Source organism: Lynx rufus, unplaced genomic scaffold, assembly GCF_022079265.1.
Source record: "Lynx rufus isolate CCGP_SWC_20201006 ecotype Redwood Valley unplaced genomic scaffold, mLynRuf1.p SCAF_5, whole genome shotgun sequence".
Taxonomy (NCBI): domain Eukaryota; kingdom Metazoa; phylum Chordata; class Mammalia; order Carnivora; family Felidae; genus Lynx; species Lynx rufus.
Genome location: NW_025814867.1, coordinates 4,997,333 through 5,140,052, shown reverse-complemented (window position 1 = coordinate 5,140,052; position 142,720 = coordinate 4,997,333). Strand labels below are relative to the sequence as shown.

The 142,720-nt window shown below is 48.4% G+C and overlaps 1 protein-coding gene across 2 annotated transcripts; it reads left to right on the top strand.

Annotated features, from left to right (window-relative positions):
* Positions 1-28,993: 28,993 nt before the first annotated feature.
* Positions 28,994-108,673, top strand: TRANK1 (tetratricopeptide repeat and ankyrin repeat containing 1). Of its 2 annotated transcripts, XM_047099187.1 has the most exons (24): positions 28,994-29,113; positions 29,295-29,426; positions 32,709-32,835; positions 35,387-35,537; positions 38,383-38,501; positions 41,223-41,306; positions 41,553-41,691; positions 44,403-44,537; positions 57,012-57,182; positions 66,167-66,328; positions 68,456-68,710; positions 70,558-70,734; positions 71,390-74,326; positions 78,878-79,077; positions 79,393-79,530; positions 84,159-84,305; positions 86,227-86,383; positions 89,821-89,909; positions 93,875-93,978; positions 94,090-94,222; positions 99,323-99,468; positions 102,454-105,503; positions 106,829-106,927; positions 107,995-108,673. In XM_047099187.1, the coding sequence occupies exons 2-24, from the start codon at positions 29,296-29,298 to the stop codon at positions 108,093-108,095; spliced, it is 8,952 nt and encodes a 2,983-aa protein (XP_046955143.1). In that variant the 5' UTR covers positions 28,994-29,113; position 29,295; the 3' UTR covers positions 108,096-108,673. The 2 variants fall into 2 exon arrangements, with proteins under 2 accessions (XP_046955143.1, XP_046955142.1); XM_047099186.1 differs by lacking the exon at positions 28,994-29,113 and having other exon boundaries at positions 29,151-29,426.
* The last annotated feature ends 34,047 nt before the right edge of the window (positions 108,674-142,720 follow it).

Genomic DNA, 142,720 nt, shown 5'->3' with positions numbered 1-142,720 from the left:
GGGAGGAGTGTTACAATTCAACCCACAACAGGACCTCACAGCGAGTCGCAGGCAAGCGACAAGGGAGGTGAGACAGGTTCGCAGAAAGCACCTTTCAGACGGGCCTCCTGCATCCACAAGGCGGATGTTTCCTTGGCATAGCTTGTTTCCCACTGACTCTTGCTCATAAGAATTTTCTTATCATCTAACAGCACGGGGCCCAAGTCTGGGCGTGTGCCCCCAGTACTCATGCTGCATTGTCAATCAGCTGCTTTCGTTCCGTGTGTCTTTTTATCTGCCTCATGCCTTTGGCCCACTCTGGTCTTCATGACCCATCCATGAGGTTGTTCCCTCTCAATATTTTTCATCTTTGGCTTCTTCTGCCAGTTACCCGGACCCTGACCTCTAAGAGACCCCTCAGACCACTAAGAGATGGTCTGGTCCAGAAAAATCACTGTAGTCCCTTTCAGAACAGCTTTCTTATCAGTCTGCCTCAGTGAGAAGTGGCCAGTCTGCCTTGGCTGTCCTTGGGTAGATGCCTACCCACCCTGGTCCGGGGTTTGGGTCTTATAATGCAAACCCTGGCAGGTTATCAACGGAGGAAGCAGCCCCAGGTGGTTTGTTAGCAAAGTTGTCCAAGACAAGGCTATTGTCCACTGCTTCCTCAAAGGTAAGGTTTCCCGAACTTGGCCCCATTGACATTTTGGGCTGCGTATTTATTTACTGTGGGGGACTGACCTGTGCGTTGTAGGATGTTCAGCGGCATGACCGGCCTCTGCCGAGCTGGTGCTAACAGCAAGCCCCCTTTCCCCACTTCCACTGAGTTATGATCATCCGAAATGTCTTCAGACATTGCCAAATGTCTCCTGGGAGGAAACTCACCCCCGGTGGAGAATCACAGTTCTAAGAGTATGGGAGGCTCCAGTGTTAGCCCATCCAGGCGTAGAGTTAGTAGTCAGCGGCGTGAAGATGAAGAATAGCGATTGTATGCCTGCCTTCCTCAGCGCTGGCTTAGAGGCTGAGAGGGGCAGCTCCTGCTGTGGGCAGGGGGTTGGGTGGAGCGTCGATGGGTTCAGATAGGAGCAGCGGTGCTCGATCAACGTGGGGAAACCGAGGCAGGATCACGCGTGTGTGTGTGTGTTGTAGCTGCGTGGGTTTGAACGAGCGTGTTCAGTGGTTTCCTCTTTGTGTGTACGTTTCCGAGACTGGGCAGTTCTCTGTGTGGGTGTAAAGGTATCTGAGTGAGGACGCAGGTATCCGTATGTCTTGAGGTTGGACGGCACATAGCGCACACTGCCCTCCTCCTGTGTAATCAGGAGACATTAGTGCCATATATGACGCACCTGATTAATACCAATCGGACTGTCACCCGGGGTGAGAATTAGCTTTACTGAAGTTGAAATGAAAACCAGAACTTACTTCAGAGTGGTTTTTCTTCTTGGGTGGACCTGTCTGTCTCTGGGCTCCTACCACGTGCCACGAATGGATCATGCCCCTAGTGGTCTCAGTGACACCATGCTGCAGCACCAGAGTCCAGGGTGGGCCGAGCTCAGGGACCCAGGAGCACAGCCAAGGCCACTCCAAGCTCATGTGTGTTTTCCAGTTTCAGCCCTTGAAAAACTAGCTGTACAACAAACTGCTCAGCCTTTCTTTTTCTTGGGTTTTCTTTTTTTTTTTTTTAATTTTTTTTTCAACGTTTTTTTTTATTTATTTTGGGACAGAGAGAGACAGAGCATGAACGGGGGAGGGGCAGAGAGAGAGGGAGACACAGAATCGGAAACAGGCTCCAGGCTCCGAGCCATCAGCCCAGAGCCTGACGCGGGGCTCGAACTCACGGACCGCGAGATCGTGACCTGAGCCGAAGTCGGACGCTTAACCGACTGCGCCACCCAAGCGCCCCTTGGGTTTTCCTTTCTGTAAAATGAAGATAAGTAATACCCTTCTCAGAGGATTCTCAGGAGTCTCAGGGGACTCTGACATTGTCATGCTTTAAAAAATGGTACTACCTAAATGTTGAATGAAAACGAATTGTACTTCCTCCTCTTTTTGGTATTAGGTGAGCTCTTCCCTTTTAAAAAAATCGACGGATATTTATTTATATACTCTACGTTCCTGATCATTTATCTAAATATTTGCCCTTCTGACTTGATTAGCTCTCTGGGCACATAGGGTTAGGTCCAAAGGGAGGTTTGGACCTAACCGTATGTGCCCAGAGAGCTAATCAAGTCAGAAGGACAAATATTTATCAAAGGAAAAGAGCTTGTTAATCCTTCAACAAGCAGCCACAGGTGAGAAACAGAAAGGTTATGTACGGCGTCTCCAACCCTCAAAGCATTATGGTAAAGGACAAAGCGTATCGGAAAGAGGCCCATGGACAGTCTTGCCAGTCGTTCTTCTACTCGTTCACGTTAATGGCCTTTTCTTTTCTCCAGCTTTATTGTGGTATAATTGACAAATAAAATCACATGTATTTAAGTGCACAGCTAGACGATTTGATATACATGCACTTTTTGAAATGATTACCGCAACTAACATATCCATCACCTTACATAGTGACCTTTTTTTGGTTGTGAGGACGTTTAAGATCGATTTTCTTAGCAGATTTCAAGTGGACACTCCAGGATTATTAACTCCGGCCACCGTGTTGTACGTCGTGTCTCCAGAACTTATCTTATAACTGAAGCTTGTGCTCTTTGACCAGCGTCTCCCCAGTCGCCAGCCTGGAAATTACCTTTCCATTTTCTGTTTCTGTGAGTTTGGCTTTTCTTTTGCTTTTACTTTTCTCCCTTCCTTTCCATTTCTTTCTTTCTCCCTTTCTTTTCCCCTTTCTTTTCTTTCTTTCTTCCTTTCTTTCTTTCTTTCTCTCTCTTCTTTCTTTTCTTTCTTTCTCTCTCTCTCTCTCTCTCCTTTCTTTCTTCTTTCTTTCTTTCTTTCTTTCTTTCTTTCTTTCTTTCTTTCTTTCTCCTTCTCTCTCCCTTCCTTCCTTCCTTCCTTCCTTCCTTCCTTCCTTTCCTCTTTCTTTCTTTCTCCTTCTCTCTCCCTTCCTTCCTTCCTTCCTTCTTTTCCTCTTTCTTTCTTTCTCCTTCTCTCTCCCTTCCTTCCTTCCTTCTTTTCCTCTTTCTTTCTTTCTTTTCTTTCTTTCTCCTTCTTCTTCCTTCCTTCCTTCCTTCCTTCCTTCCTTCCTTCTGTCCTTCCTTCCTTCTTTCCGTCCTTCCTTCTTTTCCTCTTTCTTTCTTTCTTTCTTTCTTTCTTTCTTTCTTTCTTTCCACATGTGTGAGATCATATATTATTTGTCTTTTTCTGGGTGGCTTATTTTACTTAGCATAATGTCGTCTAGGTTCACCCATGTTGTTGCAAATGGTAGGATTTCCTTCTTTCTCAGGGCTGAATGATAGCCAGTTGTCTATATCTATATGTACATATCACATTTTCTTCATCTATTCACCCATCATTAAACACACAAGTTGTTTCCAAATCTTGGCTAGTGTGAATAATGCTGCAATGAACATGGGTGTACAGATATCTCTTCAAGGTACTGATTTCATTTTCCTTGAATATATATACCCAGAAGTGGAATTGCTGGGTTCTATTTGGTTCTATTTGTAAGTTTTTGAGGAGACTCCATATAGTTTTCCATAATGGCTGCACCAGTTTATATCACCACCAACAGTGCACAAGTGTTCCCCTTTGTCCACATCCTCATCAATACTTGTTATCTCTTGACTTAAAAAAAATTATGTTTATTTATTTTTGAGACAGAGAGAGAGAAAGACAGACTGTAGCGGGGGAGGGGCAGAGAGAGAGGGAGACACAGAATGTGAAGCAGGCTCCAGGCTCCAAGCTGTCAGCACAGAGCCCGATGCGGGGCTTGAACCCAAGAACCGTGAGATCATGACCTGAGCCGAAGTTGGATGTTTAACCGACTGAGCTACCCAGGAGCCCCTCTCTTGTCTTTTAAAAAGTTAATTCAGGGGCGCCTGGGTGGCTCTGTCGGTTGAGCATCCGACTTTGGCTCAGGTCATGATCTCACAGCTCGTGAGTTTGAGCCCCGCGTTGGGCTCTGTGCTGACGTGACAGCTTGGAGCCTGGAGCCTGCTTTCGATTCTGTGCCTCCCTCTCTCTCTGCCCCTCCCCCACTCACATTCTGTCTCTCTCTCTCAAAAATAAATAAACATTAAAAAAAAATTTAAAAAAAAGTTAATTCATTTACTCTGAGAGAGAGAGAGAGAGAGAGAGTGCACACACACATTCATGAGCAGGAGAGGAGCAGAGAGAGAGAGAATCCCAAGCAGGTTCTGTGCTGTCAGCAGGGCTCCATCTCACAAACTGTGAGATCATGACCTGAGCTGAAATCAAGAGTTGGACCATTAATTGACTGAGCCACCCAGGCATCCCTGGAGAGTTCTTTTTGAATGAAGACCTCTAGCTAATAAATGCAGAAAGAATGATAGAATTAAAAAATGACTTAATTTTTAACTTTTTAAATGTCAATTTATTTTGAGAGAGAGAGAGTGTGAGTGGGAGAGGGGCAGAGAGAGAGGGAGAGAGAATCCAAAGCAGGCTCCACATTATCAGTGCAGAGCCCGACGTGGGCTTCAATGTGGGGCTCAATCTCACAACCCTGAGATCATGACCTGAGCCAAAATCAAGGATTGGACATTTGACTGACTGAGCCACCCAAGCGTGCCCCTTAAAAAATGATTTAAAAAATGCTTAAATTTCCCAAGTTTGAACATACAAGTGGAAACCCCTATAAGTTGGTTTCAGGATTCTCTGACATAACCACATTCCCCATTGGCAGCTTCTTTGCTTTCTGGAACAACACAGTCTCCCTGGTTCAACTTGAACATCTCTGCCCCCAACATGAAATTAGTGATTTTTTTTTTAACAAGTCATGGTTCCTTGTAGAGAGGAATAGCATTTAGAAATCACCTTGTGGGTGCTGGGGTGCACACTATGATTGATTCTAGCAATACTGCATCACATCAAGGATGGACAGAATGAACAGAGCTAGGTAATAAACCATAAGTCCATACTGATATTTCCAGTTCAGTTCTCAGATTACAGAATTTTTCCTTAACTTCTCTGACTTTATATTTATATTTCTTTGCTCTTACACTGAAAAATCTCAGCTCTGGATAACATTATTATAATTAAGTATTTGCTGATTCTAATTTATATACATTCTGAGTAATAAAAATATTACTGAGTAATATTTTAGATAAATATTTTAAAAACATATCAATATTGAAACTTGAAATAATTTTTGTGTGGTTATGCTCCCATGTGATATTCATTTGTTTCAATATGTCTTCAATTTTGGGAGCTACTTAAACAAATTTATCTATTTATTTTGAAAGAGAGAGAGAGTGTGTGTGTGTGTGTGTGTGAGCAGGAGAGGGACAGAGAGAGAGGGAGAGAGAGAGAATCCCAAGCAGGCTCCGTGCTGTCAGCATAGAGCCTGAAGCAGGGCTCGGATCCCATAAACCATGAGATCGTGACCTGAGCTGAAATCAAGAGCCTGATGCTCAACTGACTGAGCCACCCAGATGCCCCAGGAACTACTTTAGACTTAAGTTTTCAATTATGTTAAATATTCACATGGTTCCAATGACAAAACTATGAAACAAAGTGTGTGTGTGTGTGTGTGCGTGCGTGTGCGCGCGTGTGTGTGTAAGATTTAAAGTTTATTTTTAATTCCAGTTAGTTAAAATACAGTATATTAGTTTCAGGTGTAAAATATAGTGATTCAACATTTCCATACAATCCCAGTGCTCATCACAACTTAATGTATGGGGTTAATCCCCATAACCTTAATCCCCCCCCCCCACACCAACTGGTAACCATCAGATTGTTCTCTATAATTCAGTCTTTTTTTTTTAATTAAAAAATGTTTATTTATTTTGAAAGAGAGAGAGAGGTAGAGAGAGAGAGGAAGAAAGAGACTCCCAACCAGGCTTTGTGCTATCAGCATGGACCCCAATGTGGGACTCGATCCCACAAACTGTGAGATCATGATCTGAGCCGAAATCAAGACCTGGACGTTTAACTAACTGAGCCACTCAGGCACCCCTATAATTCAGAGTCTTAAAACAAGGTTTATTTAAAGAACTTTAGCTACCCTAACTTTCCCTCCTGCTTTGTTCCTCCTTATAAGTAACCATTTGTCTTAGTTTTTGGTTTTCCTTCCATTGTTTCTTTCAGAAAATGTAAGCAAATGCATGAAAATATTCACCTTCCCTTCTTACTGCAAAAGTCGCATACTATCAATACTGTTCTCATCTAGCTTTTTTGACTTGACAGTATTTCCTGGCCCCAGCCCATAGTGTTACATAGCAATTCTCTTCATTTCTTAGTACAGCTGCATGGTTCTGTATGGTGTAGATATACCATGGGTTATTCAATCAGTTCTCTATTGATGGACATTTTGTTCCCATAGTTTTAATCTTGAGCAGATGATCATCTGAGGAAAATCCATAACAATGAGACTAAAACAAGAAACATTAATAGAAAAAGGAACCCAGAGAATGGAGCCTGTGTAGAGAAAACGAAACCACTATTAATATCAGTAAGGAGATGAGAAAAGTATATAATCATGAAAAAGGGAATGGGGCACTCCAACAAAGAATAATAAAGAGCTCTTGGAACAATCAAAGAATGATATCAGAAATAAAAAACTCATTAAGAAGAATTAGAAGATAAAATTGAAGTAATCTGCCAGCAAAAAAGACAAAAAAGAGAAGTGATTTGAGCCTCAGGGAAACACATCACAGGAACCAATCCGGGAAGTTCAATTTTTGAATAATAGGAATTCCAAAAAAAAGAGAATAGGGAAAATGGAAGAGAAGTAATAATCAACAAAATTATTCAAGATCGTTTCTCAGAACTAAATAGCTTGAATGTCAGGACTCAAAGAACCCATTCAATACACAGTAGAAAAGATGAATGGGCCCATAGAAAATTACATCATTGCGTAATTTCAAAACGTTGAGGGGGAAAAGATTTTCCAGGTTGCCAGAAATTTAAAACAAAAAGAGGTCACATAAGATGGGTATTTGGATGTTTTCAGATTTTCAACAGTGGTACTGGAAGCTAGTGGTCACTGGAGTAATAGCTTCAAAATCCTGAAGGAAAATCCTTTTCAACCTAGAATTTTATACCCAGCCAAACTACATCAAGGGGGGGAATTTTTTTAGACAAGCACAATCTAAAAAAGAAGTACCCGATGATACATAAAACTGGGGGGAAAAACCACCCAACAAGAAGTAGGAGTATTATTTAGAGGTGGAAATGGAGCCAACAGGATGATTAGCTAGCAGGGATAAAATTGGTTGCCTCTGGAGAACAAGTCAGGTGGGGGGAGACTGTTCTTTTAATTGTGAGAATGTATAATTTTGATAAAAATATTTAAAATCAGAAAGAGAAGAAACAACTTTAAAAAGAAAGGTGACTGGAGGACCGTTTTGAGCTGATGTGATTGTTTTGAAAACCACCACAAAAGACACAGAGAAAGAAGTATGACAAAAAGATTCTAAGATGCTTATGGAAACTGGTCAAAGGGTGGCCAAAGTTTAGAGGATCCTTTTCAACCTTCTGCACCATCACCAACTTCTTGACGTGTTCTCCTTCATGTAAGAACCTGGGAGTCTTCTGGAAGCAGAGACTCCTTGAAGTTGGCTAAAAAGAAGAGCCGTGCTAGAAGAGGTGTGTAGAAGAGATCTAGATTCCTAAATATAGGACTGGGAGGCATTGAGAAAAAACTGGAGGAAGGATAGGTAAAGTTTCCTAAAAGTGAAAGGACCGGTAATGCCTGGGAAATGAGAAGTAGCTCCAAGTATTTGGAGACTAGAAGTGCTTCCCAAACTTTGCTTTATGTTATCATCACCTGAGGAGCTTTAAAAAATCCAGATGCCCATGCCAAACCCCAGAACAATTAAATCAGACTACTCTGGGAGCAGCAGTCAGACATCAGGACTTTTTAAAGACCCTCAGGTGATTCCTATGTGCAGCCAAGTTTGGGAACCACTGGAGTAGTCTGTGTATGAGGAAGTAAGACTGGGAGGATAGGGCAAAATCGTGAAGAGTCTCAAATGCCCAGCTACCTCATCTGGTCTCTAGGCAATGGGGCACCACCGAAGGATTCTGAACTGGAAGTAATCCAACGTGACATTTGCGGAAGATGAACGGACACAAGAAATGGGAGGGGCTGAGACTCTAGAAGCAAAGAGACCACTAGCTACACTGATAGGCTAGTTTTCTTTTTAATGTAATTTATTGTCAAATTGGTTTCCATACAACACCCAGTGGTCATCCCAACAGGTGTGATAGGCTAGTTTTTGACTCAGAGGAAACAGCGCAGAGAAGGACACGGGTTGTGTGCATTAGCTATGTCCGTGCGTCACCAAATCCTCCCTGCCTCATTGGAAGCTGTACTGCCCCTCTCGGAAAACTCTGTGGTGTTCTCCTCCCTGCCACGGGGCTGCCCAGTGTGGTGGGCCCGGATTGATCAGAGAATCACCAGGTGGCTGTGCAGGCAAAGCCTTGTCGACCCAAGAGAGGAGCTGCGAGCTTCGCTCTCGGCTTGGGCCAAACCCCAGGTGTGTGGCAAAGTGATCCCCGTACCAGACAAGCTGGGGGCCAAACCCGAGTGGTGGCTGAGAGGCTGTGCAGCCCGCTGTGCCCATGACAACCGAAGGATAGAGGGCAGTCACCTTAACTGTCTCTAACTCTTTGAGTCATCACTGCCCTTCCAGGAGCTTCCCGGCCATTCCGCCTGTAGGGAGAGGCGCACTCCTGGGCAAGTACAACGAACGCGGCTGTGAGCGTGGAGACGTCGGGGGTGTCCCTGGCCTCTTCCCAGGGACAGGGTCCCTGTCCCTGGTCCCTGAATGCCCAGCGTCTCCAGAATGCAGGCCCGAGCACACAGCGCCAGACAGCCAGCGAGTGACTGCCCAAGGCGACCACGAAGTGGGAGCCAGTGGGCGCGGTGTTGGTTGCCTGAGCCTGGTGTCCCCGGTTTCTTTGTTGGAGGGGGCGGGAGGCAAGAGAGGAGGCGAGCTGGGGCCGTCGGCTGACCGTGCGCTCGGTTTACCCCGCCATCCAGGCGGGCCCAGCCTAAGAACGCAGGAGTCCCCGAGGACCCAAACGTGTCGCAGGGGCGCGTGTGCGCGCTCGGTCCCTCGTGGCGGCCGGCTCGAAGCCCTCGCTTTTCAAAGGCGGCCGGGAGCCACCCCATTGGAGCGCTCGCACGCCTGATGGGAGACACCGAAACGCCTCCTCTGAACACGGTGACAAACACGCCCTCCCACCCAGCGGCGACGTGCACGTGACAGTCCTCGGGCTCTCGCAACTACGTGGAAACTTGGAATAGGTCTGCGGCTGCACACAGCCCGGACGCCGGGGTCCCCGCGCCCCCGCCCCCTCCGCGCGGCCCGGGAGCCGCGCCGCCGCAGCAGGGGCCCCCCGCGCGGCCGCCGCTCCCGCCGCCCGCGCCCGGGGCGGCGGCTCTCGGGCTTCGGCGCCGCGCCCTGCCCCCCCTCCCCCCCGGGAAGCAGCCCCCCAGGCGGCGGCGGCGGCGGCCCCGGCCATGTGGGACCCGCGGGCAGCTAGGTGCGTAGCGGCGCGGGAAACGCGGGGAGCGCTTCTGGCCTTGCGGGCCCGGCGGGAAGCGGCGGCGCGCTGGGGCTGGCGACCCCCGAGCGGTCGTGGGGCGGGGGGGAAGGCGACCCGGGCCTGTCGCGCGGGGGGCGCGCAAGCGGGGGCGGTTCCGGCCCCGGGGGTGGGGTGGGGTGGGGGGCGAGGGCTCGCGCGGCGACGGGACCGCGGCGGCGCGCGGCCTGCCCCGTTCCCACCCGGGCGCCGAAGCTGCGGCTCCCGGGCCCGCCTCCCACCTCCCGCGGGGGGACCCCGGGGCCGCTGGCCGGTGGCGCGGCGCGGAGCGGCGGACGCGCCCCCGGGGCACGCAGTCGGGGCTGGCAGGTCCGGACGTGGGGCGGGATTTACGGGAACTTGGACGGCGCTGGCCGCCCCCCCCCCAACCCCCGGCGGGAGGAGGCTCGCGATTCCCGCCCCGGGAGGCCTCGTCTCCAGCCCGCCGGGTCGGGAGCCGGGCTGGCTCGCAGGGGGCCGTCCGGTCCTCCATCCTCGGCTAAACGCGCCTGGGGCGGGGGTAGCAGCAGGGCCCCGCGGCCGAGAAGCGGGGGGTTCCGCTGGCGAGCGTTGGCAGGCGTGGGTTCCCAGCCCGGAGGCCGGGAGGCGCTCTCCGCCCCCCGCGCCGCGCGCCCCCTCGGAGCCCCGCGGCGCGGCTGGAATAGCGCCTCCCCTGGGTGCGCCGCGCCGGCCGGCTCCTCGCCCGGCCGGAGGCGTTTGCGGGAGCCCGAGAGCCTTCGTGCTTCCCCGGGACAATTTCTAGGGAGGTGTGCAATTTGGAAAATAAAGGGGGAAATTTTTGAAAAGAGGGGGAGGGAGGGGGCGGGGCTCTGAGGTCTCTAGCCCCCAGCCCAGCTGCTTTCGGTCCGATTTCTGTCGGTGGATCCTTAGCAGGGAGGACGGGCGGGGAGCAAAGGGCCTTGCGTTCCCAACGCCCAGGCTCTCCTCGGCTCCCCGGAGTTGAGCCTCCCGGGTGCCAGGAGCCTTTTTGAGGCAAAGCCTTTACCCGGATGACTTGGTCTTTTGTGGAGTATCCTGATTTGTGTCTCAGTGAAAGGGCTATCGTAATAGGAGAGTCAGAAGTTTGTTTCAGCTGTTTTCCAGTCTAGTCTGTCTTGTAGAATTGCAGGCTGGGTGACTGAGTTCTAAGTAGCCTTTGCTGGCTCCTGTATCCTCTGCAGGGCGTGGAGGTAGGAGAGGTATGTGTGGCATTCGCCTCCCGGAGTAGGATCCTACTGCCTCAGGATGTGGGTTTCCCCATGTTTAAAATTTCTTTATTTTATTTTTTAGTGTGTGTGTGTGTGTGTGTGTGTGTGTGTGAGAGAGAGAGAGAGAGAGAGAGAGAGATTGTGAATGGGGAGGGGCAGAGAGAGGAGACACAGAATCCAAAGCAGGCTCCAAGCTCTGAGCTGTCAGCACAGAGCCCCTCTTTGGTCTGGAACCCACAAACCCAGAGATCATGACCTGAGCGGAAGTCAGAAGCCTAAAGGACTGAGCCACCCAGGCGACTCTCCCCCTCTTTTTTAAAAACCAGATCCACAGTCCAGACCCACCCCTGCCCCCATATATACAGGTATAAAATTGCAACAAGGACTTTACAGTATATTATTCTTTCTACAGGGTGGGGCACAATGATATTTTCTATTTTGTTCTATTTTCTGTTGTTTAAAAACGCTAGTCGTAATCCGTGAACTTGATTTTGTGATCGACTAACCAGTTTTAGGGGGCAACTGCAGGCTCTCTTTGGGGCTGAGGAGAACATCAGCATTTCCCGGAGAAACCAACTTTGGGAGGGGGGAGTTGGTGTAGGAGACATGAAGGAGGCTGAAGTTCAGACCGGAGTAAGGAAATTCATACCTGGGTCCTGAGAGTACCACAGGACATGGCTGTGTGGTTCCCATCAGTGGCATCTACAAAGGCAGGCCAAGGGATGCTCCCAGTTACTCTGGTTCTGTGTGTCCACAAGGAGCTCGCCACCTGCCATGGAGGCCGGTGGAGCCTTGGTTAAGTTTTGGAGAGATAGGGGCGTAATGTCTCCTTGGCGTTAGGCCTTTTTTGGGGTGGTGAAGGAACAGAGAAGGAGGGTGCTGCAAAGCTGCCTCAAATTCTGGATTCATAAATTCAAAAGAGGATCCTTAACATCTCTGCTCAGAATTCCACAGCTGCAGCGTTAGGGGCAGGGCCATGAACAATGTATAGATGGAAAGACTGAGGTCCATCACCTGTTAGTCATTACAGCTAATGAAGGGTAGCCCTGGGATTGAACACCCACTGTCTTGATTTCTCAGCCCATGACTCTCAAGGACCGAATAGAGACTTTGCCCTTGACTCTCAAGGACCGAATAGAGACTTTGCCCTTGACTCTCAAGGACCGAATAGAGACTTTGCCCATGACTCTCAAGGACCGAATAGAGACTTTGCCCTTGACTCTCAAGGACCGAATAGAGACTTTGCCCTTGTGGACTTCTCAAACTCCTCTTTGCTGATTATTTGTTTCCTGGGTCCCTACCAAATGCCGTCTTACCGTTTTATCTTTGCTTCTTGGGATGAAGATTCTTTTTTTTTCCTTTTCTTCTTCTTCTTTTTGCTTGGGTTTCCCCTGCATTTGCTAGACTCAGGAAATGCTTTTTGGCAATAAATTGTGACAACTGTAAGGTTCTCCCTCATTTGTTTCCCATCTCTCAAGATCACTGCCCTTCCCCCTGACCCTGGCCTGGTTTTGGAGTCCATAGCTGCTGAATTTATTTTAGTTTATTTATTTATTTTTTTACTTTAGATTCACTTAAAGTGTGACCCCATCTTTCCTCTTAAAGCCTTAGCTGCCACTGGGAAAATGTCACAAAGAAATTTTCTGGATCATAGTACCACCTTTTATCCTCTCTAGATACCAAAGATAAATGCTGTAAAAATCATTTTATGCATTTACTATTTACTCAAAACATTTGGTGAACATCGACCATATCCTGGTCACTATTTTAAGGGCTAGCTTATTTATTTATTTATTTATTTATTTATTTATTTATTTATTTTTGGGATTTGTCATATGCCAACCATATAACCTCATTAATTATCAATTGAGATTTGAAATTGTGTTGAAGGTGGAGGCTGTGTCTTAGATATCTTTGAATCCTTTTCTATTCGTAGAACGGGTAACAGCATTCTGTACATATGGGTGTTACATTCAGAGTGAATTGAATGATGGAAAACAAAAATAAATGAAAATCTTTTCTCCAGAGTGAGAGATGCAAAGTTAAATCAGTTATGTTTTCTTTTTAATTTTCCTTTTTTAAAATCTTTAAATTTTTTTTATTTTTTTGAGAGAGAGAGAGAGAGAGAGAGAGAGAGAGAGAGAACGTGAGCAGGGGACGGGCAGAGACAGAGGGAGACACAGAATCCAAAGCAGGTTCCAGGCTCTGAGCTGTCAGCACAGAGCCCGATGCGGGGCTCGAACCCACGAACTGGGAGCTCATGACCTGAGCCGAAGCCAGACGCTTGACCCACTGAGCCACCCAGGCGCCCCTTTTTAATTTTCTATTTAATAAATTTATACCCCCTCACCCATTTCTCCCATCCTCCTTCCCCACCTCTGGCAACCACCAATCTGTTCTCTGTATCTCTGAACATTTTTTTTTTTTAAAGATCCCAGAGATAAGAGAGATCGTATAGTTCTGCAGAATCTTTTAGTAGCCAAAGTGGAGCCCCTAGGTCCCGAGTTTGAGGAAGGTAAAGTGATTCTGTGGATGTTTTCAAGAACTGACGTGGAGGTTGGGGCCTGGGCCTCCGGCCATTGTCTAGAGCGTGGCATTGTTTCATTTGACCTTGAGGAACAAGCTCTCTGTTACCTTTCCCCACCTTGGGAAGTCGAGCCCATAAGTCACTGGCTTGCCTCTGGTTTTCCAGTCAGTGACACAACTGACGGTGGGCTCATGGCTTTCTAAGTTTTAAAATTTCTTTTACTTCTTAATTTATTTGATTTATTTACAAATTTTTTTTTTAATTTTTTTTTTCAACATTTATTTATTTTTGGGACAGAGAGAGAGACAGAGCATGAACGGGGGAGGGGCAGAGAGAGGGAGACACAGAATCGGAAACAGGCTCCAGGCTCCGAGCCATCAGCCCAGAGCCTGACGCGGGGCTCGAACTCACGGACCGCGAGATCGTGACCTGGCTGAAGTCGGACGCTTAACCGACTGCGCCACCCAGGCGCCCCCAAATTTTTTTTAATTCACATTTTAATTAGCATACAGTGCAATATTGGTCTCAGGAGTATGGCTCATGGCTTTTGTAACAAGTTTCCTTGGAGTGCAGCCTGAAGTTTTCAAGGCCAACAAATCCTTGGTGGAAGAAATCTTTACAAGGAAGAGGAATTTGGGGGATATGGACAGTCTCCTCAGCAGAGATGACACTTCAGTTTGCAGCAGAGACTGACGGTGGGGACGGTGGCAGTGGTGGGGAGAACATTCAGGCTGAAACTCAAAAACTATTGAACGAGGTGAACAGACACATCAGAACCCGCAAATGTCACAGCACCCAAACCAAGAGCAATGCTCGTCTGTTCTGCCTGACCAGACATTTTTCTTGGTCTCAACATTCATGAGTGAGCACTGCCTTGTTTCCTTGTTTCTTGTTGAATTTTTGGACAGGTGAACGAGCCTTACCTGCGCCACCCAGGCGCCGAATTGACTCCATCTTTTGTCCGGTCAGTATCAGTGCCCACCTGCCCTCACCACGACATGTTTGCCCGAGCTCTTGTGGGCCTGGCTAGCTGGTGGGACTCACTCCCTGTGTGTCTGTTAGAGCCGGGACAGGTGTGAATTTGGCTCTGTGTTTGAAGTTCCAACCACACTTAGACTGAGAATGTTTTTAAGCGCTGGGTCCTCCGATCCATGGGGCAGCGCTGGGAAAGGGAACACGAGTGCCAAGCCTGGAAAACGCTGATGCTATCTGGGGGGAAACCATGCCACTGCCTGACAATGCAGAAAATATGGAGAATTACAGTGCCATACCGGGCAATTTGATTCCCTGTGACCAGAGTACTCGGGTCACGGCCTTGAGTCATATCCAGCTCTGGCCTCCAGGGTGCTCTCCTTTGGTCACCTTTGGGCCAGCTCATCCCTCAGCCCATTGGGGTCCCCTCTCCCTGGAGGCTCAAAATATGGTGACTTTGAGGGCTCACTCAAGTCTAAACTTATTGGCCAGGGTCTAAGGGTCCTGATTGGCCCTTAGACTTTCCCTCTGACGAGCCCTTTCTTCTCCCCTCGGGGTTTTACCTCTTCTTACCTCTTTGCAAGTCAGTTCTTCTCATATAACTGAAGGCCCTGCACTGGCCTATGGAGGATAGAAACATCTGAGGCACAGGTGCTTCTCGTGCTGTAGAACAAAGCTGACGGCGGGCAGACCTGTGAGAAGACCTCAGTGGAGACGTAGACAAGCGCCCCGAGACAGTTCCCAGCTCCTGAATCCTTCCCAGGAGGAAGTAAGGGAGGCCGCTTTTGAACCAGGCCTAGACAGACAAGAGAACTTCCAGCAGGCAGATTGAGGGGGGCCAGGAGGGAGAGAGGGACAGTCCCAGTGAAAGAAGCAGCTTCTTAGTACGAATAATACTGAACAAAAGGGCTTAGACTCTAACCGTCAAGAGAATACTAGCAAGGATAATAACGGTTGACCTGGAGCCCGGCTGTATGTTTGGTGTGTTTCAGATATTCCGTTATGTGATTCTCACAGAAGTATTGTGAGCAGTACGCATTTCACAGATGTCCCTGCAGCAGAACGTAAGCTTCTGGGCAGCAGTGTTTTGGCCGGTTACGCTCAGCCCCATATCCCAGGCATCCAGCAGAGTGCCTGGCACGCAGTAGGCATTCAACTCATTTGTGCTGACTGACTGAGGACCCAGGGAGTCCCGTCAGAGAGGTGATGCTGTCCCCGTTTTCCAGGATGGAAACCGAGGCCTCGGCTCATGTGGTACCAGGTAACGTGTGACTTGATCCCACGTTTTGGGCCTTTCTTTCCTATGAGGAGGACACACTCGTATCCTCATATTCTCCTCTGACACGTGCCCCAGCCTTGCAGAGGCATGGGAGAAGGAGGGAGCCAGAAAAATCTGGGGTCGTGTGGCTACAGCATGGTAGGCGAAGTGTGGGAGAATGCTGGAAAGCTAAGTTGAAGGTGGTGTGTGTGAGAGGCTGAGAATGGGAATCTAAGCTATTGAGAGTTTATTCTAAACGGTTTTAAGAGCCATGGAAAGTGTGTGCGTGTGTGCGCGTGTGTGTGTGCGTGTGTGTACATGGTTCTGTGTTTTATTAAGAAGGCTGAGATTGTGGATGAATACATTGTTCAGCCTGGCCAAAGTTCATACTTTTTTCAAGGCCAAGTTCAAGGCCCTGTGTTTTAGGAATCTGTCAGCTGGTGTTAGAGCGGGAGCTAGAACTCAGCTCGTCCCGGTGCTGCTAAGGGACCTCCCTTTCATGGGTTCGTCCTTCAGGGGCCCCTGTCTGGGGGAGACTGGTTTATGAGGCGCTCCTGGGCACCTCCAGACCCTCCCCACGCTGCAGTAGATGGTGTTTTAGCCTCTCTGCAGGGTTTGTCTTGCCTTCCAGATTGAGGGGGAAGCAGACTGCAGTGGTTTGAGGATGGGAGGTGCAATGGAGGCCATTAATCAGCATTTGAAAGGTTGTGGTTGCGGAGAGGCTTGGGGGTGGACCTGGGGGGGGGAGGAGGTGACTGGGCTGTGAGTATTCAAACTGAGCCCTCTCTGAATCAGAAAGCACCTTTTTTCCAGGGCTGTCGTAGGAGGGCTTTGTCGCTTCCTCCTGACTTCACAAGCAGGTGCTCCCCGTGAGGGGAGTATGGCACAGAAGCCAGGCCAGGAGTTGTAAGCAACCTGTGGTGGCCGATGCTTACCTCCCTCATCTGTCCTGAAGCAGAGTGCGGAGTGCTCACTTTTCAGTTTCCTTCAGGTTCGCTTTTATGGGGATTTTATTTCATTCTTTCAAGAGTTTATTGTATTCAATTTATTTTTTAAAAGCTGATTTATTTTGAGAGAGAGAGAAAGAGAGAGAGAGAGAGCGCATCCTCATGAGCAGAGGAGGGGCAGAGAGAGAGAGAGAGAGAGGGAGAGAGAGAGAATCCCAAGCAGGCTCCGTGCTGTCAGCGCAGAGCCCGATGTGGGGCTCGATCCCATGAACCGTGAGACCTGAGCTGAAATCAAGAGTTGGATGCTCAACCGACTGAGCCATCCAGGTGCCCTATTTTTAAGGACTCTCTATACCCAATGTGGGGCTCCAGCTCGCAGCTCCGAGATCAGGAGTTGCATGTGAGCCAGGCAGGCACTCCAGGATTTGATTTCAATTTTGAAGGCCGTCCTTTATGTTTTCCCCGGTCACCCTCACCCTTCCTACATCCATCTCCCCGAGGAGCTGTGGACGCAGATTTTTGGTAGCAGACTTGGGTTTGTACCTTGCTTGGAGAAATCCCTTCACCTTGATCAAAAATGTTTCCTGATGTGTACAACCAGGATAATACTTACACCTCCTTCACTAGCACCGTTAGGGATGTTCTGTGAGAAAATGCCGGAGGTCTCAGCACGGGGCCCGGCACGTAGTAAGTGCTCAATAAATTTTAGCCGATGTTACCTCAGGCTGCTCTCATTCAAACAGCAAAATGGAAGGGTGCCGATCTGTGCGCACACTGAGGAGAGACCGTGCCCACCGCTAGCCCCTGAGTGGGAGGGACGTCGAGAATCCAGGACTCCAGTTCAGAAGTAGGAGTTGCGACTGAGCCACCTTTGCATGCAGCGATATTTCTTGAGTCGCTTTCAGAGACCTGGTGTGGTTTTGGGAATTTGGAATGTCTGTCTCTCAAAGCTCACACCATCTGCACGCTATCGAAGCCTACGATGCAAAGACGTTGGCCCATCCTTTTTCAAGAACGGCATTCTTTAGTCTGAGTTTACATTCTTCCTTCTTTTTTTTTTTTTTTTTTGAGTTAAAATGTTCCTTATTTTGTGAAATTATGGGATGGTGGAGGGTACACGTAGACATTAAAAAAAATTTTTTTTAATGTTTATTTATTTTTGAGAGAGACAGAGACAGAATGCGAGTGGGTTAGGGGCAGAGAGAGAGGAGGAGACACAGAATCCGAAGCAGGCTCCAGGCTCCGAGCTGTCGGCACAGAGCCCGACGCCGGGCTCGAACTCAAGAGCTGCGAGATCATGACCTGAGCTGAAGTCGGACACTCAACTGACTGAGCCACCCAGGAACCCCAACATTTTTTTTTTAATTAAAAAAATTTTAAGTCAACTTTGTGCCCCATGTGGGGTTCAAACTCATGACCCAGAGATCAAAGAGTCACATGCTCTACTGACTGAGCCACCCAGATACCCTTGGCTCCATGGTATCCTTTTTTTTTCCTTTTTCAAGTTTTTTTTTAAATTCCAGTTAGTTAACATGCAGTGTAATATTAGTTTCAGGTGTAGAATGTAATGATTTATCACTTACCTGCCACATTTAGTGCTCATGCCAACGAGTGCCCTCCTTAATGCCCATCCCCCATTTAGCCCATCCCCCCACCCATCTCTCCTTCAGCAACCCTCAGTTTGTTTTCTATAGTTAAGAGCCTGTTTTATGGTTTGCCTTTCTCTCACCACCCCCCCCCCCCACCGTGTTCATTGGTTTTGTTTCTTACATTCCACATATGAGCGAAATCGTATGATATTTGTCTTTCCCGGACTGACTTACCTTGCTTCGCGTAATGCACTCTAGTTCCATCCCCATCTTTGCAAGTGGCAAGACTTCATCCTTTTTTATGGCTGAGTAATATTCCGTTGTATATGTATTATCACGTCTGCTTTTTCTTTTTAAGTTTATTTATTTATTTTGAGAAGAAGAGGCGGGAGGGGCAGAGAGAGGGAGGGAGAGAGAGTGAATCCCAAGCAGGCTCTTCATCGTTGGCATGGAGCCCCAGGTGGGGCTCGAATCCATGAAGCATGAAATCATGGCCTGAGCCAAAACCAAGAGTCGAATGCTTAAATGACTGAGCCACCCTGGTGCCCCAATTACCATGATCACGTCTTCTTTATCCATGCACCAGTTGATGGACATTTGGGCTCTTTCCATAGTTTGGCTATTGTCAACAATGCTGCTATAAACAGCAGGGTGTATGTAACCCTTTGAATCAGCATTTTTGTATCTTTTGGGTAAGTGGTAGTGCAATTGCTGTATTATAGGGTGGTTCTATTTTTAACTTTTCCAGGAGCCTCCATACCGTTTTCTACAGTGGCTGCACCAGCTTGCATTCATTCCTGTCAACAGTGTAAGAGGGTTCCCCTTTCTCTGCATTTTCCCCAACGGTCAGTTGTTTCCTGTGTTGTTAATTTTAGTCATTCTGACCGGTGTGAGGTGATATCTCATTATAGTTTTGATTTCTGTTTCCCTGATGATGAGTGATGTTGAGCATCTTTTTAATGTGTCTGCTAATCATCTGTGTATCTTCTTTGGAAAAATATTTATTCATGTCTTCTGCCCATTTTTGAACTGGACTATTTATGTTTTGGGTGTTGAGTTTGAAAAGTTCTTTATAGATTTTGTATCTTTACAAGATTGTATCCAATATGTGGTTTGCATCTTTACAAGATTGTATCCAATCTTTACAAGATTGTATCCAATATGTCGTTTGCAAATATCTTCTCCCATTCTGTAGGTTGCCTTTTAGTTTTGTTGATTGTTACCTTTGCTGTGCAGAAGCTTTTTAGGTCGATGAGGTCCCAAGAGCTCATTTTTGCTTTTGGTTCCCTTGCCTCCAGAGACATATCTAGCAGTTGCTATGGATGATGTCAAAGAGGTTGTTGCCTGCTTTCTCCTCCAGGATTTTGATGGTTTCCTGTCTTATATTTAGGTCTTTCATTCATTTTGAATTTATTTTCATATATGTTGGTACACTTAAAAATTCCTTTTAATGTTTATTTATTTATTTAATTTTTAAATGTTTATTTATTTTTGAGAGAGACAGACAGAGCGGGAGCGGGAGAGGGGCAGAGAGAGAGGGAGACACAGAATCTGAAAGAGGCTCCAGGCTCTGAGCTGTCAGTACAGAGCCTGACACGGGGCTCGAACCCACAAACTGCAAGATCATGACCTGAGCCGAAGTGGGACACTTAACCAACTGAGTCACCCTGGTGCCCCGATCCTCGAGGCTTTTTAACCCCACACAGAAGGCGATGTGATGGATTTGGGGACCATCTCCCTGGTGGCGGTGAGGAAGCCACGCTGGAGTCGGGTGAGGCTGGGGTAAGGGGAGGGTGACAAGGCGGATACTGTAGTAACCCAGGCCGACGAGGAAGAATTCTCTGGAGGGTGTGTGTGAGCCAGACTTGGGGACAGCTCTTCTGGAAGCTGTATGCTGAGGTGGGGAACAGCTGACTTGTCTTCGGCCTGTTGTTTCCTAGTCACGGCACTGTGTGTGTTCGTGCTTAGATGCCCAAGTTGATTTTTGGCCCAAATCTTTGGTGTGCAACTGGGAATGGCACATAGGATTCGTCTGGGGCAGGGTGTACCTCCTAGGGTCAGCGTGGAGGGAAAGATTCTGAGGCCTCGTCGAGCCCTGCAGGGAGGGATACTGTGACTAGAGATGTCTGGAGTGGGGTGGAGGCAGGACACCCCTGATTTAGACCCTTGTCTAACGTGAAGCTGTAAAGAGGCATGAAATGGGCAAGCTGCTCTCCTTTCCCCCTTTCTAGCAAACGAAAATAACAACGATTCAAATTGCTTAGGTTAAAGAAGGAAAGTTCTAGAAGGTGGCCCATGACTTCAGTAACTAGGGAAGAGGCAGGGGAATGTGGAGGGAGCCCCTCTTTCTGCCTCTTGCGCTCTCTGTCCACTCTCAGTCCAGAGTGGCTTCTTCTCGGGGTGGGGGTAAGGCTGTACCCCTTTGGAGCCTCCTACCTCAGCTGCCACTACCAGAGGAGCTCTTCCCAAAGTTCGGGTTCAAAGTCCCAGGGAAAGGTTCTGTCGGGGAACGCTGGCCTGCAGGTCTGGCACATAGAACAGGTGTGAGGGCTGGGGTTTGCCTCTGTGCACCTCACACCTCCTGTCAGAAGGCCTCTGTGGTGAGCCACACAGCCATCCCAGAGTGCGTTCACGTCGGTTCATTGGCCGCCTTCTAGAACTTTCCTTCTTTTGCCTAAGCAATTTGAATCGTTGTTATTTTCATTCGCTAGAAAGGGGGGAAAGGAGAGCAGCTTGCCCATTTCGTGCCTCTTTACAGCTTCACGTTAGACAAGGATTTATTAAGGCCGGTAAGCAAGTGTGGACCCTTCTTTTCAAAGGAACAATCACAGCAGAGAAGGAGAAAGTTGGGGGCCATTTTCAGATGTTGCAGTGCTGACCCCCTCTCTCCCCTCATCCAAGGCCTCAAATCTCCGATTTTCTCAGCTATAGCTATTTAACTGACTGGTAATTTCAGGGATCCCCTGTGGAAACAGGCAAATACTAGGGCTGTGTTTTCTAGCAAATATTTTCTCTTTGCTGGGTAAACAAAGCAAAGGTTCTGTAAATGTTGCAGGGATTACACTCAAATAACCTATGGAGGTTGTCACGGCCGGTACCGTTAACCGAAACCTTCACAGACCAGGGGCAAGACCTGGGTTCTGGCCCTGGCTCTTTTGCCCCCGCAACAGGTGGTGTGGACCGGGGTGCCGGGGTCCAGGAGAGAAGCCCAGGTTTGAACTCTGGTGCTCACTACATTGTGACTGTGGTCAGGCCCCCAAATCTTTGAGCCTTGGTTTCCTTGCTCTGGAAACTAGCCTAGTAGTGTCACTTTATTAAGTCCCTTTTATTTATATGATTCTGTGAGCATATTCAGTGAGGGTGTCATACTTGTTTGCTAGGGCTGCGATAACAAATTACCACAAAGTGGGTGACTGAAGTCAACAGAAGTTTATTCTATCATAGTTTGGGAATGTTCTTCCCATTCCCAGACCTACTCCCCAAAGATAGCCACTCTTGTTCGCTTCTCAAGGCCTTCCAGAACTTCTCCCAGTAGATCGAGCATATACACATACACAAATATGGCCCTAAGCTTTCCAAGTTGCTCTACAAATTGTTCTCCAGCTTGCTTTATTCACATCATTGCGCATCTTGACATGGCTTCCTCTTACTTAGATCAGCCTCATAGTTTAAAAAAAATTTTTTTAAGAGAGAGAGAGACAGAGAGAGAGACAGAGAGACAGACAGACAGAGCATGAGCAGGAGAGGGGCAGACAGAGAGGGAGACACAGAATCCAAAGCAGGTTCCAGGCTCTGAGCCGTCAGCACAGAGCGCGACATGGGGCTCGAACTCACAGACTGCGAGGTCATGACCTGAGCTGAAGTCGGAGCTTAACCAACTGAGCCACCCAGGCGCCCCTCGTTCTTTGTTTTTAAACACTTTTGTAAGACTTTGTGGTGGGGAGCTGCACTGTGATTTATTAAACCAGTCTCCTGTCAATGGGCGTTAATGCTGGTCCCAGTCTTTTCTAATTACAAACAGGTTGACAAGTGAATAATCTTGTACATGTTCCATTTCCAGTGTGTGCAATCAGTCTGTGAGATTGATTTCCAGAAATGGAATCGCCAGCTCAAAGGCCGTGTGGATGTGTCACTTGGTTCAGTATTCCCAAATTTCCTCCTAGAGCAGCTGAAGATGATCTAGAATGTGTCCCTACATTTTCTCTTACGGCTTTTATGGTTTCTTTTCCTCAATTCCTTAAATGAGCTATTTGCATGTAATGAAAGGCACAGATTTTGAGTGCAGTATTCAATGAGCTTTCGCAAGTATATATACCTGTGTGGCCACCAGTCCATCGAAATCTAGAACATCTCCATTCCCCGCAAAAGTGCCCCTCCCTCCTTAGGCAACCGCTGTTCTGATTTCTGAGATTTGCCGGTTCCAGAACGTCATCCACATGGGATCACACAGTGTATCCTCTTTTGAGTCTGACTTCTTTTGTTCATCATATTTTTGAGGTTCTTTGTGTTGCTGTGCATTTTATTATATGATCTGTGTTGGTTTTCTATTGCCCCCGTACCAAATGCCACAGACTTAGTGGCCACATAAGTGAGTTGTGTCACAGTCTCTGGGTCCGAAGTCTGGGTCAGCTTGGCTGAGGTCAGGGTGTTGGCTGGCTGGGTGGGCTCTTACAGGAAGGTCTGCAGAGAAGCGCCTTCTAGGCTCATTCACGTTGCAGGCAGGATCAGTTCTTGCAGCTGTAGTGTTGAGGGCCCTGTGTCCTCACTGACTGTCACCCAGGGGCCTCGTCAGGTTCCAGGGCCACCTACCTTCCCCTTGACGTTGCCTTCTCTCCACCAGCAAGGCAGTCAGTGATGGGGCCGGGCTTTCCCTAGTTCCACGTCGCGTGCCACATCTCTCCCGCCTTCTTCCCTGGCATCTTCCTGACTCCAGCCAGAGAGGTTTTCTGCTTGTAAGGGTCCAGTGATTAGGCTGGGCTCACCCGGATCATCCAGGATGATATCCTTGTCTAAAGGCCTATAATCTTAACTACATATACAAAGTCCCTTTTGCATTCACGGGTTCTGGGGATTGGGGCGCGGGCAGATTTGGCGGGGGTGTGTGTGTCCATTGTTTAGCCTAGCACACGCTATGAGTTAGAAATTTAACTTCTTTTCCAGATGGTCAGCCAGTTGTACCAAAGTGATTCATTCTTTTCCTATCTATTAAAAATCCGTCCCTATCACACATGGAGTTCTTTGATAGTAGTATATATTTGTTTCTGGATTTTCTATTTTGTCCCACCCATCTGCCTACTCCCATGTTAACATCATCCTTTAAAAATCAGATAAGTTTTGTAATATATTTTAAAATGTTAGAGATTTTCTCTTGATCCTTTTTTCTCTTTTTCCTGTAGAATATGTTTCTACTTGGCACATCCCTGACGGTCACACGTGATCCATTGTCAGGCTTCTGTGTGTTTCCCCAAATTGGGTACTTCACACCGTTCGATTCAGTGCCATCAGAATGGATCCTCAGGGACGAGGCTGTGTGTGTGTGTGTGTGTGTGTGTGTGTGTGTGTGTGTGTTTAGAAGATAATTCAACGTTATATCCATTTGTGTTTGAAACCAGAGCTTTCTATATTTCTTTACAAATTTTTTTTAATGTTTATTTATTTTTGAGAGAGAGCGCAAGTGGGGGAGGGGTAGAGAGAGAGGGAGACACAGAATCTGAAGCAGGTTCTAGGCTCTGAGCATTCAGCACAGAGCCTGACGCGGGGCCTGAACCCACAGACCGTGAGCTCATGACCTGAGCTGAAGTCGGACGCATAACTGACTGAGCCATCCAGGGACCCCTAGAGCTCCTATTTCTGTAACGCAAGGTTAATTTTGACTAAAAGCTTTGGAGTGGACTCTTCCTGCCCTTTAGTCCCATGGAGAGTGTCCGCCTCCTGAATGGGCCTTACACTGGTTCATTTCTCTCCATCTTGCCTGCAGCCAGCATGATGGAGTTAGTTTTTGTTAATCCCCAGCTCAAAAGCCTCTGGTGCTGTACTGTCCAGTGTGGTAGCCGTGGGTCACAGGTGGCTGTGTAAATTAAGGTTAGCGAAGCTGAAACAAAAAATTCAGTTCTTCTGTACCAGCCATATTTCAAATGCGTAATAGCCACATGTGGCTGGTGGCCACTGTCTTAGTACAAAACAGAACATTCCCATCATCACAGAAAGTTGGAGTGGACAGGGCTGCTTTCTCAATCGTATTTAAGATGAATTCTGGTATCCTTGGTCGGCCTTCATGATCCCAGATTATTTATCTCTTACAGCAATTACCAATTACTTCCCAGCCTCACTTCTGTCCCCACCCCCTGGCAGTTCTTGAACGATGAAGCTCAGGGCCTTTGCATATACTGTTCCCCTGGCGCTATTCTTCACTGGGCCAACTACTCACTTTTGGGGCTTGGCTTACATGTCACTTGCCCTCCCCACTCTAAAGTTATATTCTCATTTTATAAGCTTTCTTTTACCCTCCACTTTTCTGCTTCAGAAGAACAGTCCGTTAGCTATAATATTTGTGTGGTTATTTATTTTATGTCCATCTCTCTAACAGACAATAAACTTCTTGCAGGTGAAATAGTGGTTGCCCTTTCACCACGAAACCCCCGATGCCCAGGACAGTGCCTCACCCAGGTTAATTCCATGTAAATATTAACATTGGAGTAATCTAAAGTTCTAGATCCCCTTGAGAGGCACGAATATGTTGAGTGAGTAAGTGAAAATTTCATTAAAAGAGGCATAGCTTTAAAAGCAGTCAAGAGACCTCACATATTAGGGAGATTGTTATTTATTTACATTTAGGATGTAAATTTCACAAGGGTGGTTTGGAGCTGAACTAGTCCATTGGTTTTCGAATCACCATCCTGACTTTGGTGAACACGTAGTTGGGGGTAATTGAGGCTATCAATTAAGGTGGAAGTCATTTAAAGTTGTTGGATAAAGGGGATTGGCTGGATTAGGACAGCCCTGGGGTTTATGGCAGGCCACTGAGCTGGGCTTTGGTGGGTTGGTGCAGGCTGGTGAGACGTCTGCGGGGTGGACACGGTGATCTGGTCTTTCTTGTTCTAATTAAACACCCAGGTAGGAAAAGCTTGGGTCCAGCACCTCATACTTTTCCACAGGCCTTTTGAAAAAAATTTGGGTGAATTTCTCCAGAAAACCTCTACTCTTCCCCATCAGCATTTACAAGCCTTCCCCCGGGGGGAGGAGGGGGGGAAAGAAAAGAAAAGAGAAGAAAAGAAAAAAGAAAGAATGGCAAAGAAAACAAATTGGAATCTCCAGAATGAGTTCTGACTTTGGATTTCTATCCCAGACTGTCTGTGGCCACCTTCTCTCCTGTGGGGAGTAGGAAGGAGTCAGTTTTAAGAACTGTTCCCCCTGGCCTTGGTTCGGAACTGTCTATCCCCAGCATTCCAGGGTTCGTCTTAAATCATTGACTGTCTTTGCAGGGTTTTTTGAAAGGATTTTCATAAAAAAGAAAAAAAAAAAACCCAAGAACAAGAAAAGTGAATTTGCTATCAAGATTTCTAGTGCTCAGATGACGTATGAAGGTAAAGCCTCCCTGTGCCCATTTTAGTGGCCCCACGCCCAACCCTGTCTGAAGTTTTTGCTCTATTCCTATAAGTCAGTTACAGGGTTTCATGTGTATATAGACAACAAGTAATAAAAGCTACAACAACCTGAATCTGCTTTGTTTCAGACTTGCTGGTTTAAAAAAATCTACCGAGGGCACTTGTATTTTCTTATTTCTACTTCCTTGGGTGTAGCCAGGCAGCCCATGACACCTCCCCACAACTGGACCTTGAATCCTGATGGGGACACAGTGAAAATGACTGCCAGCCAGCACCACAGCTGTGAGACTATCTACTTTGGGCTTTCATCACACCAAAAAAAAAAAACCCTGGAAGTGAGGGCTCGGTGCCAGCCAAATCATCACATGCCTTGGGGATTGACTGGGTGCTGACCTTTGAGCCCCTGTCCTGGCCTTTCAGACTGTAGTTCAAGGTCACATCACCTAGGTGTGCACTGTAGTGCCACGACTTTCTGTGTCACTGTGGCAAGTAGCTTAACTTCTCTCTGCTGCAGTGTCCCTGTGTGTCAAATGGGGATGCAGTCATGACTCCCTCGTGGGTTTTCTTGTAAGAATGAAATGGCGTGATTGATGTCAGGCACATAGTAGGCACTTGGTACGTATTAGCCATCAACTGTATGTCATTACCATTTGTACTTAACAATTTATTCTATAAACAGACTGCCCGGTTGCTTAAAAAAAGCAGACTCAACCACCAAGCCCTCTGTGTTCTAAGGAAGAGATATAAAGCATTCTTCCCTATCATGAGACCGTGGCTGCTAACAAATCCTAATAAGAAGCCAAAAGCCGGGGCGGGGCGCCTGGGTGGCTCTGCCGGTCAAGCATCTGACTCTCAGTTTCAGCTCAGGTCATGATCTCGCTGTTTCGTGAGTTCGAGCCCTGCCTTGGGCTCTGCGCTGACCGTGCGGAGGCTGCTTGGGATTCTGTCTCTCTCTCCCGCTCTCTCTGCCCCTCCCCCACTCACGCTGTCTCGATCTGTCTCAAAATAAATAAATAAAAACTTAAAAAAAAAAAAAAGAGGCAAAAAGCCTTCTGTGTGGCTGGCAATCCCCCTATTTCCTGTGACATCATTTTACCGAGAAAAAGCAGAAACAAGAGAAGGAATACATTTGACGTTTGCTCACCTAACATTAAAAGCTCACTGTTGGTGGAAACAACCCGAAAATTCTGACATGAATTGTTTTTATTGTATTTGTAAATAAAGTGGAAATATTTTGTGTTTGAATTCTTCAATTAAGCCCTTAAAGAGTCTCATTTTAATAACATTTATATTCTGATTATTAATGTACATTGTAGAGCAGCTGGGAATTCAGAAAAGTACAAGAAGGAAAATTAAAACCCTGCCTAATCTCAATGGTGTTTCATTTTGGCATATTTTCTTTTTAAAAAAATTTTTTTTTACATTGATTTATTTTTGAGAAACAGAATGAGACAAAACGTGAGCGGGGGAGGGGCAGAGAGATAAGGAGACACAGAATCTGAAGCAGCCTCCAGGCTCTGAGCAAGCGGTCAGCACAGAGCCTGATGCGGGGCTTGAACTCACAAACTATGAGATCATGACCTGAGCCGAAGTTGGACGCTCAACCGACTGAGCCACCCAGGCGCCCCTTGGCATATTTTCAATACATTATATGTGTTAAAAATTCAATTTGGGATTATACACCTATTTATGTAGACTGTACTTTTCATTTACTAACATAGCCAATCATTAAATGTTCTTTTACAACATGATTTTTTAATTAATCGTGTGGTATTCTCCCATATGGATATATTTTTTTTAAATTTTTTTTAATGTTTATTTATTTTTGAGAGAGAAAGAGACAGAATGCATGTGGGTTAGGGGCAGAGAGAGAAGGAGACACAGAATCCGAAGCAGGCTCCAGGCTCCGAGCTGTCAGCGCAGAGCCTGACGTGGGGCCCAAACTCACAAACTGTGATATCATGACCTGAGCCGAAGTCAGAAGCTCAACCAACTGAGCCACCCAGGTGCACCCCCCCAATATGTGTATTCTATAACCGATTCAAATCCATTACGAGTCATAGGACATTTAGGGTCATTTCCACATTTCACTGTGGCAAACATCCGTAAGACTGAATCTGTCCGTGATGTAGTACATTTCCCCTCTAAGCGGTATATGACAGCCCCCGACATTTGGGGTCATTGTTTTAATTCTTTAAGTATTTCCCCATGATACCTTGTTGCTGTAATTCTTCATTTCTTTGCTCTCTAGTGAGAGTGATCTTTTTTATTCACTCTCCATATATTTAGAAATTACTTGTATTCCTCTGTGAATCGTGGGCTTACAGCCTTACACATTTTGGACAAATTTGTGGCCTTTTCTTGCAGTGGGGAAGTATTTTTTAAAGTTTTTATTTATTTCGAGAGAGACAGAGAGAGAAAGAAAGAGCTAGGAGTGGAGGGGCAGAGAGAGAGAATGCCAAGCTGGCTCGGTGCTCAGGTCGGAGCATGACGTGGGGCTCGATCTCACAACTGTGAGCTCATGACCTGAGCCGAAATCGGGAGTTGGACGCTTAACTGACTGAGGCACTCGGGTGCCCCGGGGAGTTATTTCTAAAAGAGGCATATTGGGACACCTGGCTGGCTTAGTCAGTAGAACATGCAACTCTTGATCTTGGGGTTATGGGTTCAAGCTCCTCTCTACTACCTTTGCTCAGCAAACACTTTTGGGGTCCACGGGCAGGTGAGGCTCTGGACGCTTGTCTCCGACTACACATCAGAGAGAATCAGTAACAGGCAACCTTCTGGGTTTGGCATTCCAATCTGTTACACCATGAATGTTTAAATGGCCCTCATATGCTAGTCTGTAGGGCTACAAAGAGGAGTAAGACAGAAGGTACGACCTGCAAGAAGTAATCTCGGGGACAAATACTCCGGGGATTATATTAGAGTGTTTGAGAGAGGGGAGAGGGCGGAAGAGGCAGTGGCTGTAGCCCTGTGTCCTAACCCCTCGTATATGGAGGCCTCTAGACCTTTCCCCCCTTCCAAGAGGATGGGAGGGCCGTCCACTGAGTTTCGCTGCTGCCAGTAGTCGATGCGGTGCAGTGGTCAGGAGCAGAAGCTTGGCCATCAGGTCGGAACCGGGGGCAGGTGACTTGAACCTCCAGGAGCCTCAGTTTCCGCCTCTGCACAGCGGGGACGGCGCCTCCTTACGGGGCCGTGGTGGGTGGGTAAACAAGAAGGTAACAACAGTGCCGGTTTCGGGAACAGCCGCCGCTTCTCGGGCACACACGACCTGCCAGGTGTCAGTCGTCTTGCGGGCAGAAGCAGCCTCACCACTCAGTGCCCGGCCGGCCATTAGCACAGAATAAATGGAATCCCCCCCGGGCTGCTGCCACTGAGGTCAGAAAAGAACTGGGGAAGAAACGGTCTCCTCAGGAGCCCCGTGTGGTCCCCTGGTGGTGAGGGGTGTTGTCAGGATGTGCTCGGCAGGTGGGTGGGGCCAGAGGGAACCGAGTGCAGACGTGAAGGGAGAGCGGCCGGGCCGCCAGCCTCTCCCCCCACCCCGTCTCTCTGCTCGCAGGATGGACCCCACGGCTTACGCTGAGCTGTTGAAAGAATCTGGCAACCAAGTTCTTAAGAACGGGAACTTCTCTCTGGCCATCAGAAAGTATGATGAGGCCATCCAGATTCTCCTGCAGTTATATCCGTGGGGGTAAGTGCTGGGATTTACTCCTCACCTTTCGTTTGCTTGTTTGTTTGTTTGTTTGTTTGTTTTGTAGCAAATGGAAGGAAACTCACTCTGCCGCTTATGTTTTCATTTCTTATCACGCCGCCTAGTTTCTGTTTTCTTTCTCGCCCACTTCCTATTTATCCCCCCTCTGTGCTGTGAGCTCAGAAACTGCACAGAGAATACCAAGTGCTGGAGAAATAGAAAGTGAAACATAGGACGCTGTTGGTAAGCATTGCACAATTTCCCCTTCTGTCTGGTTATGGGAATCTGAGTTCCTGGGACGATCCCAGCCCCCAGCCTCTCTCAATGGCCATCTCTCTCACTTTCTTGATCATCTGTGATGTTTACCCCCAGGCTACAGCGTGTACCCCAGGGGGACTCAGGTCCACCCCTTCCTCTGCCCCCTCGGCTTTCAGGAGACCTGTTCCCAAACATTTTTATTATCGCAGCACGCTTAACAGCTAAGAGCTGTTGTCTGTGTAGGGTGTAGCTTTCAGTAGAGCCTGTATTTGAATTTAAAACGGAGATAAGCTTAAAATACGTTTTTAAGCATCTATTGAAAAGATCAGTAATAAGCCCATTATATGTTAACGTAAGGAACACATTATAATGCAAAATAAGTATGTTTTCCAAAGCTGAAAATTTAGTGAGAAGGGTGGCTGGCCCAGTTTTCATTTTTGCAGACCTCTTTAATGTCCGTCCCAACAGAAAGCATCCGACTTCTCGTATCTGCTTCTGCTTTCATTCCACTGTGATGCCACGCGTCGTGTAGCCTCTAGAAGATTCCCCGCACACATGGGAGAGAATGTGTGAAAAAGACACATGCATGGTCCCCTGTTACCGCTGTGACTAATGACCACAATTTAGCGGCTGAAAACACCGTTTATTATCCTATAGTTCCGGCGGTCAGAAGCCGAGATGAGTCTCCCGAAGCTAAAATCGGGGTGCTGGTGGGGCTGGTCTTTTGCAGAGGAGAACCCATTTCTTGCCTCTTTCGGCTCTGGGTGGCTGCCTGCACGGCTTGGCTTGTGGTCCCTTCCTTCATCCTCAAAGCATCTCTTCCCAGCGTGCTGCCACGTCGTGTCACTCTCTCCTCTGCTACAGCCACGTCTCCCTCTGTCCCTCTCCTATAAGGACTCTTGTGGTTGTATCCTGATCGAGGATAATCTTCCCCCAAGATCTGTAAATTAATCCCATCTGCAAAGTTTCTTTGGCCAACAAGTGGTACCATTAATGGGGGACTATTGTTCAGCCTGCTATCGTTGGGAAAATATTTTGACCTTGTGGGCCACCTGAGATGGTCTTGGGGCGCACCAGACACTCCCAGACCACACTTGGGGGACCGCTGCAGTAGAGGAGGCCGAGATTGGCATTTGTGGGGTGCCTGCGGCCTAAATGTGTACTGGGAAATGCCCCGGGGTGAAATTACTGAATCCCGGCTCCCACCTCCTGCCTTCTGTCACCTTGGTGTCTACCCGGTAGCTGGATGTGGGTTGAGTGTCATTGATTTGGGCCTGTCATTCCGCCCCTCCCGGCTCAGATCAGAACGGTGTCAGAGCTGGGCCTCGAGCACAAAGCATTTGACTTTCTTAAACACGCAGTCGGGTGTAGCGGTTATGGCTGTAGACTGACCCTGCACCGTGGGGCCGCTAACGGGACCCCTGCCCGGACCCTCCCCTATTATCTCTCATAACCTTCCTGCCACTGTTCCCCCCTGCCGCTGCCGGCTGACATAGGGATTTAGGTGCGTTTGGTTTGCTGAGCAAGTGCTCTCAGGAGAAGGGGACTGAGGGAAGGAGGATGGGGCAGGGGCAGGGGCTCCGAGCAGGGATGGTGCGGCCTCTGGAGGCAGCTTCAGCCTGATCCCCTGGGGAGCTCTGGCACATGAGCTGGACTGCAGAGCCCGTCCCACTTTGGGGCCAGGGAGCTGACCTTCTGGTTCCCACGCCAGCCAACCCTCGGTTGTAGGCTGTCTGGCCCCGGGGAGTCGTCCTCAGGAGTGGGGCTTGGGCTGCCAAGCAGCATGCCGTTGACCGGGCGGAGTCAACAACAGGAACTTACTCCTCACGGTTCTGAGGCTGGTAAGTCTGAGATCAAGGTGCTGGCCAGCTCAGTTCCCGGTGAAAGCCCTCTTCCTGGTCTGCGGATGGGTACCTTCGCTCTGAATCATCATCACACGGCAGAGCAAGAGAGAGAGATTGAGAGAGAGAGAGAGAGAGAGAGAGAGAGAGAGAGAGAGAGAGAGGACGCTCTCTGGGGTCTCTTCACATAAGAGCACTAATCTTATCATGAGGGCCCCACGTCATGACCTCATCTAAACCTAATTACGTCCTGAAAGGCTCCATCTCCAAATAGCATCACACGGGGGGCCAGGGCTTCGACATATGGACGGAGAGGCACAATTTAGTCCGCAGCAGGGGCACATCTTCCCGGGGAGAGGGCAGCTCCCGTTAGGTCCAGGGCGAATCTGGAGAACAGGGCCATGGGAGCCCCTAGTGGCAGCCAGTGCTCACTGCAGCTGTGGATGGCTGCGCGGCCCAGGTTATGTGGGCGGGACACCTGCAGTCAGCCCCCGCTGATCGATCCATCACCCACCGACCGCCCCACTGCCTCTTCTGGGCACCTCTGGGGCCTCATCCCTTCAACCTAAGGGGACAGAAGCCGGAAACAAAGCACTGACGATGGGGCAGTTGCAGAGGTGATGTTTACTTTGCTTTTTATTTGTGCTTATCTGCATCACCTAACTTAAAAAAAATTTTTTTTAACACTTATTTTTGAGAGACAGAGCATGATCAGGGGAGGGGCAGAGAGAGAGGGAGACACAGAATCCAAAGCAGGCTCCGAGCTGTCGGCACAGAGCCTGATGTGGGGCTCAAACCCATGACTTGTGAGAGTATAACCTGAGCTGAAGTCGGACACTTAACTGACTGAGCCACCCCAGCGCCCCAGGACCAGTCACCATTTTCACAGAAGCTTCACCAATGGTCTCTAAAAAATGAAAAGATCCGTGGAGATCAGTCAGAGGTAGAACCAAGGTGTTGAGAACATCTGTCATGAAAAGGAGCAGAGGATTTGGGAGTGGTTGCACTTTGCCAACGCCCTGGGATTTCTGGGGGCTGGAGGGTCAGATGTGATCGGTGTAATTGGGACCTTAGCTGGTGATGGTGGCAGTCAGCCCCAGAATTGTGACCTCGAAGGTGGTTTTCTGCATTTGCAGAAAGATGGCTCGGGCTCTCCTGACCACCGGTTGGTTCTTTCTGACAGGGTTCCCCCCAGGGAGCTGGCCGTCCTGCTGTGCAACAAATCCAGTGCATTTTACAGCCTCGGGAAATGGAATGAGGCCTTTGTGGCGGCCAAGGAATGTCTCCAGTGGGATCCAACCTACGTGAAGGTACGGGGACAGCTGGGGGGCCCTGCCTCCTTCCTCCCTTCTTTTTAAAACGGAAATGTGAGGAGTGCATCTCGTTCAATCCTTTGCACTTTACACAGGTGCCCGTAGGGCGTGTGAGCCTGTCTGGAGAAGACGGGGAACGCTGAGGGCCAGGTGTGGCAATGCCCTTGCAGGTGGAGCTCGTTGTGCTCTGATGTAGTTTCACCACTACTCGTAGTCTGAAGTGTACTTTGATGTTTCCGAGTTTCATTTGAGCTAAGCTGTGCTGCAGGTGCAAGCTGGGTGGACCCACATGGCACCGATTACTTCTTATTTGCGAAGCACTTCTTACTTCGAAATCAGCTCCCTTGGAGGGATGGGGGTGGGGGGAGGTTCGAATGGCCAGCAATCCACCCCCACCCCCACCCCCCCACCAGGGGTTAACAAAGATCGGTAAATGAGTATTTAAATGAGTATTTGATTGTTTTCCGCAGCTAAAATGCTGTCAGTCTTCGAGTTCTTCCTGCCTCAGGGTGAACAAAAGGCCAGGGAGACACCAGCCCAGCTGTTGAGTAACTCTCGGTCAAGTTGGGGAGAGGACAAAAAGCAAAATCGGAGACCATAAAGGAGTTGCCATTCTGGAGCCATCTGAGGCACAGACAATTAAGTGTCACGTGAGTGATACGGACCATTTATGGCGAGGCTCCAAGGTCAGAAACACATAGGCCTTTCTCCCCGCTGCTCTGCTGTGCGGCAGACTGGTTTCAGCATGGGAGGAAATGCGTTTCCTTCCTTAAGCCTTCCTTTCCCCGACTGTGTAGGGAGTGGCTGCTTAGGTCTCAGAGTCGCTTCAAGGATTAAGGAGACCTTGGTTCGAGTCGTTGGCACTCAGGACATAGGAGTTTGTATCGTCTTCTCAGTGATCTGCATTTTGTGTAGGGAACAGTGGGAAGGGGCGAGGGGTTTTGACCTGCATGTTCTCCATCCTCGAGGGAGGGATTTGCCTATTTTACCTTCAGCCTTTCCTTAAAAAAAATTTTGTTTAAACATCTGTTCATTTTTGAGACCGAGAGAGACGGAGTGGGAGCGGGGGAGGGGCAGAGAGAGGCAGACACAGAATCCGAAGCAGGCTCCAGGCTCTGAGCCGTCAGCAGAGCCCGATGCGGGGCTCGAACTCATGAAGCGCCAGATTATGACCTGAGCTGAAATCGGATGCTTAACCGACTGAGCCACCCAGGCGCCCCTATACATTTTTAACAGAGTGGTAAAGCGTGGAGGCGGGACAGACAAAGGAGAAGGGTTTAGACTTCCGGGGCTGCAGACTGTGGGAACGCACATGCACACACGTGGGGGAAACTCATGAGAGGGGTGATAAGGGCGATCTTAGTAATGTTTAGCAGCGCTGGGCCGGCTCAGTGCCAATGTCCGTCTTCTTCATGGCCATAAAAATTCCCTGGGAGAGAAAATTTATGGCAGTCCTCATTTCGTAGACTTTCTGCTTTTACTCGGATCAGGGGAGCTCCAGGAAGGTTTCCTTCCACCTCTTTCGAATCTCAAATGCCTTGGGCTCAAGATAATCCTTAGGCCCAAGTGCCATACTTTGGGCTGGCATACTCTGAACCCCTTTCCTTTCCCCACCAAAATGAAAGATGAAAGAAACTAAAATCTGAGGAAGGGAAGGGAGCGGGGAATTCTGTATCCAGCTTACTGGGTTGGGCGAAAAAAACCCCAGACATTCTCCCAACCCTTTTTTTCTCGTTGTCATCTAATGACATTTCAAACGAACGTGAAAACAAATCAATAGTCAGAGATTTGGTGTTCAGTGGAATTTTTAAGTGCTTGCTTTTTGTGTGAACCCAGTTGGTGGACACCTTTCATTATGTTAGAATGTTGTCATGATAGATCCTGGTGTGGATTCCTTTAGAGAATCAAAGAGGGGGAAGGCACTGCCATTTTGTTCCTACTCAAGGCACACCATTTTATACAGGCAAAAGTCCGCCATTTCCCTCCAACAATCATTGTAATTTTCCTCTCCACAGAAATAAAAAATTTTTGCCTCCGGTATACAATGCCTATAACGTGGAGCTCGATATACCTCAACGCTTGTCATGACAACTTTTTTTCCAGCTGTGTACCCGTGGAAGTCGTGTTGACTTTGATTGAAAGGAGCAGGGAACAAGTTCTGTGTTTACATGACAATCTCATTCTTTTCTGGAACACTGTCGTCGGAGGATTTTTTTCATTCTCTTCTTGCCAGGGCTGTGATTTGTTGCGTGAATAAGCCACACATGTACTTGGAAGCGGGCCCGCTTCCTTCGCTCTGTCCTATGTTAGATGCAGTAGAAGTCATGCATTTGGAAATGATTGTTTTCTTGGCAGTTAAAAAATGACAGGAAAACTGTGGCACAGAACGTAACGTGGAAATCCTGTAGCCAGTGCTTGTTAGAAATCTGTGTTGACACAGAAGTGAAACCTCTCCAGCTCATTTCCCCATGTCATCAATCTTGCCTTTCCTTTTAGCAGCTGGTTCGAGGGATGGGTGAGTTATGGGTTTGCTTTTCTTCTGTCCCAGGGATACTACCGGGCTGGTTACTCCTTGCTGAGGTTGCTTCAGCCTTACGAAGCTGCTCGAATGTTTTTCGAGGGTCTGCGACTTCTCCAGGGCAGCCCGGACCAGATCCAGATTGCTGATTTCCTTGTGGGAGTCTTTACCACTATGGGCAGTAAGTTGGAACCGCGGGAAATCTGCCTTTCTTCCTTCCTTCCCCTTCCTTCCTTCCTTCCTCCCTCCCTCCCTTCCTCCCTCCCTCCCTTCCTTCTTTCCTTCCTTTCTTCCTCCCCTTTTCCCTTCCTTCCTTCCTCCCTCCCTCCCTTCCTTCCTCCCTCCCTTCCTTCCTTCCTTCTGTCTTTCTTTCTTTCTTTCTTTCTTTCTTTCTTTCTTTCTTTCTCCTCTCTTCTTTCTTTCTTTCTTTCTTTCTTTCTTTCTTTCTTTCTTTCTTTCTTCTTTCTATGTCCTTGTTATTTTATTTGAATGGCTCCTGGAGAGATAATTCCAGGGGGTTTCTTTGTGGCTGATGTATGCAGTTTGAATGAAACTGATTTTCACATTAGAAAGCATTTTGGAAGTTGGGGTGGCTCAGGTTCTTGTAAAAACACCGAAATCATTTTGCAGAAATCACTTAGAGCTCCGCCACTCTTGTTTCAGAGTTCAGTTTTCTGTGTTGCTACTGAGAGATCTTTCCCTATTCATACTACTCGTTTTACGTGAGTTGTGCTCTTTCCTATGATTTTTGCATGGATTTATCCCATACGTGGAGGCAATATTTTTGTTCGCTGTCTGAATAGCCTGGAAGGGCTGATGGAGGGTCCCGCGGAAGCTGCCGCGGTGCCTGGCGTCTCGGCCGCTATGGTCAGTGACGCACGGGGGCTTTCTGCGTCACTGCCTTGAGTTATTACTCTAATGACCTGGCCTGTGAGCCGGCTTTGTCAGTGGCCTGGATTAGACAAAGACAGAAAGCCGTAACACAATGTAATGTACTCCCTGCCAGTGACCACGGAACTCTTTCTGTGTTTATCTTGGCGCAGTCTAAAAGTTCTGCCAATGACCAGCCCATTGTTTTATATATTGTGTTTGATCACATTTAAGATTGTACCCATTTAAGATGTGCCACTGAAACAAATGCTTTGCCACTAAGAGACAAACTCAATCGTCACACACGTCCCGATTCTAGAGATGTTAGGATGTGAAACATGGCACCTGTTAGAACTGTGGGCAAATGGTCTTCGGCTTTCAGAGGCGGGGAAATAAATTCAACTGTGACAGAGCCACCTGTTCCCACTGGGAGTGTGGGAAAGCAACTTGTGTGGTCTGTGGCCAGCATGCCACAGATTTTGGCAAGTTTGGCACAGATGGAGGGTGAGAGCCGCGTCAGGCAGTGAGTGGGGGGTGGTTGGAGGTAGACACAGCCACGTCCCCCCAGCAGAGAAATGGAAGATGCCCAGATGAGTGCTGATGGGTCACAGCTTTCCAGGCACCCTTTCACTGCCGTGACGGAGCCTGTGTCCCATTCCTCTGAACCTGATGGCTTGGCCATTCCCCTTCGATCCCTCATGTCTTTTCTGCATCTTTGTGAAGTCACCGTTCGTTCTTGGCGACGGCTCCCCTAAGAAATCTGGACGGTTTCCATTCTGCTCCCATCCTGAGAGCGGCACGTCGTAGGACTCCGTAGGGCAACTCATCCCAGACTTTTATACCAAACGACTCCTGTTTGGAGGGTGAATGGATGCCCACGGCCCGATTTCTAAAATTTGAAAAATATGCTTATGGAAATTTTGCATCCTTTTGTGCAACATCTATTTATTTTGATAGTTCCCTGTCTGTGGAAATTGATAATCCTGGAGGAGGTGCCATGCTATGGCACCTGCCTCGTCCCCTTGGATGATCTCACCCATGGGTTTGAGAAATGTGGCTTTTGGAGGATCATGAGATGCATTGGGCCACTAGGTTAGAAGAATGTGTGTTGAATAAGAGAGTTGGTGGATCTGGGTTCCCATCTCCGTTTTTGTCGTTAACTGGTTGCGTGATATGCCATGAAGCCTGGCCTCGTTTGTCTCCGTTTCTCATTGGTTGGGTGAGGATAATATTTGTCACATCTTTCTTTCTTCTTCTTTTTTTTTTTTTTAATAATTTCTTTATTTTTTTTAATTTACATCCAAGTTAGTTAGCATCTAGTGCAACAATGATTTCGGGAGTATATTCCTTAATGCCCCTGACGCATTGAGCCCATTCCCCCTCCCACCACCCCTCCAGCAACCCTCTGTTTGTTCTCCATATTGAAGAGTCGCTTATGTTTTGTCCCCCTCCCTGTTATATTAGTTTTGCTTCCCTTCCCTTATGTTCATCTGTTTTGTATCTTAACATGCCTCATATGATGTCACATCTTAAGGGAAGTGAGTTTTTTTTTTTTTTTTTAACTTTTTTGAGCTTCTATTTCTTCCTCTCTAAGTGGAGATAATAGGCAGTGCCTTGTCGGTATGTTTGAGGGATTAAATATTAGCACATATCACTGGGCTTCACATATAGAAGAGCTAAGTGAGTATTAGCTCACATTATACCGCTTAACCCTTGGGGCATTGAGTTTATAGGTGAACTTAAAATGATTGCTGCTTCAGTCAATTATATAGGACTTTTACTTTGAAAGTGCCTCTCTTTCTTTTTTTTTTTTTTTAAAGTTTATTTATTTTGAGAGAGAGAGAGAGAGAGAGTGTGTGTGTGTGTGTGTATGTGTGAGCAGGGGAGGGGCAGAGAGAGAGGGGAGAGAGAATCCCAGGTAGGCTCTTCACTGTCAGAGTGGGGCTCTAACCCACAAACCAGGAGCTCATGACTTGAGCCTAAGTCAAGAGTCGGAGGCTCAACTGACCGAGCCACCCTGGTGCCCGAGAATGCCTCTCGTTCTGATATCTTTAATTTACCATTTGTTTATGTGTGGTCCTAAGTGGAGGACCTTTTCCCAAATGTTCTAGACTCTGCCTGGGTTAAAATTTCTAAACTATGGAACTTTCTTTCAGGCGACCCCATTGTTTTGCAAAGTTTCTTGCCCTGTTTCGATCATATTTTTACTACTGGATTCTCAACAGAAGTGTGGCAATCTGTAATAGAAAAGTTGGCAAAGAAAGGATTATGGCACGTAAGTAAAAGGAGATGACTCTCTTGTGGGAAAAGCACATTCTCGATCAGAGTCTTTCTGCTGGCACTGGGGAGGGGGATTGTAATTTATTATTTGTTTATCTTGATGCCAAAATAACTTTTTAACTGACACATCATTAAAAATGGAAAGTCACTGAGGTATATTAATTAGCCAGTTTTTTTTTAAGATAGGAAACGTATTCAGAACACCTATAATAATATTAGCTAACATGTATCACCCTCTCTCCTTGCCCTATGTCTCCATGGTCATCCCAGAAGCGTAAAGTCCAGATGCCAATGGTAATATGGAATGAGGAAAATAAATTTTGGAATGTTCATCTTCATATAATCTTTTTTTAATGTTTACTTATTCATTTTGAGAGAGAGAGAGGGGGAGAGCACGCGAGCAGGGGAAGGGCAGCAAAGGAGGGAGAGAGAGAGAATCCCACACAGACTCCACGCTATGACTCCCTCCCGATGTGGGGCTCGAACTCACAAACCGTGAGCTCATGACCTGGGCCAGAATCAAGAATCGGACACTTAAGCAACCGAGCCACCCAGGCGCCCTCATGCAATCTCTTCTATATTGCATTTGCTAGTGTGGGCTCAGGAGACCTGCCTGTGCTGCCCCCAGTGCTTCTGTGTAGGCTTAAGGGACCGCTGCCCGCAGGTAGCAGTGAGGTTGCAGGAGCTGGCCCGAGGCGGGGAATCCGTGGAAGGGATTCCCGGTGCCCAGTGCACCCGCAGCCTGGGCTCTGGTGTGACACAGATGCCTCCTCGAATCGTCATCTTCCACTTTCTGTTTTGGACCAATTATTTCCCCTCTGGGTCTCATTTCCACGTTTGTAAGTTTCAGGCTATAAACTTACTCCCTCGGGGCTTTGGTGAAGTTTAGAAATACCGGAGCAAGAACGCCTAATAATAGTATTAGCTAATGCTTGTCAGGGGCTTACGATGTGCCAGGCACTGAGCTAATGGAGCTTCATGGTAGCTGGCTGTGCTACGTGCCCAGTGCATAGTTGTCATTGATGGTGGCCTCTCCGTGCTCGTGAAAAGAGCCGGCCGAGGATGGGAGTTAGGTCAGGAAGGGCCTGCTGCGCTTTCTAAAGCCTGGCAGTCCAGAAAAGTCACTAAAAGCCAGGGCAAGCCGTAAGGACTCTAGGGCCAGGCAGGGCGAATGACTTTAGAAGACAGAATTCTTCAATTTTTAGAAAGCTCATGGATTCCACCGGAAATCTAATGAAATCTATGGCGTTCTAATTTTATACACACACAGTTATGGCTATAGTTTCAGGGGGTTCATGGGACATCCCCTAAAATCCAGCCACGAGTTCCCTGAAACTCAGTCCCATATTCCAAGGTCTTGAGAAAGCAGGTAGGTAGGGAAGGGAAGGCCCAAGAAGGCAGCCCAAGGGGCAGGTGCACTTGGTCCAATACTCCAGCAGTGGGGCCCAGGTCATTTTCACATATTGGAAACAGAGACCAAAAAAAAAAAAAAAAAAAAAAAAAGCCGGGTCAGCAATCAGGATTGTTAGAACCCTGAGTATGTCATCTGAGATTGGGGCCTGTGTGTTCAGGGTGAGCAGTAAAGAGAGGGCAGCAGGCTGAAGGAATCTGCAAACAAGATGTGGCCGTAGGCTCAGTCGCTGCGGTCCCCATGTCCACTGGGCATACACGAGGGAGACTGATGCGGAGCCCGGGCCCCAGTCACGGCCATACCAGAACCTGGAGCCCTCAGACCTGTTGGCACACCTAGATGATCTCAGGAGGGACCTCCCTGTGTGACCTAGGACAAATTGCTTAACCTTTCTGAGGGATTCAGTTTCTTCATTGACTCTAGATTGGGTCAGTGGTTCAACACCTGGCTCTCTGCGAGAAAAAGGCCTGATTTGTAGTGTTTGTCAATTTTCGTAGCATCAGTACTCCAGCCATGGCCAACCTGAAGCCACGAACGGGGCTACCGGGTGTGGAATTGGGGAGAGATGTGCAGCCGGCTGTCACTCGCTGATAGGGACCTTTCCAGCACACTCTGCTTGCCGGGGTCTAACGGACCCCAAACACTTGGGGCTTATGAAACACCCGTGTGCTACAGAATTAATTGGGATGAGATGCTTGTAAAGGATGGGATTCGTCTGCTTGCTCAGCTTTAAGAATTTTGCAGAGAATCACTTTTTTACCCACTCTGCCCTCGGCAATGCTGCTTAACGTCAGCTGCCCCCGTCTGCAGCAGGCTTCGAGGAAATGTGGAGAGAGCTTAGCTGTCAGCAGGAGCAGGACATCGGCCGGACGGAAGGACTTCGATTATCATGGCTCAGGCTCTAAAGCTTGGCACGTAACTTAAAAAGAGCGACGGGTTTGGGGCGCCTGGGTGGCTCAACTGGTTAAGCATCTGACTTCAGCTCAGGTCATGATCTCGCGGTTTGTGAGTTCGAGCCTCGCATCAGGCTGTCTGCTGTCATCACAGAGCGTGCTTCATATCCTCTGTCCCCATCTCTCTCTGCCCCTCCCCCGGCTTGTGCTCGCTCTGTCTCTCTCTCAAAAACAAATAAACATTTAAAAAAAAGAGAGAGAGAGAGAGAGAGAGAGAGAGAGAGATAGGGCTGGAGGGTATTTTGTTTTGGTTTTTGCTTGTTTGTTTTCACCCCGAAGGTAACGTTTGTTCCAATAACCTACGTGGAGAGCATTATTATTCCAGGTTTTTCTCTTTCTCCCTTCTCACCAGTCGTTCCTACTTCTGTCAGCGAGAAAGGACCGGCTACCCCGAAATATCCATGTCCCAGAGTTATCACTGAAGAGTCTCTTTGAGGTGAGGTGGCTTCTTGAAACATACGGTTTTAAGTCAGGCCACTTGGGGCTTGTATTTGGGACCTCTGCTTGTATAAGGGGACTTCAGCTGCCTCACTGCATATCGGTTGTTTATGATGATCTCAGGCGTGGGCCACAGCGAATCTAGGTTTTGCTGATCCCAAATTTTATGAGTGAAGGGGTTTGACGTTTAATATTGATGTAGTGACTTCCATGATTCTTCCTTTGTGTTTTTCTTCCCCCCCAGAAATATGTCTTCATTGGGCTTTACGAGAATATGGAACAGGTGCCCAAGCTAGTGCAGTGGCTCGTCTCCATTGGTGCGAGTATTGAGACGATAGGACCATACCCTCTTCATGCCCTCATGCGGCTCTGTATCCAAGCAAGTGAGTGTTCTTCTGGTTCACCCCGCCCCAGCCGCCCTCCCGGCTCTGAGCTCCGAGCTCTGCTGAATTTAGCCGCTTGAATTTAGCCGCCAGAATTGAGCCACTTGAAGGTGGAATGTTCAAACGATTTGAATACTCAAACGGTTTGATTATTCAGATGAATAAAGGCAGCTGGGAGATAGCATTGTTTGGTTTTGGTTTTGGTTTTGGTTTTAAAACGTTTTATTTTTTTATTTTACAGAGAGAGAGGGTGCGAGCAGGGGGAGAGGGGCAGAGGGAGAGACAGAGAGAGGGAGAGAGAGAATGCCAAGCAAGTTCCAGGCTGTGAGTGCAGAGTCTGATGCGGGGCCGAACTCACAAGCCGTGAGATCGTGACCTGAGCCGAAGTCAAACGCTCAACTGACTGAGCCACCCGGGCTCCCCAGACAGCCTTGTTTTTATTTCGCCCGGGACCTAGTAGCTACAGGGGCCCAAGCTGAAAGGATTCTGTGTTCCTAGACAGATCCTGGCAGCACAGGGGCACTGAGACCCGAGGAGGGACCTTGGGACAGACAGCCTTTGCTGGGCGGAGCTCCCCGAGCCGCGGAAGGCGCGTGTGGTCCCTTGTTCGGGTTCATTTTCTCTCTAGCCGGAGAGTCGACTGCTTCAACACTCTTCAACACTGGCTGTTGTTGATAGTGCCTGCTGTGGTTCTTTTAAAGGACTCCGATTTTCATAGAATTCTTTTTTTTTTTTTAAGTCTTCACCACTCGGCTATAGGAGTTCAATTTGAAAATATTTAAATTTTATCATTCACACACACACGCACACACGCACGCACACACAAGATAAAAGCTTGTTTTTCTTTTCCAAGCATGTACGGCACCAGAGTTAGACATTTACCCGTACTGTTTTAGAGCCAGAAGACGCAAGAGAATTGTCCAGACAGTCTTCCTCTTCTAGGCTGGATTGCCTTCCTGGGAATGAAGGAGTGAGGGGGGTGGGCAGGGCCTTCAAGACCTGGGCCCCCACTTTCCTTTAACCAGATTTCCATTTCATGTACTGTGGAGTCCATGAAATGGTTTATTCTTACGCAGGGACTGTGGATCAAACATTTAAAAATTTTTTTTTCAACGTTTTATTTATTTTTGGGACAGAGAGAGACAGAGCATGAATGGGGGAGGGGCAGAGAGAGAGGGAGACACAGAATCGGAAACAGGCTCCAGGCTCCGAGCCATCAGCCCAGAGCCCGACGCGGGGCTCGAACTCCCGGACCGCGAGATCGTGACCCGGCTGAAGTCGGACGCTTAACCGACTGCGCCACCCAGGCGCCCCTAAACATTTAAAAGTAAAGTCTGACTGAAAGCAATTTGGTCCAATCCTCCCAGTTTTTTTAATTTTTATTTTTGATTTTTGAAGGGCAGAGTGGGAGAGAGAGAGAATCTTGAGCAGGTTCCACGCTCCGTGTGGAGTCCAGTTCTGGGCTCGATCCCACGACCGTGGGATCACGACCTGAGCTGAAATCAAACGTCAGACGCTCGACCGACGGAGCCAACCGGGCGCCCCCAATCCTCCCAGTTTTAAACTAGGAATCTGGAACCCAGAGAAGTGTGCCTCTGGTTGTGAAAGTCATGATTCCCCACTGTGTCTGCTCCTTATGTTAGCTCCCATGGGTACAGGCACGTGTCAAGACGATCAAGTGTTCAAGGTTTTCCCTGATTTGTTTCTCAGAGGAAAACTCTGATGTGGTGACAAACCGTGTTCAAAGAGTTGGCAGAAGTGTGTGGCTTTCCTTGATCCCAGGAGCTCAAGGAAGGAACTTGGGAAAATAACTTTTAACTACATGTCCTATCGGGGCTCCTGGGTGGCTCAGTCAGTTGAGCGTCCGACTCTTGACTTCAGCTCAGGTTATGATCTCACAGTCATGGGATCAAGCCCCGCACCGGGCGCCCAGCTGAGCGCGGAGCCTGCTTGAGATTCTCTCCCTCTCTTTCTGCCCCTCCCCTGCTTGCATGTGCGCTCACGTACGTGCACTCTCTCTCGAAATAAGTAAACATTAAAAAATATTAACAGTCTTGATGAACAGTGTTATTAACAGTATTGAATAGGGTAACCTTTTCGGATACTGACCTGCTTTCTGACACGGGCACTGTTGCCCTGCCTGGAGCCTCTTTACGACTAGTGCCCCCATCCCCACCTGCTGTTCCACAACTGCCTCCTTGGCCAGAGAGCTGCTCTTGGCCAATCAGCCCCCCATTCTCTGGAGGCGCTCCCCCCCCCACCACACCCCCTCCCTAGAGGTGCTCTGGAGCTCTTGACTGACTGACACAAAGGTTAGCCCCTGCCTCCTCGTGGGTCAACACCGTGGTGCAGCTCACGCTGCAGAGCTCCCTGTGGGGTCAGGCTGAGGCCGACTCAGGGGAGACCACATCTCTGCTCGCCTCCTTCGCCTGCCCCGCCCTGCGTCCCTCACGCTCTTTCTCCTGAGCTCCCCGTCAACAACTCACACGTACAAGAACCCTGGTCTCGGGCTCTGCTGCTCGGAAATCTGGCTGAAGTTAGAACTCATCCTTTTAGTTTACAGACTCTGTGTCTCCCACTCTCGCGGTGAGTGGCACACATGTGTCGGAGTCCCCATTTGGCTCCCTCAGGACAGTACGTGTCGATGTGCTTTCAGATTGATTTTCTGTGTGTGGAAAATAACATCAGGAACTCATTTTAATTCCCTTCAGAGGAAAACCATCTTTTCAGGTGGTTGATGGACCACAAGCCCGAGTGGAAAGGCCGCATCAACCAGAAGGACGAGGATGGTTGCACCGTTCTCCACGTCGTTGCCGCGGCTCACTACCCAGGATACCTCATCAAACGTAAGTGGCGACACCAGGCTGGAGGGGGTGCTGTGGGCTGGATGACCTCAGGCATTAGAGAGCCTGACCACACGTTTTTACCCTTTTCCTCCTGGGACGGGCTCAAGAGGGCTAAACCTTATGTCGACCTAAGCATGACTGGGAGGGCAGGCTATATGCAGGAAAGATGCGGGTCAAGGGAAGGAAGATTGGCTGGGGTCCCCATGCTCTTTCGGCTTCAATGGCTTCTGTGGGGTTGAATGTCTCCGGGATATGGGCTTCTGGCTGCCCTGCTCCTTCCCTCATCACACAGTTACTATAAGCGCTTTATTTTATGCCAAATCTACGCTAACGAGCCAGACCACAGAAGTGGTCCTGCTTTCTGGCCACTTAGAATCGAACGCGGGGATTGCATCCTCTATACCTGCCAAGGCCGGACAGGCCACGAGGAAGAGTGAGGCTGGTGCATGCAAGGATGAAGTTGGTTCTTTTTTTTTTTTTTAATGTACTTTTTTAATGTTTATTTATTTTTGAGACAGAGAGAGACAGAGCATGAGCGAGGGGGAGGCGGGGTAGAGAGAGACACACACACAGAATCCGAAACAGGCTCCAGTCTCTGAGCTGTCAGCACAGAGCCCAATGCGGGACTCGAACCCATGAACAGTGAGATCATGACCTGAGCCGAAGTCGGACGCTCAACCGACTGAGCCACCCAGGTGCCCCCTGGAAAGATGGACTTTTAAAAAATTAGACAACTCAAGATTATAAAATGTCTGCTCAAAATTAAACATGCCTGTGGACTAGACGCAGCTCTGGTTGGGGACGTCCCGGGCACTTGTAGTCTTTTTTCCTCAACGTGTCCCAGGGAAGCCCAGCGAGGATTGTTTCTCTGATGTCATCCCCACGGAACTGCGTCCCAGGAACCCACATCTGGGGAAACGGAGAAAGGGTGTGCTACAGATACTGTTTGGAGCTTTATTGAAATATAATTCAGATGCCATATAATTCACCTGTTTCAAGGGTCCGATTCCCTGTTTTTAGCACATTCACGGTGTTATGCAACCATCACCACGATCAGTTATAAAACATTCTCATCGTCTCCAAGAGAAACCGCGGATCCATCAGCAGTCATTTCCCATTTCTCCCTACCTCTCCAGCCCTAAGCAACCACTAACCTACTTTCTGTGCCCGTAGACTTCCCTCTTCTGGAAATATCATACAAATGGAATCATACAGTCTCGTGACTGGCTTCTGTCCCTGAGCATGCTCTCGACGTTCACCTTGTAGCATGTATCAGGACCTCATTCTTTATTATTGCCAAATAATATCCCGTTGTGTAGGTAAACCACATCTTATTTACCCATTCATCAGTGGATGGGCCCGTGTCTTGTCTCCACCCTTCGGCTATTACGAATAATGCTGCTATGAACGTTTGTGTATGTGTTTTTGTGTTGGAATATATTTCCATTTTTCTTAGGTAGATACCTAGGAGTGGTATTGCCGGATCATACGGTAACCACGTTGAATCCCTTCAGGGACTGCCAGACTGTTTTCCAAAGTGGCTACACCATTTTATACTTCCCACCAGTAACGCACAAAAGTTCTAATTTTTCTAAATCCTTGCCGGCACTTGTTACTGTCTTTTTTGGTGTCCTGTGTATTTTACTACCTTCTTCTCTTGTCCAGATACAGTCCTACGCTTCCCCAGCCTCCCTTTCTCTTCTCTTTGTCTCTCTGCAGAAGGGGATCCCTCCCCTCTGTTCCTCTGCCGCCCATTGTATCTCTCCCAGTTTGCAGTCACGCACCTATGGCCCACCAGTTTGTCCTGGTAGGTCCCTGGAGGCATCTCTGTCACGTTGCTACCCGGGGTCTTGCAGTTCAAAGTCCTTTGGACTCAACACTGCTGTGTTCGAGAGACGAGGGAACTTCGGATCCCCCTACTTCTCCGCCATGTAGGATCGCTGCCTATTTTAGTACCTTCTTAAAGGCAATGGTATCCTGGCAAATGTGTGACAAGTGGGTTCTTCAGAAGGAAAAGCCCTGAATTGTGGTGTTTGCCAATTTTCTTGGTGTAAATACACCAAGACTTGGTGCCCCGAGTTTTGTTTTTAATGTAACCTATTTATCGTAAGTTTAAATGGCTATGTTGATCAACCATCTTGTAGCATTTCTAGACATTCGACTACTGGCCCTTGTGGACTAGGGTGATCTGGTTCCAGCTAATGATAATTACCCTGGTAATTTATGGTTAACGTCTGTGTCTCCAATCACTGTGCTCTCCTTACACATCCCTACTCTGAAAATGCCCCCCCCCCCGAAGTATTTCCAGACAGGACTTTGCAGTTTGCAAAGAAACGCAGCTCCAAGTCTCCTGAAATCCAGGTGGTTTGCACAGTGTGGGGTATTTTACATGCATGGAGCGCCTCGGGTGCCAACTCTCTGCATTGATAACTTGGCAAGCATTTCCTTTCCTGGGGCTTATACAAGGACTGTCCAATACAAGCATAATGAGAGCCACATATAATTTTAAATTTTCTGGTCGTCATATGAAAAAGTAAAGGCAAAATAAGTGAAACTAATTTTCGTCATGTATGTTATTTAACCCATCTATCCGATGTGCGTTATCCAATAGATGTTACTTAGCCCTTCCAATCTATGTTTATACATATTTAGCCTATGTATTTAGCCAATATATATAGCCTATATATATATAGGCCAGTATACTTAGCCTATCCAATAGATGTTATTTAGCCCATCCAATATATGTTTATATATATTTAGCCTATGTATTTAGCCAATATATATAGCCTATATATATATAGGGCAGTATACTTAGCCTATCCAATAGATGTTACTTAGCCCATCCAATCTATGTTTATACATATTTAGCCTATGTATTTAGCCAATATATATAGCCTATATATATATAGGCCAGTATACTTAGCCTATCCAATAGATGTTATTTAGCCCATCCAATATATGTTTATATATATTTAGCCTATGTATTTAGCCAATATATATAGCCTATATATATATATAAGCCAGTATACTTAGCCTATCCAATAGATGTTATTTAGCCCATCCAATATATGTTTATATATATTTAGCCTATGTATTTAGCCAATATATATAGCCTATATATATATATAAGCCAGTATACTTAGCCTATCCAATAGATGTTATTTAGCCCATCCAATATATGTTTATATATATTTAGCCTATGTATTTAGCCAATATATATAGCCTATATATATATATAAGCCAGTATACTTAGCCTATCCAATAGATGTTATTTAGCCCATCCAATATATGTTTATATATATTTAGCCTATGTATTTAGCCAATATATATAGCCTATATATATATATAAGCCAGTATACTTAGCCTATCCAATAGATGTTATTTAGCCCATCCAATATATGTTTATATATATTTAGCCTATGTATTTAGACAATATATATAGCCTATATATATATATAGGCCAGTATACTTAGCCTATCCAATAGATGTTACTTAGTCCTTCCAATCTATGTTTATACATATTTAGCCTATGTATTTAGCCAATATATATAGCCTATATATATATATAAGCCAGTATACTTAGCCTATCCAGTAGATGTTATTTAGCCCATCCAATATATGTTTATATATATTTAGCCTATGTATTTAGCCAATATATATAGCCTATATATATATAGGCCAGTATACTTAGCCTATCCAGTATATGTTATTTAGCGCATCTATCCAGCATATGATCGCTCACATCTCAGTGCAGACTAGCCTCGTCTCAAGTGCTCAGTAGCCATCTGTGCCTCACGGCTGCCATATGGAACGGCACAACTTTATACTGTTTCTTACAAAGGCAGAGACCTTCCGGACTTTCTGCAACACGGGAGAATAAGCCCGTGAAGTAAAGAGAGGCTCCTTTCTCCTTGCAGGTGTAAACGTGGGCTGTCCCCCGGGCATCGCCAAATGAGGCTTCACTACTCTTGCAGGATTGCTTCTCTTTTTTCATCAAAGAAGCTTTTTTTTTTTAAGTCTTCAGTTTCAACTAATTTTAGACATACAGAAAAGAGGCAAAAATAGTTCAGAGAGTTTCTGTATACCCTCCCCCAGCTTCCCTTAATCTTAGCATGTCACGTGTCAGAGTTTGATCATCAAAATCAAGAAGTTAATTTTGACAGAATGCTATCGACATACGCAGACGTCATGCAAATTTCACCCCTGTTTTCATGAATGACCTTTTTCCGTTCGGAGACCTGTACCTCACTTCCTTGTCGGGGCTCCCTAGTATCCTCCAGTCTTTGACAGTTCCTCGGGCTTCTGTTACCTTGACCCTTTTGAGGAGTACTGGTCAGTCGTTTTGTAGATGGTCTATCAGTTTGAGTTTGTTTGATGCTTTCTCATCATTGGAATAAAGTCAGGCATTTTTGGTAAGAATTCTACAGAAATAATTTTGTGTTCTTCTCAGCATTATATCCAGGAGTTCGTGATGGCAATATGTCCTGTGACGTTAGCCTTGATTGGCTGGTTAAGTTGTGATCTGTGGGACTTCTCCATTGTGAAGTTACCATCTTTCCTTTCACAGTTGTTAAATACCTTGTAGGAGATAATGTGAACTCTCCAAATACCATCTATGCAAATACTGTTTCCCTTTAAACTTTTGCACACTAATTTTAGTATCCATTGGTGGATCTTATCAGCACCAACTATTACTGTGACCTTTGGTTAATGTTGATTTTTAATTTTCTTCTTTTCTTCTACATTACTTGGGATTGTGTTGCAATGAAGAGCTATCCCTTCGATATATGTATGTATGTATGTGTATTTTAATATTGACTCATGGATATTTATTCTATGGGATAAAATCTAATACTATCATTATTTATTTTGTTGCCCAAGTTGTTCCAGCTGTGGCCATGAGGCACTCTTTCCTTCAGATTGGCTTCTGTGTTGCTTTGACGAGCCCTATCATACCTCTGATTGCAGACCAACACCATGGTCATTTAGCCTTTTAAAATTTGTGACCGCTCTCTTCTACAATATATTTACTTATGTGCTCACTTTTATGAGTTTCAGACCTGCTATCCCATGCCTCTTTGAGAAACACATCCACTAACTAGATTTATGTTTGTTTTATGTTCATTTTATGTTCGTCTGTGTTCAGTTCTTTTTGTCTTCAACTTTACGGCATCCAGTCAAGATAGTAAGTTCTTTTCCTCCCCACCCTATTCACTGTAGGTATGCTGCTCATTTGTAGTACCCTGAGGATTATTTTTTCAGTGTTTGCATTTCATTTTCGGGTTCTTCTCATGTCCTGATTGGTTTTGTTTACGTTTTGGTATGTGAAAGGCACATATGTGAAACATTATTATGGTTCTAGGAGTCTGAACTTTACAAAAAGATATACTCAGAGAAGGGTCCTTTCCTCCTCCTCTCTTGACACCCTCAGTTCCCAATTCCCCCCTTCTTTCTGCCCCTCTCCCATCCGCTCCCTGTAAGCGATCAGTTTCTTTTATATCAGGCCTATTTTTTCTGGATTCCCTTTGCAGTGATGGGCAGATACACGTGTATTTTCTTACATCTCCTTTTTTACATGGAGGGTCCCCTTCTACAGACACTGTTTGGCACCTGGCTTTTTTTTTTCCATTAACAGTTATGTCCTGCAGGTCACCCCATATCATATTTAGTTCTGTTAGATATCGTCAGATTTCCATCTGGAAGGACTGTGTCAATTTGCACAACTACCTGCCATGTATGCATCTTTCCCCACAGATTCACCAACAGAATTTGTTGTCGGATTTCTAAATTTCTTCTGGTCTGAGAGGTAAAAATTGGTATCTCAAGGTTGTTTACCTTCTAATCATGTATGACTTTGGATGTTGAAAAATACATTTGAGAACCATTTATACACACACACACACACACACACACACACACATATATACACACACATACTTTTTTTTTTGGTGAGTTACATGTTCATGTCTGTTTCCCCTTTTTCCATAGAATTTTTGGTCTTTTGCCCTCAATTTTTAAGAATTCTTTGTTCATTATCTCTTTGTCTATGGTATAAGTTACGAATTTTTTTCTCCCAGTTTTTCAGTTGTCTTCTGCCTTCTTTTTTGTCATGCAAATTTGATTCTTTTTATGTAGTCAAATTTATTGATCTATTAATTTATTGCTTCTGTATTTGGCGTCAGAGTTAGAAAATCTTTACCTGCATCAAAGTTAAAGACTTCTGTTTTTTTCTAGTACCTGTATGGTCTCTTTATTTTTTTTTTAAGTTTTTTTTCTATTTATTTGAGAGAGAGAGCATGAGTGGGGGAAGGTCAGAATGAGAGGGAGAGAGAATCCACACTCTTAGCATGGAGCACAACGCGAGGCTCAATCCCACGACCATGAAATCATGACCTGAGCTGAAATCAAGAGTCAGATGCTTAACTGACTGAGCCAGCCAGGTGCCTGGTTTCCTTTTTGACATTTAGATCCTTGGTCCATTGGAGTTTCATGCAAAGATCTAATTTTACCATTTTCCAGATGTCCACTTATTTGTCTCAGCATTATTTACTTATTTTATTTATTTTTCAGCATCATTTATTTTTAAAGTGTGCAAGACCTCAGGGATTTGAGATGCCACTAATTCTGAACTTTCTCTCCTGGTCTACTAGGCTCTTTGCCTGTTCATAGAGGCTTCTTTGAATCACCTTTCCAAAACTGGTTTAAAAATTAAAAGTACACTTCACACCAAGATGGCTGAGATACAAAAAGATGACAGGAACTTATTGACGAGGATGTGGAAAAATTGGGAATAAAAAATGGCGCACCTGCTTTGCAAAAAAGTCTGGCAGTACTCACCTCACCATATGATCTGGCAATGTTACCCCTAGGTATATGCCTCATGGAAATGAAAACGTATTCCAACAAAAACTTGCCCGTGAAGGTTTATAGCAGCCTTATGGGATAAGAGCCAAAATAGTGCAGGCAGCCCAAATCTCCATCAATTGCTGAATGGACAAAAAAAGGCAGTACATCCATACAATGCAATATTATTCAGCCATAAAAAAGAAGGAAATATTGATACATGCTACAACATGGATGAACCTTGAAACATTATGCTGAGTTCGAGCCCCGCATCGGGCTCTGGGCTGACAGCTCAGAGCCTGGAGCCTGTTTCAGATTCTGTCTCCCTCTCTCTCTGCCCCTCCCCCTCTCATGCTCTGTCTCTCTCTGTCTCAGAAAGAAATAAACATTAAAAAAAAAAAAAGAAACATTATGCTGAGTAAAAGAAACCAGACACAAAAGACCACATACTGCACGATCGCATTTATATGAAATGTCTGGAATAAGGAAATCCCTAGAGACAGAATCAGATTCCACATTGCCCCTGGGGGTGGGACAGGGGAAATATGGAGTGACTGCTAATGCATATAAGGTTTCTTTTTGGGGGGATGAAATGTTTTGGAACTGGATAGTGGTGATGGTTACGCAACTTCATAAATACACAGAAACCCACTAAATTGTACGCTTTAAAAAGGATGAATTTTATGGTATGTTCAATCAAAAAATATTTTAATGGGCACACGGGTGGCTCAGTCGGTTGGGCGGCCGACTTCGGCTCAGGTCATGATCTCACGGTTCGTGAGTTCGAGCCCTGCACCGCACTCTGTGCGGATAGCTCAGAGCCTGGAGCCTGCTTCAGATTCTGTGTCTCTCTGCCTCTCTCCCACTCACACTCTGTCTCTCTTTCAAGAATAAATAAACATTTAAAAAAATTTAAAAAATATTTTAAAAGCAAAAAAGAAAATTGAAAAGCATGCTCTTGGTTAAAAAAAAATCCAAACATTTAAAAAAGATACGTGATCAAAAGTAAATTCTCTTTCACAGAGTCAGCTACCAAGCATTTTTTTCGTGAGTCTTGCCGGGATATATACATGTGTGTACCCGTGTGTGCATGTGCGTGTGTGTGTGTGTATCCAATTTTTATTTTCCTGCTTTAAATATGAATGTGGGCATACTCTACATTTTATTGAGTAACTTGCTTTTTCCCCGAACAATAATCTTGGCCATTTTCCCCTAATAGTAACTGCATAGCTATTTCATTTTTTTTTTATTTTTTTTTTCAACGTTTATTTATTTTTGAGACCGAGAGAGATAGAGCATGAACAGGGGAGGGGCAGAGAGAGAGGGAGACACAGAATCTGAAACAGGCTCCAGGCTCCGAGCTGTCAACACAGAGCCCGACGCGGGGCTCGAACTCACGGGCCGTGAGATCATGACCTGAGCCGAAGTCGGATGCTTAACCGACCGAGCCACCCAGGCGCCCCATCATTTTTTTTTTTTTAACAGCTCACAGTTTTTTCTGACATGGCTATACTTCACTGATAGGTGTGTAAATGGTTTTCAGTTATTTTGCTACCGAAAATAAAGCTCAGAGAATATTTTCCTACATACATCTTTGTGCACTGGTGGGAATGTATCTGTAGGATTATCTCCTAGTTGAGGGATTGTTTGTTCAAAGAATTGTACATTTTATTTATTTGGATGACTCTCATTTTATTTAAATTTTAAATAGATTACATTCACAACTCAAAAGATACAAAAAGTATTGAGAGTCTTTGTCCTTTAGCCTTAGAAACCCATGTTACCAATATCTTATGATTTTTTCCTACAAATATTCTATGAATGTATAAATAAAAACATACGTGCAACTTTAGGATGTTAGCATATTGGTATGTATCTGGCTTTTGAAAGCTATTGCTAATCTGAACCCCAGAAAGGTTGCCCCAACAGTGTATGAGTTATCTCCACTTTTAATACTTTTTTGATACATGGAGACTCAGGAGCTCTCCAGCGACTTTAATGTGGCCTGAATTCCAAATTCACCATTTAAAATAATTGCAGCATCATCGAGCCTCTGAAATCATCAGTTCTGTCGGCATTTTGGTGGGTGGCGGCTGTTACTACGGTCTTCTTGGCTCTGGATCAATGTGGTTTGGAGGCCCAGGAGTACAGTCTCAGGGAATTACCAGAGCCCGGCAGCAGCAGGACCCAAAGCCTAGAAACGGTCATCTCCTACAACTGACATCAAGCCAGGCCAGGAGTAGTTGCACTGGACTTGGTTATAAGCTGCAGACGCTCCAACTGGCTTTGGCAAGAAACGGGATTTATTGGCTCATGTGACTCAAGAGTCCAGAGTTGGGTCCAGGTACTCCAAAGGTGTTTTCACGAATCTTTCTACCTCTCAGCTCTGCTTTCTTCTGTGTTAGGTTCCTTCTTAGGCAGGCTCTCTTTCAGGTGAAGCCACCGGATATTAAGTTTATCTTATGCCTATTTGTCAATCGCAGCCAGAGAGGATACCTCCACTCAGTATTTCAGCTCAAGTCCTAGGAAGGAGTCCTGGTGACTTGACGTTGGTCACATGTCCTCCATGAACCAATCAGTAGAGCCAGAAGGATGGGATGATCTTATTGGCTAGTTCTTGGTGAAGCGTTTTCCCCGGAGCTGGGGCTGGGGCAGAGCTCCGGGATGGAATGATCTGATTGTCCAGACCCCGATCAGGTGTTTGCCCCTGGATCTGGGGCTGGGGCTGGGGTTGGTTGGGGTCGGAGCTGGGGCCCCGGCCGACGCCGGGGCTGCGGCCGTTGTGGAGGATGTCATGGTGGTAGAATGTGTGTCTGTCTGGTGTTCACTCACATCAAGTCAGGTAGGCTGGAAAAGGTGCTTCTCAAAGGAAAACTGGGCTCTTGTTATCAGGAAAAAGGGTAACGGGTGCTAGTCAAGTAAAAAAAAAAAAGCTTAGTGTGTCTTCAAATTTTGCCTCTTTATCTCCTTCAAGACTTGAAAACCTATGCACTTTACATGTTTTCATGTTGACATCTAGAATTTTTTATCTGCGAGTCAAAAATGTGTAAGAAAAGGTAATTTTCAGAATTGTGTACACAGATATTTTAAAATATACCTATTCTCTCTCTCTCTTTCATTTGCATATACTAGAATATAAGTGCTACAGCAATTTTGATGTCCTCTAACATCTGTGTAAAAAATTATGGACCAGCTCTTTAGCAGCCAAAAATATCAAATTGTTCATTCATTTTTTGGGGGGATCATATCTCTCGTTTACTTTTCAGAGAGAAGTTTACCCTAATATAATTTATGCCTGAAAGTCTCATCAGCCGTCCAGTGATCTTCTTCTGGAACAAAAATACTTATATGGCTTTAGATTAAAAAAAAAAAAAATTTTTTTTCTTGTGATTTAAAACTCTAGAGTTAGTCTCTTTTCTAGATTTAATTATTACAAAATTGCTACTCCAGATATCATCAAAGCCACAGCACTCTATTAAAATCTTCTGTAACTAATTATTACAGAGAAAAATAATAATTTCGGAGGACAGGAAGAGGGGGTAGCCTGTAGGTCCTTCGAAAAGAGTCACCTGGCGGTCACCTGCTTCTCCCTTCTGTTGATACTCTGCGGGCCAGGAATTTTCACCTCCTTGGGGCAGTACACGAATTCGCGGTTAGTTCTCTAGGCTGTGTAGCAGATCCCTGTAAATGTAGTGGCTCAAAACAGCTCAGTTCTGTAGGACAGTCATCTGATATGACGTGACTGAGTTTTCTACTCGGTGTCCCCTGAGGCTGGTGTCAAGGTACTGCCGGGGCTTTGTTCTCATCTGGAATTCCGGGCCCTCTTTCGGGGTCACACGGTGGTGGCAGAAGCCGGTGCCCTGCGGTTGTAGGACTGAGGTTCTCGTTCCCTTGCTGGCTGGCAGCCAGAGGCTGCGTCAGCTTCTACAGGCCCCACACGTTCTTTGTCATGTGCACCCCCACCTCTTCAAAGCCAGCAGGGGAGAATTTCTTTTGTGCATCACACCCCTCTCGTATTTTAATTCTTTACCCTCTTCCTGACCTGTATACCTTTGACCTTTATGTGGTTCAGGCGGTTAGGTCAGGATAATCTCCATGTCTTCAGGTCAAGTGCTTTGGGGCCTTGATTACCTGTGCGAAGTCTCATCACGTTTTGACGTTTAAAAATTTTTTAAATGTTTGTTTATTTTCAAGAGAGAGACAGAGACAGAGACAGAGAGTAAGCAGGGGAGGGGCAGAGAGGGAGACACAGAATCCGAAGCAGGCTCCAGGCTCCAAGCTGTCAGCACGGAGCCCGATGCGGGGCTCGAACTCCCGGACCGTGAGATCATGACCTGAGCTGAAGTCGGATGCTCAACCGACTGAGCCACCCAGGCACCCCTGATGTTTGTTTATTTTTGAGAGAGAGAGAGAGAGAGAGAGAGACAGAATGTGAGCAGGGGAGGGGCAGAGAAAGAGGGATACAGAACCCGAAGCAAGCTCCAGGCTCTGAGCTGTCAGCACAGAGCCCGACACGGGGCTTGAACTCCCGGACCGCGAGATCATGACCTGAGCCGAAGTCGGACGCTTAATCCACTGAGCCACCCAGGCGCCCCATTACATTTATTCATTTTTGAGAGAGAGACAGAGCACAAGTGGAGGAGGGGCAGAGAGAGAGGGAGGCCCAGAACCCGAAGCAGGCTCCAGGCTCCGAGCTGTCAGCACAGAGCCCCATGCGGGGCTCAAACCCACAAACTGTGTGCTGATCGATTGTGCCAGTGCAGCTGGGCAGTTGGGGGCTATCTTAGAATTCTGCCTGCCCCAGTGAGATCCTTGATGGGTAAGACGTTTGACTTTGTAATTTTGTCTCATTTTTGTGAATGGGAGAAGGGCAGTTGTGACTGGGGACATGGGAAAAGGGGGCTCCGTGAACAGGACGATGCCTTGGATAGGTGCCTTGTCAAGGCGGTGAATTTTAGGAAAACATGGGCTTGGAAGTTGGGGATCAGGCGTTGATTTGCTTAACTCTCTGTGCCCACATAAGTCTTTGTACCCCCAGGGCTACACCCGTTCCATTCGGAAACCTGTTGCGTCTGTGATCACAGAGGCACCTTGGTGCTCGGCAAATAGATATGTCAAAGCAGCGAATGGAGCTGGCAGCCAGAGGGTTGGGACTGGGAGGGTGGAAACAGTGACAACAAAAAGACCCTGATGCGAAAGCAATTGCCACTTTCTTCTATCCCCAGACAGGCTTTTTTTTTTTTCCTTTTTTTTTCTGGAAGAATATTCTGTTTCCCCTCTAAGGAATAAAGAAATCTGAAGTCACAGCTTGCTGTTATCCTTACAGCTGTAACTGTTGCTTAGTAACCAGATCCCCCCTCTCCTTGCGTGTTGCCAAGGAGAGGGGAGAAAGGTAGAGAGGAGAGCACTTCTGAACCTCTTAAAAGCTATTGTCCTACCCACTCCACACAGGACTTCTGGGACTTGGGTGGATTGCCCAAGGCCAGCAGTTAAGATTCTAGAAGCAGAGGGACCTTGGTCTCCTTGCCCCAGGCTGCTTGGGCAGGGAACTGGGAGGAAGAGCCTTCATGGGGACGTCTCCTTATAGAAGGAACCTCGACAATCCCCTGTTGTCGTTTTGGCCTGCTCTAGCACAAACAGAGGACGTACAGATGCTCCTGAGCTTTGGGGCAGACCCCACCTTGCTGGATCGACAGTCCCGGTCTGCCATGGACGTCCTGAAGAGGAATAAGAACTTCAAAGCCATCGAGAAAATCAACAGTCACTTGGAAAAGCTGGCCACATGTTCCAAGGACCTATCAGGTACAGCTTCCGGTGAAATAACTTTTTTGGAGGGGGGGGGGGGAGGTGCTAAAACTGGGTCTGTGATATTAGATGCAAATCACTTTATACTTTCTTAGTATATGATGATGGAGGTGAGACCCCTCAACTTTGGAAAACTTGTTTGCCTGTTTGGAAAGATACAGTAAGACAACTCTTCCTTACAGAGTGTCTGTGACATTCTGGTAACTTTGCTAGGTCCGCCTTTGGGCGGTATAGGTGACTTTTTTTTTCCATGCATGCACACAGTAAAAAAAAAAATCATGCAAAACAGGAGATAACAAAATGAAGCCTACTCCCCAGAAGCAACTACAGCCAACAGTTTAAAATATATTCGTATCTCTTAAACACATATGGTTTATCAATATGGGACAGCATCTATTGACTGGCTGCTGTATCCAATGAAATGCAACAAGTTAGCTCTAATTGTTGTATTTTGCCTAGTAATGTTATGTGTGTCGTCGTTTACATTCTGCTCCTTACCTCTGAGTTTTCTGTGCTTCATCCACAGATGAATTCTAGAAATGGAATTCTAGTAAATGGCATTTACATGGTAGTGTGATTATGTAAATGATTATGTAAATTATGTTCTGCAACTGAACATAAGCCTAGCTGAAGCCGTAGAAAAGAATCACCAAATGTCCCGAAAACTTTGCTCTTTAATTGTGATACTATTTAAGCATCCCGGTTTAACAAAACATATACATTATTGTGTGGATGTGTGTATTTTTCCTGGAGGAGAGACATGGATAGTAGACTCATGGAGTTTTTTGAAAATGTCTTTATGTTGTCCTTACATTGGTTGAGTATAGGCAGTGTTTTCTTGAACATAGGTATTGTGTTTTGTCGATTCTAAATTGCAGTTTCCCCCCACATTTTAACGTCTTTAAAATCGGAGTGTGTTTCACATGTGGCATGTCGATTTGCGGGCAGCTGTTTCTGGTGTGTCCGTCAGTGCGTGGGGTCTTAGATTGATAGAATATTCTGTAAAACCTTGTTCCTCCCAACTTTGGGGAAACTGTCATTGTCTTCTAGCTTCCATTTGCTACTGATTAGAAATCTGATGTCAGTCTCGTTTACTTTCCCATCTAGGACTTTCTCTGTCCTTCGAGTTTTGAAATGTCCCTGGGATATTTCTAGGTGTGGGTCCTTTTTCGTTCTTTCCGCTTGGCTCTTGTTGGCCCCTTTCAATCTAGCTTTTTTTAGCCCAGGGAAATTTATCTTTTATTATTTGGTTCCCCTCCGATGCCTTTTTGGTGCTACCATTAAATGGCTGCGCTTCCTGAATTTATAACACGTCTCTCTATTTTTCCCAAATGTTTTCTAGGTGCTTTTTCTTCCCAGATCTTTAACTTGGTCTCCAGCGTTTCTTTTATAACTCAGCTCGCTCTTTGCATATTTTAATTTGGAAACTCAGTTTTAATTTCTAGGAACTCTTGTTCTCTGATTCTTTCTTATCTATGGCAGCTCGTGCTTGTTCCGCATTCGCGTCTGTTCTTGAATGGCATTTGAGAATATTGCAAATTTCAGGGCGTCTGTGTGGCTCAGTTGGTGAAGCATCTGACTTTGGCTCAGGTTATGATCTTGCAGTTCGTGAGTTCGAGCCTCGTGTCAGGCTCTCTGCTGTCATTGCAGAGCCCGCTTTAGATCCTCTCTCTCTCTCTCTCTCCCCCCCCCCCACTGCCCTCTCTCTCTCTCTCCCCCCCCACTGCCCCTCTTAAAAGCAAATAAGCATTAAAAAAAAAAAAAGAATATCAAGAATTTCTTTCCTAAAAGAACGTCCTCCTCTCTTCTCTGAATTATTTGTTTCTTTGGCGGTTAGTAGATTCATTTTCTTATTTCTCTTTTGTGCTATTGCTCTTCCTTTTTTTTTTAAATAACAAAAAATTTTTTTAATGTTTATTTTTGAGAGAGAAAGACAGTGTGCAAACAGGGGAGGGGCAGAGAGAGAGGGAGACACAGAATCCGAAGCGGGCTCCAGGCTGTCAGCGCAGAGCCCGACGCGGGGCTCAAACTCACGAACCCCTGAGATTGTGACCTGAGCCGAAGTCGGAAACTCAACCAACCGAGCCCCGCTGCCCCGCCCCCGGTGCCCTGCTATTGTTCTTCCTTAATTATCTTCTGATCTTTGGATGGTTTTTGTGCATGAATGAAGAACTAGACTGACTAATCCTCAATAGATGGTTAGTGTGTGTTTCCTGAAGTTATCTGGATGTGTTTCCCCTGGAAACACTGCCCCCCCCGGAGTGGGTAAGTAGGTGACAAGGTGAAGGAAGCCCATTGGGTGTGTGTGTTGGAACCAAAGGCAGTGGGACAGGCGAGGTCATCGCAATTGCCAGGGTCCGGAAGGTTTTATTTGGGGGAGAAACTGCTTTTCATTTAATATCCCTGTGCCCCTCATTGCCCTATGTTTTTATTTTCATGTAATTGTTTAAAATATCTTCTGTTGTTTCCATGAGATCGTGGGAATGAGGGGACTGAAGTGTATTTGCAGAGTCCTCTGTTTCTCATAAATGATCTTTTATTTTTGGGACAGAGAGAGACAGAGCATGAACGGGCGAGGGGCAGAGAGAGAGGGAGACACAGAATCGGAAACAGGCTCCAGGCTCTGAGCCATCAGCCCAGAGCCCGACGCGGGGCTCGAACTCACGGACCGCGAGATCGTGACCTGGCTGAAGTCGGACGCTCAACCGACTGCGCCACCCAGGCGCCCCATAAATGATCTTTTAAAGCTGTGACATATCATGTTTATTTTTTATTTATTATTATTTTTAAATATAATTTATTGTCAAATTGGCTTACATACAGCACCCAGTGCTCATCCCCACAAGTGCCCTGCTCAATGCCCATCACCCATTTTCCCCTCTCTCCTACCTGCCCTCCCACCCCCATCCACCCTCAGTTTGTTCATGTTTAGTTTTTAAATGGTTTTGTGATTTCTTCTGTAAGGTAGTGTAATTAACAAATCATTGTGAAATTCTTTCCTGAGAGGTTTATGTATGTAATCTCAGCTTCGGGATGGTTTCTACTGTTTGAGAAATTGACACTAACCAAACAGATTTCTTTGCCAGTGAATTTCCAGGTTTTAAAATAACAACAAAAAAGGAGCACCTGTTGATGGTAGAAAATGGCTGATTTGTTTGCAGATTTTTCACTTATGTTTAATTTTGTGTTTGCAATTAATTCTAACCCTAATTCTTAGAATACTGTATATGTGTGTATGTATGCTATATTTAGGGCTACAGACGTTAGCATTAAGTCATTCATTTTTGTTTAGTTTTTAAAGTTTTGATTTTTTCAAGTTTTTTTTTTTTTTTGTAGACTAGAATCTTTGAATATCTGCTAATCCTAAAAGCATCTCAGTTTCTGAGACAGGGTCTTGTTCTCCTTTCCTCTCTGTCCACCTTCACCAACTAAATTTGTGGCCTAGGTTTGGAACTGGGAGAAGAGATTCAGTAGAATAGCAGCCAGTTCCCTTCTTACCTGTTAGAATTCAATTATACTCTCATGGGAAGAAAAGCACATTCAAGAGGAATGTGCCTTGTTCCAAGCCTGCCATTTGTCTCACTGAGTAGTTTGTGATGACAGTGGATGCCGTGAAACCTACAGCCTATGTTGGTAAGCTTATTGGATATTACTTTAAAGTTTTCCGGACCGTCAACCACGATTTTTTTCTTGCCGTGTAGAAGAGTGTTGAAAGACCACAGGGAAACCTTGAGTCAAAAAAGGCAAAAGAAACTGATAGATAGAAATTGGAGAAGAGGAGGATGACAGTTGTCAAGACGAGCTAGCGAGTTGGAGTCTTCTGGTAGTGTATTTCCCAAAGACTCCGAGCAGTGGAACCCTTGTAGAAGTCGTTGGAATATGATGTCTGTATCGAACATCATTGAGCATCAATACGGCTGTGTAGAGTGGTGTGCGTAAATTTCATTTCTAAGATTTTTGCCAGTTGCACTAACATCTAAGGTGGGGTCCGGGAATCTTTGTAGACGAGTACCATGCAATATAATTTTCTGTAGTGATGTAAATGTTCTATATCTGCTCTGTCTCATGTGATAGCCTCTGGTCACATACGGCTAGTGAGCACTTGAAATGTGTGACCCACGCAACAGAGGAACTGGAAATTTCATTTTATTTAATGCATTTTAATTCTACTTAATTAAGTTAGTGGCCATCGTGGTGGACAGTGTAGTTTTAGACTTCAGCCCCAGCGTGGTCTTTCTCACCAGCGTAGTAGTTGAGAAGACAGGCAGAGGGAGGGCCCAGGGCTATGGGCATAAAGGTAGCTGTCCAGTCATAAAGATTAGGGTTTTATGGACTTTAATCCTTCCCCATCCTCACACATTAACGGGCTGGATGCAAACACACTATCTTTGGGAAGAGTGCTGCTAGAGAGTTGGGGACCCTTGCTCCTGACCTGAGTCCACGAACTTAATCGTTTTGTTTTTTACATCTGGGGTCCCAAGTAAAGCGCCTTCAAGACCCTAGCTTTTCGTACGCGGACGGACAATATTCTAATGTACAGAGTAGGGTAAAAGAAGCTCTCACCCTCGGCTCATCCTGGGTGTCTCTGCGCCCGTTTTGATGATTATGGCGACAACGCCTTTGGAGAGGATGGCTTTTGCGCCTAGGTGAGAAGTAAAGGGTCTTCCTGAAGACTTCTGCTGTTCTCTAAACCAGAGCTTCTGATGTTAATGGGAGCCATTTGGGAGGCTGTTAAAATGCAGATTTTGATTCAGCAGGTTCTGGGCAGGACCTGAGATTTTGCAGTTCTTGCAAACTACCGGGGGGCAGCTAGAGCCCATTTGGAGGAGCAAAGCTTTAGTCCTAGAGTCAGGGTTACATACAGCAGTCCCCGCCCCATCTGCAGGGGACACGTCCCGAGACTCCCCGTGGACGCCCGCAACCGTGGACAGTACTGAACCCCAGATGTCCTATGTTTTTTCCTATTCATACATCCCTATGATAGAGTTTAATCAGGGCCCAGCAGGAGATTGAAAACAGTAACTCATATTAAATAGAACCGTTATAACAATGTAGACTGTAAGAAGGGCTAGGTGAATGTGGTCTCTCTCGTTCTCTCAAAACACTTGTGATGATGTGCGACGATAAAATGCCTGCCTGATGAGGCGACATGAGTCTGAGGTGGGCACTGCGACAGAGCCTTAGGGTACTACGGACCTTCTGCCGATTTGTGAGCAGGAGCACCGTCTGTTTCTGGACTGCAGTCGGCCGTCGACCGTGTAACTGAAACCTTGGCGAGGGACACTCTTAACTGCCTTTCCCTGCCTCTCACGGCCACCACCAGGTGGCGGCAGGCCCACCGCTCTGGCCGCCGTCGCTCTTCTCTCCTCAGGACCGGAGCCCTCATTTTCCTCATTTTCCTCATTTTGTACTATCTGATTCACTTAGAATGAGGACCATTCCAGGCCTCTGAGGCCTTCCCTCCAGGGCTCCAGTGGGAGCCAGCTGTGTTGTGTTGTGCACAGCCCTCGGAGGACACGAGAAGCTTCTCTTCTGTGTGTGTGGGCTTCCCCCGTAGACAGAACTTGGGGCTCAGAGGCCCTGGTTTGTCATCTTACCAGCCCTCAGCACCGAGATGGTGCCCCATTTTCACACATACATACAGGAATCGACCTAAAAGATGTTCCTGATATGTTTTCCTTATTAAAAAAGCAATGTATTCTTTTTAAAAATTTCACAAAGTATAGAAAAGGAAAACAAGAAAATATTAATTTTCCATAAACTCACCTCCCTCCCCCCCCAAATTAATGTTTGTGATTTGGTCATTTAGTCTTATTCCATGCTTTTAAGGTTATACATTTTTCTTTTCTTTTGTAAAAGTGAAATGAGTACATAAATTTAAATTGATAAAATGTGTGTACTAAAATTTAACAAGTTTTGCCTTTTTTAGCTTGAAAGAAGAATTTCAGGCAAAAACGAAATCTCTTTCTCAAATGGTTTGTTTCTATGTTCTAACACTTCTGAGCACGATTGCAACTCCAGAAGATCTCTTTTCGTCCTAACTTTTGATTTAATTTAATTTTTTTCCAAAAATTTTTAAATGTTTATTTATTTTTAAGAGACAGAGAGAAACAGAGCATGAGTGGGGGAAGGACAGAGAGAGAGGGAGACACAGAATCCTAAGTAGGCTGCAGGCTCTGAGCTGTCCTCACAGAGCCCGATGTGGGGCCCGTGATATCGTGACCTGAGCCGAAGTCGGACGCTTAACCGACCGAGCCACCCAGGCGCCCCCCCCAACTTTTAATTTTAAATCTGCTTATGTATATATCTAGTAAACCTGATCATTGTAGAAAATTTGTAAAAACAGAGTTTTATGTAAAAACAAACATTTATTGTAATTATACTTTGGCATATTTTATCCAGTCTTTTTGTTGTTATTCAGCACTTACATAATCATCTTAAAAAAAAATCTGTGATTATAATGTATAAGCAACTTTATATTCTGATGTTTCTCTTGTCTCTTATTAAGCTTATGGAAAATTTAGAACAAAACAGATTCAGAGTAATAAGCAAGTCGCCTGTGTCTGCCCAGAAATACCATCATCAGTGTGTTAGCACTTTTCCTTTTATGTGTCTTTTTAAACAATTTTTTAAGTTTACTTATTTATTTTTGAGAGGGAAAGAGAGAGAAAGAGAGAGCACGAGCTGACAGAGAGGCAGAGAGAGAGAGTCCCAAGCAGGTTCCGCACTGTCAGCACGGAGCCAGATGTGGGGCTCAAACTCACAGACCACGAGATCATGACCTGAGCGAAACCAAGAGTCGGACGCTTAGTCGACTGAACTGCCCAGGCGCCCCCTTTTACGCACCTTTACATTGTTGATATCATTCTCTGGTTTCTTTCCTGACGTGTGGAATTTTCTCTGACCCACTGCTTGACTCTTCAGAACCACACAACCATGCGTTTATTATACAACCGCATCTAATTGCCTGTATTGTCAAGATTAGTATATTTCTGTTCAGTTTCAAGAAGACTTTTATACTAATTTCCCTAGTGGAAGAATGATGTTCTAGAAAAGCTGTTGATGGCGTGAGGTCGGGCACACGAGACTGATGGAAGTTGCTCCTTTTCCAAGGGTCCTGTTGTTCTGTGAATTTCACTGTTGTGAAACACTGTTATGTTGTTCTATGAATTTTCACTGTTTTCTGTGTGTTCGTTGGCATCTTAGGATGAACTTGGGAGGGCCGATCTGGGGGTGCTAGTCAGTCAGTGTTACACCACATACACGTTTCCTGGGTCTCTGGCTGAGGTGATGTAGCTCTTCCTTGGCCACGCGGTTTCCATTTCTTTTTCTGTGGAGGATGGTGCTAAAGCGCGTCTTGCTTCTGTCTGGCACCTGGAGGTGTCTTGAGTAGAGGTCAAAGTGCGTTTGGCCCCGATGTCAGTATGTATTGCTGTGTGTGTGTGTGTGTGTGTGTGTGTGTGTGTGTGTGTTTCTGGTGCTCTGACTTGATGTGTTGAAAGGGGATCCAGGTGTGTGTCAGAAGGCACAGCAGGTAATGTTGGAACTGTGCTTGGATCCTGGGTCCCTTTCACCATTGTTGTGTGCTCCCTGACATGCTGTGCCTTCAGTTTGGGAAGCCAACACCCAAGGCTTGCTCTCAAGGAGACCGGCTTATGGAGCCAGTTTTGCTTGTGTTCCTTCAAACCAGGAGTGCTAGGGAATTTACACGCTCTCAGGGCAGCCTGTAGCCAGTGACACAGTGAGGTGAGCATTTGAAAGCCCGTCTCCCTGACTTCTCATGGGGACACCTGTTTGGAGTACTCACGTTGGAGCTCCCCTGTGGGTTCAGGCAAGGCCACCTGGCTTCCTCCCCGACCCCTAATCTGCTTCCCCCATTTCTCCGCTGGTCGCCTCCTTCATGAACAGCTTGCGCACAAATCCTTGACTTGGGGCCTGCTGCTGGGGAAGCTGATGAAGACAGGATGCTTTCAATCTTTTTCTCATTTTCAAATAGTTCATCTCTTTTAAAGCGTCCCTGCTCTATTAGAACATGACGTTGAATATTCGTTCGTCTCTGCACGATGTGATGGCACTTGACGCCGTGGGCCAGGCCCTTTCCACTGGGTGTGAAAACACACATCCTATGTGCTCAGTAAGATTCCGTTGTAAGCACGAGCGCTTTCTGAGTGTATCACCTGATAGCAAAATAAAACACTTGCCCTTTTCAACATTGTCTCCGCGGAGGTTTTCTAATCATGGCGATTTTCTCAAGTAAATGGAACCAAGGGGGTATTGTCTTCCATTCTCTGGCCAGAGAGGTGGCTCCTTCCTCTTGGCTTTTTCCTGCTTGCCAGTAAGACTCACGGGTGGCTGGGGTATGGTTGGATGTTACTGTGGTGCTAAGCCCTCCTCTTGCTGTCTTACTTCCCTGAACTGTTGTTATGTCAGTTATCTATAGCCACGTGACACATCGCTCCCCAAATGTAGTCTCGTGACGCAACCAGCGTTTATTTCGCTCATGATCCTGTAGGTCAGTAGTTTAGGCTGGGCTGTTCTCTTGGCTTTAACTGAATTCCTCCAAGTGTCTGTGGACGTGCCAGTCTTGGCCAGGCCCTTTCACGTCTATGGAGCCTCAGTTTGGACAGCTGGACTGATTCCTCTTTGTTCTACGCTGTCTCTTGTCCTCCCAAGGACGAGACTGGACCTATTCCCATGGCAGAGGCCTGGGTCTCAAGAGAGCAAATAGAACTAAGCCAGGCCTCTTGAGACCCCGCCTCAGAACGAGCATCAAAATCACACCCACTGCATTCTACAAGTCCAGAAGCCAGGCCAGATGCCAGGGTGGGGAGGAGAAAAGGCTCCACCTCGTGATGGAAGGTGATGCGAAGTCATCTGGCAAAGCACGGGCATACACGGAGGGGTGGAGAACTGGGGTGGTTTTTGCAACCTGCCACGGCTGTGGTCCCTGTATTCAGAAGCATCGTCTGCTTGTTTTGTAGGACTGACCAATGGTGATGGACCCACTAGTGAGACCGACACTTTCCGGAAGGCCACTGAGCAGCTGGTCAAGTACATGAACTCAGGAAACCGGCTGCTGCATAAAAACTTTCTGAAGCAAGAAGTAATTCAAAGGTTCTTACGCCTCCTTTCTTCTCTGCAAGGTAATTTTGCTCGCAACATTCGCTTGTGCCAAAGATGATTTATGCTCACTAAAACTCTTTTCTAGTATCCTTAAATTTTTTTAAACATTTATTTATTTTTGAGAGACAGAGAGAGACACAGCATAAGCAGGGGAGGGGCCGAGAGAGAAGGAGACACAGAATCTGAAGCAGGCTCCAGGCTCTGAGCTGTCAGCACAGAGCCCGACGGGGGGCTTGAACCCACAAACCGAGAGATCGTGACCTGAGCCGAGGTCAGATGCTTAACTGACTGAGCCACCCAGGCTCCCCCTGTTTCCTAATATCTTTAAAAAATTAATTAAAAAAAATAAAAGTGATGAGCTACATGTAAAACATTCCAACAGCACAGAACATTATTCAGTGCAAAGTCTAGATCATGCACCTTGAACTTTAGTCCCTAAATCCCATCCCCAGCATCAGCCTCTGTTTCTGGTTTATCATGTATCCTGCAACAGTTACTTTTACATATATGATCATTTTTTAAATACCACAGATGTTTCTCTCTTCTATAGATAGTGGCTAATGTTGGGATATAAAGTTATTGTAGAATTGAATGTAATTTTTTTCATTAGGGGGAAATCAGGAAAGTTCTAGAAAAGAACTTCAGAGACACATTCTAGATAACTAGGGAAGATTCTAGAAACCCTAAGTAGGTGACAGTTAGTACTTTGAAAATTGGCAGTCAGTATGGGCTGTAACACATTCACTTGGACCATCCAAAGGGCTGAGATTTCTTACTTTTCCAGAGAATGCAGGAAGGAGTAGCCAGTGGAAGGAAAATGCCCTTCAGGGTATGAAGCAGATCTTTGTGTTTCAGGCTTGGAGTTTTGCATTTGAATCTTAACCTCTACCACTTACCTGATCTGTGGCCTTGGACCAATTATTTAACCTCAGGACCTTCAGTTTCCGCAACCCTGCTTTAGCTAGGGTCCCTACCTGCTGAGATGATGGGCGTAGAGCACCTCGTCCAGGGTCCTGTTTTTCTCGTTTTCAAATGACGATTTTCAATATTAAAGTGAGTGTTTGTTTTAGAAATCTTCGAGAAAGGTGGGAAGCAAAAACCAGCAATGCACATTAAATTGCTCTTATTTAGGTGACTCCTGATTTCTTCCCTTCTTCTCTTCCTCCCTGCTTTCTTACTGCCAGGATTGCCAAACTGCAGAATGCCAGTTCAATTGTAATTAAAAAATTTTTTTAATGTTTTATTGTATATTAGAGAGAGAGAGAGAGAGTGCGCACAAGCAGGGGAAGGGCAGAGAGATGGAGACAGTCTGAGCTGTCAGCACAGAACCCGACACGGGGCTCGAAACTCACGAACTAACTGTGAGATCATGACCTGAGCAGAAGTTGGACGCTTAACCTACCGAGTCACCCTGGCGCCTTGAATTATAATTTTAGATAAACAATGAATATAGTTTAAGTGTGTCCCAAATAGTACGTGAAAGATTTAACTGGCATCCTATGTTTTTATTTGCTGAATCTGGCAATTTACTTACTGAGGACCTCTTTTAGAAGTTTCCCGTCCGTGGGCTATACCAGTGTCATGAACTGGGATAACATTATCTTGTCTCTGATGGAATACATCAGAGATCAGATGGAAATACTTGGCATCTCGTGATGTGAAATTAGGAACTGAGGGTTAAACCATCCTCTCGCTCCCAGCCGGCAACTGTTGATGTTGTAATTATTCTTCAGTGCCTCGTTGCATTTCAGTGTTCCTTAAGCAGAAGGAAGTGTTCCTTAAGCAGAAGTCTTAATATTATGCAAGACTTAAGGCAGGCTCTTGCCTTCTAACCTCTGAAGAATGGCCTGACTTACGTCTTTTTCTAAGACACAGTCATCTTTCTGCCCTCCTTCGGGGCCAGGCTCCACCCTCCTTCGAGTGTTTCTAACCCTCCCAAGAGGGTCACATGGCCGGTGCTGCTACTGATGTTTATGAGTGGCTGAGTTGTGTGCTCAAAGGAATGGCTTGTTTCTGTTTTCCCCAGTGCTTACAAACACTGACCGGTAAATTCCTGTTAATTATGCCTAAATGTGTTGAGCGGTATTTGCGTTCAGAAATCATATGCACCTTTTTTGGGGCGTGTGGTGTATTCTTATTTTTCAAAGAAATTCCTCCTGACCTGGTCTGTGACATTAACCGTGACTGCGCCAACACCTTCATCAAGTTTTTGCTGGAGAAGCAGAAGTGGCCTGAAGTGCTTCTGCTGCTGACCCGCAAGGTAAATGGGGAGCCGCCCCTGGGCGACTGCCTCCTCATGGGCTGCGACTTCTCCGACCTTGACCTCTGCGCCCTCATCCCCCGCCTCAGCGCTTGGGACCCTCGGAGGATGCAGCTCCTGGGCTGCCTCATCGACAGTGGAGGTGAGAAGGCCCGTGATGAGCACTGGAGGCTTGTCCCCTGGGATGTCAGGCCACCGCTGGTCGCGGGGCTTTCACTTGGTTTTGGAGATTCCTCTAAATGTTGCCCGATTCTCTTCTTCGGGAGCGTCTCAGTTTGCAACAGTGGCCCGGTTAATGCCCTGTCGGTTGGTGCTGGCCTGTAGGAACTCTCTGCGTCTTCGTGAATTCCACTTACCTTTCTTGTCTTGTCCTCTGCCTTGTGTGAGGAACCTCGGGTGCGTGGAGGGGCCCTTGGCCCTGGGTGTGGCCCACGGCAGTCTTTTCCTTCCGATGGCCGGCCGGACTCTTCCCTCCGCTCAGGATGCTGTGTGCATCCCTGTCAACCTCTGCCATTCCTTTCTAGTCAGTGGACTGGGATTTGGTGCTTGTTTTTAAAGAAATGGCCAAACAATTGCTGGGTGGAAACATCTGCCGTTGTAATCAGCACAATCACTGTATGTGGCTCAGTGTATGTCTGGAGTGAGCCGTCGAGTTGGTCTTCCTTCCTTCCTTCCTTCCTTCCTTCCTTCCTTCCTTCCTTCCTTCCAACTTTATTTATTTTTGAGAGAGAGAGAGAGAGAGACAGAGCATGCGTGCAAGCGGGGGAAGGGCCAGAGAGGGAGGGAGACACAGAATCCGAAGCAGGCCCCAGGCTCTGAGCTGTCAGCACAGAGTCTGAGGCGGGGCTCGAACCCATGAACCGCGAGATCATGACCGGAGCCGAAGTCGGACGCTCAACCGACTGAGCCACCCAGGTGGCCCGGATTGGGTTTATTTTAAAACTAATTTGGGAGCACCAGCCTCCTCCCACTTCCCCCTCTTCCCCCCTCTCCTCCCCTCCCCCCACCCAACTAATGCCACTACTGATTGTGTGGCTTGGGGCATGCTATTTCTGCCTTCATGTCCTTTATAAAATGAGAATGATAACAGCCCCCCATTCTTAGGTTGTTTTGAACATAAAATGAGTTCATGTATGCGGGTTCTTGGAAGAGCACCGTGGCTGTGTGGTTTTCTGCTTGCTTGGCTGTTTAAAGGGGAAGGCCGTTCATTGGTCCTCAGCTCTCAAAGTGCCACACAAAGCCTGCAGGCGTTGGCTGTACCCACATTTTCTGGGAGGTAGATAGAATGCCTCCCGTAGTTCAATGTCTTTAAACCCTTTCCTCGAGCAGAGCGTTACTGCTACCTTTGCCTGGACCGTGGCCGTCATGGGATTTCTCTTTTGTGCCCGAGTCAGCGAGCACTTAGGGAGCGCCTCCCTGGAATCGGGTTCTGGGGGGGCAAGGACGGAGTGAACGTGTGGCTGCCGGGGGTGTGTGTGGAGTGTAGGGGTGGAGGTCGGCAGCCTGCGGGGCAGAGGGGGTGTGGACGGGGCTAGAAGGAAGCCGATGTTGGGGGGTGGAGAGGTGTCACGGAAGATGGCATTTGAGGGTAGAAGGGCATCCTCAAGAAGAAGCTTGGTAGACGCAAAAGATGCGGGGACGCCATACTCGTATCACCTGATCACCGACTGTGTGTCAGGTAGGGCGGCAGGCAGGCCCCGGGATTTGCGTTGTTCTCGGGCCCTGTCCCCGCTCCCGGGCAGTGCTGAAGATGTGAGGGGGGGCAGACGAGTGGGGAGCGGCACGGCCCGCGGACTTGGGCTTTCACCCGGAGGGCTCTGGGAAGCCTTCGCCTCCCAGAAGGGATGGTGGTAAGAGGGGCTCGGAGGCCGGGTCGGCGTCAGCTCTCGGAGTAAGTGGCAGAAGGGGGCCCCTCCTTCTCCGGTGAGCCAGGCTGTACCCCGTCACAGGGCTGCAGCTCACGGGTGTCCTTCTCTTCTGCCTCCTCAGCCTTGCCCGAGGGTCTCCAGGACAGGCAGGAGACACCGCTTGTGTCGTGCCTGAAACACGAGGACTTTGAGCTGGCTTTTCTTCTCTTGACCAAGGGTGCGGACCCCCGCGGCATCACCCTCACGGAAGGTGATACCCCTCTGCATGCAGCGCTCCACATCTTTTTAGACATCAGAGGTAGGCCTTTCTTTTTTAAGCAGTCTTCTCCTCGGAGGGGCAGCTGGGCATTAGAACTGATGCCGTGCTTTTTTGTCTTTCCTGTGGGGAAAGCCAGCGCTCTGAAAAAGGCCCATTTCTTGGTCAGGCCCACCTGTTGTCTCCCGGCCCCTCACCCATAGCTTGACGAGAAGGGGCAACCATCACGGTGAATGGTCGGCGCGGGTTGATTCGTCACCTGGCTGTCCGTAGCCGACAAATACTTCCTGGTTATCGACACCGTTTTCAGGGGCCCTGACAAAAATCTTACGTCAGGAGTGCTATGAAGCTATTTTAGGGTTTCTCAACCTTGACCCTATTGACATTGGGACCAGGCGATTCCTTGCTGTGGGGGCCGTCTCGTGCATTGTAGGATGTCTAGCAGTATCCTGGGCCTCTACCCGTTAGATGCCCATCCCGCCTCCCAAAGTGTGACAACCAACGGTGTCTCCAGACGAGGCCAGGTGTCCCTCGGGGAGCAGACCGCCCCTGCTTGTGAACCCCTGGGCTGTCAAGTACTTGAGGGAAGTTTCGTGCTCTGAGATGCCCCTGGCTGGCGTCTCTCCCAATCCCGGGGTCTCCGTGCCCTGGGGAGAGCGACGGAGCACTCACACAGGGTTTGGTTTGTGTCTTTCAGCTGACATCGGTTTTAACTTCCTCAGCCACCTGCTGGATCTCTTCTGGTCCAACCCCGCTGAATTTTGCTACCTCAACCCCAACACCCAGGACAGCAACGGCAACACGCTGATGCACATCCTCTTCCAGAAGGGCATGCTGAAGCGCATGAAGAAGCTAATAGACCTGCTGGTGAAGTTTGACATCAACTTCAACCTGAAGAACAAAGAAGGCAAAGACGTGCGGCACCGGATCAAGAAGAACGATGCCCTGCTCTTGGCCTGGAACAAAGCTCTGGCGGAGTCCAGGCACAGGAGCCGGCAGGACTCTGCCGCCCACCCGGGGAGGCTCCCGAGGCCCGCCGCCCCCGGTCACACGTCTCAGCTCAGGTCCCAGGGGTCATCCAAGTCTCTGTCGTGCAGCATCAACGCCAGGACCCTGCCCAAAGGAGCTGTGGTCCCCGACAGCTGGGAGACTCTCCCGGATGCACAGGCAACGAGGCAGGAGCGGGGGGCCGTCAGGCCCTGCTCTCTGAGAGACCGGCTGGTGCGGGACATCACGGGTTTAATTCAGCGGCTTGAACCGAATCCGTCCCTCCCAGAGGACTGTCCTCAGGGCTCTGAGCCTCGGGAGACAGGAGCTGGTAGGGAGGTAAAGAAGGACGAGCTCCAGCGAGCCCTGGGGGCGCGAGGCTCTGACTCCGGTGGGAACAGCCACACCATCCTCGAGGCAGGGGGTGGAGTTGCTCAGGCGGGCCTCGGGGCCTCGCGGCTCGTTCCCGCTGGCCACAGAGGGAGAGAAGGCGGTGACGATCTGGACAGCTGGAGCACGCAGGAGATCGAGGCCTGCCTCCAGGACTTCGAGAACATGACATGGGAGATCGAGTGCACTTCGGAAATGCTCAAGAAGCTGTCCAGTAAGGTAATGACTAAGGTCATGAAGAAGAAAGTCATCCTAGCCATCCAGCAGCTGGGGAACGGCGAGTGGACCCAAGGCCTCCAGAAGCGGCTGAAACATCTGAAAGGAAGCATCCGGCTCTTCGAGGCCAAGCTGGACAAGGGGGCCCGGATGCTCTGGGAGCTGGCCATCGACTTCTCCCCTCGATGCAGCGAGAACCCGGAGAAGGTCATCGCCACGGAGCGGACCCCGCACTGCCCGGAGAAGTCGGGCCGGGTCTACACAGAAATCATCCGGATCTGGGACATCGTCTTGGACCACTGCAAGCTGTCAGACTCCATCAGGGCCATCTGTAGCGCCTATAACCGGGGCCAGTCCTGCGTCCTGCGGAAGAAGCTGAAGGGCATCCACCAAGGCCAGGTGTCGGCCAACGTGAAGGTCCTCAAGCGCATACCCCGCTGCTACGTGGAAGACACGGAGGCCGAGAAGAGCCGGGGCCACGCGGACCCCGAGTACTTCCCGCCCGCCAGCGCGGTGGAGACCGAGTACAACATCATGAAGTTCCACAGCTTCAGCACCAGCATGGCCTTCAACATCCTCAACGACACGACGGCCACGGTGGAGTACCCCTTCCGGGTGGGCGAACTCGAGCATGCCGTGATCGGCCTCAACCCCAGGCCGCTGGAGCCCATCATCCTCATCGGCCGCAGCGGCACCGGGAAGACAACTTGCTGCCTGTACCGGCTGTGGAAGAATTTCCACGGTTACTGGGAAAAGGCGGGGCAGGCGGGAAGCCCGCTGCTGACCAGACAGATGTGGCTGAAGAGAAGGCTGGAGGTAGACCCCGGAAAGGAGGGTCCGGGGCCGGAGGAAGAGGGAGAGGAGGAGGAGGAAGGGGAGGAGGAGGAGGAGGAGGAGGAGGAGGAGGAAGCGGAGGGCTCCCGGGAGGTGGGAGCCGTGGACGGCACAGACGAGGAGCAGGACCCTGAAGCCCGTGCGGGGGGACCCGGCGGGGAGCCGGGGGGGCCTGGCCGGGGGGCCGAAGCGCGCACCCCGGAGCATCTCCGCCAGCTGGAGCATTTACATCAGATCTTCGTGACCAAGAACCACGTCCTGTGCCGGGAGGTACAGCGGAATTTCATCGAGCTTTCCAAGTCTACCAAGGCCACCGGTCACTACAGACCCCCGGAACCCAACGTCCACAAACTCCAGGACCTGAGGGACGAGAACTTTCCTCTGTTTGTCACTTCCAAGCAGCTGCTCCTCCTGCTGGATGCCTCTCTGCCCAAACCATTTTTTCTGAGAAACGAAGACGGCAGCTTGAAAAGAAGCATCGTGGGATGGTCCACACAGGAGGAGGTGACCATCCCCAATTGGCAGGAGGAGGAGGAGGAGGCCGAGGCGGACGGCGACAATGGTGAGGAGGAGAGGGCGGCGGAAACGCGTCCGTGCGACAGTGACCCCCGGGTGTATGTGACATTTGAGGTGTTCGCCAATGAAATATGGCCCAAAATGATCAAAGGGAAAACCTCCTACAACCCTGCACTGATTTGGAAAGAGATCAAATCTTTTCTGAAGGGGTCCTTTGAGGCCCTCAGCTGCCCGCAGGGGAGACTCACGGAAGAAGCATATAAGAAATTAGGGAGGAAGCGGTGCCCCAATTTCCAGGAAGACCGGAGCGAGATCTACGGTCTCTTCTGCCTGTACCAGCAGATCAGGTCTCAGAAAGGTTATTTCGACGAAGAAGACGTTCTGTACAACCTGTCCCGGAGGCTGTCGAAGGTCAAGGCGCTCCCGTGGTCCATCCACGAGCTCTATGGCGATGAGATTCAGGACTTCACTCAAGCCGAGCTGGCGCTGCTGATGAAATGCATCAATGACCCCAACGCCATGTTCCTCACGGGGGACACGGCCCAGAGCATCATGAAGGGGGTGGCCTTCCGCTTCAGCGACCTGCGCTCTCTGTTCCACTACGCCAGCAAAAGCACCGCGGACAAGCAGTGTGCCGTCCGGAAGCCCAAGAAGATCCACCAGCTGTACCAGAATTACAGGTCCCATTCGGGTATGTCCGGGCTTCGTGCCTGCCTGCAGGGGAGGTGCCAGGGCGCTGGCCTGGCACTGCTGGGCTTTGGTAGCTGAAGTGAGGGGAGTATCTTGGAGTCTGTGAGGAAACGAGCCCGTGAACGAGAGATCCTGTGGTTTCGGCTGCCGCTCATCCTTAGGCTGATGATTCAAGCTGCGGCCGAGTGGAAGGTGCATCCTAGGGACCTTGCCATGACGTGAGAACATTCCAGGGGAGCACTGAAAGTGCTTGAGAACGTCTGCTAAAACACTTGGGAAGCAGGAGCTCGTGCCATATACGGCAATATGCCGATGACCAGTTACTAATCCCCAAAGCGGCACTTCTCTCCAGGAGAAGCCAAAAGAGGGGGCTAGGAGGCAGTGGGAATAGCACACACTCAGGTGCTTTTAACTTGAACCTCAGTTGTGCCCCTTCCTGGCGCCAGGCAGCTGATGCAGAGCACCTGCACTCGATCCTCACAAAAACCCTGCCGGTTAGGCATCCTTCCCATTTTACAGAGAACACCAAGGGGCAGAGGGTTTGAATAACACGACATCCGCGCTGGAGTCCTTCCTTTATGGTTTATAGAATGCTCGCACGTTCACCCCCCTGTGTCCTGCATGTGTCCGTGAACAAGAGAGTATCGTTTTACACGCTTAGAAACTTTATCCGATGGCATCGTGCCAGACATACCTTCCTGCCACTTTGCATTTTTGCTTCCTGCTATGTTTTGAGATTTCTGCATATTGACAATGTGGAGCTCTAGTCCCTGCAGTCGTGACTCCTGTCGGCGTCCTATTTTATGGCTGTACCACGATTTGTTATTCATTTTCCAGTAACGGGCATTAGGCTGGTGGCAGTTTTTCACTGTGATCCCGGAGTGAACCTTCCTGAGCAGATCTCTCTGGATCTGTGTTATAGCCTCTTGTTTGCTCCTCGGGTAGGTGTGAAATGACATCTGGTATGGTTTGAATTTCCATTGTCCTGAGATGTGGCATCCTTTCCTGCGTTCACTGGCTATTCGGTGTTCTGTGAATTGTCTGCTCTCCCGTGCCCGCCTTTTTAATGAGTTGTTTTTCTTACGGATTTGTTCAGAATTTCATTGGTTAGGATCTTAAGTAGTAGCTTTAACAGGTATCTGTTAAAGTCCACATAAGATGTACTAGATTTTGGAGACTTAATAACAGATGCCTGTTATTTCTGAAGTTAATGGGACCATTTCTCATATTTCACCATTTACGTCTGATGTTTCTTGTAGGATTTGATAGATGCTCTTTTTCTAGATGCATCGCAGATTGGCTTTGGTTTGGTGGAAAGAGAAAATACATACGTACCACACATACACATAGACATGCGCATTCACACACACACACACACACACACACACACACACACACACACACTGTGAAATTAGATTAACATTCTGATTTGTTCAGCCAAGGAGTCAGAAAATGATCGCAGGGCAGGTGGCCTCCCAGAGTGCAGGGGACGCCACAGAACTCAGCCCAGCTTCCCGGGCTCCAGAAGACCTCGCAGATGTTGTATTTGAATTGTGGGACCTGGCTGGGCCTGAGCAGTTCAACTTCTTGTTCTTCTGTGGTCTTAGCCCTGAGACTTGGGTTGTGTAGGAAGAGCTGGCACGAAGTAATTTACGCTCTTCGTAGGGAAGAGAGCCCTGACGCTTTTTCGTCCGTCCGGGAGTCGTTTACAGAGCTCCCGGCCTGCCTGGCACTGTGTGCGGACTGGGCGACGCCCTCTTTTCGTCTCCAGGGAGTGGCTCCAATGGCAGGATCTGGCACGAGTAGTTGAATGAGCTCCTCATTCTGGTCGACCCCCTGGTTCGGCGCTGCTGGCCCGGGGCCAACAGCCTCTATGGTTGGCATGGTAGAGCCTGGCAGGGGGAGTTGTTCCTGGGACCGGTTCTGGTTACTCTGGCTAAGTAACCCGTGAGGACAGCGACTGCGTAGACCCCACCTCCCACCTCCTCTCTTGGGATGGAGGGAAGACGCTGCGTATACGTTTCTGGTTATAGAACCAGGAAAAGCCCAGATAAGATTATAGAGACTTTGTGACACACAGAAAATGTTTAAAAAAATTACAGGCTACCTGTAGGGCCGCTCACTGCTAATATTTTGTTTCATTTCCTTTGGATCTTTTATTTTTTTTTATTTTTTAAAAATTTTTTTTTTTCAACGTTTATTTATTTTTGGGACAGAGAGAGACAGACATGAACGGGGGAGGGGCAGAGAGAGAGGGAGACACAGAATCGGAAACAGGCTCCAGGCTCTGAGCCATCAGCCCAGAGCCCGACGCGGGGCTCGAACTCCCGGACCGCGAGATCGTGACCTGGCTGAAGTCGGACGCTTAACCGACTGCGCCACCCAGGCGTCCCATCCTTTGGATCTTTTAAAAATATACATTAGGGGCGCCTGGGTGGCTCAGTCGGTTGGGCGTCCGACTTCAGCTCAGGTCACGATCTCACGGTCAGTGGGTTCGAGCCCCGCGTCAGGCTCTGGGCTGTTGGCTCGGAGCCTGGAGCCTGCTTCCGATTCTGTGTCTCCCTCTCTCTCTGCCCCTCCCCTGTTCATGCTCTGTCTCTCTCTGTCCCCAAAATAAATAAACGTTAAAAAAAAATTTAAAAATATACATGATATGCATTTATCATGCACATGTATGTATTGATTATGTGGTGAATATACACTGTGTTTAGTGAATATTTTCCCTTATGCTGTACTCTTTTTTAAAATTGAGATTCATGTAGTGCAGCATTCACCTGTTCATTTATTTTTTTATTAAATTTTTTTTTTATGTTTACTTATTTTTGAGAGAGAGGAAGAGAGACAGAGTGTGAGAGGGGGAGGGCAGAGAGAGAGGGAGACACAGAATCCGAAGCAGGCTCCAGGCTCTGAGCTGTCAGCACAGCGCCCGACGCGGGGCTCGAACCCACGAACTGTGAGATCACGCCCTGAGCCGGAGCCACATGCTTAACCGACTGAGCCACCCAGGTGCTCCCACATTCACTTGTTAAAAATATGGAAGTTAGTCGTTTTAATATATACACAAGGTTGTACAACCGTCACCAACATCTAATTCCAGAACATTGTCACTCATCACCCCAGAAAGAAAGCCTGTACCATTAGCAGTGACTCCCCGTTCCCCTCACCCTCCCTCCTCTGGAAACCACTAATCTACTTTCTATCTCTGCATTTGCCCGTTCTGGACATTTCATGTCATAGGAATCGTCCAGTATGTGGCCTTGGCTACGTGATTAGCATAGCGTTTTCCAGGGTCCTCCAACACGGAGGACCGTGACAGTGACAGTCTGGATGTGCCAGACTGTCATTCCTTTTTACGGTGGAACCGTCTTTTATTCTTCGGGTGTGCTCGCTTAAGTTTCTCTAGAAGGCATTGAAGTGGGTTCCCTTTTATCACTGCAGTGAACACTTCCCTGCCCTTTTCTGATGCTCCCATGAGTATGGATCTCTGGCCTTTGCTAGCTCTTAAGGGGGAGGGAGCCTCAGTAGCGGCTGATTTGCTTTGACTCAGTAGTTTCCACCTGTGGTCTCACTGTATACATCTAGTAATATTACTATTGGATAGTGAAAGTTCTCCTTACTATTTGGTGATGATAGCAATTGGGACACGTATGCCCATTTCGTGGCGTTTTACCAAGGACGTAGTATTCTATCTGGTGTTAGGCAAAGGACACGTGGCCCCTGTGAACAGCGGAGAGACCAAGATGATCTGTGTTCAATTCAGCTTCAAATCCTGTCACTTGGAGGGGTTTGCTAACTTCTTGGACCTGGGAGTCTCTGCTCATAAAGGTGGGATTGTCTGGTCTATCTCACTGGGCAGTCCTGAGGATTAAAGGAGATAATTTTATGAAGGTGTTTGTTGTGCCGTAGTGTTCAGCCAGCTGACCGGCTAAGATAAGACAGGACAAGACAGGACAAGACATGACAGGAGCTTAGTGAGAAACGGGTCCCAGGGAGAAAGCTCTTCGCAGAACCCTCTCTCCAGCTTAGTCCTATCTCGTCTGGGTATAAATGTGGTGGAAAGGTGATGGAGGCCTTGGCTGCTTCCCCCAGCTAACATCCAGCACTGCAGTTACCGTGGCAACATTTCCAGTGCTCCAAGCTCCAAGGGTCAGAATCATTGTTGTCTCCTCACCATCTATACCAGCCCCTTATATTAGCATCCTAACAACACTGACTGTTCAAATTACATTTCTGCCTCGACATTTCTTTATGAGGTGTTTTTCTCTAATATGAATGTAGGTCGAGGATGAGATCCCACAACACCTTAGCAACGCGTCTCTGCCTTCATCCCCTGTCCCCAGAGTGATTCCGCACGGGGCCAAAGTGGTAACCTAATGGGAACCCGAAATTGGCTTGCGATGATCCATACTCTCAGGGCCAATGCTGCTTCTCAGGACAAAACCACACACACACACACACACACACACACACACACACGCACAAAAACACAAAAAAACCCAGTCATGTTGTTGTGTTGTTCGTTATGTGACATGTGTTTTCTCTTCTATGTCAGGAATCCTTAATCTGGCATCTGGAGTGGTGGATTTACTTCAGTTCTATTTCCCAGAATCTTTTGATCGCCTCCCCAGGGACTCTGGCCTCTTTGATGGGCCCAAACCAACTGTCCTGGAGTCTTGCAGTGTAAGCGACTTGGCAATTTTGCTCCGAGGGAACAAAAGGAAAACCCAGCCCATTGAATTTGGAGCCCACCAGGTGAGCTTCTGGGGAATGCGTGTCGTGAAATAAAAAGGAGTGTGCAGTTGAGAAAAGGTTCGGGAGGCCGAATTACTCCACAGTGTAGAATTCAGTAGCCCCCCTTCCTGAATGGGTGAGTGTCAGAGATGGGCGAGTGAACGGTTATAAATATTTCAGCTAGCCTGGTTGACCAATCCCTTGGCGGCCACTTCTCGTTTAAAGACGTTACTTGCCTCCCACAGAAATAGAGTGAGCTTTTACCAGATTTCTCTTTGTAGAATTTGATGGTTTTTTCCTTTCCTACCTTCTTCTTCTCCTCCCCTCCCTCCCCAGGTAATCCTTGTAGCTAATGAAGTGGCAAAGGAGAAAATTCCAGAAGAGCTGGGGTTAGCACTTGTGCTCACCGTTTATGAAGCCAAAGGCTTGGAATTTGACGATGTGCTCCTTTACAACTTTTTTACTGATTCTGAGGTATGTCATAGTGAACTCTGTTCACGCTGTGCATGCGTATGTATGAGCTGGGCTTCCGCCCTGGGAGACGCAACTTGGAGCTGAGTAGAAGTGAGTCTGTCACAGGTACTGGTTTCCGTTTTAGAGCGTCATCCATTTGGTGGGGGGGGGGGGGGTGGGCTTGGTGTGTTTGGATACGGGTTTTGTCCATGGCTGCGGGTGGTTTTCTAGTGTGTCGTCGGCTGGTTCGCCCTGCCCTACTCTCTTGTATTCATCTTCTTCTGAGTGCCTGGTACCCAAGCGCCAGCTTCCAGTTTTCACTAGCTCTGTCATCCTTGACTCCCAAGGGTGCTCCAGTTGGAGTGAGCTCTAAGGAGAGGCTTACAAAGGAAGGCAAGGTTAGCAGTGTCCACCCTATGAGGACAGAACTGGGCAAGTTCAGTTCATAGAAAGAGAAAACTCCGGGAAGACAAATGAGGCTTGGTTCCTGCCCACTGCATCAGGTAATGTGGGGGATGAGGACAGCTGCCCCGCCTGGGAGCTCCCTTCTGGCATGGCTTCACCACTGCTTGCGGCCCGTGTAGACGATGGCGGTGAAAGAGTCCCTGGGTTGACCCCCAGTGACCTCCGTGCCAGCCCGCTGCTTTGACTTGGCTCCCGAGTCCTTGGGAGGGTCTTTCTTCCCAAGCTCAGTACACTGTGGGTAGAGTCACCAACTCGAGCCGCTGGTCTCTCTTCACCACTCTCTTTTGATGGGGGCTCAGGCTGGATGCCGACTGTGCTGTGGGGTCCCCTCTGGGGACGTAGCTGGCTGTGTCCTTGTCCCTGGCGCAGACTTCCCACTACACACGTGCATGCTTGAAGGGGCTGTTTTTCGTACTTGATTTAGGAGCACTGTTAGCCTTGACACCTTAAAATCTGTCCCGGAACTGACCGTTCACATGGGGTCCTTAGTGTTTTCTTTCCGGTCTTTTAAAAAATATGATTGCCTTGATGGTACCTAGGACTAACATTGCTATGGGTACTTTACGGCTTATGAAGTACTTTTTGAAGGCCTTGTTTCCCGTTATCCTCCTCTAACCCTCTGAGGTTGTGTGTATTTTCATCACCCTCATTCTACAGGTAGAGCTGAGGGTTCTGGGAAAATAGTCATGATGTAGGTGCCAGAGCCCGGAGACCAACTCAGATGCTTTCAGTTCTGAGTCTCGAGATCTTTCCTCTGTACTCCTTTCCTTTTAAAGCCCCGCATGCAAATGGGCTTCCAGAATCTTCCACGATGAGTATGACATTGCCAGACCTTAAGTGCATTCTTTTTCTATTGACTTTTGCTAAGGCAATCAGATGCACTCTCATTGACCCTGGAACCATTTTTAATCTCTGAGGACTAACTCTTTTCTTCTCATAATACGTCCATTGGTCATGGTTGGACCGAGGCTCTGCTGAAAGAGGAAGGGGTAAGACTTTGTTGTTCCTGTCCTTTATTAAGTGCCGGCTGTATGCTTGTGCCAGTAAGAAGCCCGAGGAGCTGCGGGCTTACGGATCTGTAACTTGTGGTCGGTTCTACTTGTGAGAGAAAAATCCAGTTATCCTGTCTCACCTTGATCCTGGAAATGACAAAGGCAAAGACATCTTGGCCCTGTGCTCCCACCAGTGGCTCCGTTTGTCGCATGAAATGAAAATAATCCCAAATGGAATCTTTTGGCAACCGCCACTTCATCCTGTGCGTGCGATAAGATTTCTAAAAAGGCTTCTGATGGGGTGCTTCTCCGTTCCCGGGGGATGTAACCATGCCTTCCCCGGCACAGAGCACACCCCCTGTTACCACGGACAGACTCAAGCCCAACAAACGTCCCATTTCTAAATGAGAGGAAGTGCTTTAATTAAAGCGGAGGAAAGACAGGGATCACTTCAGTCTTCAGTCGCCTGTAGTCTGGGGTTTCCTTCGGGGTGACTGGCTGAAGGCCTGTTGCAGAGCAATGGCGTTTTGATACGGGCGACCGTGGAGGGTCCCCCTCTCCCTCCCTGGCCTCTTCTTCTACCCCCAGTTTGTGTTTCTGGCAGACACCCTCTTTGAGCATGTGTGTGTGGGGGGGTGGGGAGTTCTTGTTGCCCTCGTTTGCGAGTCTTCGGTCTGGAGCATTGGTTGTGACCTGTTCAACTGTAGGTGCCACGGCCATCTTCTGAGACGGGAAAGGGACCAAGAATGGTTACACCAAACCCTTCTCTTCTAGGATCTGGCCTCAGCTGGGGGGAGCAGCAGTCGTTCTCCCAGTCACCCCCACACCGTCCTCCTGTGGGGACTTGGAAGGGTGCCTGCCGTTTACTCTGCCCCCGAGGGGACCCCTTTCCTTCACACTGGCCTGTGAAGAGGACGGGGGGGACTTTGGAAACCACAGCTTTTATGGGTTAATCACTTAGACAACAGGCCCACCTTTGGCCTTCCCGATTCTCAATCCCAGTAGAAGGAGCTGGAAGAGTTAAATCCTGCTTCTTTGATGCTCAGAGGTGCTGGAGGCCTGGATTCTTGCCACAAAGACACGTGCTCACTCCTCAAAGGCCCCGTCTTGAAAGTAAAGTGTGTTTTATTCCTGGAGGCAGGTTAGTCACGTGCCCGATGAGTGGCTTTGCTCCTCATTCAGCGGTTTTAAAATACGCTGGTGCTTCACAAGCCCTTCTAAGGTCAGCCGGTCTGCTCCTCGCGCTGTCCCCCAGGAGAGCCTCGCAAATGTCAGAACACTTGTGTCTTTTGCCTGCCTTCGTTGGCACACAATTCAGCGACCGTGAGCGGCTCTGTAAGGCCCATAGTCATAAGTACGTCCGGAAGGCTTTTTTTTTTTTTTTTAACTTCCAACCACTCAAATGATTACATGGTTCACATCTTGTTCAGAGCGTGGTGATTCATCTCGCGATTGGTTAGTAGCGTGACCATTTTTACGTAGTAGGCAGCGTATAAAGCATTTACCCTAATACTTCTATAGCGTAAGTCCTGGAGTGACTTGAGGGACGTCATGAACCGTATTCTGCTTCATGTTTTCATCGTTCTTGAGAAGGTAGCACCATGTTATTGATTGATTGATTGATTGATTGATTGATTGTCATTCAAAGGATGAATTTTTATTTTATTATTATTATTATTTTTTTTTAAATATGAAATTTATTGTCAAATTGGTTTCCATACAACACCCAGTGCTTCTCCCAACAGGTGCCCTCCTCCGTGCCCCTCACCTACCCTACCCTCCCTCCCACCCCCCATCCACCCTCAGTTTATTCTCAGTTTTTCAGAGTCTCTTATGATTTGCCTCCTTCCCTCTCTAACTTTTTTTTTTCCTTCCCCTCCCCCCTGGTCTTCTGTTAAGTTTCTCAGGAGCCACATAAGAGTGAAAACATGTGTTATCTGTCTTTCTCTGTATGACTTATTTCACTTAGCACAACGCTCTCCAGTTCCATCCACGTTGGGTAGCACCATTTTATAAATGGAAAAGGTAAAGGCTAGGGACAGTTAACTAGCCACTTTCCCAAGACGCAGTAAAGTCTGAAATCTGAAATTTCATGGGAATTCTGCCCTCTAAGTCCGGCATGTATTCTGGGCACTTTAGCTTCGCCACGGTCTGCCAGCCGTGAAGGCCAAATCCAGCCTACTGTCTACTTTTGTACCGCCTGTGGCCTAACAGTGGTTTTTACATTTTTAAATGGTTAGAAAGAAAATCCAAGGAAAATAATATGACATGACACATGGAAATCACATTCAATTCAGTTTTAGTGTTGGAAAACAATGTTTTATTGGAACACACCATGCCCATACATCTACAGAATTGACTCTGGCTGGTTTTGCATCATAAAGGCAGAGTTGAGTAGTGGTGACAGAGGCCACATGGCCCGCAAAACCTAAAATATTTATCACCTGACCGTTTAGAGAAAAAACTTGCCAACTTCTGGTCTACGTAGTCACTTTGTGGTATGAGTTTGGATAAAGGGACGCGTGGCTAAAACATCAACTCCTTGTCAAGCATCGTATTATTAGACACTTGACATTGATGATCTCCTTTTATTTCCCCCCAAACTTGGGTAGTTCTATCACCCCCATTTTTCAGAGCAGGAGTAGGAGACTAGCGGAAACAAATAAACAATTTGTCTGAGGTCACATAGCCGAGAAGAGAAAGAACTGAGATATAAATATGTTCTTTCTGACATCATTCTACTGTGTCCACAGTTCCTGAATGTTGTTCCATCTTTGCTTGGATAGTTTAGTTAGAAATGTTGTCATAGATGTCTTAACAGCTGACACTAAGTGGCATCTCTAACACGTTGTGAAAAGGGGTGAAGGACACTGGATTCCTCCCTCCATACTGCTTGCTGAAATTAGTGACACAAGAAACTTCCTGGGTGCTTAGCATTCCTTCTGGAAGTGGGCACGTGTGCCTGGCTTCTCAGCTGTCTTGGCCAAGTGTCCGGGGGAGTTTTCATGGTGGCTTCCCCGTTCCCTGCCTGTGCAACCTGAGGTCCCCTCAACTGAGGCCATAGGATGGCCGCCTCCTTACAGCTGGGGCTGAGGGCCCCAGGCCAGGAAAAGGGGGCTTAATTCACCATGAAGCTGTGTGTACAGTTCAAAAGCATATTCTCTTGGTCTCTAATTTGTCCTTGTTGTTCAGGCTTACAAGGAATGGAAGATCATTTCCTCATTTACACCTTCATCATCTGACTCCAGACAGGAAAACCGGCCACTGATTGAAGTGCCCCTGGAGAAACCCAGCTCCTCTCAGGGTCGGTCTGTTGTGATGAATCCAGAAATGTACAAGGTGATTTTCTGCCATTTGTCCACACGCTGGTTTGGTGGGGAGGCAGTAAACAAGGTTTGGATGAGAAGACGAGGTTGAAAACAGAGTCTGGTACTCGACTGGTTTTTTTGTACGTCAGCAATGGCGAGTGGAGGATGGGAGTGGGCATGGCAGGGATCTCAGTGTTGGCAAACTCTTTTCTCAGCAGAGAGTGGGGCTTGATGGGTGGGGCACTGTCTTGAACGTGGAAGGGGGAGGCTTGTTCTTTCTATCCATCTCTGGAACTCAGCTCTCTTTGGAAATTTTGATGTTGCCGACAGGGAACTCAGACGTGAAATGCAGGGCAATAGTTAATAGAGACTTGTATACCAGCCTTAACTGTTGTTGGGGAGGAAAAATTTTCTCTACATTTCAGGATTCTTCTATCTTCTAGTTGGTCTAAAAATTAAAACGACACGAGACAGATTAACAGAAGACAACAAAACTTAATTATGTATGTACAGCAAATCGACATAGACCTGAGATTCCAAAAACAAACAAAATAAGGTGTATATGTCACCCTGAACCAGGGAGAAGGGGGTAGGGCTTTAGGGCTTCAAAGGGAAAGAAAGTAATTCACAAGAAGATGAAAAAGATAAACGTTTGGTAAGCAAATGTTTGCTGGGTCATCCAGAAACAATGGGACACAGAAGGGAATTTACACAGTTTGCTATCATTGTTCCTGTTTACCACCCCTAGTTCATATTATAATGTACTTGTCTGTGGTGATGGGCCCCTTCCTGGAGCAGGTCCTCTGTCTACATTCTTTTAGGCAGTCAGGGAGAAGGTCAAAGTTTCTTCCTGAGCCTTTCGTTTCTTAAAAATAATTGGCCCAGGGTGCCTGGATGGCTCAGTCATTAAGCATCTGACTTCAGCTCAGGTCATGATCTCACAGTTTGTGAGTTCGAGTCCAATGTCGGGTGAGCATGAGCCCTGCTTTGGGTGAGTCCTGCTTCTCTCTCTTTCTTTCCCTCCCTCTCTCTCTGCCTCTCGCTCACTATGCCCTCTCTCTTTGTCTCTCTCTCAAAAAGAATAATAATAATCCACATGCCAAAGAGATGGTAATCCACATTTTGGGGTGGCAGATTTTGCACACGTATACTGTTAAGGGACCTGGCTTCCCCTTCCCTACACCCCAGCTACCTCACTGAGAAAGAGGCTAAACCTGAACAGTTCTGCAGAGTTTTTGACTGGGGGAGGTTGATGGGGCCTCAAGAGAGTAAGGGCAACATCACAGAAAATTGAACCAGCAAAACCAAAAATTTTTTGGAGAAACTCATGCCCTAGTTTAACGTCTCATACAAAGTGCAAAACAAACAAACAGAGTAGCAGTCATCAGGCACTGCAGAATTAGAAGTTAGATCACTGCCAAGCTATGCAAACCTCTCGGTAGCTACAAATCGGCTCTTGTCTTGAAATGTGCATTATTTAATTAAGTAGGCCTTCTCCATGCTCAAATCATAATACCCTTATATCTGTAGCCCTCAAGCGTGACATAGGTCATGAGTAATTTTGTACTAATGATAGTGGTCATAGACGTGTATGAGTGGCTTAATTTTTAAAAGTAAGTTACAGTAATTGTGTAAGATGTAACCATTGGGAAAACTTGAATGAAAGGTGCATGGGACTTCTCTACACTGTCTTTGGAACTTCCTATGCACCTGTAAATATTTCAAAATATAAAATTACGTTAGATCCAAGGGCAGTCCCGTGCTAGTGTTGTGCTCCCTTGTTAGAGCTCTGCTTACCTGTGCTGTGCCCACAGTTGAGTTCCTCGTGTCCCGCCCATGCCTGGGCTATACTTACGTTGGCTTTTTGTGTTTCACCCGCATGAGTAAGCCCATCGAAGTGTATTGCGTTGAAGGTTTAAACAAGAGGCTGTCTGTCTTTGTCCTCGATTTAGCTCCTCAACGGAGAGCTGAAGCAACTATATACTGCTATCACACGGGCCCGGGTCAACCTCTGGATCTTTGATGAAAACCCAGAGAAGCGGGCTCCTGCTTTCAAATATTTCATGAGAAGAAATTTTGTCCAGGTTGTGAAGACAGATGAAAATAAAGGTGAGATCTCCTTAAACTATTCTGGCTGTTGGATACAAAACCGGTTACCCCTGACTTCTTCTTACGATACCTATGAAACCTATACAGGGTATAGGTTTTTGAGAGCGTGCTTTCTTTCCTTTGCACATTCTTCTGAGAAATGAGCGTTCATATTTACCGCTAAGGTATGTGGGGAAGTGTGGTTGTAATGGGATGGGGGGAGGTTAACTCCTTCAGGGAAGATCTTTTATTGGTCCTTTGAAAGTGAAGGTCATGGAGGGCACCTGGCTGGCTCAGTCAGTAGAGCATCTGACTCTTGATCTCAGGGTCGTGAGTTCAAGCCCCATGTTGGGTGTGGAGCCTACTTAAAAAAAAGCAAAAGTGAGGGTCATGGGCGAGGGTGAGAAGAAATAGGCTTTGTTGGGGGAACACAAATTGCTATGGTCTTTGGACAGCTGATTGGCGATATCCATCAAAATCAAGAATGTGCAGCTTTAAAAGTGACTCAGCAATTCTTGTTCTAGGAGACTATTCTAGAACATTCTTGTATAAAACCTCAAAAATTTATGCACAAGAGTGTTCATCACAGCACCATTTGTAATTATCAGAATCTAAAACAACCTAAGTGTCAAGTGTCCACCAACGAGGAACTGTTTATGGCGGCTCCTCTGGTCCTGTGACACGTGAGTGTGGGTTGTTGAGTAGATATGGATACCTTTTGCTTTTTCCCTTCTGTGCTGTTTGCAGTGTTGAGAAAGCCAAACCAATATTGTGTGTTGTTGTGATAACTTACAGAGACTAGCTAATTAAAAACCGGAATGGAGGTCTCCTGGTAGGAGAACTAACAGAGAAACAATCAGCCCTTCATAAAGGAGAAAATTGCTGTCTTTCTTGTGGGTTAGCTGTTGAGTTGGCTCCTCTAGGCCACAGTTAATTTCTCCAAGGATGGGGGGAGGCGCAGGGCTCGGCCACGGTGCAGAGGTCTGCTGATTTCCTGAGCATTTTCCAGCCAGTTTTATGGAGACTATTTCTGGTTACAGCCAATGGCTCAGCTGGGGACCAGGGTGAGACGTTCTATTCCTGGGCCCCGGCGGTTAGGTGTAACAGGGGAAGTTGAAGTCTTGGAGTTAAAAAACCCTAGCTTCTCATTAGAACTTTCTACCTATGCGGCCACGTGACCTTGTTCAGGCACACTGTCTCACCCCAGGTTTTCACTTCTTCAACGAAAAGGGAGCGAGTGGGCTGGCCTCCCATGGTTGTTCTTGGCCTTTCCTGCAGCGCAAACTCCTTTTGGTCTCAAAATAGATTCTGGCACCTGTTATGAGAGACCATCAGGAGAGGCAATTTTCCTTAATTTAAACATTCAGAGTGAAACCAGATCACAATTTATTTTCCGTCCTGGTGCATGAAGAATACAAGAAAAGGGCAGTCTTTGCTGTGTTGTAAGTTGCACATGGGAAAGTCTGTGAGAACATCTGTTCCCACCGTGCAGGGGAGCTTGGGCTGAGCGCAGTGACTGTGTTTTTTGGGTTTCTTCATCATGGGCCGGCAGAGTTCGTTGCCCTGTGCCGAGCTACTGTGGAGCTCTGCTGTGAGGGTAAAATGTCCCCCGGGTGCTGACAGCACTCGGGGAGTCAGGACAAGACGCTGCGAAGTTGTCTTTGCACTCGCTGCTGCAGGGCATGGCAGAGGGCTGGCGGGAAGGATTTTGCACCTTTTAAACGAAGCTGGCAGGTCCGCCTTGCTGCCCCCCCGTTGATATCCACGGGCCCGGGGATCCCGGACCCCTCTAGCCCAGATTGGCCTCTCAGCCTGGTGCTGGTATTCAGTCTTTCATGTCCTTCTTGCAGCTGTGGCTCAGAACCAGCAGAGAGGGTTGCCCACTGCTGGTGATGCTCCGGGGCTGCAGGAGGGGTGTGATCTAGTCTCCAGCAGGCTAATGTGACGACAGAAAGGCCCGACAGCAGGTGGCTGCGATAGTCTGCGTCCACCAGTGGGCATGCGACACGCTGCTTACCATGAGGGCAAAGTCTGGGCATTTGAAAACACCTTTTGTAAAGCACTCTTACCTTGTTCCTTGCTGAAGCCCCTGTGTGGGAGTTTGCTAAGAGCTACATGGCTCCTCTTTTAAGGAGGAATAGACTTCGCTTTAAAAAAAGACTTTTTTTTTTAATGTTCACTTATTTTTGAGAGAGAGAGAGAGAGAGAAACAGAGTGAGAGCAGGGGAGGGGCAGAGAGAGAGGGAGACACAGAATCCGGAACAGGCTCCAGGCTCCGAGCTGTCAGCACGGAGCCTGACACAGGGCTCGAACTCACGAACCACGCAATCATGACCTGAGCTGAATTTGGATGCTTAACCGACTGAGCCACCAGGCGCCCCAGAATTTGCTGTCTTCCAATCTATAGCCATAGGGGAGGAAGGTAGACTGAAGTTCAAAAACTGAACAACATCCTTTCTCACCCCTACTTCCCCCTTCCAAAACCCGCAACAACCTGGCTTGGTAAGCTAACATCAATCTTTTTTTTTTTTTTTTTTTTAATGTTTATTTATTTAGAGAGAGAGAGGGAGCACGAGAGGGGGAGGGGCAGAGAGAGAAAGAGAATCCCAGGCAGACTCTGTGGTGTCAGCGTAGAGCCCAATGAGGGGCTCGATCCTATGAACCGCAAGATCATGACCTGAGCTGAAATCAAGAGTTGGATGCTTGGGGCGCCTGGGTGGCACAGTCGGTTAAGCGTCCGACTTCAGCCAGGTCACGATCTCGCGGTCCGGGAGTTCGAGCCCCGCGTCGGGCTCTGGGCTGATGGCTCGGAGCCTGGAGCCTGTTTCCGATTCTGTGTCTCCCTCTCTCTCTGCCCCTCCCCCGTTCATGCTCTGTCTCTCTCTGTCCCAAAAATAAATAAACGTTGAAAAAAAAAATTAAAAAAAAAAAAAAAGAGTTGGATGCTTAACCGATTGAGCCTCCCACGTGCCCCTAAGCTATGTATTAAAACGAATACTAGAAAGACAGCACAGGTGTATTTGTCTGCCAGGGCTGCCGTAATAAAATACCACAAACCTGATCGTCTACGTTCTGGAATGGTACAGTATTGGTCTCCAGCACTGGACGTGAGAAGTCCAAGACCACAGTGTCAGCACCTTGATCAGACCTCTTCTGAGGCCTCTCTCCTTGGCTTGTCGATGGTTTTCCCTCCGTGTGAGCCCCTCTTTCTCTGTGTTAATCTCCCTTCTAATAAGGACGTAGATCGGATTAGGGTCCACCCTAACAGCCTCCTTTTAACTTACTAACTTCTTGCAAGGCCCTGCCTCCGAGTATAATCGCATTCGGAGGCCCTGGGGGTTAGGGCTGCAACATATACATTTTTGGGGTGAGGGAGGGGGGCACACCTCAGCCCATAAGAGCACATTTAAGGGAACGAATGCCCAGAGAAGCAAACCCACTTTTCTTTTTCATTTCAGACTTTGATGACAGCATGTTTGTTAAGACCTCGACACCTGAGGAATGGATCGCGCAGGGAGAATATTATGCTAAACACCAGTGCTGGAAGGTAAGTGCTGGACCGGGAGCCCGGGGGTGACGTCTTTGTGACCGGGGACCTCATCGGGCCTCACAGGCAGGTTTCCCGCCATCCAGCTTATCGCCAGGCTAGGGCAAAGGTTATGGCTGTGGTGCTACTTCTTCCGAGACATCAGGTCGCCCCGCGATGAAGTGAGCTTCCTGTCCTGCTCCTTCCCCAGTGCAAGGGTGACATCCCTTCCCTGTGGCCAAGTGCCAGCATGTACCGATAGGAAGAGGGAGTGTCGTGGCTTCTGCCCCACCCACAGACCCTTCTGTTAACTTTCTTTTCCTCCTGGGCTCTTCGTCTCCACTTTTTTTGCTGTCACCCCACCGCGTTTTAAAATAGTAGCAGATCGGGGCGCCTGGGTGGCGCGGTCGGTTAAGCGTCCGACTTCGGCCAGGTCACGATCTCGCGGTCCGTGAGTTCGAGCCCCGCGTCGGGCTCTGGGCTGATGGCTCGGAGCCTGGAGCCTGTTTCCGATTCTGTGTCTCCCTCTCTCTCTGCCCCTCCCCCGTTCATGCTCTGTCCCTGTCTGTCCCAAAAATAAATAAACGTTGGAAAAAAAAATTAAAAAAAAAAAAAAATGGTAGCAGATTGGGGGCGCCTGGCGGCTCAGTCGGTGGAGCGGCCGATCTTGATTTCAGCGCCGGTCATGATCTCATGAGCCAGTGAGATGGTGAACCACGCTGACGGGGCAGAGCCTGCTTGGGTTTCTCTCTCTGCGCCCCTCCCCGTGTCTCTTTCTCCCAAAGGAAATAGTAAATAAACGTTAAAGGAAGTAAAACAGTAACAGGTTGGTCACTTGTCTCTCAAACTGATCCGGCACAGACCTGACTGCCAGTCTGGGGCTAGTGAGAATGGGTTAAGCTTTATCACCAGACTGAGTTGACCAATTCTGGGCCACGAGCCGCGTTGCCAAGCGTGAGCAGCCTTCCTCCGGGCAATGTCATCGCTGCCGGTCCTTTTGAAATACTGAAGCCAGCGTGAGAAGCCCCATCCCTCTCCCACGGGCAGCATCCCTACACCTCACACGGTCTCAGGTGAGGCCCCAGGGCCCGTGTGTTTCCCGTGATGCGGCGGTAACGATGTCTCCACCTACAAGGCACAGACACCTTCGGCCCAACAAGCTCATCTTGGGCCCCATCTCATTCCGTGTCTTCCCTGTGTCATCTGCAGCTTGTCAGGTGACATGATGACTGCAGCAGGTGGCTAAGCAACCCATCCTCCCCAGCAGCAACCCAAGCAGGGCTGAGGGCAGGCACTTTTCTTCTCAGGGGTCTCTTTCTTTATCAGGAAGTCCCCCGTGGACTTCTTCTGACATCTCACTGCTCGGTGCTAGGTCACGTGCCCACGCCTGGTGCAAGGGAGTCTGGGAGGGCAGTCCCATCCTGCGGTCTCAGCCCTTCACGGAAGGCAGGCTCTGCCGTGACGCACGGGAGGGAGCGGGGAGTGCTGTGGGCAGCTAACCCGCAGCTGAGGTGGGCTGTAGCTCCTGTAAGTCTCAGCCAGGCCACCCACGTCGGAGCTCAGCAGCCAGTCGGCAAGCAGGTCGGCTTCTGGGGGTTAGTTGGCATTTGGCTCGGATGATGGGGGTGAATGGGGACACGGGCCCCTCATCCTCCAGCAGATGAGCCTGGGCCGAGCAGCTTTCAGAGTTGAGAGGGAGGCAAACCATAAGAGACCCTTAAATACAGAGAACAAACTGAGGGTGGATGTGGGGGGGGCGGGGAAGAGGGGAAATGGGTGATGGGCATTGAGGAGGGCACCTGTGGGGAGGAGCACTGGGTGTTGTGTGTAAGCGATGAATCACGGGAATCTATGTATGTAACGCTGTATGTTAGCCAACTTGACAATAAATTACATTAAAAACAGAACGAAACAAAGAGTAGAGAAGCCCATGAGGCCCCCTGAAGCCTGGCCTTGGAGCTGGCCCTGTGTTACTTGGCTGTGTTGTGTTGGCCAGAGTAGGTCACAGCCCAGATCTGAAGGGAGGAGACGTAGGCAGCAGTCTCGGGAAAAGCTGCAGAATTATACTGTGAAGGGGTGTGGACCGCTACCGGGAGCACTGAAGGACTGTCGCCACCTTGCGATCAGTCCTAAGGGGTGAATATGTAGGATTTAGCTGCTAGAAGTGGACAGAGCTCTGAAACTTTACTCACTGCCCATCTTTGTTATAACTTAGATGCTGTTATAAAACCAAGACTCTCTTTGGGGGGAGCAGCAGAGAGGGAAGAGAGGGGAGATATGGGCAGCAGGTATGGATATGAACTTGGAAAACTAGACGATCTTTCCCTTTACTCCCTTCAGAACAGTGTTGGTGTAACCTATACATGTCGCCCATGCATTTCCAAGTCTTTAGTCCTTTTTAAATTATTATTGTTATTATTAATGTTTATTTTATTTTTGAGAGAGAGAGAAAGAGAGCAAGCAGGAGAGGGGCAGAGAGAGAGGGAGACACAGAATCCGAAACAGGCTCCAGGCTCCGAGCCGTCAGCACAGAGCCCGACGCGGGGCTCGAACTCACGAACCAGGAGATCGTGACCTGAGCCGAAGTCGGAGCTTAACCGACGGAGCCACCCAGGGGCCCCTCCAGTTCTTTAGCCCTTTAAAAAGACCTTTTGAACGTTCGAATCTAAAATCTTTTTATGGGAGCTGGCCCCGATGAGAATGCTATAAAAAGCTTTCTCCTCACCTGATTTTGTTTCGGCTCCGCTAAAGGGCTTCAGGACCCAGGTTGTTTATTGAGTTTTTGGCTGCATGTCAGTGAATGTTCCAGGACCACCATATAAATGGCAACCACTAGAGGTTCATTCACTCGATAAGTTCCTGTTGAGCTACTGGCCAAACATTGCGTTTAGGCTGCAGGGATACGATGGTGAGCAGGACACACACGGAAGGGCGCACGCCTCCTCCTGCTGCAGGTGTCACAGATGAGAGATGAGCTGCCCTTAGAACCAGCTGTTCTGGACAGGTTGGCCAGGAAGGATGCTCCAAGTGGGAGCCTTGAGCTGAGTCCTCTGGGCAGAATGAAGTTAACTGGGCAGAGAAGGAACGGGAGAGCGTTTCAGTTAGAAGGAGCAGCGTGTGCAAAGGCCGGGTGGTTGCCAGGAGGGTGGCACAGGCCATTGGAATGCAAGGAGGCCCATGAGGCTGGCGAGGCTGAAGCAAAGAGCCTGAGGGAACAAGATGTTGTCCCATCTACTTAATCCTTCCCTTGCCCACGCTGAGACATAATCTTTACCTGCTGGACCAAACGTGACTTTTGGCCCTGTAGCCTGTGCGCTGAGACGTGGCGTCAGCACTCCCGTTTTAGAAAAGCAGCTTTCTGCAGGCCGGGATGGGGGTCCAGGCCACTCTCCTGTGATGCTTTTATGCCCACCTTCTACGTGCTCAACACAGAGGCGCATGACCCAGGGATCTGGCCAGTTATCTTTCAGAAGATCCCCGTCTCTATCCCCATTCCTACCCCCCCTTTCTGTGTTCGCGGCTCTTCCACCAATACTCCCAGTTAGCTATTGTGGTTCCGGACTAGAAAAAACCTGTGTGGGTGCCTTTGGGCCAACGCTCCGTGTCTCTGACCTGAGGTTGCTAGTGCATACGACGAGAAGGATGAAGCTTCTCACACGTGGCTTTTGGAAGGTTAAGTGAGGGTGTTACTTACGGCGGCCTGTAAAACTAGGTCCTGAATCCCCTTTCCATGGATTCTGGGCACTTCCAAAAGGAACCTTTGAATGGGAAGGGTTCGCCGGTAATGTTACTGGGCTATGTCCCCTGAGGTCGTTTTCTTTAGCTCATCGGCACGTTCCGGCTCCTCCCCTCAGGCTGGGCCGGGGTGAGACTCACTCCCTTGTCGGTGCACACATGGGCGTGTGCGCGCGTGTGTGCGTTTAACCCTCGTTCCGTACGTCACCTCCAGTGCCTTGTTGGGAATCAAAGCCTTCTGCCCGTTCCAGGTGGCAGCCAAGTGTTACCAAAAAGGAGGTGCGTTTGAGAAGGAGAAGCTGGCCCTGGCCCACAACACCGCCCTGAACATGAAATCCAAGAAAGTCAGCCCCAAGTAAGAGTCCCGGGGGGTCATCTCGGGGCCGCTCTGGTGAGAGCCGCGGGTGAAACCTAGCGGGGGCTCCGTCGCCGGTCCGCGGACACTCTGTTTTGTCTCCTCCTCCAGGGAGAAGCAGGTGGAGTTCTTGGGACTGGCCAAGACCTATCTGGAGTGCAACGAGCCAAAGCTGTCCCTCAAGTGCCTGAGCTGCGCCAAGGAGTTCCAGCTGTCCGCCCAGCTGTGCGAGAGGCTGGGGAAGGTGAGGCCCAGCCTGCGCTGTCGCTGGGAGAACCGGGCCGCCCTGGAGCCCACTCCCTCAGCCCCCGCTTGCGTCAGGGAGGGGCCCCGGGCCTCCAAAGAGGGACGCGGCAGCCCCGAGGACTGCAGGGCAGTCGTTCTCTCCACGCGCCCGAGCGTTTCCACGGCTCCAAAGATGTGTGTGCGTGTCCACGTCTGTGTGAAGGTTTGCGATCCGGCGTTAATCACAGAGGGGCCGAGGGTTCAAATCAAAGGGCCGATGGGCTTTGGCATAGTCCTGCCTTCCTGTCCTCCCTGTCCAGGCCGGAGTCTGCCTGCGGCGATGGCCCGGCACGACATGGCGGTTTTCCCGTGTTCTCGGTCACTGCTCTAGTTGCCAACCAATCTGGCGGGCCGCTAGCCACAGGTGGCTATTTAATTTATAATTCAAGTTAACTAAAATGTCAAAAAATAAGAAATTCAGTTCCTCGGTCTCACTAGCCACGTTTCAAGCGCGCATTGCTACGAGAACACTTCCATCATCGCGGAAAGCTCTGTTGGGCAGAGCTAATGGTCTAGAGCATAGCTACTCACTGCGTGGTCAGCAGGCTGGCGGGCGGGCCACGCAATTTCACGTGTCTGCACCAAGATTAACACCGAAGGTGAACGTGACCAGTGAGAGGGCAGTGTTAGAGCAGTTCGGCACTGCCGTGACATCCAAGTGGTGATGATTGTTTTGGCGATTCCTTTTTCTCCTCGAGACAGAATTGGCGTGGAAAACTGTATCAGTTGTAGATGCACGACGTCATGATTCGATACATGTGCGTGCTGCGAGGCGATGCCCCCAGTAGGTTGAGTTAACATCCATCACCGTACAAAGAGTGTTTTCCCTCGCAATGAAACCTTTTAAGATCTGTTCTCGTAGCAGCTTTCAAGGGTGCGGTACGGCGTTATCTGTACTCACACGGTTCACGTTCAGTGTATCCCTTGTGAGGGATGGGAGGTGTAGAGCGAGGTGGTTCGAGAAGCTTTGCTCTAGAATGCCCAGCTCGGGCTGCGGTATTCCCCCATGTAAAAGGCTTTCCAGCAGGAAAGTGGGTTTCCACGCCTCTCGTCTCCCCGTGAAACCTAGTAGCTCCTGGATGTGCAGAGCATCCCGGGCATTGGGTGGGGCGGGAGCGGCACTTGCTGGGGACTTTGAAGTGTGACCCCCAAGTCAGTGTAAAGAACATGAGGCCCTCATGGTGCTGCCTGCCCGGCCCCACATTGATTAGGGTGTGGGAGATGGGGATGGGATAGGGATTCCCTTCTGGGTGAGAGTTTGGGTCCTAAGATTCCGGGAACTGGCATAGCTTCTAACCTGTCCACGTTCCTTAGCTACCAAATCCTCAATGCCCTGTGTCGCCACCTTGGACCTACTCGCTGACAACTACAGGGAACCAGCCTCAGCCTTTGCTTCCCGTTTTTGCCCAGCGGTGCCCGCCTTGACTGAGTCGGAGACCTCTTCCTTATGGACTCACTTTGCCCACCGCCCCACCCCCACCCCCAGCCTGGAGAGCTCTTCCTCTGAGAGTAGGGGGCTCAGGGGCCAGGAGGCCATAAGTACAGCCTGTGCTCCCTCCTCCGGGACTTCGGCACCTTCAGAGTGTGGAGGCCACCCTGCTCCCCTTCCGCGGGTTTGGCCACCGGTGGCAGCCTCGTCTGCTTCCTCTCCCCAGTACATTCCAGCAGCTCCAAGCCCCAGCCAGGGAAGGGTCTGGTCCCAGCCCCCTCCCTGGAAGGGTGTGCAGCCCTCAGCCAGCCTCAGACCTCACGTGGTCATCCTGCTACACTAACCGGCACGATTCACGTTGACCAGCTGGGCAGCAGCCTTCGTCAGTATCCTTAGACCAAATTGCCCCCCTGTTCCCAGCCCCTAAATGTGTGTCGCCCCTGCCAAGAAGTGTTTTTGAGGGGACCCTGGGGATGCAAGACCGTTTTGCAGGGATTCCTCTGCCTCATCCGTTTCTTGCCTCTTTCCTGAGAGCGACATGGGCTCCCTCGGAAACCTCTCAACGCCCCTGCTCTGGACGGCGGGTGGGAGCCCTCCGCTCAGGGAGCAGAGCTGGTGGAGGAGGGAGCTGCTGCGTAGAACCAGCCCTCTGCTCTCTCTCCGGTTGGGCACACGCTTGGCACCCGGCAGGGCCTGCCTTCACACTGGGGGGTTTTCCTTTAGAGTAATCAGCACTGTCAGGGGAAGAAAGAGGTGGGGTGGTAGGTAATCCGGTTATGGGGTTTTATTCATGTGGCCGAGATGGGTCTAGATGCTCCCGGCTCTATGAGGTCTCGGGACTTAGAAGAACCTCACACCCGAATCTTTCCTTGTTTTTTATGTTTAGTAATTTCCTGAGAGAGAGAGACAGAGTGCAAGCAGGGGAGGGGCAGAGAGAGAGGGGGAGACACAGAATCGGAGGCAGGCTTCAGGCTCCGAGCTGTCAGCACAGAGCCCGATGCAGAACCCACAAACCGTGAGATCATGACCTGAGCCAAGGTTGGATGCTTCACTGACTGAGCCATCCAGACACCCCTCATACCTGAATCTTCTTTGAATTTTGGCACTTGGTGTAGATGGTCTAGATAAATAAAAGCCAACTAAAATTTACTGGAGGGACTGGAATATATTTTGTCTTATTTCATTTTGGTTTTGTTTTCTCTTTGGACCTCAGGAGCAGTAAGTAGAATTATGAAATGAACTATTCAACAAACAGATGGGCCCGGGCTGTGTGCCGGGCACTGTGGGTGCTCGGTGGCCGGTAGGCGACAATACAGGGGCCTCTGCCTTGACATAGCTTCCGTTCCTAGTGTGGGAGAGGGACGGCGGACAAGCCAGTAGCATAGAAGATGCCAGTGGTGATGAGGCTGGGTGAGGGGAGAGGGGTGTCAGGTGTTGCTGTTTTGGGCAGGGGGCGGGCAGGGAGCTGTCTTGTGAGCAGAGACGGTGCGAACACCTGGAGGGCATCGTGGGCCAAGCGTCCTTGCAGGCAACAGCCCCCGAGGTGTGAGCGTGTGGGCGAGCTTGAAGAACAGCAAGCAAGCTGGTTGGGCCAGAGCAGAGTGAGTGGGGTAGAAGTGGTAAAATGAGCAAGAGAGGGCGGCAGGAGCAAGTCACGTAGGGCCTCCAAGTCCGTGGTAGGGACTGGATTTTGTTGACGTGTGACAGGGAGCCAGTGGAAGGTTCTGATGGCAGGAGCCACATGGAGCTCGTTGTTTGGAGGCTCTGCGGGGGGTCTGTAGGCAACAAGAGTAGAAGCAGACAGGCCAGTGGATGTGATTTGGGTTGCCATGATGGTGGTGGGGTGCCGGGAAGGGGAATTGCGGAAACGTGGCGAGAGCCAAGCACAAAGGATTAACCAAAGGGCTGGATGGAAGTGTGGGGGGAAGAGCAGGATATAATCTTCTGTTCGCGCAAACCCACTGTTGGTTTTTGTTTGTTCATCCTCTTCCTCTTCATGGCCAGTCTCCGGTCCCATTCTCTCGTCACTGGCAGCCATTCCAGTGAATTTAACGTGTCATCCCCATACGCATGCCTAATTGAATAACAAATTCTAGTATTTTCTATACATGTATGTTTTGAGCTTTTGTAAATAGCATGTTGTTCTGGTTTTTACTCTTTCCACCCCCTGCTATAGTGTTGAGGTCTGGCCAGGTTTGTGACCCCTGATAGTATTCCAGAATGGGCATCCACTGTATTTGACTTTTCCATTTCCCTATCGGTGAACGTCCAAGTTGCCACCAACTCCCGGCTGCCACACACAGTACTATGTGGCACAGCACGTCTCCTGCCAGTCCTGGGTACTGCTGGAAATGGGCTTGCTGGCCCTAGGGTATGCATATACTTAATTTCACTAAGCGAAAGTGGAAGCTACTTTGCTTTCTAGAACAGCCGTACCACTCTGTGCAGGACGGTTCCACGCACCCCATGTTCTTGACCACATTCAATGGGCTCTGGTTTTCTAATTTTTGCCAATTTCATGGATGTATCTCACTGCGGGTTTTTTTTTTTTAATTTTTTTAACGTTTTATTTATTTTTGAGACAGAGAGAGACAGAGCATGAACGGGGGAGGGGCAGAGAGAGAGGGAGACACAGAATCGGAAGCAGGCTCCAGGCTCTGGGCCATCAGCCCAGAGCCCGACGCGGGGCTCGAACCCACGGACCGCGAGATCGTGACCTGAGCTGAAGTCGGACGCCCAACCGACTGAGCCACCCAGGCGCCCCTCACTGTGGTTTTAATTGACGTTTCTCTATCAGTGAGCTGGAGCATCTTCATTGATTTGTTAGTCATTCAAGTTTCCCCCACTGTGACCTGCCTGTTTGTATCCTTTGCCTAGTTTTCTGTTGTGATTTCAGGAAAGTCTTTTTCTTGTGGTCGAAAGAATCCATTTTATGTTCTAGATCTGTCTGGTCAAATATGATAGCCATTGGCCACATGTGGAAATTAAAGTTAAAATGAATGGAAATGGAATGAAATGAAAAATTCAGTTCCTCAGTTACGCTACCCACATTCCATGTGCTCACTCTTCACACGTGCTTAGTGGCTACCATATTGGCTAGCATAGCTGTAGAATATTTCCATCTTCACTGCAAGGTCTATTTGATGGCGCTGGTCTAGATGTTCATGTTTGCCCTCTCTCTGTTAACTTTATTTCACATACCCTTTATTCAGCAGTTTTGATTCCATCAAAGGAAGTTTATGTGTTTTGGGTTTTATTGAAGACTTTCTTTAACCTCAAGGTCACAAAGATACTCTCCTACGTTTTCGTCCAATAGCTTTCGCATTTAGGTCTTTATCCTATCTGAAGGTTAATTTTGTATATGGTGTGAGGTTGGGATATAACTTTATTTTTCTCGCTATAAATAATTCTATACAATATATAATATGTATAATACAATATGTATTGCATTTTATATATAATTTTTATGTAATTTTATATAAGGAAATCGTTTTCCTAATATCGCCTATGTCTTAGCATTTTTCACTGGGTCCTAACAAATAGCAGACATATTGTTCGTGGTATTGGCTTATTTTTAAGATCAAAAGTTATGCTATGAATACTCTAAGAGTGTATTTTACTCTGTCCTAGATAAAAGATGCGGCCTATTTCTATAAGCGAAGCCAGTGCTACAAAGATGCTTTCAGATGCTTTGAGCAGATCCAGGAATTCGATCTAGCACTCAAAATGTACTGCGAACAGGAGCTTTTTGAAGAAGCTGCTATTGCAGCCGAAAAGTAGGTGGTTTTATTCTCTCCCTTCCCCCACCCCGCTCCCTCCCTCCTGCTGCTGTCTGGGGGCAGCCTGCCTTGGAGGGTGTTATTCTGCTCTTCTGAAGCGGCCTGCCCGTGTCGCCCTCCTTCCACTTGAGTGGTGGCCTCGGTGCTGGGTCAAGAGCTCCTTGAAAGCAAGAACCAAGCCTAAAGGATTAACCGAGGAGCTGAATGGGAAGTGCGGGAGGAAAAAGAGTGGAATATAATCTCCAGTTCCCAGCAGAGTCACCACTGGTTTTAGTTTGTTCATCCTCTTCCTCGTCATGGCCGGTCTCCGTTCCCACTCTCTCATCGGCAGCCATTCCAGTGCCTTTAACATACACGCTCTTAATATATTCACATTTAATGTATTCTACTCTCTTTATAAGCTTTGACACAGTGTCATGAGAAGAGGCAGAAGATGATGAAGGGTTTGTTACAAGCGTGCATATAAGACACATGGCAATTTTGTGCTTAATGATGGTTCTGTCCTCTACCCTTACCTGCTGAGGTAGCAATTTCGCTGAATGGACGGATGAAGGTAAGTGCACTAGTGGGCAGTCAGGCCTTTGCTTCACCGTGATCTATGGGCAGACCCTCAGCCATGCGGTCATACATATGTGTAGGAAATGTATGTTCACATACCCTCATAAGCTTCATACATGACCCACTGGAGGCCTTCTCGAGCCTTTATCTAGCTCATATTCCAAAGATGATGTCGAGATGGGCAGGGCTAATGGTTGACAAGGAATACAGAAACGGCATGTTACTGGTGCCCCGAAGAGATCTTCTTGGTGGTATGGGGCAGCTGCAATGACAGAGACTGCTATTCTGTGTTTCTGTTTGAGTGTACTTCTCAGCTCCTGGAGAAGCAGGGTGTGGGTTGGTTCTACATTTTCCTTGCTTTCTACCAAATTCTGCATGTGACAAAATGAACATAACGGACCCAGGTGTTCAAACTTCAGGTTTTTGGGAAGTTAGCTTTTGTTAAAGTATAATATATAGTCAAAAAGGTGCACCTAATTCTCACAAAATAGATCTACTTGTGTAACCAGCACCTCGATAAAGGTGCCCAGTACCTCGAGTTTTAGCTTTGGAAATGGAAAAGTAGGTGTTCTGTGCCATGGCTGGTAAAGTGAGCATATTCCTTCGTGAGGGTCTTTGGTACCCTTACGTTTATGAGATACGCAACGGGTATGTAGTAGTCCGTTTAGGCAACCAGAACGAAATGCCATGGATTGAGGGGCTTAAACAACAGAAATTTATTTTCTCCTAGTTTTGGAGGCTAGAAGTCCAAGATCAAGGCTCTGCCGGTTGGGCTATTGCTGAGAGCTCTTTCCCTGGCTTACAGATGGCTACCTTCTCACTGTGTCCTCAGGTGGCCTTTCCCTGGCACTTCCACATGGAGAGAGACTGCAAAAGACAGGTCATTCTCTGGTGTCTTCTTATAAAGACACTAATCCTGTTGGATCAGGACTCCACCTTTGTGACCTCATTTAACCGTAGTCTACTTCCTTTAGAGATCCCATCTCGAAATCCAACCACACTGGGGATCGGGCTCGAATGTATGAATTTCGGGGGACACAAACTATCACTCCATAAAAGGGTGCCAGCTGTGACATTTGTTGGGCACGTAGTTACCAGGGTGCTATGCAGTCGTGATATGAGTAATTGACCAGACCAATTCCCTTGTGAAGTCATATGACAAAACTGACTGAGAGGTTGTTGTTTTTTTAAAGTTTTAATTAGTTATTTAAACTTCTGCTCTCAGGTTTTCAGCAGAGCATTGAATCGTCACAGATTTTCCCCAGAAACATATTTTTCTCTCATTATTCTTTTTAAGCTTGATTGAGGTATACAGCTGAGAGTTCCTATGTGTTGAGTTGAGATCTAAGTGTAATCTGAGTATTAACTGGAAACTCACGTTAGATCTGTCCGAGTGTCCTTTGAGCACTGTGCATATTGAGTGTAGAATTCAGTGGCTAACTGGCATGACCCAAAATACATTGTGGACCTTGTAGATTTGCAAAGGAAATACCCGGGGAGTTCTTTACACTTGCTGAAAGTACTCACTACTCCATTAGCCGAAGCTCACATGTGAAGTATACTCCTTTTCTTCATCTTTATTTACAACCCTTCATGGGAGACCTCTCGTAGAAGAGGAAAAGCTAGGAAAGCAGATGTTTGTGGGATAACTCTGAGCCATCATAAGGAGCCTGGGCACTTCTCTGGTTGTGAGGAGACGGGTTTTGTCCTATCAGGGTTCAGAAGCACGCATGTTTTATTGGATTGTTCCAGTGCCTTGAAAATTGGTAGTGTGGGAGGTACTGACCTTGACCAGCAGAGTAAAGGGGAGCATTCGGAGCTTCGTTAATCTCACTCTTATCAACCACGCTCGTGCCTGGCCGAAGAGAAAAATCAGAGGTTGGGTGATGAGGGGAAGACGGGTGTCGTTAATGTCACGCTGGCGTGTCATGCTCTGTCTTCACCCTTTCTCCTTAGTCCTGTCTCCCACTCAGTGGGGTTGTCGGCCCAAAATGAGGATCGTGCTTTTATGAAAATTTAAGGGTTTCTTTTTTTCTACAGGGATGATTTTGGTTATGCATAATCGTTGCCCTTCAGATTGACTTTCATTTATCTACTTAGTTTTCTTCTCAAAATTTTAGTTACTTTTCTTTCTTTAAATTCTCAGGCTGACTTTCAAACCTAACTTCCATTTGCTTAGGTCGTCACGCCGTAACATTTCATCAATTGAACATACGAAAGCTTCGTTCCTTTGGAGAATGAAGAATTCATTTTACCCCCGCGAAATGAACCACTCGTAAAGATGCCGGATAAGTTTAGGCCCTGTTTTGTAATTTAGATCTACACGTGGGTGGGACTTGTGTCTGACTTGCTCTGTGCTGTATTTTGGAGGAGATTTTCTCCTGGGTGGTAATGAGCTGACATTTGGGTCGTCTGTCATTGCAGGTACGAAGAAATGCTGAGGGCCAAGACCCTTCCCATATCCAAGCTGTCTTATTCTGCCGGTCAGTTTTACCTGGAAGCCGCAGCAAAGTACCTGAATGCAAACAAGATCAAGGAGATGATGGCGGTCCTCTCGAAGCTGGACATAGAAGACCAGCTGGTGTTCCTGAAGTCTCGCAGACGGCTAGCGGAGGCTGCAGACCTGCTGAACGGGGAGGGTCGGAGAGAAGAGGCCGCCTTGCTGATGAAGCAACATGGCTGCCTGTTGGAGGCTGCCCAGCTGACTGCCGACAAGGACTTCCAGGCCTCATGTCTGCTGGGGGCTGCCCGCCTCAATGTGGCCAGGGATGCGGACGTGGAACATACCAAGGCCATTCTGAGAGAAGCTCTTGACCTCTGCTATGAAACCAACCAGTTGGCCGGCATTGCCGAGGCCCAGTTCCTTCAGGGGGTAATCCTGAGAGACTTTCAAAAGCTCAAGGACGCCTTCTTCAAGTTTGACACACTCAATCACTCGGCGGGAGTGGTGGAGGCACTCTACGAAGCTGCCAGCCAGTGTGAGGTCGAGCCTGAGAAGGTCCTGGCCCTGGCTCCGGGGGGCTTGGAAGTCCTCCTCAATCTGGTCAGGGCCCTCAAAAGAGTGACCAACAATGCCGAGAAGGAGATGGTCAAGTCTTGCTTCGAGTTTTTTGGCATTTCTCAGGTGGATGCCAAGTATTGCCAGATAGCTCAGAACGACCCTGGACCCATAGCAAGAATCATTCTTGACCTGGATGTGAACCTGAGAGAGAAGAAAACAAAAGACTGTTTCTTGGTAATGACCGACCAGGTGAAATTGGCCCTCAACAAACACCTTTTGAGCAGGCTGCGTCAGATCACGCAGAGCCTGCTGGGGAAGACCTACGCAGGCGTCTGCATGAGGTTTATCGTGGGCCTGAAATGTGAGGTCGAAAACTGTAAAGATTTCCACAGGCCCTTGCGGCGCTGTGAGGCCAAGTGTTTGGTTCAGTCAAAGATACACTTGGTGGCAATCAGCGGGTTGCTCTTGGAAGCCAAGAAAGTATTCCCTAAAATCTTAGCAGAGGAACTCGAAGAAATGGATTACGTTTCGTCTGGCTATATGTACGGCCTTTGCAAATCCTTCCTGAACGTCCTCTTCCCTAAGCATTTCCACCAGAGAGTGTTGTCCGAAAACCCCACGGCCTGCAAAGAGATCCTCAAACCGAACTACAAATCCTTTCGGTCGTACAGGGCAGCTCTGAAAGAGTACGTCCGTCTTCTGTTTCAAAACGAGAGGGCACGAAGCCGCCGGGAGTCTACAGACCTGTGGCTGAACGCCATGCAGGCGTTCCTGGTCTCCTCCAACTCTCCGGAGGAGTTCGAAAAGCTGCTCCGTCAGGAGGAGGACAACTACAACAGGGAACTCAAAGCTCTAGAGGCTGAAAAGGAGGAAAGGGGCAGGGGGAGGGGCGGCAAGGTGAAGGGAATAGAAGGAAAATTCGGCATGTTGGCGCCCAACAAGGACGATGACGGTGCCGAGAAGACCCACCTGTGCTTCATCCGGCTGCTGGAGAATTGCATCGACCAGTTCTACGCGTACAGGAACCCAGAAGACTACAAGAGGCTCTTTTTCCGTTTCATGAACGTCCTCGTCAAGAGGTGCAAGGAACCGCTCATCCCCAGCATTGGAAACACGGTGGCCCTGTTGGAGCTCCAGGTCGTCCACTGCGGGGTGGTCCTGGCCCGCCTGCGGAAGAACGCCATCCTCCGCCTCCCCAAGAGCTACATCGCGCTCTTGCACTACTGGGAGTTCCTGGTCAGCAAGAAGGACAGGGAGCTCGGGGACGTGTTCTCCATCATTCAGGAATACAAGCCTAAGGACGTGGCCAGAGCCATTCAGGATTTCCGGTTCCACCTCTCCTACCTCGTCAAGGTGCTCTGTGGCCAAGAGAATGGGAACTTCAACGTCCTGCTCGACGCCTTCGGTGAGATAGACTGTGTGGTGTCCGGGGAGGCAGAGCGGACCCTGGTGCTGTGCTTGGTGATGCTGGTCAACGCCGAGGAGGTTCTACAGCCGTACTGCAAGCCTCTCCTGTGCCGCCACTTCCAGGAGATCCAGACGAGGCTGCAGCTCATGAGTAGGGACTGCCCCGACCGGGTGCCCGAGAGGCTCCTGAAAGCGGCGAAGCGGGTGTTGATGGCGGGCAACGTGAAGTCGGTGGCTGAGGCGCTGCGGGACCTGCTCTTCGAGCGGGACGAAGAGTACCTGATGGACTGCTGCTGGCGGTGGGACAGCGCGCACGCCAAAGGGCCCGTGGTCCGCGGCCTCTACCACGAGGAGGTGAAACTGAGCCGCCTGCCCAGTGTGGAGCCCGCGGACTACTTTGCTGAACCCGAGTGTGAGATCGGTCAGGACGAGACGGACGAGCTGGCGTCAGAAGACCGAGACCCCGTCCTCGCTGCCATTCTTTCCCGGAAGCAGCGGAAGGCTTCCGTCCGGCGCAAGTTGAGGAGGGTGTGCCTGGTCGTGTCCTTGTGCATCAGCTGGAGGAGAAGGGTGAGCACCCAGGCGGAGTGCTTCCGAGAGGAGACCAGGGAGCGGGGGGCCGGGAACTTTAAGAAGGCCGACATCGACAGGACCCAGTGTGACCTGTGTGGGGTGAAGTTCAGCCGAGGTCCTGACAACTATTTCGGCCCCGGGAAGTCACTTGAAGGAGCTGCTGCGGAGGCCGTAGCCCCTTCCATGGCCGAGCCGGGAGACGAGGAGGGTCCGGAGAAGAACAGCGAGTCTTACGAGCAGCACATCCGCCTGGAAAGCCATCAGAGGCAGCAGGTGGCCTACCAGAGGTACTTCGAATTTTTCCATGAGAAGGTGGACCCGGCCATCGATGAAGGCAAGCTGCTGGTGCAGGACATTGAGCAGAGTGTGTGGATCTGCAGTCACCTGGGCTCCAAAGAGCACAGCCACATGTTGCAGAGGAAGGTCCAGGAGAACATCAAGAAGGTCTCGGATACGGTGGAGGACCTCTACAGGCGGAAGGCCTGGGCTGGCGGTAAGGCGTCCCCAGAAGTTGGGGCCTGGGGGGGTGTCAGAACCCAGGCTTTGAGAACACATGTCAGATCAAGTCCTGGGAATGACAGGGCTTGGCATTGGCAGAAATACAAGTGAGGAGCGGGTGTTCTCAAATCACGGCAAACCCCCATTATTTGAACCACCCCACCCCACTGAAAACATGTGGTTACCTTGAGTCGGGATGGTTTCCCTGGCACCACACAGAAGAGAGGGCCTTGCTCACTAGTTCCGTGACGAGGACGTCGGGAGGGCGTTTCAAGTTCTGTGACAAGGACGTAGGGAGGGCGTTTAACGTCCCGAGGAAACTCTTTAAGCTTCCGATCTGTTCTCCAGTGACCATTTCTTGAGCACCTACTCTGTTCTGAACGTTTGACTAAGATCTGGGACTGCATAGCTGGTCTCTTCCTTTTTAGGAGGGTTCTTAAACCATACCCGGCGTGAGACCTTAACAGTAAGAATTCTTACGTGGCCTTTGAATCAGATTTCCTCTAACTTCCTTGTTCGCTATTTCCTAGCAACACTGAGTGCAAGTCGTGTTATGTACCAAATAAGTGAAGTTTTGTGTTTAAAACTCATTCTGGGGGCGCCTGGGTGGCGCAGTCGGTTAAGCGTCCGACTTCAGCCAGGTCACGATCTCGCGGTCCGTGAGTTCGAGCCCCGCGTCGGGCTCTGGGCTGATGGCTCGGAGCCTGGAGCCTGTTTCCGATTCTGTGTCTCCCTCTCTCTCTGCCCCTCCCCCGTTCATGCTCTGTCTCTCTCTGTCCCAAAAATAAATAAACGTTGAAAAAAAAAATTAAAAAAAAAAAAAAAACAACTCATTCTGTCATCCAGACACTCCAGTGTAAGGTTTAAGGACATTTTGATGTTTATTTATTTTGGGGAGGGACAGAGGCAGAGACCGAGCGTGAGCCGGGAATGGCAGAGAGAGAGGGAGACACAGAATCCAAAGCGGGCTCCGAGCTCTGAGCTGTCAGCGCAGAGCCCCACACAGGGGTCGAACTCGTGAACCGCGGGATCACGGTCTGAGCCGAAGTCCGATGCTCAGCCGACTGTGGGTCTAATGACATGCTGAACGAGGTTCCCTGAAAGGTTTGCTGTTGGCAGTCTCCGCCCGTCACACAGTGATGGCGTCAGGCTAGCATTTAATTGTGGTTTACGTCTGAGGTGGCAGAAGGTGGCTGTGGGTCCTTATCCCGTCGTCCCCCTCAGAGGAAGCACGCAGACGGCCCTTGGGAGGTAGGGGCTTTGGCTCTGGTTCCTGCGGCAGCCCCTTCGCTCAGAGCCCTTGTTCTTTGGTTCCTGTAGCAGAGGCGGTGATGGCTCATTTGGTCAACATGCTGATCCCGTCCGTCAGGGATGCGCGGGCGTGGCTGATGAAGGCAGAGCTCCACTTAAATGAGGAAGGTAAGGAGCCCTTCATCCCAGGGTGATGCTCTGGGTCTCGTGGCTCTTGGTTCCGCTGATTCCCAGGTCACCGCGAAGTGGGGTCACCTATAACGTCCACTCACTGTCTAGGGTCATCTTCCCCCAGTGAGTCGAGTAACATCTGAGCTCCCCCCTCTGACCGAGGGCTCATGTTAGTTGCTTTTTCCCAAATCTCTTGTGCCGCTCATGGGCTCCTATCGATGACACCCAGTCACTACTCATGCTCAATATAGTGACTCCCACGCGTAGACAAAGTACTGAAGAGCTGTCTTTTGGCAAACAGGGTCGTCTCTGTCAACCATTCATGTAAGTCCGCGAATATTTATTGAGGGCCTAGTATGTATCAGCGCTGTTTTGGCCTTGGGGATATAACACCAACGCATTTGTGAGCAAAACAAAATCACTGGGAGACTTACACGCCCCTTCCTAGAGGGTTAAGGGCTTGTACGGAGCGAGTCAGGTTTCTCTCCTGACAGAACGATCTTGCCAAATTCTGTATCATCCCTCTTGCCCATCCCAACTGCCACGCCCTCTTGGCCAGACCTAATTTTTTCTTATTCCGTATATTTCATGTGCCCCAGATTGCCCTTCTGTGGGTCCTCCTAATCCAGATGCTACTGGGAAATCTAGACCCCAGAGCTGGGGAAAACTAAAAGGGACTTGGCACAAATATCTGTGTCGGGGAAAAATATCCTTAGAATATATTCCCTGCCAGGACCATGATTTTCGTGATTGTTTCAAAAGGGAGATGACTGGCATAGCAACTCAAGTTTGTGGTTGAATTTGGGTTTTTGTTTGATTTCTTTGCCATTCAAAGGGTCTCTGAAATCAGGGCAGAGGCACCAGCCTGTACAAGAACTTAACTCTAGAGAAGGGTGTTTCCTTTGGCCCTGACCCAGGCTTTTTTGCCCTTTAATTTAAAACAATTACAGAGACATTAGGTTTTATTAGCACGTTCTGTTTTACAGTGGTGTGAAAAAAAAAAAATCACCGTTCTGTGCTTTGTTCCCAGTGTTGTGTTTGTTTCTTTTTGGCTTTTGAAACAGGTATCGTCCAGGAAGATGATTACGAAAATGAAGCCGAGGACTTTGGTGAACTCCGTCCTCGAAGGCGTTCGCGGAAAGGTGGAAAGCCGAGAAAATACTAATGTCCGCTCAGCTGCTGCCTCCTAAGCCTTCAGAACATTCCATCCTGACTTAGAATTCCGAGTGCTGGGGCAGACGGGGAAAAAGAATGTAAATTAGCTTAAAAGGGGGAGTCTAGCCATGCCTTTGATTTTTATTCTTGTTACAAGAGCTGCTTGTGCCCAGGGTCCACGTAGGCCCTCTGCTGGCCACCCCTTACCCCCAGGCCACCCTCTGCTCATCTCCGAACCTGCTTACAGCAAGGGCCCTTCTGTTATGGCCTCTTGTCTCCGTGCAACTTTTCTGCCCTCCTTCTCCCCATTTTTTGTGACCATTTCCAGCTACCTGTGCGAGTGACGGTGAGACTACCTCAGAATGTAGTCAAGAACTCCCCAGCGTCCTATGGGTGGGAGCCTCAGGACCTTTGCCCTAGAAGGCAAGCCTGGGGGGTGTTGTGGGGGATTCCCAGCCTGCCTCTCCGAGGTGGTCCTAACTCTGCCTTGGCTATGGTGCAGACACTCCACAAGTGTTTGTATGTAGCCCTATGTGTCTCACTTTCTTGGTTGAAGGAGGCTCTTGCTTTACCCCCAACTCCCACTGAGCCGGCGGCCATCCGTATGGTCCCATTCTGGAGGCCTTCGTGCCGCTCACGCTTCCTGCCCACCCTCTGCCCTGCCCCCCAGCTCAGCCTGTGTGAAAGCTCGGCTTACGTCGGTCCTTCCCTGATCTGTCCTCGCAGCAGAGCCAACTTCCCCCCCGCCGTGTTGCTTTTGCTGCTTAGCGTTTTCTCTTTATCGTCTTTCTAAATGACTCTATTTCCTTGTTTCTAATTTTTATTCCAGGTGGTTTTTATAAATTTCACTTGCCGGAAAAAAAAAATCAAATCTTGCCGTATTATCACATTTTTATAAAGTGAAATCATTTCTCTTACGTGGCGCTGTCCGTTGACTTATTTCCGGTCTCCACTCAGTCAAGGGGTGGATCTTGGGGCTGGTTCTCTCTGGCCAGCTGGCTGACGCCTTCTGAAATGAAGACATCCGGGGACTCACAGCTGGTTGCGGTGTCTTGAGGGCTTGCCCGTGTCTCCTGAGCGTTTAGGGTGTGGACTGTGGGAGTTTTGTCACTGCTGCCTATTGGGACTGCCCCCAACAAGAACATTGCCCCGGGAGGCAGGAGACCCGGGGTCAGATCTTCTCCTGACCCCACTGAGCCGTGTAACCTGGGGTGGTCAGATCACTGAGTGCCTAGATGTGGCACTTGAGTCCGTGGGGGCTCGGGGTCTGCTGTGGGACAGAGGCGGTGACGTGGAGAAACAGCAGTGATAGAAATGCATATCATGTGGGTGGCAGCTTCATTTACATAAGCCAGTGGGGCCTCAGTTTCCCCTTTAGGGGAGTTGAATGGTCTCAGAGCCCTTTGTGCATGCCCTGATGCCCGGTGGCTCTGTAGCTTTTGCCATGGGTTCGAGCACCCTCAGGTCTTGGTTCTGGGATCTCAGGATTTGCTTGTGTTGGATGAGCAGGACAGCTGAGTCTCCGGAAACAAAGCGTCCTCTGTCCTCTGATCCTATGCCTCAAGGTCCAGGAGGCTCATGACTGGGCCAGATGAGCCTGCTACCTTCTGGGTCAACGCTGTCTCATAGAACTCCCTGGAGAGAACCACTCCCGAGAATCTACCTCCTCGACTCATAGGGGTCCTCGACTCATAGGGGTGCAGAGGCTGGGGAGAGAGGAATGGGATTCAGCACTATGGTCAGCAACTTCCCCTGATGCCCTCAATCCTCAGGCCCCACCCAGTCCAGGGGCTTTGGTGTCCCAGGCCTTGCCTGGAAGTCCGGGAAGGGGGTAGGTGTAAGGGGTCCCTAAGAGCACTCTCATGTTCGGGAACGCTAGCAGGGCTCACGGGACCCAGCCAAAGCTCTACGGAGCACCATCTGTAAAGGGAAAAGGCACATGGGCGGAGTCGAGGGGGATGTCAAGTGCAGGCCTCTGAGGGTCCTCTCCCGGTGAACTCACACAGGATACACTTAATTCCCCCACTGACAAGTGTGACAACACATGTGAATTGTTGCCGATCAAAAATTATTAGCGGCTCAGTGCTCAGAGTTTTTAACAGGGGCTGCTCACGTAGGCGTCTTCTGCCTAGCACGTAGCAAAGTCCCAGAGTCTCAGACGGAAAGCAGGTGTTCCGCATGAACTACGGTGTACAAACAGTGAGCACTGTGAGGTGCGGTTATCGGTTTTGAGGACGGCAGGAACCTTCCAGAAATTCAAGCTCCCAGACGCCAGCCAAGGGGCAGCTTTCCAAGCAGGCCTTTCAAAAGCTAACAGACCTACTGTGTTAACTCTCTTCCGCCTCAGGGGTTCCCCCAGGCTGGAGCTCTGTCGTGATCACCCCCACCCCCAGCTTGCTTTGTGGTCCTTCCCCCCACTGTGCACCTCGCTGCTGGACAGGCGTGGACATAGCTAGTGTCTACCTCCCCAGTCAAGAGGGTGGATTCTCAGGGACAGATGACCTTCCAAAAACCCATCACGAACAATCAGCTGTTTTCCTAACTGCCTCAGACGTGGATTCCACTTCTTTGCAGTCAGCATTAACCATTTAGGGTGGTGTTTGGGGCCCTTGAGGATTGTTGGGGGAAGGGAAGGGGCTGGATGGCTCCTACCAACATGTACATGCTTTGGCCTGACTGTTCTTAGCCGAGAGCCCTTGTTCGCCTCAAATTCTCTCTGGGGACAAAGGGCCAGTCTTGTAATGACGGGGGGAAGGAAGGACGCTGAGGGTCCCTCTTCCTCACAGCCGGCTGCACGTGTATGCCAGTGGGATGGGGTTCAGCTAGGATGGGAAGCACGGGACCAAGGCAGATCTGCGCGGCCTCTCGGGTTTCTAGAAGAGCCTCTTCTCTTACCGGATTATCATGGGCACGGGCCATATGACACTCTCACCGAAACACCTGAGCGGGTGAAGCGCGTTCTTCTCTGACCGTCTATTTGAACAAGTATTCGTCCACTGCATCCCTCCGTCTCGATTTCTACCAATACCTTTACTGTTTCCTATGACGGCAAATATAATCCAAACTATTTTTAAAAATCCAGCTCTTACGGAGCGCTCAGTCACCAGCACCACCAATTTGGAATTAAATTTGCCTTTATTTTTCCAAAAGTGGATTGAACCATACGGCCTCCACTTTAGCTTGAGTTTTCAGTGAGCCGTTGGTGTTTGCCATTTTTCCATTTAGCTCTTTGTTAAAAACTGGACCAGATTCATGGTCTTCAGCCTTGCCCCCAGCTGACTACGCGAGTTCCTTCCAATGTTACACCGTCCCAGATGCTCCTGGACACTGGCTGTAACGCTTCTCTAATTTAAATCCCTAAAAGTAGGAATGCTGGCAATAAACATACAACCGAATATGATTCGGCCCTAAAAAGGAAGGAAATTCGGACACACGCTATGACGTGGATGAACCTTGAGGATGTTATTCTACGTGAAGTAAGCCAGTTGCAAAAAGACAAATACCACACGAATCCACTTACATGCATCACCTAGCGTGCTTAAAATCGTGGACAGAGAAAGTGGAATGGTGGTTGTCGGACGCTGGGGGGAGGGGACATAGGGAGGTGTTGTTCAATGGGTAGAGAGTTTCAGTAAGATAAAGTTCTGGAGACCGATTGCACAATGTGAATGTACTTAATGCTGTTGGGTTGCACGCACACAAGTTTAAGGTAGTAAATTGTATATTACGTGCATCTTGCCACAATTGAAATAACAATCTAATAATAATAAATAATTTTTTAAATCCCCTCAAACAAAAAGTGGGAATGTCAAGTTCAAAGGTGATTCCAGTTTTAATTTTAATAATGTTGGCGGAGTGCCTCCAGAGGGGCTGTCCCGGTCTTGCTTCCACCGCAGGGTGTGAGAGATCGCTTCTCCCACAGCCTCTCCAACATGGGCACTGCCGATCTGTTCTCCATCGTGATTTGGTCATGGCAAATGGGGACCGAGAGAGGGCAGAAGCTGACACTTAACTTGAAGTGTAACGAAAGAAAGTTCTTCTGTTCAGCCCATCTAGACACTTGAGTGGCCACAAAGTGAATTTGGGTTACAGTGTTCTTCAGGGTAAGTGTAGATCTCTGTGGATGCCTCCGGAAACTCCAGACTTATTCTAGCTCTTCCCCATCCCATCCCACTCCCTAACCTTAAAACCATGACTCCAAATATCACGGACTGGCCTACATAGTTCCCTGAAACAGCTGTCCTGCAGTATCACTAAAACTTGGGTTAAAAATAGCCTCGGTCTCTAAAAGAAGGTTGAGTCCCTGGAAACAAAGCCCTCTTAGAAATGTCCCCACCTCCGTAAAGGGCACACAAAAGCTGCCCCAGCTCTTTCCCCAGAGCTGGTCTCTACTCGTGACTACCCCTCCCTGCGCTGGAAACAGATTGTTGCCTGAAATCTTTTCCCGTTCTTGGTCCATCGATGGAAGAAAAGCAGGGAATAAGGGAGTATAATGCAATTACAAACAAGCTACAAGCTCGTGTCCTTATTTCCATTTTATAAATGCCCAAATGGGCTCAGAGGCCTTAAAGAGCGTGTCTGAATTCCCATAACTAGTATAAGGAGCCAAATTTCAATTTTACGTCTCACTTCAAAGATACAGCGGTGACAGTACCCTGCTTCCCAAGGGCAACCCCTCCCCCCAAAAGGTCCTATCAGTCATTCAGGTCGCAGCACCACTGAGGAGGGCCAGATGACGTGTCAGGCAGAGAACAGAGAATTCTGCAGCACCAGGAGACGTTTCTAGACAACAACCCACCTAAAGAACGCCCGGTACCTTGCTGATGGCTTCTCCCTCCCCCTTAGCAAGTGGGGCGACACATTTTCCCGGATGGTGGGTGGGAGTGAGGATCAGCTATCTCCTATTGTTGGCAGACCCAGCTTCTCTGCTGTGGGAAGGACTGAAAGTTTATCGGGTTAAACGGGGAGGCTTCCCATGAGCTCTTAACCCCTGTGCTGTTACAGAAGTTGCCAGGTGGGGAGACGGCCTCTGGCCGGCCATCCGACTTTGCGCTCTGCGGTCAGGATCTCCAAAGCATATTTAGAGTGACAAGGTCAGGCAAAGCCAGTCTCAGTGGCTTCGGAAAGATATTTGTGGCTGCAGGGAGAGCGGCCACTGTACCTGCTGTGTGGATTTGCCCATCCTTTGGGTCATAAACTTAGGGAGGATCCCAGGGACACAGGTGTCTGGCAATTGCATGGTGTTGGTCCAAAAGGACATTCAAGGCATCCCAGAGCCCAGATCAGCTTGCTGGAGAAGGCCAGGGATAATTTAGTGAGTGTGTGTGTGTGTGTGTGTGCGTGTCAGAGAGAGAGAGAGAGAGAGATGGAATTTGAGATGTTAGGCATTGAGATGGTCATTATGGCAGGAGGATCTATGAATCCTGGAATCCTGTCCTGCAAGGACCCTGAAGGAGACAGACGTGTGAGGAGAAATGACCAAAGAAGTACCACAACGTTGTACTGTTACCTAAACGCTCTGGCCCAAACCTGCAAAAAGAGTACATATCCACATCCCTCTCCAGATTATATTCCAGTCGTTAGGAGCCCCCTGTTCAAATCTTCCTGAGCTTTCTCCCCGCCAATGTGCTGGGTCAAGGGGGAGCCACGGGTGGCTCTTTCTCCTGCTCTTAACACTCTTGGCTCTATACCTTCTAACCCCCTGGCAGCAACCTTGACCTTGAGTCTCCCCACTGATGATACCCTCCTGCTACATTCCCTGGCATCTGTCCTGAGCTGTGAAGACACACTCATCTAGCTGCGGGGCTTAAGACAAGGCAAAGAGCTACGACAATCATAACGGCTGTCACTTAGTGAAAAAGTACTTCAGTACTGGCTCACGTAACTACCGCCACAACCATCCCCATCCCACCCAGGGAGACTAAGGCTCTGGGAGCTCCAGCCAGCCCTGTCCCTCAGGACTACCCACCTGCTCCAGCCCCAGCGCATGGGGACCACAGAGAAGTTAGTTTGGGTACAGAGACAGAAAGGGTGGAGGTTTTCTTGAGAATCAAAACACTATTCTTCCATCTTCTACTCCACCAACCTCCCCTTCCATTCAGTTTCCCTTCAAGCAGACGTCAGCGTGTTTCCATTTCTCTGGAGTCCTTTGGCTTTTTCGATTGCCGACTTGCAGGTGTTAATTTGGCACTGGGGGAAGGAGGGGGCAGCATCTGTTTTTTGTCACAGTTCACAAAGTCCGTTGTCTTGGTGAGAGCTACGATGTTGGGGGTTCTTGCCGCCATGTTGGTGGTCTTGTTGGCCTTGAGGGAGGACCCTGGGGACAATACAGGGGGTCTGGCACATCCAAGGAAGGGAAAGAGTCCCTCACACGGAATGCTACCGAGTTCACAAGGGAGGAAACGGAACTACAGATGAGGTGGGTGACTTTTTCAACTTTTTTTTCAAGCTTTTTCCGAGCTTCTGGGGCAGACGTAGGGGAAAAACACTTTAGCCCTTCTGCTAGGGCTCTGAGACGTCAGAAGAGCTGCATGAAAGGCAGCTGGTCATCCCGGACTTTGTGTCCCTGATGACACACACCTGAGCCCTCAGAACCACCTGCAGGATCACTGAGTTTCGTCATCAGCTCTTGTGGCTCATCAAAACCCAGACCTTAAGAACCCAAATTGGGTTAGAGTTCTCAGGGAGATCTAGGTTTGTAACTGAAGTGCTTTCCTGGAAGCACTTTCCTCCTATCAAGGGCTTTCAAATAAAAATTTTAAAGCAGAGATCCTGTTAGAACAAAAATAGACTCTGGAGATGCCGGGCTGTCAGGCCATCTATGCTGAGGAGGGGGAATGCGGCCTGGGCACCAAGGGCACAGCTTTCGTGTGAGCAGGACTCTTGCCAGGAGTAGAGAATAGCATCTCTGAATGCTTGCCTGCGCGTGCGCGCGCGCGTGTGTGTGTATGGAGGGCTGGGATATAAAGGAAGAAGGTACATGTGGTTGAATTTCTCATTCCGTCTGTTCCTTTGCATTTAATTTAAAGGGAAAAGAGTGCACGGGCTGTCCGGGGGTGTCCAGGTGAAATTAAACCACCGCCGTTTAGTTCAAGCGAACTGCAATCCACAAATATGTCTGAAAAGGAGTCTCTGCCAAAGGACAAACACTGTTTTGTCTACTCTTTTTATGGGAGTCAATTAAACAAATAAAGTGGGAGCCTGCCATCTGAAGGGTCTACAGATCCCTGTCTCATCCTGAGGGACGGTAGCTGGCCTATGGGGTCAGGGTGGGGGGGGGGGTTGAGAGTGGGGGTTGGGGGTGGGGGGACACTGCACAGCGGGAGGGGGCTGTCTGACAGGAGGGAACTAGAGGCATTTCGACTCAACCTCCCCCCGCCACTGATGACAACCAGGTGAATGAGTTGGCCAGGGCCGCCATGACAAGGTACCACAGACTGAGGGCTTGAAACGACAGAGATGCATTTCCTCACAGTTCTGGAGGCTGGAAGTCAGAGATCAAGGTGCCAGCAGTTTGGTTTTTCTGGAAGCTTCCTCTCCTACGCTTGGAAATGGCTGTCATTTCTGTGTATCTTTGCATGGTCTCCCCTCTTTGCGTGTCTGTGTCCCAATTTCCTCTTTCCGTAAGGATACCGGTCATATTGGGTTAGAGCCCACCATAATTCACCTAAAAGGCCCTATCTCTAAATACAGTTACACTCTTAGGCAGTGGGGATTAGGACCTCAATCTATGAATTTGGGGGGGCCACGGCTCAGCCTGTAGCACCAGGTAAAGGCCTCAGCTTTGCTGAGCAACCCTTGAGGCAGAATGACTTTAGTTGGAGCCCTTAGCCCCAGTGGCCCAAGTGCAGAGGGCGGAGCCTGTGATGGTGACTTTGGGCTGCGGAGAGGGGACTGAGGGTTGATGGCATCTGGTTGACTCTACCGTTGAAAGTGGGGTGTGGACGGCTGGCTGGCTGCGGGGGACCTAGAGGCTGTCCAGTGACCTTTCTCTTCCGCCTCCCTTTGCGCTTTTCTGATCCTACTGCCTGAACATCTCCCTCATTCCGGCAGCCTCGGTTTCCCTGCTGTGCTCGTGACTTCATAGCAAGTCTTCCCGCCCCAGCACCTCTTCCAAGGACCTGCTGACCTTTTCTGCCTTGAAGTGTCAGTGGCACAGTAAACTCAAGTGCCCCAAATAAGTGCTCTGCCCCTTGGGCCATGTTTTGGTCCTGATTTCTCAATTTCCATCAAGGGCCCTTTTCCCTTCAGTCATGAGTCTCAGAAGAGGCTGGTTGCGTCCTTCAACAAGGCTGTGACCTCCCCGAGGGCAGGACTTGGGCTGTTCCACTGTGGCGTCCCCCGTGCCTCTGTGCACATCCTTCAGTAGGCACCCAGGAGCTATCTGGAGACTGAGGGAATGAATCTCCAACTCGGTTTTATTCCCAAAGCTAATTTGTAATCGATCACCCAGCCTGAGAGATGGCTCAATGTCATCCACCCTTCCGCAAACATTTATTGGACACCTACTACGTGCTTTGACAGTCGATTTCATGGGCTGAAATGTAGCCGGGTGCTAGGGATGTGGGACAGAGTAGGAGGTGCCAGGAGTGTCCTTGGAAGACAAGTCCACACTCCCCTGCCCCCCAACTGTTTCCTCCGTCCTGACTCAGGTGTTCATTCCCTCTCATTTGGACTACGGCACCCTGTTGGAGGCGGTCACGGAGAGGATGACCTCCAAGCTGGATCTGGTTCCTCCACCCCTTCCCCTGTCCTTGGAATGTTCGTTTCAACCATCTTTCTCTTGGTGGGAGCGGCTTTCAAGGACACTGCCTTGAGAGAGCAACGTGTCGTTGAAATCCTTGGACACACCGCCCTCAGTATACCGGCGCCGGTTTGCGGACCAGCCCCCGCCCCGTCCGGGGCTGCTCAGCTTTGTGGCTTATCTGTGGCTTAGCCACACCGTCTGCTTCCTAAAGCTCACGTTGGCCACGTCGTTCCACTGCTCAGAGGCACCTGGACACCAGCCTGCCGATCAGGCTATCCCTTGTCCAGACTCCTCTGCCCCCAAGGCACTTACTGTCTTTCCTACCCGTTGCGAGGGTTTACTGCGCTTCCCAGCGTCTGCACTTTTGCCCATTGCTAGTTTCTGCCTGGAAGTCCCTTTCCCAGCCAGACTCACCTGTCGAAACTTTTTCCTTCCCTTAATCCTCTTTTCCCCGCCTCCAGGCCGCCACCTCCAGGAAGACTTCCCTAACCCCCCACGTGGAAATTCTCCTATTGTTCAGGGGAGGGGTTGCCGCGCTGCTCCCCGGCACGCGGTCTCCGCACCTCCATTGCAGCGTTTTGGCAGAGGCGGAATAGGGCTTTGGTGCGCCCGCCTGTCCCCATCTAGCCTGGACTGCCCAGTAGAGCAGTCGCCAGCCACATATGGGGATTTTAAGTAAAATCAGCTCAGATGAAACATAACTGAAAATTCGGTTCCTTGGTCACACCAGCCACACTTCCAGGGCTCGGTAGCCACACGTGGCTGGGGGTTCTGAAGGACGGGGGGGGGGGGGGAGGGAAGGGCAGGGAGGGCCTGGGAGCCGAGCACCTGCTGCTTGGCCAGGCATAGTGCACAGCCCCCTAAATTGGATGGGGCTGGTGCTGGCGGTGGTGGTGGTGGGGTGTGTGTGTGCGCGTGTGTGTGTGTACGTGTGGGTGCAGACAATTGCTATTCTAGACAGATTTTCCCATCTGGATGAGACACATTTTTGGCTCACAGCTTAAAACAGAATCAGGGCCAAGAGCGTGCTCTCGAGCGCTTGCGTCTGGGACTGTCATAATGTTTGAGTGCCGCTTGCTTTGTTCCCTGTCCCCCTGTGCTACCTTGCCCCGCCCTGCCCAGCCAGCCGGGCGGGCTGGCAGAGGAGCCCTCCCCCCCCCCAAGCCTGGCTTCTGAGAAGGGACATGGAGAGAGTAAATGCACGGAGGCCCCGGTACAGGGGGGAGAGCAAGCCTCCTGGCTTTTTTCCAGCCCGGATCTGGGGCTGTATGTCAGTCTTAGCTTCGAACAGACGCACTTCCCTTGCAGCAACAACGAGCTGGTTTCTCCGGGAAACCCAGGCTGCAAGCCCTCCGGCTGTGAGTGGGAGGCTCTGAGCTCTGTCAGGTGCAAAGCAAGAAGTGGGGCATCTCCCCCGTCAAACTTGGTCGCCTTCCCCCTAAATGCTCCCAGGCATTCGTGTCACGGGATACTTTCCACGCCTGAGAATCAGTCTGTCCCCGGCCAAGGAATGGACGCTCAGCTCCTTTTCCTTCAAGGACGTCCAAGAGCTACCCAAACACAGCAGTTGTGGCCTCTGTGCGCAGCACCCGGTGCCCGGCGGGCAGCTCAGGGCTGTCGTTGTGCTTAATCTTCCCAGTGACCTTGAGAAGCAGGCAGTGAACGTTCTGCGGATGTAGACACTGAGGTGTGAGGGGGCGAGGCTGTGTGCCGGGGTCTTTCCCTCACCCCCTCTCCGAGCACAGCTCCACACCTCACTGGTAGAAACACGAGGGATGTTACTGGCTCCCCCCTCCATGCCCTTGACAGCAGTCGGATTGGCCCCTCCTGCCAGCCAGCCTGAGCCACGCACCCCAGCCGGGACCCGATAGAGCTTCAGGTACCTCTGACTCCCTCAACTCCTGTTAAACCATCAACCTCCGCACCCCCTCCCCCCCCGACCCCGCATCAGTAGCACAGATGCCTTTACAGAAGATGACATTGTCGGGCAGGATGTGGGAGCCCTCAGCTGCCTACCACGTCTCCCAGCATTGCTTCCACCACGGACGGGGCACCGACTGCTCGCTTCCTCCCTTGGGCTCTTCGCGGCTGAACTCACTCATGCCCCTCTGCACGTTCCCGCCTAAGAGACACCCCCACCTCATCGCTCCTGTGCTCCCCTCCCGTCTTCAACTTTTCTCTCTCCACCCCCTCGTGGCAGATTGTGTTTTCCAAAAATCGGCACAGAAATGTTTCTAGTCCACGTGCTTTACCGGCACTTGGACACCCGTCACCAAGAGATGCTTCATTTTCCCTCCTCTTGCACCAGTGGGACTTTGCTACTACCTTAAGGGACAGAACATAGAAGACGGGAACTAGTACTTCCAAGGCTAAGTCAGAAAAAGTGATACGGCTTCCTGCCTCTCCTCACGATTCCTGCTTCTGGCTTCTGCTTGGCACATATCCTACAGGAAAAAGTCCGTAAGACCACAGGGGATATGACCCTGTGTATTGCAGTTTTAAAAGACACTCCCCTGACCCAGTTTTGAGGTCCTAACTAGAAGCCGGTTAGTTCTTCTTCCTGATCAGCTAAATCCACCCTCGATCTTATCAGGTTTTTGCACCTGGGCCACCACACACACGGGCTACCCCATGTAGCCCATTGGGGCTGCCCATTGGGGCTGCCCCAATTTCCCAGGGCCAGACACCAAACAGTCAAGGACAGACTCTATGCCCCAGAAATTATTCACACTGGCCAGTCCTAAACCTGCTTATCCTGCCTGCCCCTTCCTTCCTTCAGAAGCCACAGTGCCCACAGTTCTCCTTTCTCGTTTTGCCTCCTGAACAAACCTGGTGCTTCCCTGAGTGGCCCTGCATGGTGTGCTGTGTTCTCCCAGGGAACAGTAAGTAACAAAGCTGTAAAGGTCTTTCAACTTTCTCTCTCTGGTCTCAGCATACATCACCCAGGGTAATATCTCAAACACCTCGACACCAGCCCAATTGGTTAGAAGTTGTTGTGTAACAAACCACCGTAACAACCATTGAGAACAGCAGTCATTCATTATTAGAGCTCATAGGTCACGAGCCAGGGCTTGGCCGAGCTTAGCGAGGCTTGCTCATGTGTCTGTGGGTCACCAGGGGGCTTTGCTCTGGGCTAAGCATGGCCAAGCAGTCTCATTTGGAATAGATCTGATCCGTCTGGCTTTCGTTCCCCTCCTGGGACCGGTGGGTGAGCCTGGGCTTGTCCTTTTCATGAAGAAAGCAGAAGCACAGGGAGCAAACTGAAATTCAGAGTCTCTCGAAGCCCAGGCTTAGAGCTTACCTCCACCCTCAGTCTCATGGTATTGGCCAAAGCCAGCCACATGGATGTCAGGAGTGGGGAATTATGTCCCACCCATAGTGAGAGACCTCTGAACAAGTTATCTAAGAAAGACAAAGGGCATGGATACAAGGAGGAACCAAGAACTGGGGTTATTAATGAAAATCTACCATTTCCCCCAAATAATGCTACATCCAGAGTTAGATTGGTCTTCATAAAACTATCTTTTATTATTGATCATTAAACTGAAAACAGCGATTTTGGAATAATATATTTTGAAATTGGTTATTTTCAACTGGGTTTTTGTCTATAAACGCAACAATTATGCATACAAGACAAAACATTAAAATTACACGAGAATATACTATGGATATGAAGGTTTCTTTCCTCCTGACTTTTTAGCTTTCATTCCAATACTACTGCCCTTTTTCTTTTTCACTTAATAACATACCTTATATGTATTAATATATAATAACATCCCTCTCTCTCTTTTTTTTTTTTTACAATTACAACATACATAGCTTAACAAGTCTCATATTGATGGATGTTTAAATTGTTCCCAATCTCTTACCATCATAAACAATGATGTCGTTCATTCATCTCTGCATACATACGAGAACATGTCTGTAGGATAGATTCTTAGAAATGGATCTGGTGGGTTAAAGTGTGTGTGCATTTGAGATTTTGATAGGTTTTGCTAAATTGCCATGAGCTGATGGTTAATTGAGATGATTAATTTTACAATGTCTGAGAAATGTATTTTCCTATATCTTTACCAAAGTGTTATCACACTTACTAACCTTTGCCGATGGAATAGTTATATCCAGTAATCTGAATTTTAATACTCATTCCTCATATTATTAGTGAGCTTATGAGAACCTTTTCAGACATTTAAAATCCATTTGTGTTTACTTTTCAGTGACCTGTCTATTCATAATGTAATAATTTTGTACGGTGACATATGGTAACGATAGCTATTGTGGTGAGCGTTGTGTAAGGTATGTAATTGCTAAATCAATATGTTATACACCTGAAACTAATATAACATTGTGTGTCAACTATATTTCTATTAAAAAAAAAGATGGAGTAACAGGGACTTGACTTACCTTTCTGCTTTAACAACAACAAAAGAAGGACAATAGTAAATGACACAGTGGCACTTCAGACTCTGACCATCAGGAAAGTGATCCTTGAGATGTGGGAAACAAATCAGGTGAGCCCTATGATGGCCACAGGTTACTGCCTGGAGGGCATTCCTAGGACATGATGCATGGAGAGACAAGCTAGGCAGAGACCAGAAGTCTCCCTAAGCTGGGTTGGAGTTGGGAGTCTGGTAAAGCCAAAGTGGCTAGAAGTCTCAGGGCACAGTGCCGGAGACAAGTGAGTTGTACGAAGAGAGAACTCCAGAGATATGCAGAGGGCGCTGGCCAGGTATTTAGCCTAGTACTGTATGTGAGAAACTACCAGGGGCCAGAGGAAGAGCCATTCAAAAGGATTAGAGGGGGCGATGGTACACGAAGCTCACCCAGGGCTTGGAATAGTGCCTGTTCTCAAAAACCAGAGTAGAATACCTCAGAATTCATAAGGCATCCCAAAAGGGCTAAGAAAAGTCTTGCCTCGGAAGTGAGAAAAATTGACCCTACACTACATGACTATCCAGTCCTACCTAACATTAAAAGGATCAGACTGTTTCCAAGTTCCTTAACTGTGCCCCAAAACGATGTCTGAGAGTATTTGTAAGACTGCAATATATCCAACAAGTTAAATTATGATGTGTAGCATTCAACAAAAAATTATTAAGAAGGCAAAGAAGAAGAAAAATGCAGCCCATATGAGGGGGAAAAAAATCAATCATTCCTGACCCAGGAATGACACGAGTGACAGAAGTAGTAGATGGGGACATCAAACGATGGTCATGACTATACTCCGTGTGTTCAGGAAACTAGAGGAAAGATTGAATAGGTTAAGTAGAGACAAAGAAGATCTTAAAAAAATATCTGAATTGAACTTCTAGAGATGAAAACTATATTGTGTGAAATGAAAATGCACTGTCTAGGATTAACAGCTGATCAGAAGAAAAGATTAGCGAGCCTGAGTGTATGACTATCAAAACCATCCAAAATCAAATGCATAGGGGAAAAAAAGAACACCGAACAAAACAAAACAAAGCAAAAGAACAGAGCACGTGTGAGCCTGCCAGTGGCACAAATTCAAATAGTTAAATGTAACTTTATTTGGAGCCCCTGAAGGAAGGAGGGAGCCAAATATATACAGAGAACTAACAGCTGAAAGATTTTCCAAGTTGATGAGAATGATAAACCCATAGATCCAAGAAGCTCAATGAAACCCAAGTACACACACACACACACACACCCAAATCAAAGCAAATGAAACCAAAAACTGACTACAGCAACAACAAAACACACACACACACACACACACACACAAAACCGCACCAAGGCACATTACGATGAAATTTCTTAAAATCAGCGGTAAAGAGAAACTTACAATGTAGCCAGAGAGAATAAAAGGCCCATTGTGAACAGAGGAACAAAGGTGAGAATGACAGCATATTTCTTGTTGGAAACAATGCAAGCTAGAAGACCCATCTCTAATGTACTGAAAGAAAAAAAAAATATCGAGCTGGAAACTATATGCTGCAAAAATATGTCAAAAAATATGGTGAGGAGGTCACAAAACAATGCGATAAAGCCCTCTAAATTCCATCCTTCTATAAAAGCAGCAAAAAAATGGGCCAAATCTGTGAGAAGCAATGTTTTGAAACTCTGGAAATTAACCAAAGGCTTATAGCAACTCAGAGAATAGTTATTCAAGAAAAAATGGCTGATTCTTGGTCACGATAATGAGCTTTGCGGTGTTTTAACTTATCCCAACCCCGTTCTTGACTCCCCATTTCAGTAGTACTTATTCTTAGTACCAGAGGAAACAGAATGAACCTCATTCACAAAGAACTATAATTCATTATTTGTTCTGATTGTATGGTGGTTCCCTGGAAGACTGGCTCAAAAGCTTGTCTTTGTTTCGCCTAACTTGGACCTGGCCCACTGCCACATCTGCTTCCCGAAAGCCATTTGTCGAAAACCTTTACAAACTGGGGCACCGGGGTGGCTCTGCCGGTTAAGCTTCTGACTTCAGCTCAGGTCATGATCTCACAGTTCGGACCTCGTGTCGGGCTCGGCACTGACCGCTCAGGGCTCAGAGCCTGCTTTGGATTCTGTGTCTCCCTCTCTCTCTCTGCTCCTCCCCTGCTTGTGCTCTTTCTCGCTCAAAAATAAATAAATACACATAAAAAAAAAAAAAAAGAAAACTTTACAAGCTAACAGGCTAACGTCTTAGTTGCTGCTTGAGGTGATAGGTAACGGTTGGAGCCAACAGAAGAGTAACCTCAAAGCTCGGGAGGAAAGGCTGGGTAATGAGATACCTATAAGGACTGTGAAAAGCTATGACGAATTTCTGGAACGATGGAAGTCCACGTGCATACTCAGGCATGTACGCATGCTCTTAGGAACGACTACAAGAGCGTCCTAAGGATTAACCTGCTGCTGACCTTGAGGCTCTGAAGAAGCCGGAAGTGAAGGTTAAGGTAGGGTTCTAAAGTGTGTGGCTGCATGTTAAACAGGTGCCTCACCAAGCGCACAAAACTTCTCCCCAAAGATTAGAAGCTTTGTCGTTCAGGGCATCTAAGGAAACCTCTGTCTCATTAATTGACCACTATGGGAACAGAGAATTCAGACCACCCATGAAAAATGATACAGACTGTAAAATTAGTTCCCTAAATAAACAACTATAATAAACAGCAGCAACAGAAAACACCAGGGAAGGGAGAGAATCAGATTTCCAGTGTTGCCAGTTATAACATTAAAAAAGTACAATTTCCACAAAAATTGAAAGAAGCAAGAAAGTCCGGCTCATTCGTAGGAAAAGAGAAATTAACAGAAACTGCCCCCAAAGAAACCCTGACATTGGAATTACCAGGCAAAGAATTTCAATCAACTGTCTTAAGTATGCTCAAGGAGCTCAAAGAAATCACGGGCGAAGATCTGAAGACAGCCAGGCGAACCAGCTCTCATGACACAGGGGACGTCGATAAAGAGACAGAACTGATAAAAAAAAGGAAATGCATAGAAATTTTGGAGGTGAAAAGTGTAACTGAAAAGGAAATCACACGTAGACATGCCATATTCAAACTGTCAAAGGCCAAAGAGAGAATCTTGAAAGGAGCAACAGAGAAGACACTGGTCACATACCAGGGATCCTCAACAAGATTTCAGAGCTGATGGATCGTCAGCAGGAAGAGATTCTCTGAGTAGTATGCTTGCACGGTCCTCCGCTGAGGTTGAAGGAATGTACCTAATGCTGGTGATTGGGGGTGTCAGCATGGGGGTGGGAGGGGCATCCTTCCTGCTCAGTGTAGGTGTCCACACCTCGGAGCCCTTTGGCCATCTGGGGACAGCCCCTGCTGCTGACTGCCTCTCCTGAGTGTCAGTTTGCCAGACGTATGGTGGGACCAGGGAGTGCAGGGAAGACACAAGGGGCAATCAGCTGAAAGCAGGGGGTGGGGGGAGGTGTAATCAAAAGAGACAGGGGGTGACCTTTCTGACCAAGAGTTACCTAGTCTATGGCTAAGCATTGTTGCTGTTGACATTAATCGTTTTTTTAAAAAATGTTTATTTAGTTTTGAGAGGGAGGAGGGGCAGAGACAGAGGGAGACAGAATCGGAAACAGGCTCCAGACTCAACTGTCAGCACAGAGCCCGACGTGGGGCTCGAGCTCAAAAACTGAGAGACGATGACCTGAGCCGAAGTCGGCCTAACCGACGGAGCCACGCAGGCACGCCAACGTTTACCGTTTTGAAAAGATGTTTCAATCTTGCCTCCTCCACGGACCAAGGGTTAGGACCTCTGACTCTGCCCCCTCAAAAGTGCTTCTCTTCCTCTCTCTCTTTCAAGGACCTGTGGGGCAAGGCCACCCGGGCACAAAGATGCTCCGGAGGAGAGCTTTCTTGCTTAGCGGAAGTTGGCTCCGCTTACGTGGGCTCCGAACTCGTGGCCAAGGTTGCCCGTGGCCTGGCTGGGTTGCCTGGCCACAAGGCTCAGACGCCAAAATCTGCTGAAGTGACAGAGGGATCCACCGCCATGCCACCCCCCGCCCCCGAGGTGGTTCCCTTCTTCCTTGGAGGCTGAGGACTGCAGCCTTTGGTTGCCGCCAGCATACTGGTCCAGAGGCCACTGAGAGGTCCACCTTCTCTAGCCCCTCAGCCACTTTCTGTCAAGCCTTCTGCTTAGAGAATTTCTCACAATTAGAAGTTATCTTGTGTATTTGTTTTCTTTTCTACTGTCTGTCTTCTCCCAACGGAATGGCAGTTCCTTGAGAGTTGGAATTATCTCTTTATTCACTTCTACATCTTCAGCACCTAGCAGTGTCCGTCCCTAGGGCCCTCATGCATATTCCTTGAACAAGTGAATGATTGGAGGGGCAGGGCTGGGGTGGTGAGCCTCCCGGAGCCTGTCTAAACTTCCCTCCATCCTTTCCCAAGGGTGCAGAGAGGCTGCGTTGTCAACGTTTCGCAATAAGGGAGCTTATAAAAGAAAAGAGGAGGTAGGGCTAGGGAGCGCGCCCTAGATCAGCCCAGGGGTCTGGACTGGCTGGATGTGAGGACCAAGGGTCACAACTGTGGCAGGTGACGTTCACAGCAAATAGTTCTGCGTCAGCTGCTCTGAGAGCTGACTTTTCGAAAATCCCCAGTTATACTTGGCATAACTTCTTGGTATAAGCCTTCCGTGGGAATAGATCAAGTACGGATCCCCATGGCTCTTCTCTACGTTTTTCCTGAACAAGTTCCCAGAAAGAATTTAGTGTTCATTATTAGCATGCTGGCCCTCCAAGCCCACTGGACTGGAACCCTCCAGACAAGTCTGAAGGCATTTAAGGTGACAGGCGTATCCCAGCTAACCTGGGTGTGGCCCCACATTTTAGCCCGATTTCTCATGATCTCAACCAGGCACTACCTGGCTTTCCAGCTGCATCACATTTGAAGCGTCTACAAGGCTCTTATTCAACATAGCCTTGTAGGCAGGCAGCCCACTCAGTTCTCCAGTTTTGCGAGAGAAAAAGGAACATCTTTCCTCCAGCCTACAGGGACTCAAGGTTCTTTTACAAGCTCTGCTTCTCTGAGGGGCTAGGGTAGATACTGCTTGACCAGTGCCACCAGTATACTGTATCCAGTCCCACCAGTATGGATTGCTTCTAGGCCGTCCCCAGTTGGTCCAGCCCAATGCTGCTCCTGACAAGAAAACTCAGATGGCATTGCTGATGTACAAAAAGTGACTCAGTCTTACCTTCTTTCATAGACCAAGAGTTAGGACTCTGTGCCTTCATGCAAAATGGTCAACGTCCTATAACCTGGGCTGCAAGACTGCTCTAGGCATGTTCCAAGCAGAGCATGGCAATTTCAAAAGAAGGCAAGACATCTTAAAGCCTTGAATTTATGCTGATTCATGCACAATGAACTCCCCAGTTTCATTAAGCTTTAATCTGTTACTTTAATACAGATGCATATCACTTTATATTACTAGTCTCTTTCCCAAATGCCCTGGCTATTCCTTTTTGAGTTCTTTCACATTCCATACGCCAAGTCTCCGTAACACTATCTCAGCACAGGACTCCCCAAATATCCAGTAAAGCACGGCGTCTGTGGGAGCAACCTTTAGGGGAGCACGAGCACTGAGCAAGTGGGTCAGAGCCAGTTGAGAAGCACACATTAGGTAACTGCCTCGGTTGGTTGTTGGCATAGCAACCGTTTATAAGGCATTGCGGATACATCCCCAGAGCTCCGGGGATGCATTGCTGTGTCACTTTTGGAAGATGGTTTTTGGTCTACCACCCATGCCCACCTCCATGGAATGGGGGAAGGAGGGTGAGTCTGCTTTATGGAGAGCTGAACAATGCCTGGAGAGACATCTCTAAAGGAACATCATTGCTCTGCTCAAATACTTGCCACATCAGAGCTCAGATGATTCCAAGAGGGCTGAGATTTTAGCACTCACTATCCTTTGGGTCAGAGAACATAGAAAACATGTTTTGCTACATACTTGCACACACTGCAAATCAGCTTCCTTTCTGGCTTTTTGCTCACCCTCTCCTTGGTCCTTATTCCCTTTGGGAAGACTACATCATCTCCAAAGTCTGGGTTTGAGCACTTGTGTGTGCCCGTAAAATATGCTGTGATTGCCTTTTTACTTGCCTGTAACCCCAGCTAGCTCACTGACTTCTATAGATGGGGGATCACGTCTGTTTTGTTCACTCTTGTATCCACAGGGCATAGCTTTGACATAGAATATATTCAGACATAGTGAATATTTATTGTATGAATGAATCAGTGTAATTCGAGCAGACGGCCATTTTAGCCAAACCACTGAACACAGAGGTGGCCCCTTAGAGAGACCTTGTTTCTTTTTTACCCATTTTGTAAATCAGCATTCTGGGATTCACCCCCCCCCCCCCCAGCTTTCCTCACTCTGGCTTTATTTTTAGCATTTTTATTTTGAACAATTTCAAACTTACAGAAAAGGTGTAATTGGGCCCAGGTCAGTCTGCCCCCAAATAGCCAAAGCGGTGTATTCATTATTTTTAATTAAAGTTACTTAAGAAACAGCTGATGTGGGAAGGACACTCAGACCCTCTTTTGTCTCCCTGGAAGCAGGACGATGAATCTCCCATGTGGACGGGACCCTCCCTATACCAGGAGGAAAGGAGACGACACCCTTATTGACAGAGATGGAGAATTGGAGGCCAAGAATATGCAAAATGCAACTTGTCGCTTCTTTACTAACGTACTACCCCTACCCCAAACTTCTTTGCCTCGTCAATTCCTCACAAATTTATTGTGTCTTCGTTTAAAAAGTATCAAAGCTACCTACTTTGGTCGCTTCTTCGGGTTGTGCATCTATGAGACCTCCGCACGAATGGATTAAATTTCTTTTTTCTCCTGTTAATGTGTCTTGGGTCGATTTAATTAGTAGACCAGCCAAAAGAACCAGGAAAGGTAGGGAGAAACTTCCCTTCCCCAACAGTTTGGGCACAGTTGGCAGGCTCTGCTCGCTCCTGGGACTGTTGCGGATGAGAGATCCTGGGACCTCTGACACAAAGCCGAAGGAAGGTAAGAATTCCTGCTACGTCAGCCTCCTGAATCTCTGTCTGCAGGGTGTGGTGGCACCCGAGGTGCAAGAGTCTTTGTCCGAGTTTACATCAGCAGGAGAAAATATTTGTGGAACTAGTCCCTTGGGTATGGTGACTCTGTTAAAGATTTGCTACGCATACTCTCGCTTTTTACGGATCCCTTTCCTCCCAGGGATGGTTACTATATTTCTTTGTCTCTGTCTGTTGTGTCATTTGTCATAAGGGGAAAAAAAAACCCAAAGGGTAGGACACAGGCATAGGATGCATCAGCCTGCTGTTCAAGCTGGTCTAACGGACTGGTGAGTTCAAGGTTCCAATCAGACTGGCGTCTGTTTAGACGAGCTTTGTGGTGGGTCGTCTGCATAAAAACCGGACGGGGTTTTTCCCTTTTGTCTTGTTCTGCGTCCTGAGAACTCAGCTTTGTGACCAGCGAGAATGTTCTCTTTGGCCTCTGCCATTCAGAAGGCATACCTACCAGCGTGCATTGGTGGCCTGTCACGTAGACAGGGATTCTGAGACATACAGTTACACACAGCACACAGCCAGCTCTCAGGGGAGTTTGTCGTAAGAGGTCCCAGCGCATAAGGACCCTTGTCATCTCAACCTTTGTAATCTTGTCTATGCTGGAAATTCTCATTCCAGTAGTGTTTGCTCAGTGTCACAGATTAGTGGGTCTGTGACTGAAGACATCTCACGCTCCCACGAGAGACTGGAGACACGGTCTTCCCTGCACAGTTCTTACCGCCTGTGACAACGAAACCCTTTGCCTTTTTTGTTTTTAATGTTTATTTATTTTTGACAGAGAGAGAGAGACCTAGCCTGAACGGGGGAAGGGCAGAGAGAGAGGGAGACACAGAATCTGAAGCAGCTCCAGGCTCCGAGCTGTCAGCACGGAGCTCGACGCGGGGCTCGAACTCACGACCTGAGCCAAAGTCAGACGCTCAACTGACTGAGCCACCCAGGTGCCCCGAAACCCTTTGCTTTTTTAAGCTTATTCTGCGAGTAAACTTTCTGCATCTTGTAAGGGCTGTATCTTTTGCACTCTCTTTTGGGACACCTCTCATGTCCATGGTTCAGCCATAAAAGGGCCTGAAGCACTGTGAAAGTTTGTAAGGTGCAGGAACCCCCTCCTTCTGTGAGAAGGGTGAAGTTACTTAACCAACAGCACCCCCCAGGTGCCCTAGAAGGGTGAAGTTACTTAAATCAGGTAGCAGTCAGGGACACTGAGTTGAGACCCTTGTTGAGAATAATGAAAATGGAATCCAGTAGGAAAAAAACTGACTGAGGAAGCTGGGAACATCCACAGGGACCATCCCTCTGGAAAAGGCCGAAAGCCCCCTGTATACCGTGCAGGTGTTTTCAACACCACATCGCTGTCTCAAGGCCGTGTGCTCGCATCAGGCTCTGGGTGCAGGAAGGGCAAATACATCCCACATTCCAAGGAAGGGGAAGGGGTAAGGAGTCGCTGAGCACCTGGGGCTAGCTCACGGGTCAACCGGTGGCCACATCTTTTTAATGACCTTCCCCAACATGCTGCTCTGGTACTCCTTCAAGTTTCCAGTACTCTGAGATTGTCCCGACCATTTGGTACAGGAAATCATACGTGTGTGTTGTGATGCAGTGGTTTGGTCTGGGTAGGAGCTAGCAATTCAGGATGGCTCACGATGGGCGGACAGAATCCGCCCTAATTATATGGTGAGGTTCTAGAAGCAATGGGACCGGAGGAGTGAGGCTTCCCCCCAGGCACATACAAACTCTCACACAGCTGTGAGATTTCAAGGGGGAGTCACCAGGAATTCCTAGGGACAGTGGAGGGAGCCAGGAGCTGGTTGTGTTAGCAGACGCCTACGTGTGAGAGACAGGAAGTCCAAGCGTCTTGACTGCCTTCACAGAGGTGAGGGACACTGGTGGGGTGCTGTGCCACTTGGCATCACATGTGCGATCAATAGCCTGTCAACATAAAACTGGGAATGGTCACTGCAGAAATAAGCAGCAAGCCTGGAAAAGAGCTTTAATGTTTTGTTTTTTTTTTTAATTTTTTTAAAAAAGAAGGAGAGAGGGAATCCCAAGCAGGCTCCATGCTCTCAGCGCAGAGCCTGACACAGGGCTTGATCCGATGAGCGTGAGATCGTGACCTGAGCCCAAATCAAGAGCCAGACGTTCAACCCAGGGAGCCACCCAGGCGCCCAGAACTGGAAGAGAACTTCAGAGATTCACTCCTCCCCCCCTCCTTCTCTCCCTCCCCACTTTGTGGCAGAGGAACTGAGGTCAGGGAAGGAAGAGCTAAGTCGGAGGCAGAGAACTGGACACCAGTTTGGTAAATTGTATCATTCCTGGTTGTTAGCTCTTTCTCTTCCCGGGGTTTCTCGTTTGCCCATTTTGTTGCTCTTGCCCGTGGATGGACGACATTTCCACCAATGACATCAGAGTTGGCCATCTTGGCTTTTTGGCCAATGGACTGTGCCATTTACCACATGTAAACATAAGCTCTAAAGGCATCGGAGTTTCCGCCGTTGCCTCTCCCTCCGCCGTGAGCGTGTTGTGTCCCAGGGAGAGGCTGGATCCCAGAATGAAGAAGGTATGAGGAGCAGATCCATAGCTGACACGGCCCACGTGTAATATGGACAAGCAATAGTCCTTTGCTGCCGTAAGCCACGGAGATCTTTAGGTGGTTGTCGGTGGTGTTTTTTCCCAGCATAACGTAACCAGAGTTGATGGTACGGGCACGGTACCTTGTGTATTTAGTGGGTGATCAGAGCAAGAGGAATCACCTAGAAACCTGATGTGGAGACTATCCTGAATGAGCCTTTGCTGCATAACAAACTACCCCAAAACTTGACGGCTAAAAACAACAATCCTGAATTTAGTTCATGGTTGTTCGGGTCTGCAGTTAGGGCTGTGTTCGGCTGAGTGACTGCATTCAGCTAGTGGGTTGGCCGAGGTTGGCTGGTCTCAGATGGCCTCATTTACCTGTCTGGTGTTTGGCTGGCTGCTAGCAAAGGCAGGGGTAACTGGGTTATTTATCTCACCATCTAGTAAATGAGCCTCGGCTCATTTATATAGTGGTCTCAAGGTTCTAATCGAAGTGCAGCAACAGGGCGAGCCCCATGGTCAAGTTCTCTTGAAGCCTCTGCCTGTGTCATGGTTGCTAACGTCCCATTGGCCAAAGCAAATCCCATGGCCAAGCCCAGATTCAGTGGGTGAAGAGATAAACTTGCCCTTTTATGGGAACATCTGTGGATCTGCAATATCCCTTTGCAAGGCTGAAGACAGGAGGAGGGGCAGGAATTAATGGCTATTTTTATAACCTGCAATAATGAGATCCGGGACTTTGAGCCTGGTGCTGCAGTTAAAAAGAATTTCTGGCATATTTGCTTTGGACGAATGATGACTGGATTCTGCTTGTGTAAGGCAAAGAAGCGAATATTTGTGACCAAGAGGGAAAATGTATTGAATGCATTATCAGTCCTAATTATTGGCTGTCCTTCCTTATGAGAGGACGTTTATCTTTGATGGTTGCCATGTGACTTGCAGTGTCCTCTATGTAGGAGGAAATGATTCTCTGATCCCAAGGGTATCAGGTTTAACCAAATGACTTACTCTGGCCAAGGAGATGTAAATGGAACCGATGTGTGCTGTTTGCCGTAGAAACTTTGGGAGCCATTGCGCTATCTTGACCTTGTTCTCTTTTCTGTGCCATGGTAGGGTTTGCTTTTCTAGCCATGGATTCTGTTCCATGAAAACGACAAAGAAAAGTCAAAACTGAGCTGCAGAAGATATGCCAGATGTGATAAATAAACCACTGATATAAGCCACCGGGATATCTGTGGCCACAGTGTATCCTAGTGAAAACTGATCTATTAGGGACCCCTGATCCCCAGCCTAGGTTTCTAATGAATTATTGCTGATGGGAGCCTGGCAGCTCCTTGCATCAACATGCTGGAGAAAGCGGTATAGACAGAACTCCACTCGGGCCCCCTGCAAGGATTCTGACCGAACATCTTCAAGGTTTTAAGCAGAGGAGCACAGCTAGCAAAGAACAGCCTTCTACTAGGGAAGGTTGTCTTCTTTGACCGAGTGTACAACTTTGGGAAGGACACAATGGAGTGGTGAGGAAGGAAGGGGACACTCACCTCGCCAGCCAGATCAACCAAATCAACGCTGACAATCAATGGGCTGACAGATGTTGCAGCCAGATTGACTTCACCGCCCCAACGTGGTACCTTGGAAGGGTCATGTCAATTCATATGTAAGCTCTACTCAGATTTGGAGCCAGGTCTCAGAGAGTTGGGGATAAGCAGAATGGAGTTCAAAGGGCTTCATCTAGGAAAGGACACACCTAGGGAAACAATTAGTACTGAAGGGTCTAAGACAGTGAGTGTGTTGAGCACAGATCATCTTGAGCGTGGCGGTTAACCCACTGGTGTCGGCATATAGGATCAAGTTTAGGTCTGTAGCCACTGGATGCCTCTAGGCTTTCATACTTGTAGCAAAAGACAAAAGACCTGTCTTCAACTGTGGTGACTTTAAGGGTCCGCATTTTCCTTCCTAATAATTCGGGGCTCTCCTTATAATTTTCCCACTGCTGCTACTTACTATTTATTTAGCACTTCCTAAGTGCCAGGGATGGCACTCACTGCTTTATGTATCTAGTCTTATTCAATTCTCATAGCTGATAGATGGTTAGTTGTTAAAGGAGCAAAATACTCTTGCTAAAATTGGACAATGCCACGACGAATGCAGAAGTCCAAAAGTCAGGCCTGGTTCAGAGGAGCCTGAGGAGAGTCTGGCCCATGGGAGACCTTTTGTCAGGGTCTCACTGGAAGCGGGAAAGTGGCCTCTGAGAAGTTAACTAATCTGCCACCATTGACAGAGCTATAAGTGGCCTGGCTGAGATTTTGACACAAATAGATTATTCCCAGAGAGTGGCTTTCAAATTTTGTCGTTCCTGAGATTCAGCCTGAGGATTTGTGGAACAGGAAGATCTTTGGTCCTACCAGCAGAATTTAGATCCAGGAGGTGAATTGTTAACCAGCAACCCTCTCTAGCTGCCAGTGATGCTTAAGCATATGGTTCTAGAGCCATACTTCGGAAGCTTCCACTCAGAAGTTCCTGGCTCCCTGTGGGGGGGGGGGATATCTTGCTGATCTTACTTTCTTACTTCAAGGCTAGCATTCAGTAGGGGGCCCCCACATAACCCCAGCCTGTTCAGGCTCCCCTCTGCCCCCTCTCCAGACCCCTCCTTGGTCTTACCCTTGTCCCTGATGAACCAGTTCTTGCAAAGGGAGACCATCGACCATGACTTATCTTAGGGAGTCTTTACGAAATAAGTACCTCTTTTAGGACAATTCTACAAAACCCATCCTCTTAAAACAAACTCATCCAAACTCCTAGTCCTCAGAAGACAGGCTCATTGGATTCCAAACTAAAGTAGTCTTCAGTCAAGTCTGGAACATAGACTTTTTTAGCTCTGCTTGGCTAATTGGTTCCTTTAAATTTTTTAGAATTCTCCTTCTAAAGAGAACTTTCCATGGAACAGGCTGAAAGCTGACTCTGTCTGGGATCCAGCAGACCCACACCTGAAAGCGCTATGGAGGACTATGGATGGAACACTGTCTGCCATTTTTTCACTGAGATGCTCCTATGGCTTGACTAAAACCACCAACACCTCGCAGCACTCCCTTCCCCTAGACAACAACTCAGCTCTTAGCAATAAACACCTGCTGCCCACCAGACTCTCGACCTTGGTGGCTTATAGCCACTTCAGTCTTAACACCTCCAAATTCACGTGTAATTCTGGCCCCGTGTGGCCTTCCCTCATCCTCCACACCCAGACTTGGTTGCTGGGATCACCATCTGCTCGGGCTGAAAGCTCAGGTCCTATCGTGCCTCTTCTTGTGAGCACCCAGACCACTTTCATCCATATAGCTTAGCAATCAGGACAGAGAACTAGATCACCTGTCCACTCCAGAAAATTCCTGCCTGGGAATGAAGGCTTTGACCCAGTCAACAGCTTCCTCATTTGTGTCAGGGAATTCCCGTAACCGGATTTGTACAGTTGGCAAAGAGCTCGTTTCTGAGGACCATGTATTGTTCCCCAGGGCAAACATTCACTCATCAAGCTTTCATGTTTATTTGTTCATTGAGAGAGAGAGAGAGAGGACAGAGAGGACGCACGCCCTAGAGAGAGCACGCACAAGAGTGGGGGATGGGCAGAGAGGAGGGGAGAGAGAATCCCAAGCGGGCTCTGTTCTGTCAGCACAGAGCCCTACACAGGGTTCAACCTCCTGAACTGTGAGATCATGACCTGAGCTGAAATCAAGAGTTGGATGCTTGGGGCGCCTGGGTGGCGCAGTCGGTTAAGCGTCCGACTTCAGCCAGGTCACGATCTCGCGGTCCGGGAGTTCGAGCCCCGCGTCAGGCTCTGGGCTGATGGCTCAGAGCCTGGAGCCTGTTTCCGATTCTGTGTCTCCCTCTCTCTCTGCCCCTCCCCCGTTCATGCTCTGTCTCTCTCTGTCCCAAAAATAAATAAAAACGTTGAAAAAAAAATAAAAAAAAAAAAAAGAGGCAGATGCTTAACTGACTGAGCCACCCAGGCACCCCCAGTTTGCTGCCTTTAGAATTCAAAACGCTTTTTCCTGTCTTGCCACTTCTCTGAAAATGTAGGCTTTTTTTTAAAATTTTTTAATGTTTATTTTTATTTTGGACAGAGAGAGAGAGAGAGAGAGACAGAGCATGGGGGGGGGGAGGGGCAGAGAGAGAGGGAGACACAGAATCCGAAGCGGGCTCCAGGCTCTGAGCTGTCGGCACAGAGCCCGACGCAGGGCTTGAACTCACACCGCGAGATCATGACCTGAGCCGAAGTCGGGGGCTCAACCGACTGAGCCACCCAGGCGCCCCAATGTAGGCTTTTTTTAAGCCTCAATTCTAACTATTCCTTTGAGCTACTACTCATCCCTGGTATGCTCATCTGTATGAGAGATACATATGTTAATAAACTTCTCTTTACTTTTCTCTGGTAGATCTGTCTTTTGTCAGTCCAATTTATTAGGCCCCATTTATTAGAACCCATGATCCGTAGAAGAGAAGGATTTCCCCCCCTTTCTCCCTTACACCACCAACCCTAAACTAGAAGGTGTTGGGGAAATAGATTAAAAACATCTTCTCTTGACCCGCAAATCCTCTCCACAAGGATAGTAGAGAAAGAAACCAGTTTTATTATTGTGGAAGCAGAATGTGGTTGAATAACCAGAATGTGATGCACGTCACAGGATCTGCCAAGAGACCACAAAGCCAGAAATCACACCCCTCTCTACAGCCAAGCAGGTATAACCCAACACGTACGTGTTTTCAAGATAAATGAGAACGAGTCCTCAGGTAAGGATGCTTGACAGCATATTTTTTTTATTTACTTATTTTGGGGCGCCTGGGGGGCTCAGTCAGCTGAGAGACCGATTTCAGCTCAGGTCATGATCTTGCAGTTCACAAGTTCGAGCCCCGCATCGGACTCTGTGCTGACAGCTCGGAGCCTGGAGCCTGCTTTGGATTCTGTGTCTCCCTCTCTTTGTGCTCCTCCCCTGCTCATGCTCTCTCTCTTTCTCTCAAAAGTAAATAAACGTTAAAAGTTAAAAAAAAAAAAAAAAAAAGCTTAGGGGCGCCCGGGTGGCTCAGTCGGTTAAGCATCCGACGTCAGCTCAGGTCATGATCTCACGGTCCGTGAGTTCAAGCCCCGCGTCGGGCTCTGTGCTGGCGGCTCAGAGCCTGGAGCCCGCTTAAGATCTGCGTCTCCCTCTCTCTCTGCCCCTTCCCTGCTCACGATCTGTCTCTGTTTCTCTCTCAAAAACAAATAAAAATTAAAAAAAATAAAGTTTATTTATTTTGAGAGAGAGAACAAGAGAGTGGGGGAGGGGCAGAGAGAGAGGGAGAGAGACAGAAAATCCGGAGCAGGCTTCACACTGGCAGTGCGGGGCCCCATGAGGGGCTCCCACTCACCAGCCGGGAGACCATGACCTGAGCTGAAACCGAGGGTCCGGAGCCTTAACCTACTGAGGCTTAACCCAGGCTCCCGACAGCATCTTATGTTACACATGATTGTCCTAAGTAGCATGGTCACCGGGGAGACTCTCCGGGCTGGTTTTATTGCAGGAGAAACAAACTTCTCAAACCTCTTTTTTAAAGTGTTTATTTGTTTTTGAAAGAGAGAAATGGGGGAGGGAGGGGCAGAGCGAGAGGAGGACGCAGGATCCAAGAGGAGAGCCTGACGTAGGGCTCGAACTCATGAACCAAACTTCTCCAATCATTACGGCCGGAGACTGTTTTGCGAATCGGGGCCAGATGCCCATGGAACTTAGGAATTTAGGCACCACAGGAATTGGAAGTAGGGGTGCTTTCTCTCTTGATGTTTGCCCTCCCGAAAGATGGCTCTCACGCCCTGGAGGAAACACGCCCGAGCTGGGAGGCTGGCAAGAAACTTATGTAGCCGTTATGAAGGTATATGCACATTTGAAAAGGACAGAGAGAGACAATCTGAAGGAAAAACAAGGGGAAAGAGAAGTCTCCTTATTTTCAACAAGGCTTAAGAATTAAGCCTTTTTAAAAAGAAAATTGTATTTACCCTTACAAATGTCACAAACTCTGCTCGGTCCTGATTAGCTCCCCCCGCCCCTCGAGGCCCTCTCCTAAACCACCGGATCCCAGACCCGAACGCTGGGAATATCTGCCCCGATCTCCTGCCGGCACAAAGTGTGTCCAGTGTCTCCTCCTAGTCCCGAGGTGGTGAGGGAGAGGCGGACCCCGTGCTGTGGAATGTCACAGCTGAGGACAGATAGTATGGCCAGGGGATGATATGTCGGCCTGAGGGCAGTGAAATAAAATCATTGAACCAGGCCAGGAAGAGACGCTGGGAAAAGGTCTTGCAGTTTTCTCAGCCTCAACCTTTGCCCCTTCCAGGAGCCGCGTTTTCAGACCGAAGTCTCCCGATCCACTGTAGTTATCGGTCATTTATGACACCGGTGCAGCCACATTTCCTCATTTCTTGGTCCTCTGCCCTTCCCAGGCCCTGTGTCAGTCTCTTGCATCTGGGCTGCTCAGGCTGAGTCGGCCAGTTACTTCCCTGCCGGTGGAGCTCACCCGCTGCACCCACCCGCTGCACGCACCCGCTGCACGCACCCGCTGCATGAGGGAATGACTCTCGGACAGCAGGGCATTGGGTTCTCTCCAAGGGAGAAGCAGAAGGCCCCTTGTGGTCCAGGTGATAAAACAATGCAGGTGATGGAGGAACTGAGTCGACTTCTTCCGTAAGCCTCCCAGGCTTTAATTTGGAAACTACCGTCTGGGTCTGTGTGGGAGCCCTCTCTGCCTCTCGGGAGGGGTGGGGTGGTGGCATTTGCTCTTACTCTTCTTTCTTTGACTCTGCTCTTTTAGGAGTCGTAAGTGTGGAAAGGTAAATACACGGGGGAAACTAACGGAAAATAATGATTATTCAGTAAGATGTCTTACGGAGATTCAAGTCCCTGCTTTCTCTACTGATGAGAGTTGGTGATTAAGAATCTAAGACTCATCCTCCCTTCCTGGTAAGGGAGGAGACACCTTTACAAAGAGAACTTTATGTTACCTTAACAAAGGGAAATTTATACCCTGCCCTTAGGCAGATGGGGGGAGGGTAGAGAGCTTCCTTTGGGTCTGTTTCCCCTCAATTGCTTTCAACCCAAACTCATCCTTATGCCAAGGCGGCATACTTTAGGGTGGCATATTCTGATCCCCTTTAATATTTTATTTCCTAGAAGATTATCTAACTGGGTTTTGCTTATGTAAAGAAATGGGATTATCTCTTTTAAACACACCACACAGAGAAATAAGCACATAAGGGGATCCCTCAATGAATTTCCACCAACTGAGCACAGCCGCATAACCAGCGCCCAGATGGAGAATCTGAACGTGACCAGCACCCGCCTGTGCCTCCTTCAAGTCACAACGCCATCTGTGATAACTGCTACTGCCTTGACTTCTAACTTCCTCTGTTCGTTTCGCCTATTTTTATGCCTTGTGTGAAAAGAATCAGACAATGCGTATCTGGCTTCTTTCCCTCAATTTTGTGTTTGTGAGATTCATACATATTGTTGCTTGTGGTCGTGAATCATTCACTTTCATTGATACAGTCACGTGCAGTATGTGACTATATCACCATCTATTTAGTCCGTTCTGTTACCGATGGGTGTCTTGGTGGCTTGTGGTTCGGGGGCTGTTGTGAACAACAATGCTTACAGACATTTTTAAACATATCTTTCGGTGAACATCTGTACATGTTTCTGTAAAGCATACAGCCAGGAGCTGAGGTGCTCCATCAAAGGGTCTACATATGCTCAGTTTTAGTAGATACTACCCCAAAGTGAATTGCTATTGATTGTTTCTTCAATTTTAAAAATTGTGGTAGAATACACATAGCATAAAATTGACCATCTTAACCATTTTAAGCGCACAGCTCAGGGGTATTAAATACATTCCTACTGTTGTACAACCATCACTCCCTTCCATCTCAGAACTCTCCTCATGTTGTAAAACCGAAACTCTACTCATCAAATAATCATCTCCCTATGCCGTCTCCCTTATGATTGGTTTTTCTATACTAGCTGTTTCTGAAAACCACGATGAACTCTGTTATTGATTCGAACGGTTGATTCGGCTATATTTCTGTGCACGAAAGCTTCCTCCTCCCTGAAAATTTTTTAGAGCAGAGCACGGCAACATTTTTGAGCCCCTATATGAGTTGGTGTGTTCGTTATCTGATTTGGATGAGAATTCCCTCACTTTTCAGAGTTGCCCACCAGTCTTTTAATTATCTCTTAATGAGTCATACTTTAGATTTGTTTGAGGAGATAAATCACACTAAGGGTAGCTCTGTCTTAACACTCTCAAATGTGGTGTTTCCTTCAAGTTCTCGGCCGCTTTTCAATTTTTCATTTTGCTCTCTGATTTCCATAGTGCTGTTGTTTACTACGTAACTGAGAAAAGAGCTCTTGTGCCCCTTTGTAGCCAATCCTGCCCTTCATTTCCATCCTTTATGCGATTTCTGTTCCTACGGTTTTGCCTTTCCATTTGTCACGGAAATGAAATCACCCACGTGAAGTTTTTGTGTCTGACTTCTTTCATTTAGCAAATGCATTTGAGGATCACTCATGTGGCATCGCACAGAGCAGTTCGTTCCATTGTACTGGTGGTCGATCACACGGATGTGCTGTAGTTAAGTTCTCTGTCTGCCGGTTGATGGGTGTTTGGGGGGTTTCCGGGTTGGGACGAGGAAAAGTAAAAGCGTAAACATTCGGGTACAAGCCTTTGTGGTTTTCACTCCTCTTGGATAAATACCTAACCGTGGTAGGTGAGCTCATGCAGGATGTGTATGTTTAACTTCATAAAAAATTGTCGAACTCTTTTCCAAACCATTCTGCACTCACCGGCACTGTATGAAAGTTCTAGTTTTCCCGCATCCTTACCAGCATTTGCTATTGTCAGGGTTTTTTGTTTCTGTTTTTTTAATTCACGCTCATTGGTGTGTGAGCATTTCTGCTCATATCTCTGTTGCTGCCCCTGTCTGGTGACATTGGTTTCTGGCCCTTCTAGAGTAGAATAGGGGTAGAAAGGTCAGGAAAGAACCAGGGCTTTTGTAAGAGGTCTCTGCAGCTCTGAATGTGGCCGGCATAAGACGCTGCCTCCTTTTCTTGCAGAGTGGTTTCTGGATAAAGCCCCATCTCTGGGTGAACCCGCAATTCTCTTGAACCAGGTAAAGTCTTCTTTACTGCAGCTGGTAACGCTTGGTTTCTCAAGGTCAGCTAAGATGATGTAGGTCACACAGTTAGACCCTCAGGCAGTATCCTCAGCCTCTCCAGAGCTAAATTCCATTTTTCTTTCTAGGTTTCCCTCTTAGACAATACCTAAGGCAATTCTTAGACTGGCTCTTTCCTGGGCAGGCCCCAGACCCAGTCTGTGAGAAATACTCTCGCATTCTTTACCTGGACACCGTTAGGGAATGTAGGATAATTCCACTACAGTCAAAGCGCTCCCCCATCCACTTCATCCAGCCCATCTCTTGGACCCTTGATTTCCCTCATGGGGATGGGAGAAGGGCCACCGTATCTCCGTAACTGTAGGGCAATCAGCTTTCTGAACCCCTCTTTCTTGTCTCAAAGCAAAGTGAAAAATGCCACTTGTCTTTACCTCCAGGAATGAAGTGAGTCTCAAAACTACTCTCTTTTAAGATGTACTCTGAAGTCATATTGTTTATAAATTGACGTGTGAGGAATTCCAAGGATCAGGCTGTCCGTTTTGGGACAGCTACTTTTTTTTTTTTTTTTAATTTTTTTTTTCAACGTTTATTTATTTTTGGGACAGAGAGAGACAGAGCATGAACGGGGGAGGGGCAGAGAGAGAGGGAGACACAGAATCGGAAACAGGCTCCAGGCTCTGAGCCATCAGCCCAGAGCCCGACGCGGGGCTCGAACTCACGGACCGCGAGATCGTGACCTGGCTGAAGTCGGACGCTTAACCGACTGCGCCACCCAGGCGCCCCAAGGGACAGCTACTTTGAAAGTCCTGCGGGAAGCCCTGTCCTTCAATTCAGTTTGATATCTGATATTTGTAAGCTTGGGATCTCATTCCTAACTTCCATGTTAACAATCTGTCATATAATACAATTTCCATTAATCGTAGAAGCCAACTTGCAATGAAGGTATTATCAGCTCCATTTGAGGAAGAGGCTAGAACATTAAATTACTCTCCAAAGGCTATCCAGCCATTGAGAACCAGCAGTGGGATTCAGGCGTAGGTTTGTCTGACCCCGACTTCTGCGCTCACTCCATAATACCACATAAATAAGTGTTGCACGTTGGGTTCTCCAGAAGGAGACGCCGAGACAGAGTGTGGAGTTCAAGACGTGCACTAAGAGTCAAAATCTGGCGAGGGAAGGGGGTCAAGCAAGATTGGGCAGAAGGAGAGGTCAAACTGCAATGCTGGCCCAACAAGGTCTCGGCCACCCTGGCAGGGTGTCCTGGAGTGAGTATCCTGAGGTGGCCTGAATTGCCTGGACCGAAATCCCTTACCTCAGTCAGTCACCGATGTGGGCTACCCTAGGAAGGGGGCCTTCTCCAGCCCTTCTCCGCTGAGGGGGTTTTCTGCAGCTGACCCCAAAGGAAATGATGATGTAGGCAACACGTTCTCTCTCAGTGGAGACGCTGGGTGGTTCATTTTTACGTCTGAAGCACAAAGAAGGCCCAGAGCCGCTCCTCGAGGGAACTCTGTCCCCTTCCTAGTGAGGGGCATAACTGGTTCTGGGGTAGGACAGAGGGCAAGATACCATGGGAGGTACTTCTCTGAAGGTCATCAGCGGGGGGTGGTGCCCAGGGGAGGCCCATTCTGAGAAGTCAAGAGGTGGGTTCTCTGTGAGGGACTGTGGTGTCTGAGGAACGGGCAAGCCTCTGCTGAGGGGAAAGTGGAAGCAGGACTCAAGGGTGGGTGTGGGCAAGGTCAAGAAGGGGGCTCAAAATCGGAAGGGGGTGGGACCTCACGGCCCCAACCCCAGTGAGGAGCCGTTGCCGGCATTTGGCTGTGCTAAAGCCAGTGAGGGGGTAGCCTGTCTTATGACTGATCTCTACGCTGACATGTGAGAAAGGAGCAAATGTCGTCTAGATGGAAGGCTGAACAAGGGCATTTGGGGCAGAGGGTACAGGCTGGGCAAGGACCCTGAGGTATAGAAGAACTTGACCGAGTCTTGAAATGAGGCCAAAGTTCAGACCAGATCAAAATGAGCAAGTGTAGGAGAAAAGGCCAGAGAGGGGTACACATGGGCCAAATCATGTGAGGGTATAGGCTGTGAGTAACTGACATTTTACTCTGAGAGCAAGAGAAGCCATTTGAGGACCCGAAGGAGGGGAGAGCCGTAGAAGAAAGGTCCAGGAACACGTAAAATATGGATCTGGGCTTCCTTGGGCAAAGAACATGTGTCGAACTCTGAAAGGTGACCAGCAGTTAGACAGATGAAGGTGGAACAGGCAGGCGAGAGTGTTTGGAGCCAGGGATTGGCAAGTTTTTCTATAAAGGGGCGGGTGGTAAATGTTTTCAATTTTGTACGTCTTACAATCTCCGTGGCCCTTGTCCTACCAGACAACTGTAGACAATATATAAATGAGTGGGCACGGTTAGCTGCCTTCCAATAAAGCTTTCTTTACAAAAACAAGGAGCAGGCAGGATTAGCCTGTGGACCAGCTACAGTTTGCCAACCACTATTTCAGGCCAAGGGAATGGCAGGTGCAAAGCCACTGAGGCGGGAAGTCACGAGGTACCATCAAGGAACTGATTCCGGGTCAGAGTGGCTAGAGTTAGGAAGCCAGGGGTGAGTGGTTCA

What these genes read in the sequence shown, in the direction of transcription:
- TRANK1 (XM_047099186.1), top strand. Translation starts at nt 29,191, where the DNA reads ATGTGCTCGGCAGGTGGGTGGGGCCAGAGGGAACCGAGTGCAGACGTG. An exon ending in GCGGCTCTGTATCCAAGCAA is followed by an intron (nt 41,692 to 44,402) that starts GTGAGTGTTCTT and finishes AATTCCCTTCAG; the next exon opens with AGGAAAACCATCTTTTCAGG. An exon ending in GCTCCACTTAAATGAGGAAG is followed by an intron (nt 106,928 to 107,994) that starts GTAAGGAGCCCT and finishes CTTTTGAAACAG; the next exon opens with GTATCGTCCAGGAAGATGAT.